Genomic DNA, 144,179 nt, shown 5'->3' on the forward strand with positions numbered 1-144,179 from the left:
GGAACTGCATAAAAAAATCATTTGAGTTGAAATAAAATAATACCGTAAGAGCATTGTAATTTATATCTGTCTTAATATTTAAGCATAATTTAAGATGTTTCATTTATATTTTATGTCTTTTAAAATGTGGACGCCCCCCCCCCCGTTTTAAACAGCTATCGATATCCCCATTTAATCCGCCAGCGGCTTTTTTTTTAAGTGCTACTTCTTTTGATAGGATTTAGACAATTTATCTTTAAGTTTTTCAGAATTTACCTGAAACTCGGAAGAAACAATTCTATATTCCCAAAATCAAGATGACTTAGTTAAAGTCAATTCAGTAAAAAGTGAAAATCGATCAGAAAAGTTGAAAGTTTTTAACAAAAGAATAAATCGACAAACATGTCAAGAAATAGATTAAATCTGATACTGCCAGTTCTAATCATTAAGAAATTGTAAGTCCACATTTGGCCCGCCGTCCTTGTTGTAAACAATGCTACCCTGCTTGGAAATGCTTGCCAGAAGACCGCACCTCTTTTAACTGTAAATTTAAATATGCTCACATTTGCAAAATAACTGCTTTTTTATTTACATTACAATAAAAATAATCTATTGATAAGTGTCACAAATCTGAATATACGAAGAAAGTTTCATACGCTGTAATACATCGTACTTTAAACTCTAATCTTTATTGTTGCTCTCATTATAAAGTTGACTTTAAATTTTGTTCCTTTAAATTTTTACAAACATACGTACAATAAATAATAAAGTACTTAACATTCTGATTTGGTTCCTTCAATTTTACTAACATGTAAAAACAAAGAATCAGTGCTCCAAAATTTACTGGAAAATAAAAATAAAAAAATAAATAAATAATGAAATAAATTACGTTTAATTTAGCACTAACAGAAATTTCTATATTCCGGTGATTCTTGAAATGATATTGTTCAACTACCCATAAAAACCAATATTGAATTACAAGTTTAAAAAACCCAGACGTAAATGAATTGTATGATCCATCACATTTAAATCAAAACAAAATTTAGTTGACCTTGTTTTCCAATACATAGTTCTTGATTGTAACATAAAACCTGACAACGGGCACACAAAAATCTGCTTCAGGGGCCCAATATGGCACACAGACCGTAGGATAGGCTTTAGTCGCTAAGAACGCTTTAAAGCTCAAAAGCATTTGTGATTACAAATTACATCCTAAAACATAAAAATATAAATGAAAAATATACTTATAAAATTCCATTACCGGCATTCATGTCACTAAGTGAATCATCGTAACATCGTTCAGACTAGAGGCTTCTTTGAAATTCCAAGCGGAACACAACCACGAATTGCCATCTTGATAAATGAGACCACCCATTCAATTCTGGTCACAAGTTACGTAGTTCTTTACCTTTGCATACCACTAAAATCATAGAAATAATATTGCATTAGTGAATAAATTTAGATGAAGAAAATTCAGGCGGCTGGAATGAAATACTTTAAGACATGAATAAAAAAAAATAGAAATATATTACAGGCCATCCGTTTGTGTGCACAAATTATAACTTAAACATAATGGAATAATTGAAACATTTCAAAAAAAGAAAAAAAAGAAAAAAACCTAGAAAAATATGTCATTGCAATTCAAGCTTTATGTAAATTTTCCCTAGAGAAAGGTTTTGTAAAACAATCTGCTACATTATTTTTAGTTTCATCAAATTGTATTCCAAATTCATTTTTATCAATCAAATTCCTTAGGAAATAGCACCCCACATCAATCTGCTTAGTTCTGCAATTTTCTATTGCAGAACTAGAAAAATCGATTGCAACTAGATTGATTAATAGAACTCTGTACTGTGACAATCTAAAATTCTGAACTGTTTTCGTAGCCAATTGATTTAAAGTTCCTTTAACCCACATCCTTAGATTATTCACTAACTGAAATATACTCCACTTCCATCGTTGACAGTTGTACGCATTTTTGTTTGAATGTACCACCATATTATTCGTACCCTATCCAAAAACGCTACAAGCCCCCCTCCCCCCCATTGAAATCCGGTCGTCGTGATTTGAGGCGTAATCTGTATCAGAATGACAATGATTTATTCAATTTACAGACAAAATTTAGATTTCAGGGACGGACAAACCTTTCAGGTTGTCTCACAAATCTCCTCTTTTACATCCGCATATAGATACGCATTGCAAACATCTACATGGAAATGGACTCAATGTAGCTTATACACAAAAATTGAAAAGAAAGCCTCAATCAAAGGAAAGGAAATTACTGGAGAGAACACTTTCGAAAAGTACCCCCCCCCCACCTGGTGGGTATTTAAAATTACCAGTCTGGTCTTGAAGAGCATTATTTCATTCTGCTCATTTGTTTTTAAATAAAAAAAACCATCTGTACCCTTTTTTCTTTCTAAAACTTTCATTCAGTGGAACCAATGCGTAAACTTTTTTCTCATATCACCTGAATTTCTTGAACCATTCCGTTTTGCCAATTTTAAATCTCGCAAATGTTAGCTTATAGCATACTTGAATTATCCCCCCTATCTTTATAAAAATCCTATACTTTTCTTAAATCATCATCACAAGTGAAATTAAAATATTTTGTGTCATATTCAATGTTATTTTCAGAACAATAAACCTCGGCTTCACGATTCGGACTTTAGAGCCGTCGTATCAATAGAATAATACTTATCCCTGCATTCTTTATTTTGCCTTGGACTTTCTTTAACCCATTTAATTCTCAGCATGCTATTTTATGATTTTCAGGATATTCTTCTTCTACTTCAGATTTACTCAGTAGTGAAATAAAACTGTGTCCCTCTGTTTCTCGTTCCTGAGGGGGGGGGGGGGGGGGGTTCGCCCAGAATTTATTTTCATCGAATTTAACATTCAGCGTTTCTGTCACTTCGCGATTTTTGATATTCCAAATTCTGTAACCTTTCGTATAAAACGCATATCCTACCATGACTCCTTGTTGAGTTCTCATATCCAATTTGTTTATTTTCTGTTTTGAAAGTCCAATGTACGAAATGCAGCTAAAAAAAAACCCGGGAGTGTTTAATAGATGGCTTTCTTCCCCCAAATAGCTGAAAATAGGTTTTGTTTAATAGATGGCTTTCTTCCCCCAAAAAGCTCGAAAAAGGGTTTGGTTTTTCCTTTTAAAACCGCTCTAGTCCGTAAGCAGTAGAAGTACATAGCTGCTTCGGCTCAAAACTGCTGAGTCACATTCGATTCATTTAAAAGTTTCCATTCATTAATGTTAACTTATTGTGTTCTATGACGCTACTTTGTTAACTAGAGGATTTGTTGGTTTTTTCGATTCTTATGCTTTGATCGCTAAGGTAAATTTCAAACCGGGAGTTCAGAAATTCCTTTCCGTTATCGGAGCTTTGCCACAAATCTCTTATCTTTTGAAACCTGACAAAGTGTTCTTAAACCTCACTTTTCCTCTTAAAGAAATAAACTGAAGAGTTTCTTGAAAAATCGTCTATTATTGTGAAAATAATTCCCCCCCCCCCTTTAAAGAACTCAACTGCTAAGGAACTCATCGTATTCAAATGCAAAAGATCTTACCGGGCGTTGGCTTGAATCTCCGTTACAGGTTTAAACGAAATTCTCCGATTTTTTCATTTTACACGGATAACAATCTGACATATTTTTATTTTTGATAAGCAGTGAAAGACAGTGAAGTACAGAATCACACTTTTCATTATTTATAATATACTTTTTGACTTCATCCTGAACATGTTGATTCCAAAATTTAAGACTCAAAGTGTTCTAAAAGTTAAAATGTAAGGAAACTGATGAGTTTCAAGGTTATAAGAGTTTCAAATTCTACTGTAGTTCTCGAGCATCTACTTTTCTAAATGAGCATGTCCTTCAAAGCGAATAAAATATGACAAACAATGCATAATAATGTAAATATTCTACTTTAAATTTAAAAGCTGTAATTTTGACGAGAACGAAACACTGCCAGATCAGAAATGAAAAGCCGAAAATTTTAAAATATAGCCAGGCACGGCCTGAAGTTAAATATGTTGGGAAGACGTATAATCTCAATTTGCCAAATGGAACTTAAATATTTGCCGATTAATAAAATACTGATGAATGCACACATTAAGTACGCACAATTAAGTACAATATCTAATGAAATTTGGTCATTCGAAAATTTAAAAATTGCAACATTACAATTATGTCCCCAAATTTGCCGAATAGCCAGAAATTTTTTTCCCAATATGGCATTTTTGGGGAGGTCATAGAGACTTCCCGTGACCTCCAATCGAGTGCCTTTAAATATAGTTTCTAAAATTATTTTTACGTTCACAAGTTTCAATGGTACTAGTGCAATTTTCCTGAAGTAAAACTTTAATTTCCTGATGACGCAAATATAAAACTTTTAAAACACAAGGGTTTCGTGTTTGTATTTTAAAATGCTTATTTTTTAAGTTTTTTATTATTTATTTATTTATTTATTTATTTATTTTTTTTTTTTTTTTGAGTTCTTTATTGATGATTTTTTTTTAATTATTATTATTTTACTTTCGACCGATAAGTATGAAAGCTGGCTCCAGATTTCAGAGAATTTTGAGTCTTTCAGACATCAGAGTATTGTATTTCCACACTGTCAAATTCTTCAACAAAAAATATCAGTAAATTGTATACTGTTTGCGTGCGCGTACGTACTGGTTGCAACGTGTACTCTGTCACGTTGTTATTTATTTATTTACATTATATTCATCGAATTATTTAGAGAATATAAAAGCTACTGACGCTATAACGTAAAGTTTTTCAATAAAATGGTTAAATGCAAAATATTAAAGAATTTAAAACTGAACAGAAGAAAGAAGTCAATCGCGATATGCTAAAAATTCACTAGAGAACACAAAAATTTAAATTTTAAGTACGGACATAGTATATAACACAAAAAGTAATCGTACACAAAAATTAATGTTCTAATAGCTTTAAATACGATCAAGAAAGGAATTGATTTATTTTTAAATAAAATTTGAGTTTCAGAAAATGTTTAAAAACTATCACACGTGCAGTAAAATATTCAGAATCACAACAACTACTCAGATTTTTGCTAGAAAGCAATCGCTGCAACTTAGCAACTATAAGAAATTGCAAAGTCAACATCAACGAATATTGGGATACGAATTGCGATTTCAAAATAAAATGATAAAGAAAACACTCGATGATAAAGAAAACTATATTTTGAGGAAAAGGGAATGAATAATATAACCAGCACTTACCTTTAACTTGGATTACAGTTTAGCATTCCTGCCTCAGCACACCCGAATCATCAAAAAACATGGCTGCCCATATCTTGAATTCATTAGTTTCTGTTCCCGTATGAAAGAAACACCTTTTGCGCATCGTTTTGCGCAATCTAAAATATTTTTACAGTTTTTCTCTGTTATTTGGCAGAGCAGTATTAAACTGTAGGAAAAAGCAGTATATTACTATAAAAACAACAATTATTTTTTGCAGTGTACCTTGAAGGGCAACTTTCTAGTTTTAAGAGGTTACAGTACCTCAAAAATGATGAAAAGATCAAAAAAAATTTTTTTGCTTTTTTCAAAACAAAAAACTATTCTGAACACAGGGGAAAAGTTTCAATGCTTTAGTTCAAATATTTAAAAAGTTATGAGTGGTTTTAGGCCACGCTCCCTATGTGTTCTTATGCAAAAGAAAAACATCAAATTGCTTTTCTCGATGATGTTTTTTTTTTTTTTTTTGTGTGTGTTTTCATGTCATTAGAATCCCTAAGGATTTTTTTCTATTAAAGATACAGCTTTAAAGTAATACTTTTTGCAATTGGGATAACATATTTGACAAAACTGTGCATTGAATAAGCATTTTATAAACTACTCTAATGTTTAGAGCATGTTAAACCTTTAAAAACCAAATATTTTTTTTAAAAAACTTTGATTTTTTACATAATTAATCACAGAAAATTTTCGAATGAACTCATAAGCAAATGAATGCACAGATTTTTAGAGATGATTATAGTGATCGTTTTGCAAAAAACGTTTTTTAAATTAGTGCAAAAATAAAAAAGCCTTAAGGATTTTAAAAAGTTGAAATTTTCCTCAATTTTTTGAATTTTCAAAAAAAGTTGGCAATATTTTTAAATTCTGAAAATAAATTACTGATTACGAAATAAGTATGCATGTTATGGTTTCAAGGAAATATAAAATTTATATAAATTAAAAGAAATTGCTTGAAAGGTACTGTGGCCCCTTAAATAGTAACACAAACCTGAAATGGAAAGCTTTACCATTACATTTCAGCGAACTAATGAAATTGTGCCGAGATAATACCATGTCATGAGAAAAACACCATCGCGTGTATTTTACCGAACAATAATTGCATGATAAATGAACATAAGTTGCTGATCTTATCTAACGTCGATCGAGATCGTGTTCAGACCTCCGGCTGTGAAAAGTACTCATTTAGCTAATACAACATCGAACAGCTTTTAATGGATTTCAAAGAACTGTTCATTAACGGTGGTTAATATCAGCCACGATTCGTCTATTGTATTCAATTGATGATACGCAGAATTAAATATTGATTTCTTTTTCCTTCAAGGAGGATGTATACCGGATATATAGGTCCGCTTAATGTGTTATTAAAACTTATGTTAAGTTGCGCCTTGTGTTAATCATTTGGCTTTTAATGCAATTGGATTATAAACAGCGAAAGCTAATGAAGCTCGTCCCGTTTGAGAAACAATCGGAATATCCTCTCATTAATTAAGTGTTTTTAGCCTACTTTAAGTTATGAAAGAAAAGTATTCGTAAAAACATTAAATTAATTAAGTAAAACATAGAAGCAGGTTTATTATTGATGGAAATAAGGTAACATTCTTGTTCATGTACCTCCTATCCTCTATAAACATATTTTTTTGGAAACTAAATTTTGTTGGGCATCTACGTTAATGTGCCAAAAATGTTTTCCCTTTTGGATCGAAGCAGAAAGACATTTAATTTACAGTAAAATCTCATTTATCCGAACTATCTGGGGCCGAAGGCCATCTGGATAAAGGAAAATTCGGATAACCAAGGTAATATGAGTAATAAGCAAAGTAAATTCTTAAATTAGCAGACTTATCTCGACTTGTAACAAACTTTGTAACAAAATTACAAGGATCCTTTCGCGCAAACACTTTATTATTTATAGATCAGCAGCATACCCGAGCGGTATAAGAAACAACGACAATTTGAATTTGTTGCTGACGCGCAAGAAGGCAGGGATGCAGAGTTGATGAATTTGTTGCTGACGCGCAAGGAAGCAGGGCTGCAGAGATGATGAATTTGTTGCTGACGCGCAAAGAAGCAGGGCTGCAAAGTTGATGAATTTGTCGCTGACGCGCAAGAAAACAGGGCTGTAGAGTTAGAGTCGAACTGATTCGAGGGTAAAAGAGTCGGAATAGAGGTGGAGAATTGGAGGCTAGGCAATTCAAAGAGTCGAAGTGAAGCCTGTCGTTTTCCTTCAGTGTACATAATTGTAAGTGTTGCGGAATCAGAGTCGGAGTGCGACTGATTTTAAGGTAAAGGACTGGGAATCAAAGGCTTTAAAATTTCCCCGGGTCTCGAGCTTGAGTCGGTCTCTTTCTCTCCGACTCTGCAACCCAACAAGAAAGTCACCCCCTCTCTGTCCAGAGTTTTTTTTTTTTTCAAAAAACTGACATACATTTGCAATGGTTTAAGAAAGATGCATTTCAAATTCATACGTGGTTCATGCGACATCTTTTTAGTGCCATGAATGAAGTGTTTTCATGAGGGCACTGTTTGAAAGCCGCTAAAAGCGTATCTAAACGTACGTAAAATGTGGATTTTGGGGAAAATGGTGCGTGGTACACGAAAAATAATTATAGATTCCTTTTTTTCAACCAAAATTACAAAAAACTCATAGTTTCACCATAAGGACATATGAAGTGTTATCTTAGCAAATTGTGGCACACCAAGTGCCCCTTTATGCAAAATTATCATTCTTTGGTTGTTGCAAGGCTTTTTGATAAAAGAATTTATATTCCGCATTTAGGAAAAGCAATGACCTAAAAATTTAGCAAAAAGCTATTGTACTCTTTTGTTTTTACATTCTTCTATATCCGAATGGAAATTTTCGAATTTTGACGGATTCGAACGTTTTGAGGTGTGCTGAGTCCATTTCGACCATTTTTGGAAAATTTGTGTTAGTGTGTGTGTGTGTGTCACATATGTTTTTTCAGGCCGCTCTAAAACAAAACCTACAGCATGAAATCGAACGAAATTTGGTACACATATGTGCCATTATGTGAAATTGTGCCCATTTGGTTTTTGGCGCGAATTCCTCCAAGAGGGGTGGAGCAATGGGACTTTTTTTTTTTTTTTTTTTGAGTTATGCATGCCTGCTGTTCCCCAGGAAGTAAGTGGCGGCGGAATCAAACAAAATTTGGTCCATATGTTGCTCCTAACAGGCACAGGTGCTGATTCAATATTGGTGTCAATAGCTAAAAGGGGGGTGAGCTATAGAACGTTTTTTGTCGTCAGTTGTGACTGCTGTATCTCAAGAAATAATGAACGGAATCAAACAAAAATTTATCGACAAATAGCCCTTAGAGGTATAAGAAATGATTATATTTTGGCGTCAACAGCTGAAAGAGGGTGGCACAATCGAACGAACTTTTTTTTCCATTGTGAGTGCCATACCTCAAGAAGAAATGCTACATTCTGGATGAAATTTGGAATAAATGTGAATCCATATGTAAACAGGCGTTGGTTCAATTTTGACACCAATCGCTCCATGGGGAGGGGGGGGGGCTGTTTTTTTTGTGTGTGAATAAAAATAGCTTTATAATTGCAACAATAAGAAATATAAATCGTAATAGACTGTCGTCTGCGTATTTCGCGTGATTTTAATTGTTGGAAAACGACCAGAAAATCGCGATGATTTGAACGTTTTAACTGTTGCTATCTTGTGTTTGTTAACAAATAAATGTTTGTAATTATTTTAAGCAAGGCATTTAAAATAATTTTCATTCTTTGCTTTGCTTTTGAGATGAATCGGGAATTGTGATGGTCGTCAAGTTGTGGCGTGTGTAATTTCGTTTTTGTTGGGAATATTGCTTCCTCGTCAAGCATGGGGTGGGATCAGAATTATAAGAAAGATAATGAAGAAAGTTTCTTGAGATGTCCACAACATACTAGTTTCATATTTTGCAGGCACTAATAACTAAATTAGTTTATGATGCTAAAAACGATTTGAAAAAAAAAATCTATTCCACTCATGCAAAAATTAATATACATATAGGTATTACATGCTTTTCTTTAGTCTCGTTATCTTTAGTGCCAAAAGCTATAAAAGTAAAACACATGTTTCGATGAATACTAAGTACCGAAAGGCGTCTTTCATCGTTTTATGATCCCATCATTAAAAATCTAATTCTTACTGGAATAAAAATGAGTTGGCATTACATGATTCAAGAGTAATGAAAATGATAACTTTGACGGTATTAGAAAGACATTTTGTCCTTTATTCTTAAGTCATCTTTTCATAAAGGGGAGCTAACTCATCTGACATTTTGGTTCTAAAAGTGAACCTAGGAGCTGTCCACAAATGATGTCACGTTTTGATGCGGGGAGGGGGGGGGGGGAATTGTGACCGCTTTACGTGGCGGGGGTGGAGGGTAACAAGAAGTGTGATATCACGCATTTTTCATAAGAATATACTCACGAAACATAGCGTGACGTATGACAAAAGGGGTAGGGGTACACAATGGGGTGACCACACCATACCAATCACATATTGAAGTGTGACACTTTGTCATAAAAGGGGAGAAGGGTTGAAAATGTTGAAAAAAACTGTGACATCATTTATACAGCTTCTTATGATAAAACACTACTACGTATGAAAACCAAGTTGAAGAAAAAACTAGAGTCTAAGCTTCCGAACGCGTTGCTAGATTGTTGTTTCAGACTATGAAAGGGAAAGATTTCATTAAGTCAAAGTTAAAAGACGTGAGATACGAAAATGGAGATTGTCTCATTAAATCTATCCTGATAAACTTTAGTTTCCCAAACATTTCCAATTCGTTGCATCCTTTGAAGAAGTAAAATTTTCTCATAACACCCTAGTAGTTATCTGACTATTTCAATCAACGAAAGAACAAAATTTCATCAACTTCAAGTTAAAACAAGTGACAAGTGAGGTATGAAAATGGAAATCGTCTCAGGTAACCTCTCCAGATAAGCCACGGGTTCCCAAATATTTTCAATTCGCTTCACCCCTAGTCGACAGTTAACGGTGAATAGCAACATTCACATTTTGAAGACATCGGCAAAAGACCGAATATTTCCGATGAAAGTCGACATTCTCCTATTTCAGTCTTTTACGGTAACGTATCGCACCCCGACAAGTAAACTAACACAACTCAAAATTTGGGGAAAACATACTAGCTATTGATAAGTTTAATACTCTTTCCTGCCACAAAACTCGCTCGAATTTTGGTGTGTGGTAACGTAAAAACGACATAATCAATAGTAACATATTATTTAAATTTCATAATTTAGAGGGAAAATCTTTGAACTTTTAGGATGCATTATTGATTTAGTCAGCAAAAAGTTACCACTAAACATCACATCACAATATTTTTGCTCGTACTATAGCATTTGAGACTAAATCACTTCAAACTACTATAGCATAAAGCCTTGATTTTCTTTTATGCTTTTTTGCAATCACGATTGTTTGCAATCACGATTGCTTATTGTTCTCACTTGACAGTCCTTGATGTTCCGGTTCCTTTTTCAGCTTGGACCAGGCCTGCAGCACCACCGTCCACCGGCGGCGGCGCGGCTGGTCCTGAGCACTGTCCCCCGGAATCCACTTTTGCTGGGCGGTGGCGTCCATGTCCTACACACGCATGCTCATACACAGTCGCCTACGCGCGCACGCCTTTACACACATACACACGCCTACGGGCACACTTGTGAGCCTACACACACACGCACACAACTATATACACGTAAGCACCCAGGAGGAGGGACATGCTTGGGCGGGGGAGCCATTTCTAGAAACAATAACTCTAACCAGTAGAGTCTTGTCGCAACTCGTGATTGCGAAAAACATAATTTGAATTCAAAGTTTCGGAATTCAAATTAGAGTTATTTTTTTTTTTTTTGAGTTGCGTCACTTTTTTTGCCGAGGTGAGATTTATTGCGATCGTTGACACTTTAGTTTTTGTGACACTTTCGATAAGCTATTATTTAGTTTAAGAAACTTCTTTCTTAAAGTGACAGTTTACTCAATGTCTATCGGTTATTTCTACGATGTAACAACCAGCAATTAACTACATTAATGTATTTCCTAAGTACTCGAACAACTGGATCTAACGTTGTTTTGGAACCAAAATGTCGGATAATCGGTCTGTCCACGGAAGGGTTCTTCATAAAAGTGGATTAATACTTTTTGCTTTTTGCTTTTGAGCATTTTATCATTTATTTTGTAACTAATAAAAACTCTAATTCGACCGTTGAAATAACAAGTAATTATCTGTGTATGTTTTCCTTGCACTAAACAAAACTGAAAAAAAAAAAAAAAAAAAAAAAAAAAAACAATACTATTACAAACCATAATTCATTATCAAAGTGATCTTCTTTGATCTTCTTTTCTTTTTCGGAAAGTCAACTCTGAATAAATGCTTTGGAACATATTGACAAACAACTGCAACAGATGGACTGTTTTGTTATAATCATGTTCTAGTCTAGACGGTATCTTCCCCACCCCGTCAAGATAGTGAAGAAAACTGAACTGTTTTCGTAAAAGAAAGGTAAAAACAATGTTAGAAAATTCTCTCCTGGAATTTCAATTGCTATGCAGAAAAAAAAAAAAAAAGAAGGGGAGAGTTGAGTTGGATAACGTTTTTCGCAGACTGAGAAATATAATAGGCAGACTAGACCAGAAGAAAGTACTTATTATATTTATTATATCTACTTTGGGCATACGTTGTTGAAAATGATCCGTTTAAACCTGTAATATCTGTAGAGTGCATGCAACAGACGGTTGGTTTTGTGATTTGTTCTAAACGAGATTCCTCCTCCCCTCCCCCCCCCCCCTCCTCAAACTAGTAGAGAGTATTCATAGAAGAAAACAAAAAACAATATTAGAAAGTACTTCCGCTTGGAATTTCAATTATTGTGCGAAAATAATAGGATGAGTAGGATAACATTGTTTGTTGTCTGCGAAACATAACTATCTCGGGAAAAAAAATGCGTATTATATTCATTGTTTCTAGTTTGGGTATAAGTTGTGGAAAGGAATGCAAGAAAAATATACTACTGGAGTAGATGACCGTTTTGTTATTTGATGTAAAAGTTTATTTTCAAACAGTTTTCTCAGTGACAATCTCAAATGATCCTAGAAATTGCTCTGCTTGAACTTCATTTCTGGTGCGAAAAAAAGGATGAAATGTATTCCGTTTTTGAGTAGAGTGAAAAAAATAATAGCCTTGAAAAAAAAAAAAAAACTTCTTTCTAACTAATGGTCAAAAATGTTTAAAATATACTGTTTGCAAATTTTGTTTACTGTTTTAGATATCGCATTTTAACCTTCAAACCTACAAGAAACTACATTACGTGAGAGGCAAATGGCACAAGAAGTTCCTTCACCGAGGAGATGAATGGTAAAGTCAAAAAATTATATATAAATAAATAAATTAATTAAAAATCTAAAGATAAGTGAAAAAGTTTTTTTTTTGGCGATGATTGGCCGAAAAATTAATATTGCATTTTTCAAAATCTTAGAGCTTTACTTCTCAAGAGATTTCGGAAAGTTGAAATGATGAAAAGATGGTGCATAAATCTCGATTTTGAAAGAAAATGAACATAGTGCCCTTTAACCTGCCAAGTACAGATTTAACTAGTGATGTGCCTGATCGTTAAAAAAGTAGATCCATGGATACGGATACGGATCCGGATCATTAGTGTCAAAATCCGCGGATACGGATACGGATATCTCTCTCTTTCTCTTTTTTTTTTTTTTTTTTTAAACCCAATTCAACTATCCAAGTGCAAAATTTGTTACGGAAGGTATTCCCGTCAGAAGAATGGCAGTTTCTTTAAAAAATGTCAACTGCGGCAAAAATATACTCAAGACTATGATTTGCTCTTTAAAGAAATATCCGTTAAAATTGAGGGAGAGTTGGAAGGAATGGGTCAGCGCTGCATCAATGCTTAGATGGAATGTGAAAAAATATTTCTAGCTTACTCGGTAGATGAAGGATACAGGAGCAAGAGTGTAAAGCTGCTACTGGACAGGCTAAAAATAATTTTTCCCATTTTATTTCAGCATAAATGCAGCGCTGACCCATTCCACCGAACTTCTCCGACCGACGAAATACAGAGCCGGGAACATCTTTACAAACAGTAAATAGAGAATTTAGACTCCCTTTTTTTAAAGGATGCCGAGAAAAACAAAAATGAAGAATAACAGAAACCCCAAATCAATAACAAAAACTAATATTAAATTAAAAATTAAAAACAAAACATGTCCCAGAGAGCCGACCTCATATTAAGATGAATTTCTCGAGTCAGAACACACATTTGTTAACAAATATGAACTGACAGCAGGTAAAAATTTTAAATCATTGAACTTTTTCTCCTATCTTCCGACTATGAAATCGCTACTAATCACGCATATAAAGGCTTGGAATTGCATTTAAAATTTACTTAACAAGATTATAGCTCCTACTGCATATAAGTTGGAAGTTTCAAATAAATATCAAACGCAGAAAACTTCGTTCTTTCAATTAGGGCCAATATTTTTAACGTACGGGTAAATTTTTACTACCATAATTGTGAAAAACGTAAAATCGGTTTTTAATTAATATCTCCGGTAGTTAAAGTTCTACAAAAACGAGGCCAAGCTAAGAACGAAAAATGAACTATCAAAATCGGTTCATCTGTTTAGGAGCTACAATGCCACAAAAAGACACACTGATACACACTTTTAAAACTTATTTCCCCTTCCTTTTTGCAACGGGGGGGGGGGGGGTACAAATTGGCTTCTGAAATGATACCTTATAATTTAAATAGGGAATAAAACCTAATTTAAACGGAATTTAAGAGTCTTTTATTCAAATATTTAAAAAAATTTAGAATAGAAATGATCCGTTTAAGATCCGTCAAAAAAGTAACGGAAACGGATACGGATACAGATCTTCATTTTGCTTCGGATGTCCGCGGATACGGATACGGACATCCGGAACATCACTAGATTTAACATCTCCAAAATAAAGCAGTTCTGGTAAACACACCAGTAGTGGCCATTTCAAGGTATATGTATTTGAAAAAATAGGACTCCATGTCTCCCAATGGATTCAAAAATGCATCAAACGACCAGGAGGTACTACCTCCAGCATTTTTGAATCCGTTCGGAAACCTGGAATATGCAAGTTTAGTAGTGTTTGTTTTGTTTTGTACGAAAAGAATACTATAAAACTATTAAAATATAAGTGGGGTAGTTTAAAACAGAGAAATTTTAGTTCAATGTTAACTTAAATGAGCGCAGAAAAATAAAATAAATTTAAGATTAACATTTATTTAAAAAAAGAACAAAAAACACACTACACCAAAAACACAAAATTAAATAGTTTTAAAAATGTTTTTAGGCCTCGTTTGCCAGCAGCTCTCTACAAGGAGACGAATGACGGTTTGTTTGCATACGTATCCTGTTGCACCGTTATTTTGATGCCTCGGCTATTTTTATCAATCAATATCAATTCGAACACACATGCTCTTTCTATGATTGAAATTCGAGATTGCTTGTTTCAAAAGAGTTTGATTAATTTAACAGACGCTCATTTCTCTGAAAGATTTCCATATTTGTTAAATATACTATTTGCTAGATACATTAACTAATTCAGACGACAAATAGTTCTATTAACCAGATTCTGATTGGTCGGTCATTTTAAGATTTCAGTACTTATGAGACGACGCACCCGGCATTTTAGATCAGGTTTTTTATCGTTGAAAGCTAGGGTTACGAGAGCGAAGTTTCTGGACAGTGCCGAATCTCGTCAAATATTTGTCAAGTTAAATGCCAGAGGTTCCACCTTATTTGATCAGTGCATCAGATTTTTTTCGCGTAAAAACGAGTTTTTTTTTTTTGAGCAATCAGGATTGCTTATTGTTCTCATTTGACTGTTTTGGCGTGCTATCATTTTATTTTCCCACCAGCACCCTCTGCCAGCACCACAGTCGACCGGTTCCTCACGATGCTGCTCCTATAGCGAAAACCGTCTCCAGGTTGCGTCCATATCCATATCCTACACACACACGCATACAAACTCACACACCTACACACACACATACTCCTACACACATACACACACACGAACGCCTACACACACCTACACACACGAACGCCTACACACGCAGCACTGCATACACAACATGCACACACATGCATACATACACACACACCCGTACACACACAACACTGCATACACATGCTTACATACATACACACACGCGCGCACGCACCCACACACATGCGCCTACACAAACACACGCGCATACATACACACACACGCTCGTGATTGCGAAAAACATAATTTGAATTCAAGATGCCAAAAATTCAAATTAATATTTTTTTAGTATTTTTAGCGTAAAATACGACGGGTTGTCTAGTTCCAAACCTTTAAAGCGCTGCAGAGTGCGATTTCTTTTATTTTTAATTTAAGTGGTGTGCAATAGCATTAAAAAGCATATCTTACTCAATTTACAATTTCGTTCCACCAATAAACACTCGCTTTGAAACTTTTCCAAAAAGCGAAGTCATGTTAGAAAAGAATCACGCAAATATTCGTTCTGATTCATAATAACGGATGCGTCGACCCAGAATAATAGAGACTCTATAGTACGTTCACGGGAAAGATAGGCTAGATGCAAATACAAAAAAAATAATGCTTCATTTGGCCCCGACAATCACGTGTTTGGCTTGGACAAAAAGAAATCGATGCCAAGATGACGGCGAATGCGAATAATATTGGTTTAATTTTTTTTTATTCCACACTGTTAAAAATTTTCCGGAAAATTTACGGTAATTGTTACTGGTATCCATGTTGCCAGTAACTATTACCGTAAAAATCAAATATTACTGTAAAATTTTACGGTTTCCTTGGTAGGCCGCAGCAACCAATTGGCACTGGTATCGCTTATTTCTCCGATAAAAATAACCGTAAAAATCAGCGATGCGTTAGCCCGCCATTTCACAGTAACAATTACCAGAAAATCTTCCTGAATTTTTAACAGTGCAGTGCAAGTTCCCAAAAGTTGCCATAGTTGCAAACCTTCTGGCAACTTGTTTGTTTACTTTTGGTCTATATTTTCCGTGAACAGAGCATAGGTTATATATGCTTCGTACCAAAGACGCAAACTGCAAGTACAACAAACTATTACCTAATACACGTAGTAAAAAATAACACTTTAAAAAATGAATGAATGTTTTATTACCAAATGATCTTTTTTTTTTACATGATGAGGAAGTGAATAATAAATACACGACGTCATATGGACTATATACAAATTGTACCTAGAAAATACTCCAACTCACAGGAAAATATTTCAATTATTTACAGCTACATCATACAAGAGGATAACTAGCCATTGTCGCAATTCCACATTGATTCTTCTTATTCCTTGCCATTTTGATGTATCCCCAAGAAGTACCCCAACTAAAAATTAAAAAGAGAGAGAGAGAGAGAGAGAGAGAGAGAGATAGATCAGTGTTTTTCAAACTTTAAATTGGTGTTTTACAGTTAGTTGATCATTATATTTCCTTATTAAAAAAGCAGATTAGATTCTATATCTACTCTCATTTTTTCTTGTGTTAGCAGTCGAAATAGAAAGTTTCAACTTTTTGATAGTTTAGGTCAGTGATGCCCAACTCTTTTTTTTATTATTTTATTTTATTTTTTATTTATTTTATTTTATTTTATTTTATTTTTTATTTATTCATTTTTTATTTTTTTATTTTTTTTGAGGGCCGAGTGATGAATATCATGGGCTAAAACACTGAGAAAGTTTTAGTACTTTTTCTCATTCTAAAGAACATAGTAAAACATGTTACTACGTTCTAGCTGTATGATAATTTTCAAACAAAAGAAGCATTAATATCTGCATCCTAGATCACGTTAGAATAAATTCTCGAAAGTATTTTGTATTCCTCTCGTTCAATGGTATGATATAGAATTTCAGAAATTTCAACAACACGGTTATCTTCCGATTTCAGCTGAAAGAAGAATTAGGAATTTCAGAATTAAAATTAAAGGCTTAAACTTTAAGAATTTAAATCTTCCGACATTATCAAGTCTATAACTCTCGCCATCTTAAAGTAACGGATTATTTGCTTTTTTTTTTTTTTTTTTTTTAACTCTTTAGGGAGAACATGATTTTAACAGATCAATCCGCCGGAATTAGTCAAAATTTACTTACTAGGGTCTGGTGGGGGAAAGTGGTCAATGGGGTAAAGTGGTCATAATTCAAATAAATGGCTATACCTTAAAAATAAATGTTCGAATGAATGTGAAAATTTTATTTTAGAGTAGTGCAGTTAGAAACTACATTTTGAATACAAAATTTTACAACTGGCAAAATTTTATTTGGTAAAAAAAAAATATTTTGAGTGATTATGATTTTTTTAAAAATATAAACACCTTTTTTAACTTCCTTGAGAAATTTTGTTTGTTAGAATTATGAACAGATTGACTGCACAGGAAGCTTCCTACATGTCTCAAGAACTCATACTCATTAGCAGTTAGCTGAATCTATTTTGAATAATTTTTTAGAACAATTTTAGTAAGATGGGGTAAAGTGGTCATAATATTAGGCTTAACGAATATTGTTCTTTTAAAATCACTTAATCTTTAAGTATAAGGCAGGTATAAATTAAATATTAATTTCACTTAATATGTATTGTTTTTACAGTAAACAAGGTTAAATATATGAGTATATGCGCATGCATACGCATATACTCGTGTAGGCACGTATATATACGTATTCACATAAATGCACCAATAAACACGTATTTGGCTATCTCGTAGTATTTTTTATCTATACAGATATACATTCGACTATACACGTATATACCCGCTCATACTCGTACATATACGAACACTTATATACTCAGGTAGACACGACGTATATACACGTACATACTCGAGCTGACACTTACATACTAGCTTATGATATACATGCATGCAGGGTGAGTTTTTGCCCAAGAGTTTAAACTCTTGGGCAAATTTTTAAAAGGTGTTAGAGAGGAGGATAAGAAGTAAGAATCATAAGAAACATATGGCCACAAACTCAACGCTGACGCGCTACATGCACGCAAAGTCAGAAACTAATGAATGCAAAACAGGTCACAAATTTATTACAAAAAAGACAATTTTACACAACGACTTAAGAAAGTTTTAAAGTCATTGATGAAACTTGCGGCCGGCATCTGTAATACATGCGTCGTAATCACTTTGTTGCAATTACGAGACTCTTGAAAAACTTTCATCAGTCGCTGCGCCTTTGTTGCGATGCGTGTATTAGAGCTACTACAGGCCTTACTTTTTAACAACTGTCTAAATATTTCTTAAGAACTAAAATGTCGGGTAAAATCATCTTTGTGTAACAAATTTGTGACCTGTTTTCATTCCATCGATTTCTGACTTTGTGTGCATGTAGCGCGTCAACGACCATAAGTTCCTTATGATTCTTTGCTTCTTATCCTCCCCTTTCACAACACTTAGATTTTGCAAAAGATCTTGGATTCACTATGTAAGCACACATGTATATTAGCGGATATACTCGTAGATATACGCGGATACATGTACTGGTGTTTACACGTAAATGTACGTATATACGTCTAACAAGTATAGAATCGTGTTTACACGTAAGCATACGTATATACTCTTGCTTCCACATATATATATATATATATATATATATATATATATATATATATATATATATATATATATATATATATATATATATATATATATATATATACGTGAGTAGACACGTACCAAACACGCACTGGATATATCCACGAATTAACTCGTGTATACCCGTATATGTATGTAAGTACTCTGCTGGCCCTTAAAATTGCTACACCAAGAAGGAATGATCTGAATGAAACAAAATTTTGCACACGTGATGGCAACATTGACACTAGAAAACGATTACAAAATGAAAGCAAAATGATCATTTATTACTGGAAAAATCTCACATGAATGGAGGTTTAAGTACCCTGTTGCGCCACCTCTAGTTGGAATTTAAGAACCGATACGGTCGAGCATTGAGGTACAGCAGTTTCGTACGATGTCTTACGTGTTCTCGTACCACAGTTGCTGTAAACGCGCTACTAATTTGATCAAACTTACAAGCTGTCCAATTTACCGTCTCAAGTGATCCCAGATATGCTCAATTTGTGACAAGTCACAAATCGCAGACCAGAGCATCACGGAGACCAGAGAAAGTGATAATGCGGAAGAGGAAATCCCTTTACACCCTTGCTGTGTTTGACCGAGCATTGTCATGTTAAAAAATGGTTCCTGGGAGCCCCGTCGTGAGTGCTAACGCGTATGAGTTTGATCGGATGAGTGGCACGTTTACAGCAACTGTGGTACTAGATGACGCAGGATATCGTAGGAGACTGTTATGTCTCAATGCCTGATTGTTTCACTTCAAGTACATCGTACATTCACGCTAGAGGTGGCTTAACAGGGTACTTAAAACTCCATTTATTCGAGATTTTTCCAACCATAAATGATCAATTTGCTTTAATTTTGTAATCACTTTCTAATGTCAATTTTATTATCACGTGTGTAAAATTTAGCTTCATTCTGGCAATTTCTTCTTGGTGTAGCAATTTTAATGGTCAGTAGTGTATCTATGTACACTTATATATGCGTATATACGTCGACTATACACGTATATACTCAGAAACTCAGGTATGCACATATATACTCGAGATACATGTGCAAACACGCAAATGATGTTCGTTTTGCGCGTATATACTCGCATATACACGTGACTCGTATATACTCGTGTAGACACGTATACACTCCTGTAGGCAATCACGTATACATGCTTATACGCTCGTGTATACACGAATATACTTGAGTAGGCACATGCATGCATGTATCTGATGTATACATGTATTTATTCATATATGAACATGTTTACTCTTGTTTACACGACACGTATATATTCGTGCATACCCGCATATACTCGTACGTATACTTGTAACTATAAAATAACCGAAATATACAAATAATAGGGTTATTTGTAACAGTTTTGCAGCTGTTTTTAACTATGACCACTTTTCCCCACCCCATGGGGTAAAGTGGTCATAAATACAAAGGGAAATGAAAATGTTATAAAACTACTTAAATCAATATTTTTTTTCTGAAATTCAATGTACGTGTTCTTTAATAATGCAATGTAAAATAATAACAAAAAAAGTTGAAGTATTTAAAGAATTTATTGTATTTATTATCCACCTAAGTTGAAAACCTACGATTTTATGACCACTTTACCCCACCAGACCCTACACTTTATGAAGTACAATATATTTAACAGAGGAAGATAAATAGCATATTTTTAAAGGGTCACAGTACCTTTCAAGCAATTTCTTTTAATTTACATAAATTTTATATTTCTTTGAAACCATAACATGCATACTTATTTCGTAATCAATAATTTATTTTCAAAATTTAAAAATATTGCCTACTTTTTTTGAAAATTCAAAAAATTGAGGACAATTTCAACTTTTTAAAATCCCTAAGCCTTTTTTATTTTTGCACTAAGTTAAAAAACGTTTTTTGCAAAACGATCATTATAATCATCTCTAAAAATCTGTGCATTCATTTGCTTATGAGTTCATTCGAAAATTTTCTGTGATTAATTATGTAAAATATCAAAGTTTTTTTTTTTTTTTAATTGGTTTTTAAAGGTTTAACATGCTCTAAACATTAGAGTAATTTATAAAATGCTTATCCAATGCACAGTTTTGTCAAATATGTTATCCCAATTGCAAAACAGTATTACTTTAAAACTGTATCTTTAATAGAGAAAAATCCTTAGGGATTCTAATGACATGAAAACACAAAAAAAAAAAAAAACATCATCGAGAAAAAGCAATTTGAAGTTTTTCTTTTGCATAAGAACACATAGGGAGCATGGCCTAAAACCACTCATAACTTTTTAAATATTTGAATTAAAGCATTGAAACTTTTCCCCTGTGTTCAGAATAGTTTTTTGTTTTGAAATAAGCAAAAAAAAAATTTTTGATCGTTTCATCATTTTTGAGGTACTGTAACCCCGTAAGTCAGAAATGTTTTAACAATGCAATTTATGTTACATTATTTATCATACATTTGAATTTGTTCTGTGACTATTTTTTCCCTTTTATGCGCATAAACAGTTGCGCGTCAAAGAGTTCAAAGCAGAAGTACTTTATAATCACATCTATCACCACCGTACATCACTGGTGAGGATTGAGATAGTTTATTTTTTTTATTAATATTATTTAAACCCCACCAATCACCACCGTACCAACCCCGGTGAGGGTTTAACCGGATGTGGTGACTGGGGGGAACATAACAGATCACGAACGACACTCGCTGGAACAATTTTGATAATTACAAAAAACAATAACAATAATAAGATAACAAACAATAAAAAGAACTAAATAAAAAGAACTAATATACAAGTGAAGAAGCTAAATAAGACTGGGATGGCTGGTAAATACAATGTAAACACGCAGTTTTGAAAGTTTTTAGGCTGGATATTTAAAGTCATCTGCTTGAGAAATGAGAAGCGTCATTATTTTATGGATATTCTTGCGTGTAACTGGATGAGATAGAATGTGTGAAATATTTTTGGAGAAAGAAAAGTTGGAATTATAAGTGCAATGGAAAGAGCTGGTTAGAGGACAGTTGAATATGTAATGTTCAGGAGTTCCAGGTTAACTGCATACACATAATGGTGAGCTGTTGAGGTAGTTTAGGAAAATATAACAAAAAGTTCAAAAATATATTTTTAAATGATAACTTACGTTCAGTAATTTCATGACATTACCTGTTTTTCACTAGCCAGTAATCCTTTCCGTTTTCGCTTCCGTAACCTACGAGAAGAACTCCGTGGTCTAATTTTTATGGATCACACAAAGGTTCGTCATAGATACCACTCCTAAAACATAGAAAATTGGTTAAATATTGAAACTAGAATTTTTACTAATAACAAAGTTTAAAAAATGACAACATTAAAAAAAAATTCTTTTATGTATTACGATTGTGGATGACAGTTCATGGTTGCAAAATAAGATTATTGTAAATTCCGCTCAAATTAGTACTTCGTTTAGTATTGCAAAATGATATTTCAGATAAGCAGATATTACTCTTTTTTTGTTTTTGTTTTGTTGTTGTTGTTTTCAAAGCGTAAAATAGCATTTTTTTTTTTTTTTTTTTTTTTTGAGCAGTCAAAATTTAGACAAATGTGAAAACCATAATAAGAAACAATTCCATTAAAGAAGAAAAAAAAATCTGAGCATGAAATGAAATATTACAGGGAAAGAAGCGATGTTAAAATTTTAATATTTAGAATGTTAAAATTTAAAATGTATTTGGAATTAAAAATAACAAAATATTCAAATATAATACTTTTAAAATTTCTTTCTTTTTTTTCTTTTTTCCATGGTGCTAAAGATTTATTTAAAACTAGTGGTACCCGCACGGCCTTGCCCGTAATAGAAAAATTAAAGTCTTTTGGTTAGCCTGTATATTTACAAATAATGTATGTTGAATTTTCCCACCAATTGGCTTGTACCTATGTTACGGTTCCACGTTATGATCATTTCGTATCTCGCCAATTGGCTTGTGTCCATGTTACGGTGCCACGTTATGATAATTTCGTAATTTACTCGACAATCTTATGATATTTTTGTTCTTAAAATTGGGATAGAAAAGGAAAGACATCGAATTTTCGAAAAATCGCTTCGAGGTGCACACCCCATGCTACAAACTAACTTTGTGCCAAATTTCATAAAAATCGGCCGAACGGTCTAGGCGCTATGCGCGTCACAGACATCCTGTAGACATCCTCCGGGCAGAGAGACTTTCAGCTTTATTATTAGTAAAGACAATTCATTGCGCCGAATTAAAAAAAAAAATAGTAAGTTTCATAGCCACTATTTTAACTTGGAGAGGAAGGGAGCATTATATTACCGCTAACATTCTTCTGAGGGGCTCGTGGTGATGTTCCCTCAGAAATCTTTAAAAAATCATCGGAATTTCAGGCGATGCGCCTCAACACGTGTTTATCATTTTTCAGCGGCCCATGGGTTGGGAACCGCTGCTGTATAGTGTTCCTTAGCATTGTTAGCGCTTAATGAAAGATTCAACTCCGATACTATTAAAACTTGTTTTTAATTGTTAGATATTTGAAAATAAAGAAAGAACAGTTATGCATCATAATGTAAAGTGTCAACTTTCTAAAACAATTTTTTCTACTTAAAAATTAAAAAAAGTTTGCGCGCGTTGCAGTTATGATTCTACGATTACAACAATGAGGCGTGCAAAACATTATTTTTTCAATGCAAAGAATATTTTTAGAAATTCAATACTTTATTGACAATGATGTAGGGGAATATGGGGCAAAGTGAAATAGCGGGGCAAAGAGAAAAGATGAAATATTTACCCTGCGTTTGGCACCACCTATCTGGTAATATTTTAGAAATGTAGTAGCATATATAGTCTATTCCAGTCAGGAAAAAAAAAATACCGCCGAAAATTGAAGCTTATGATAATACAGGTGACTTTCAAAAATTGATACTCTTCTTATAATATGTGTTGTAAGTCAAAAATTACTTTTCTTTATCTTTACTAATAATGAAGCTGAAAGTCTCTCTGTCTGAATGTCCGGAGGATGTCTGGATATCTGTAGGATCTCTGGATCTCTGTGACGCGCATAGCACCTAGACCGTTCGGCCGATTTTCATGAAATTTGGCAGAAAGTTAGTTTGTAGCATGGGGGTGTGCACCTCGAAGCGATTTTTCGAAAATTCGATGTGGTTCTTTTTCTATTCCAATTTAAGAACAAAATTATCATAAGATGGACGAGTAAATTACGAAATTATCATAACGTGGAGCCGTAAATGAGCACAAGCCAATTGGCGAGAAAATTCACCATACATTATTTGTAAATATACAGGCGAACCAAAAGACCTTTTAATTTTTCTATTACGGGCAAAGCCGTGCGGGTACCACTAGTAATAATATAAAATGATAAAGTTCTTGTTATTAACGTTTTAAATATTAATTGAGATCTTCTAATATGCGGTGCAATATTTATGTAGTTAATATTAAGCTTGTGGATGGACCAAAGTGAAATTAGCTTATTTTATTTACCCACTCAATCATTCACTAAAACACTTACGTAATCATTTATTAATTAAATCATTTACATTCCTTCATTTAGTAATTCACTTATTTATTCATTGATTCTCTTATTTTCCTTTTCATTCACTTTTTTACTCACTCATTTATTTTTCTTCATGTATTATCTAATTAATTAATTTATAATTGTTCGTTTATTGCTCTTTTCACATATTATTCAAAATTTTATTTACAGATTCATTTGATCAAAAATATAATTTTATAATCAAAAAGAAAATATTTCCTTAGAAAAACATTTCCATTTTCACTTAGCCCCATGAAAAAAAAAAAAGTAAAAATGTTCCTTCTTTTTTTTTTTGGAAGATTTAAAATTATTGCCAAAAATAAAATAATAATGTTGCAATGCAAGTTTAACTATAAAATACAATCTTCTTTCTTTTTGCATTGTAATTTTCAAAACAAATTTTCAATTGGTTCATTTCGAAAAAGCCCTGTCATCTTAGTCATTTCACTTTGCCCCACATTCCCCTACTTTAAAGTACATAATGTTTCCCTGCATACGAATACATTGATATTATAAGACACAGTTTAAATTTTGGAGAATAAAGTGCAAATATATCTACGAAAATATTTCACATTCGTACAAATAGACTGAGCAATTGTAAGCAAAGAAATACCGTCCATTAAATTATTTGTTTTGCCAACGCTTGATTATAGCAATCCCTGCTTCTCTCGTTTTCATCCGAGTTAGAAGTGCACTCGTCCAAGGACGAGCACTAACAATCCTGCGGTACACTATAAATTCTTACTCCAATAATAAGAGGAGGATATTTTTAGACTCACGGCAGTGTGTCAGCCAAGTTCGGAAATCAGGCGACACATCTGCCAGTGTGTATCTTACACGAACCATTTCAAGCTGCTTTTGACCCCCTCATTTCTCAAAAACTATTAAATCTACGTGCTTGAAATTTTGTATGTCTAATAGAGCTGCATAGTAGACCTATAATCCTAAATTTCATGAGTGTACTTCTTATAGTTATGGAATTATTAAGATCTGAAAAGCGTCATTTTTAACACTGACTCACTCACTCATCAAAATATTTACGAACTTCCAAGTGTCTTACATACTTGAAATTTGGCATAAAGGTAGATGACTAGAACTTGCCGCAAGTTTAAAATCCATTATCAAAGAAAGTAAAAAATTGTTTTCTAAATGAATTGAAGAACATGGGAAAATCCAACATCTATGTGGAACTGCTATGGAACTTGGTAACAGTTTAGATCTGAACTATTTTTTGTCGGGGATACCTCGTCTATCTCGAACCTCATTTCGACCGAACTTGGCTTCTTTTTCACATTTATGTTTTGTTGGGATTAAACTTACCCGTAAGAATGAAATCCTGGATGACTAGCATCAATGGCAACGGAAATAGGACCAACTGTTGCCACTGCTTCCTGCAATGCCTTTTCGTCGCCAGCGGGTATGTCCACAAATCCTGAGCATGTAGCTCCTACCTCGATTCGTTTGAAATGGCAAGTGCCATCCTGAAATAATGACAGAAAGATAAATATTTTTCTGTAGAATAAAATCAGGTTTATTATCACGCTAAAAAGTAAATATGATTATAAATATTCAAAGAGCATACTTATTTTTTCCAATATTTAAAAGGAAAGCGCTGCTTCGCAGTTCAAATCAGTCAAAACAATGCAACAAAAAACTAAAAACGGACGAAATAAATAAATACCTATGCAGCCTTTATAAAGTACATTTTAGGAGAATAATATTCGAGATTTTTTTTTTTTTTTTTTTTTTTTTTTTTTTTTTTTGAGATATGCACTAGACATGCTATTTAGTTGAAATTTTCTAGTTGCTCCAAAACCAGAAAACGAGATTAAGCGGAAAATGTCTTGTTTGCTTTAAAATTAAAAAACACTTCTAAGTTGAAAATTTCTTATTTTCACCAATATATATATATATATATATATATATATATATATATATATATATATATATATATATATATATATATATATATATATACACAGTCGACTCCCGCTACAACGCGATTCGACTTACGCGAAATGGCTATAACGCGAGTTTTTCACGCGTAACGAAGTTTAGAGTTAACGCGAATTTTTCTTCCACTACACGAATTTTTTTGGAAGGAAGTATCGGCTTCATTATTGACTGCTAAATATTGATTTCGTGTGAATGTTAATACATCCCTTTGAGTATCACTGACAGCGTGACAGCGAAAGTTCCCTAACCAAACTAGTCTAAAATTGATGAAAGATAATTGCACCTTAGTGCTACTTTCACCTGAAGTTTGTGAAGATGGGAAGAAAAACGAAGTTTCTGATATAAAAAAGGCTAAAATTCTCGATATGCTTGAACAAAAAAAAAAAAAAAACGGCGACGGTAGTTCGCGGCAATAAGTATGACTTGAATCTTCCATATGTACAATTAGAAGTCAAAACAAAAAGATATCTGTAAAAGTGCAAAACTTAGTTTCAATACTGAAGATTGTAGAACAGTCTAGCAAAGTAAATGTTAAAGTGGAAGCTGCTCTTGTATTGTGGATTAAATAGATCAGGAAGAGGGACTGTTTCCCCAAATTGAAACGTTATAAAAGAAAAGGCGAAGCAACCGTATTTAAAAATGATTTTGATAAAAATAACAATCTTATAATGGAGCATAAATCACCATTATCTTCATTTTTAATTCATAAATATTGTTACTTTATTTACTGTGCAGCACTATTATAATGCAGCATTTTATTATCACTTCATACTGTGTGTACCGTGTTGTTTTATTTTATGTTTTTCCCTCCCTTTGACCATTCATTTTATGCATTTTGTATTTTATTCTGGACATTTTTTTTTTACTTTTTAAATACAGTAAAAGTTCAATTCTTTATGTAGGGAACTGCAATGTATAGTTGAGGAATGCTTCAAAGCGGTTTGAGGGATGTTTATAAGTACCTAAAGAATTTGTATGGGGGAGACCAGGGCAAGATGACTATGTTAACAATTTTTGTTGTTTATTAATTCATTTTTAAGGATAGTAAAATTAATTTCACATGAGCTGTTAGAGTAGTCCTTTGTGGTATTAAATATATTACTATTTAATTTTTAAAACAAAAATAACGAAGGATATTTTTATTTTTTTCATGACCTTAACAAATCGTCATCTTGCCCCAGTACTGGGGCAAGATGACTTTGACCTTGGGGCAAGATGACAACGTTGAAAAAGATTGAACACATTTTATGTTTTGAATATGTTACCTAGTTTTAAAAATGATAACTGTGTTTTTACAACTTACAAAGTATCAAATTAAGCGTAACCCATTGGAGCGTAATGTTGAAGTGTTAAGTTGTGCAGCGAACAATAGACACAAGTAAAATTGCCATTTTCATAACTAAAACATGCCTCATGCCACAACTCTTGAATTTTACAGCACTGGGTCCGCTCTTCTGTTGGAGGGTCACAATATTCCTCTTTACAAGCAGGGAATCTTATAACACCGTTTTTTGAAGTTGATGCAACTGAATTGCTTGGCATGAATTGGACCTAATAAACTTGTACCTAAAGGAACTTAGTTTTAGTTTTTTTACTCCCTTTTTAGCTTTACGAGCTTATTTTCCCTGTTTTTTTTAAAATAATCTTTCTTGTCCTTCCGCTTTGCTCCTTGTTCTGACATTTCTTTAATGGGTGTGCTTGTAAGAATGTTTGAGCTCAGTTTTCTGCTTTTTTTTTTTTTTTTTTCTCTCATATTGTGTTGCTTTAGGGATAAAGGGTTTAAAGAATGAGGGATCAAGACTCGTTATTCTCTTGTTTTTAACGCACTATGATGTTGTTGGCGATTAAACTGAGAATAATAGCACTAATCCTCAGACCTTGGGAGTGGAAATGCCAAAAAAAAAAAAAAAAAAAACATCCAGACGAAGCAGACGTTATGGTAAATGCCGATTCCGATGCACCAAAGAAGCCTGTTAATGTTTCTGATTTCAATGCATTGCCTAAAGCAGCGGTTCCCAACCCATGGGCCGCGGCCCACAAGTGGGCCGCAAACAGCGTGTTACTGGGCCGTGGAGATCGGTCGAGAATCTGAACCAAGATAAAACTTGGGGTCTTAATTTCGGTTTTTCGCGAAAATTCACTTATTAGATATACTGTCACTCAAAAACTCTCCCTGGCTCATCGCCAATAAAGAACTTTTGGATTAAGATTTTTTATATTTCTTAGGAGCTTTCCCAGATAATGGAAGATGAAATCTAATTAATCAGAAACTTCTTTAATGAAAATTGTCAAAGTACTTAGTATTAGCTTCAAACGTCAAGCTAAAAATGCTACTCCTTTGCTGAACTGGCATAACTAACTAGTGAATTGAGACACTTGAGAGGCTTTTTGCCAACCTACCTATTTGAATGAGACTTTTTATGGCAGTTTAAAAAAACAAAAGTAATATAGAAATACATTGAATGTTGCAAATTATTTGAGATCAAAACTATCTAGTTTCAATCCAGATATCAACTCCCTTGCAGAGAAAAAACGCCAAGAATCCCATGGAGCTTTAGCTTTGATGGCTTCTTTTTGAGTTTCCTTACAGCTGTGCCAGCAAAGTGAATGCAATAAAGTTATTTTCTTCATTAAAAATTACTTTGAAAATTGTTCTTGTACAGTATATTTATATCTGTGGTGCAATATATATAAATATATTGTACAAGAACAATTAATTTCTGCACAAGAAAAGGGGAGTAACATCTCCAGAACTCTTGTTTTTATCGCACTTTCAGTCCTAATACGCTTAAGAACAGTTATGAATAGCCCCCCCCCCCAGAAAGTAAACTTTGGCTGTACAAGTAATGTGTAGTATTTAGTGGGCCTCAATCTTGTTTTCTACAAAACTGGTGGGCCGCACAATCAAAAAGGTTGGGAACCGCTGCTTTATCGTCATTTCCAACTGTAGCTGGCTTAAAGTAAGCGGTGCTCAAAAGCCCACCATTTTTTTTTTTTTTTTGTCTGTGATAGTTTGTCCTAGATGAATGACCATAAAGTTGTCACATGCTTGACTGTAGTAGGTTTTTAATGGACAGAGAAATGACGCATCAGGAGCTAGAGACGATGCGATGTGTGGGGTGGCAACCCAACTGCGTGGTAATGTTTTTTTTTTTTTTTTTTCACTGCAATATAAGATAGCCTGCAAAGTTGTGCGAGATTTATGATTGTCAATGATCAACAGAGCAAGAGATTCTTTGCTTGGCTTAATTCAGTCAACTAGTCATTTGGTCAACTAGTTTATAAATAGCCTCTGGTCACCGGCTTTCGAACGAAACCTCCCTTGATTCAATGCGTCCTTTAACTTCAGAGGAGATAGAAGCGCAAGGTCGCATCAACAAACACACAGACAAATAAGCGTTTACAGGATTTAATAAAATGGACAACATAGTTAATTTAATAATTTCCGAAACACGGGGTAAGATAACGAGCTCGTCATCTTGCACCGCGTTTCGGTCCGTCATCTTGCCCCGGACTGTCTGTTTGAACAGAATTTTTTCCATTGCCATAAAAGAAGGCGATTAATTGACATTTATTCATGGTAATAGGTAGTATTTAAACTAAGTTACTCATAAATACTAAAGAGACACGATATAACTTATCTGTATCTGTAGCAGAGCTTATTTACAAATGCATAAAAGTTAGATCGTGGCAACGGTGAACAATCAGAGCTTCAGAACTAACACAAATATGGCGATTTCAGCGGCTCTATACTATTGCTGAACGAACAGCGGATAGGAGACCTTATAGTATGCAGTAGATGCTGTTAACTGAGGGGAAACGGAAGAAATAAGGATTTCGTCATCTTGCCCCGGTCTCCCCTCCGTATGTTTTTCCACAACGCGAAATTTCGACTTTCGCGAGGAGTCTTGGAACGCATCCCTCGCGTAAGCCTCGGCTGTATATATTTTTTGCACCAAAACAGTTTTAAAAATAAATATTTACTCCAAAACTGATTCCAGTGGCACATCCAGTGCCCCAGTGTAAACAGAATTGAAGGTTCAGCTATGATTTTAAAAAGTTAATCTTTATACCTGGTCATTCTCAAATAAGGTAAAAAAAAGACAGTTGAGTTGTATCAGTGTTTGCATGATTACTATACAATGTCAAATACATGATACTAAAACATCGAACTATTTTAACTGAAAAATATTTTCTGTACATAAAAAGAAAAGAAAAAACTCACCAGCGCAGCATATGGATAAGATTCTTCTTTGTCGATACCGTTGTTCCTTTTCACGTACTCGAAAGCCTCATCCATTAGGCCACCATCGCAACCATTGTTTCCTGTTAAATTTTTTTAAGCAAAATTTATTTCATAAATCAAAGTAACGAGGAAAGTTTTGTTTACTAATAATAAAGCTCAAAGTCTCTCTGTCTGGAGAATGTCTGTAGGATGTCTGGATCTCTGTGACGCGCATAGCGCCTAGACCGTTCGGCAGATTTTCATGAAATTCGACACAAAGTTAGTTTGTAGCATGGGGATGTGCACCTCGAAGCGATTTTTCGAACATTCGATTTTGTTCTTTTTCTATTTCAATTTTAAGAACGCTTTCCGGAGCAAAATTATCATAAGATGGGCAAGTAAATTACGAAATTATCATGACGTGGAATGGGAGAGCGAATGAACATAGCCAATTGGCGAGAAATTCGTCATCCATTATTTGTAAATATACAGGCGAACCGAATAACCTTTTAATTTTCAACTACGGACAAAGCCGTGCGGGTACCACTAGTACAACATAAAGAGAGAAATAACATGCATGGCAACAGCGGAGATTTATTTTCCAACTTACGCAAACTTTTAAAAAATGTTTAGCATGTGTACTCGATTGCTCAGCCAAAGTTTTAGTGACAATAACAGAAATATATATTTTTTTTTTTGGAAAACTAATTAATAGATGCAACTTTTTCATAAATAAACCCAAAACTCAAGAAATTTGAAGAAAATGCCAAGACTCCAAGGTCTCTATCGAATATCCAAGATTTTGGGGAAACTCCCAAACTCGGACACACCTGATAATAACCAAGATCAAATGGCATACTGAAATAGATGCAGCTTTTTCGTGAATAACCCCAAACCTCAAGAATTTCGAAGAAAATTCCAAGAACCCAAGGTCTCTGCTATTGAAAACTGGGGTTCTTGGAACTGGATCTTGGGGGGAAAACCAAAACCCTGGCAGCCCTGTTATTCAACAATATCTAGTAGGCTTGATAAAATAAAACAAAAATACCACACAACAATCTCAATGTTGATAAGAGCAGGGGCGGATCCATAGGGATGGTCATGGTGGTCATGCCTTCCCCCTCCTCTTAAATCGTCAACAATACCATCCATTCACACTGCGTTCAAATCTATATGTATAAAAATGAATGTTTGTCTGTATGTCATCCATGAACTCAAAAACTACCCGGCAGATTTGGCTGAAACTTTCACCGTTTGTTATTTTTAGTACTGGGAATGTTTATAGACCAGTTCGAAAAAAATCCGATCGATAGTTCCTTTTTTATTCCAATTTAAGTCACAATCCATTGGATAAATACGAATAAAATTATCGGCTGCAGAAATTAATTCGCGTGAAAGCATAGACTAATAATAAGAGTAGACCGAGCTTTCCCAGACTTGCTGATGAAAAAATTGATTCATGGATACATCATGTGACTGGTGGTAGGCTTGGCGAAAACTTTGGCAGCATGGTTGCTAGATGGCAACATTATCTATAGTTTGGCACTCGACATTTTAAGATGTAATGTGTTTTTATTATAATTTCTTTTTCCAGGTGCAGAGATTGAACTGTTTTTCTTTTAGTTATGCATTATTTTGAAATTAGTAATTAGTTTTTGATCACAGTTTTCAGTAATTTTTATTTCATTCGGAACTGCTACGTCAGCGTTGGCGTGAACATGATGGCGTAAACGTTTTGCGTTAACGCAAAAATGTACTAATCGGTATCTTAAATTGAAATTGTAGGTAAAAATCTTACCGTTTGCCGATTCTTTTTGGGCGCTTGCATCTTTAATTGCTTAGAGAGTTATTGAAATTCAATAAAGAAAATACACAGCACTATCTAAACGAAAAACTCACGATATTAACAAAACATTTACAACTTAGAATAACAAATTTACAAATCGGACTCCATAAAAGATCATTCTTCCGTGTTCCATCATCAATTCTATTTATTTTATTTCTCGCCGGCGTTGATCGTCTGCTATGATCAATGCCCGCTTTTGCTAGGATATCCACCAGTCACATGGTTTGGTTTATGAGCAGCAAAAGGGTTGCCATAGTTCGGTCTATTCTTATTATTAGTCTATGCGTGAAAGATCTCATTGATAAGAAGTTAGCTGTTGCCATTTTTCTTGAGTTTGAACAAATAAATTCTTTCTTTATTGTTTTATGGCTTTTCATGCAACGGGGGGATTTAAAACTTTTTCTATTTGATATTTTTAGCGATTGATTGATCTTGCAAACTGCGTGAGTACAAAATTTGAGTATAGTCACGGCTTCACTTGATACCTGGACCGATTATTATGAAAATTGCTATATATATGTATTTTTCCACGGAGAAGGTGCATAATATGTTCATTAAAGCCACTCGCCACCAGGTGGCACTGCAGAGTAGCAACTTCTGCCCCGTTCAACCGATTGTCATGAAAATCAGTATAATGATGTATTTTTTTGTTGGCGTAGCAACGCGCGTCGGGTACAGCTAGTGCTTTATGAATAAAATGTGAACGATTGCAGCAATATTTTCAATTATTTTACTATACAGTAGACCCTCGTTTTACGCGGAGGTTGCGTTCCGCGGAAATGCCGCATAAACCGAAACCGCGTAAATTGATACCTAATAGTAGCGTTAAAATAGGGATTATGTTCCGTAGATAAAAAAAACAACTTCATTCTAGTGATGACTAATTGTATAATAAGTTTAATGTGCACTTATATCGATATTTATGCACAACAAGCGTAAAGAAAACATAAATTAATTTCGTGTTCTGTTTATAAAGAGGAGTTTTTCTCTGTAATTCTTTGCAGAGCATTATCGCATCCATGACCACTTGCGTCATTTCCATGATAGAATCTTCATTCACTAACAAATCAGACAGATCCTTTCTATTGTCTAGGAATGACTCAAATTTTTCTGTGTGAACGTTTTCGGTTGTGTGTCACCGACGTCGGTATTCTCGTTGGTTTTGGCCGCCTTTGTCACTCCTAAGAACTCTTCTTCCAGTGAGTTCTGAACTGTGTAAGTTTAATAACTTTACTTCTAAAACGTGCTTCGGAACCAATTGCTTAAAATGTCTCCAGCGGCCAAAGCTCGATTATTAGCAAAATGCAGTTTATTACGTGTAATCTGCAATCTTAAGGAGTTTGGATTTTGAAAGAGGGGAAAATGTTATTTGTTTGCATTGCTGCATCCGCGCAAAACCGAAACTCATCCGCGTAAAATAAAATAAAGGCGTCAAATCTTAAACCGCGTATAATCGAAACCGCGTAAAATGAGGGTCTACTGTATTTGAAAGTAAATATTTGAAACACTACTTCTTTTTTCATTGCTTATGAAATTAATTATTACCATTCATACCCTACTGCTGTATTCCTATTTGGTGCTTTTTATTGACATCCAAGCAATTTCAGAAATTTTTCCAACCAAAATCCTTCAATCTCCAGCGTGACCCCCCCCCCCTAAATGGTAGTATTGTTACAAATTCTGTAAATAGTAATTATTGTAGTAACGTAACCTGTAAATAGTTTCCCGTAATGAATATACAACCCCTTTTCATTCGGCTAAAGTATACGATCCCCCCTATTTCTTTTTTGTTCATTGATAAAATTTGATAACGGTCTACTATTTTCCAGAAGCGTGTGGAATATTTGAGAGATTTCTTTTCGGTGTGTATATAAGCCGTTAGCGATGGATAAAAAAGGAGTTTCGATTGAGAATTTGTACTGAGAGTGTGTATTAGCTCTGTTTATAGCGAGGCATTTCGCTGTGTTGTTTTCGTATTTGGAAGTAAATACGTGTGTAAACGTTGAGTTTACGGTGTTGTGTGATAATTGCTTAATTGCTCATGAATAATTTAGCAGTTGTTGACGCTCTTTCCTGTACATAGTGTAAATAAATTTCCTGTATTTTTTTAATCAAGAACTGTGTCATCCTTTCAAGAAAGTTGGAAGCCGCACCGAATCCGTTACAATTTGGCGCCTAACGCTGGGCTTCTTCTGAACTTTCTTGGAGTAAGTGTGACTTTGGACATTTTTTTCATAAAAGCTTTTTGAATTTGGACTTTATTTTTATGGTGATTACTCGTGCAATGGAGGAACAATTAAAACAACTTCTTGACGCAATCAACTCTGTGAAGGGTGATATGGCGGCTAATCAAGAACAATTAAAAATGATATGGCGGCTAATCAAGAACAATTAAAAAATGATATGGCGGCTAATCAAGAACAATTAAAAAATGATATGGCGGCTAATCAAGAACAATTAAAAAATGATATGGCGGCTAATCAAGAACAATTAAAAAATTACATTGCGGCTAATCAAGAACAAAACAAAAGTGATTTAATGGTGCTGAAAAATGATTTAGCTTCTAACCAAGAGGAAATTAAAAACGACCTTACTTCGGTAAAGACTGATGGAAAATAAATTTAATGAGATAGAGCATCGAGTTGATGCTATTTAAGGAAAGTTTGAAGCAGTTGAAGGCCGATTCATCGCAGTGGAAAATAAAATCAAAGAGAAATTTGAAGAAAATTGAGTACCGTTGAAGGCCGATGCAATGCTGTAGAAAATAAATTGGAAGAAGAAGATAGAAAATTTCATCAACTTAAAGAAGACATCTTTAAAGACCTGGAAAGGAGATTGGCGACCGCGGAAAGCTGCTCTGTACAGTTTGGCGCTCCCACATCGGTTGCTCGACCGTCCATTAAACTTGCCACATATGATGGGAAAACTTCGTGGCAGGTATACAAAACTCAATTCATGATAGTGGCGAAAGCGAACGGATGTTACTCTGCTACCAAGGCCTGCCATATTGCAGCATCCCTGAGAGGTGATGCAACGGACATCCTTCAGACCCTTCCGGACGGCCAGCGCCTTTATTTCGCCGCCCTCACATCTGCGTTGGAGCTTCACTTCGGTGAGAAGTGCCAGAAAGATTTCGGCCGACTCCAGTTGAAGTCCCGTTTCCAGAAAACCGGGGAAACCCTGCAAGAGCTTGCGGCGGACATCGAGAGACTGTCTCATCTTGCTTTTTGCGACTGCCCTGCGGATGTTCGAGACAACCTGGCACTCAATTACTACATCGACGGGGTTCGAGGTCCGGAAATCCAGAAAGTGCTACGGATGGCGGATGTCAAAGACCTGAATTCTGCTGTTGTGTATGCGATGAAGTTGCAGGCCGCTCAGCAAGCAGCCCGCAAGGATCGCCATTCAATCCGCGGCGTGAAAACTGATGAGCTTGATCCGGTTTCGTCACGTTTTGATGAACTTGAAAAGCAAATGAAAGAAATTGCAGGAACCCTCAAAAGGATTTCGGCTCCCAAGGACCAAAATCGACAACCATTTAAGTGCTGGAAATGCGGCGGCGAGGGTCACTTACGAAGAAACTATGAAGCTCGCCAAGAAACCAGAGGGAGGAGCACCTCTCCCTCTCAGGTCCAGGAAAACTAAGCCATGGCAATCTCGCGGGGCGGAGGTCGCCAAGTTGGAATGAGCCCCATTTTAAAGTTTTCCAGATTTCATCGACGAGTGGCGGCAGTAATGGACTGTTTGTTTACGCATATGTAAACGGGTTTCCCTGCGAACTGATTATTGACACTGGAGCCAATGTTACAATCATTAGAACAGATGTGGCTCGTCAATTTGGACTCAACATTCTATGGACGCCGCCCTGTGTTACCCTCCAAACTGTGACAGGTGACAAGATCGAGATTGAAGGTAAAATAAACTTAGAAATTGTGTTTGGAAATGCCACTTACCATCATACGGCATTCGTTGCTGATATCACGGACCCCTTCATTCTCGGATTGGACTTTTTAAGGAAGTATGACTTCAACCTCGACTTCAAGACTAATGAGCTGCACTCGACGAGAGAAGACATAGCCGTTTTCCCCGCAGAAAGCGATGTAAAGTCCGCTCATCAAATAATAGCCCAAACAGATTTATCGATTCCCTCAAGGTCAGAATCATTGATACCTGGCTCCATTGAAGAAAACAACAGCTTTAGATTCGGCCTCATTGAATACCCTAACCTAAACAATAACCTAAAAGGAGTGCTGGTAGCATCTACGCTTGTGGACCTTTCTAAGGATGTAATTCCTGTGAGAATCGCCAACGTGAGTGAAAGGCCAAGGAATATCCGAAAGGGTAAAGTGTTGGCAACTTGTACTCCAGTAAACTGCATCATTAGAAGAATCAATTTCCCCGAGACTGTGTCTTCTGGGTCCTTGACATCGAAGTTAATTGGGAGTGCGTCATTATCGAAAGATCAAAGAACTGCTGCGGAACAATTGGTGGACGACTTCAAGCATCAGTTTTCATCTACATCAGAGGATGTTGGCCGTACGAATTTAACGCAGCATAGGATTTACACTGGAGAACACTTTCCTATTAAACAGCATCCAAGATGACTACCGTTCGCCAAGAAGGAAGAGGTTGAGACCCTCCTGAAAGAGAAGCAGGGGAATGATGTCATCGAACCCTCGTCCAGTCCTTGGGCCTCTCCCATCGTCTTGGTCCGAAAGAAAGATGGCTCCACCAGATTTTGTGTCGATTACCGACGGCTGAATGAAATCACCAAGAAAGACATTCACTCTCTTCCACGGATAGACGACACCTTGGACACTCTTTCCGGACACAAGTGGTTTTCGACCCTGGACTTGAACAGCGGCTACTGGCAGGTTGAGATACACCCTGATGACCGAGAGAAGACAGCGTTTACAACTGGACAAGGCTTATGGCAGTTTAAAGTGATGCCCTTCGGCCTCTGCAATGCACCAGCTACGTTCGAGCGTCTTATGGAGACAGTGTTAAGAGGACTTTCCTACGAATCCTTTCTGGTCTACTTAGACGATATCATCATCATGGGACGCAGCTTCGATGAACATCTGCCTAATCTTAGGAAAGTGCTGCAAAAGCTTAAGGAAGCCAATCTGAAGTTAAGCCCGTCCAAATGTAATTTGTTCCGCCGGGAAGTGAACTACCTTGGTCACATCATCTCTTCTGAGGGTGTACAAACCGATCCAGAAAAGGTATCTGCGGTCAAGAGTTGGAGTCGTCCCAAAAACATCCATCAGCTGCGAAGTTTCCTGGGGCTCTGTACGTACTACAGGAAGTTTGTGAAGGGTTTTTCCAACATTGCACGACCTTTGCATAAACTGACGGAAAGCAAGCAAAAGTTTGAATGGTCCAAAGAATGCGAAGATGCATTTCTACGACTGAAGGAGGCTTTAACATCAACGCCAATTCTCTCATATCCTCAGCATGGAAAATCCTTCATCCTAGACACTGATGCGAGCCACGAAGGCATCGGAGCTGTTTTATCCCAAGAAATAGACGCCAATGAACATGTCATCGCTTACTGGAGCAAATGCTTATCAAAGTCGGAGCGAAATTACTGCGTCACCAGAAAGGAGTTACTGGCCATAGTGAAAGCTGTAGAACATTTCCATCACTACCTCTACGGCCGAAAATTTCTGCTTCGGACAGATCAGGCCTCGTTAACTTGGCTTTTGAACTTCAAGAATCCAGAAGGCCAGATAGCCAGGTGGATACAGCGGCTCCAGGAATATGACATGGAGATCAAGCACCGAAAAGGGTTGTCTCACGGTCATGCAGACGCTTTATCAAGGAGACCCTGTCCTGAGAACTGCAATTATTGTTCCCGAATCGAGAAACAGTATGGAACGACTAGCCCTACCGCCTATCAGGTGACAGCGACTCCAATATCATCAGAACCTGATCCATGGAGTGACGACCAAGTTCGAAAAGATCAACTTGAAGACCCCGATATAAAACCAATTTTGGAGTTCATGGAAAGTGACAGTCGGCGACCTAGCTGGCAGGACGTTTCCATCTTTAGTCCTGCAACAAAAAGATACTGGGCTTTATGGAACTCGCTCCATTTACGGAACGGCGTGCTACACCGGAAATGGGAATCTGACGACGGCAAAACATCTAGGTGGCAGTTACTACTTCCCCGATCAAGGATTTCAGATGTTCTGAAAGAAATACATAGTATTGCGACTGGAGGACATTTTGGTGTCTTGAAAACCCTCAATAAAGTTCGGGAACGCTTCTTCTGTAGCAAGGCGAAGGATGACGTGGAGAAGTGGTGCCATTCTTGTGACGCCTGTGCTGCTCGTAAAGGACCGAAGAAGAGAAGAGGAGGGAAGCTACATCTGTACAACGTTGGAGCTCCTTTCGAACGAATTGGGATCGACATCCTGGGTCTCTCTACCAAGAACTGCTGATGGGAACAAATACATTCTTGTTTCCATCGACTACTTCACCAAATGGCCGGAAGCATATCCCATTCCAGATCAAGAGGCTACCACCGTAGCAGATATTCTAGTCCAACATTGGATCTCGAGATATGGAACACCTTTGCAAATTCATTCCGATCAAGGGAGGAATTTCATCTCTGCTGTGTTTAAGGGCTTATGTAAAATTTTCGGAATTGAGAAAACTAGGACAACACCACTACACCCACAATCGGACGGCATGGTGGAGAGATTTAACCGCACAATCCTAAATAATCTCTCGCTTATGGTATCCAGAAATCAACAGGATTGGGACAAGAAGCTACCTTTGTTCCTGCTGGCCTACCGCAGTGTTGTCCACGAGACTACCGGATATGCTCCATCTCAGATGCTCTTCGGACGAGAGCTAAGGCTACCTTGTGATCTCGTCTTCGGTCGTCCTCCGGATGCGCCTGCATCGCCTGAGGAGTACATCCAGGATCTCCAGGCCCGGTTGGAAGACGTTCATAACGTCGCACGAGAGCGAATCAACATCGCGGCGGAGAAGATGAAGACCCGATACGTTACAAGGTCTACTGGACATGAATTCAACGAAGGCGACAAGGTTTGGTTATGGAATCCCATCCGACGGAAAGGTCTGTCACCCAAATTGCAGTCGCATTGGGATGGACCCTACAAAGTCCTTAACCGACTAAATGACGTCGTAGTGAGGATCCAAAAATCACCTAATGCAAAACCTAGGGTTGTACATTATGATCGGTTAGCCCCATACTATGGCCATAGTTCATGAGTATTACGTAAACAACCATGGTTGATAACATAAAAGTTGTAGATAATTTTTTTGCTTTTAATGTTTAGTAATATTTCTTGTTATTATTGTGTTTCCTATGCATTATTGGTTATTATTTAATGTGTGTATTTGTGAACTTGTGATAGAAGTTTGCACCCTTTCTGGGGATTGTACTGCCCGGGACGTGCAGTCCTTAGGAAGAGGGCAATGTTACAAATTCTGTAAATAGTAATTATTGTAGTAACGTAACCTGTAAATAGTTTCCCGTAATGAATATACAACCCCTTTTCATTCGGCTAAAGTATACGACCCCGCTATTTCTTTTTTGTTCATTGATAAAATTTGATAACGGTCTACTATTTTCCAGAACCGTCTGGAATATTTGAGAGATTTCTTTTCGGTGTGTATATAAGCCGTTAGCGATGGATAAAAAGGGAGTTTCGATTGAGAATTTGTACTGAGAGTGTGTATTAGCTCTGTTTATAGCGAGGCATTTCGCTGTGTTGTTTTCGTATTTGGAAGTAAATACGTGTGTAAACGTTGAGTTTACGGTGTTGTGTGATAATTGCTTAATTGCTGATGAATAATTTAGCAGTTGTTGACGCTTTTTCCTGTACATAGTGTAAATAAATTTCCTGTATTTTTTTAATCAAGAACTGTGTCATCCTTTCAAGAAAGTTGGAAGCCGCACCGAATCCGTTACAGTATATATCCGTCCCTGAATGACAGAAATACTCATATATGAATACAAAGAAACAAAAATAGAATTCAGAAGTGCTTCAGAATGAGTTTTTCTCTCCAAATCGTAAGTAAAGTATTGTTTTAAAAGAGACCAGCACTGCCTAACTTAACGTAAAGTAATGTACTTTAACTGTTATTGACTGATTTTTAACACCCTAAAGCAGTTTTGTCCATTTACTTCTGCTGAACGATAAAACACTCATTTGACTCAGAAAAAAAAAAAAAAAAAAAAAAAAAGAAAGAAAGAAAGAAAAAGAAGACAATTTTCAAATTAACTGAAAATATCCGTTTTGAAAGCAATTAGCTGTTTTGTGTGCGGGATAACTTCTAGTTTTAAATAACTACTACAGAACAACTAAATTTCTATGTAACTATTACTAATGTACAAAGTGCCTATCTCAATCAACTTAATTAACGGTTTTTTGCGGATGCTTAATATTAAATAAATGATCGAAAATACACATAGTTGCCAGGAAAATAATTATAAAAATCGAATCAGAAAGCAGACGAACTTAGGAAAATATGGCGTGGTAGCCATAATTGCCTATAATACGAGTAATACACAATTAGGGTACCAGAGCGTTTTAGGCGCATTTATTTACTCATACGGCAGGGTGTGTCTCATCGATCAATGCGCAATACTCTGTCAAATACCGTTGTCATGGAACCCTCTATACTTCGCTCACATCCTCATCATATTATCCAATTACGCTCATTATCTACCATCAAAATTAGCAAACAGAATGAAAACGAAAATTCTCATCCGAATGAAGAAAGACGATGCAGTCAGATTACTTGCGATTTCGACTGTTGCATTGAACAATGTATCTCACAGCAACCTAGGTTCTATGATTAAAATGAAAAAAAAAAGAAAGAAAGAAAATTTGAACATAAACATAAATAAAGCACAGCAATGGGGTCGTTTCCAAAATTTTAAAAGTATTTTTTTCTGAAAGAACATGCTTAAAAACATAGGATCTAAACAGTTTTTAAAATAATTTGTTTAAGTTTAATATTTTTAAAAAATTACTTAAATCGGTGCGCTTTCATTAATTGCATCTCTTGCCGATGACATCACAAATGATGAAATGCCATTCTGTATTGCCATTCACAGAGCAAAATATTTAATTCGCATCTTTACTCACGTGTATTGGCAACGATATGGTTGATAGCAAGAGCCAGAGCGGAATTTTAATTCGCTTCTTGATTATCATAACGTGGAAACGCGGTTCAAAATGCGCCAAAGAGCGTCATTTGTGACGTCATCAAGACCACGCCTTATTTGAAAAAATCGGACATTTTAAAAAATTAATTAAAAAATAACTGTTGGGAAAATGAAAGAATTTTCTGGGTCCATGTTATTTTCTTTGCTTATTCTATCAATTTCAGTGACTAAAAGTAGTACTTTTGACTGAAGGAAACAACCCCACTGTCAAGAAAAAGCTGCATTTTCATAACAATTTGCTCTTTATTTACGTTGTTTTCTACTTTTAATCATACTAGTATTTTAATACAAAGCATTTTTAATACCTACTTTTTCATTTAACCTTTGTAAGAGACTTTTTATCACATGCTTTATTTTTGTTCCTATAAATGTTTCTTGTGACTGAATTAACTGCATGCAGCATTTTCTTGACAATTAGTGCTTTATTTGTGTTGCTTTTTCATTTTAATCACATTTTATTACAAAGCATTCCTGCTCATTTTTCATTTAACGCCTTTAACGAGTGGAGTTAAATTAATACCTTTGTGCACATAAAAAATAAAATAAGAAATAACAACATCAAATAGCACAAATTGCAGATTACTGCAGACACGTGTTTTGGCGTTACAAGGAACGCCTTTTTCAATATAAAAGAAATGAGCTTATGAATGAAAAGTTTGATCACTTACTTTATTTTTGTCCGTTTGAATTTTCATTGTAACTGTTGTTAAAATGATGCAGCAGTTTTTTCGCAATTTATGGCATTTACGTTTTTTACTTCCATTTTAATAACATTTTAAAGCAAAGCATTTTTGTTCCTTTCTCATTTAACCATGGCTTTAACAAGTTTTTTATGGCTCGCTTTATTTTTGGTCATATAAGTTTTTATTCCGTCTGAAACTAACAAGATGCAATATTTTCTTGACAATTCGAACATTATTTGTGTAGTTTTCTCCTTTTTAAGTATTTTTGACCATTTTCCATTTACCATAGGTTGTAGGTTTCACAAATCCTCATATTCAACTATATTAATAACAAATTGATTGACTGTCAAGTTTACAGTGACTATTCAAATTGTTGGTAGCTTACCTTCTATTCCTCGAGAACAGTCAATGAGATTCTGTTCACTCAAAGACACCAGTTGGCCGGTTTTCCTCTTGTGTTGACCTTCTAATGAGCCTGTAGCGGAGAATGCCCAACAGGAACCACATTGCTTCTATAAGTACAAAATAAATGAAAACGTAAGTAATGTAACATGTTTGACAGCTATTTCTGATTCATACCAGTATAAAGTCCATGTAAAGCAAAGCACTCAAAAGTATGCAATGGTTTACTGACTTGAGTTCTCTACTAATGATCATTATCACTGCACTGTAAAAACGATTCAGAAACGTTCCCGGAAAATAATGGGCAGCTAATGTGCCCAATTTCTATCGGTAAAAGACCTTACAAAAACCAGGAATGTTTTCCGCTAAAAGTCAGTAACCTTCCTGAATTATCCCGGAAGCTTCCTGAAAAGTTCAGAAATCATCCTGTTTTAAGCCAGTCGTGTCTCTGAAACTTTAGAGTAAACCTATGCAGGTATAGTATAATAAATTGACACATTCCTGATTTATTAAGAAAGTTTCATAAGCAGCATTGCAAGCATGACCAAAGCTGAGTCAGAATTGCAAGCTACTGAAAATTTTACTCGCCTGCAATTCTGGCAAAGCAACGTAGTCCATACTTTCTCTCTCCCTAGGGGAGCTTAATCAGCATGGACGAGCCGCAATCGAAATGAAGCCGATACATTTTATGAATACGCTCAGTTAATCTTTAAACTGGGAGCTAAAAATATTTTTCACAACAGTGAGAAGTTTGCATTCGTGTAAGTTGTAACAATTCAGGAAACTTTTTGGCAATGATACTTGATTTTTCCAGGAAGTGTATAAAAACCATTGAAGTCTCGAAACGTTACACGGGAATACTCAGTAACGTTTCGGATTTTTTTTACAGTGTATAACAGGGGTAGAAGTAGTCCTATACATCCTATATTTCCTATATTTTCAAAAAAAGCATCAAAACTGTCCTATATTTCCTATATTTTTGAAATTGTCCTATATTTCCTATATTTTTATTGTTTGTTATAAAAAACTGTAGAAAATTACCATTGAAAAGCCCTTTGGTCACTTGATTCACACTTTCTTTCACGACTTGACAATTCAAGACTGCTTAAATACAAGATGCTTGTTTATAATTTTTTTTTTTTTGAAATCTCTGCCAGCACCTGTCTCTTTAAATTTTGTAGAGTATTTTTTACAAAATTTTCAATTTGTTTTAAGAGAAAGCTACAATGATCTATATATTATGACAAGCTCTCCTAACTATTGATGAAGCACTTTGCCAATGAATTTTCACTAACAACAAAATGTGGGAAGATTCAGCCGATATTAATGTTTAAAAAAAAGTTCTATTTGAAATATTTAAATGCTGGTAATTATGCAAAAAAATTAAAAAGATAAATTAACTCTGCGTGGATTCAAAATTTGAACTTCTTACTAAAATCAGAATTTTACATTATTTGAACACTATATTTTTAGCAGAATTTTTTATTGAAAAAAAGACTTTTCAGAAATTTAAAAAAAGAAATAAAATTTTGACAGGATCCTTCCATTGATACATCACCATCTTGTTAAAAATTTTGAGGAATTGGGATTGGATGTAAAGTAATTTATTTTGGAAAAATACTTCGTAATGATAAAAAATTGATCAGCTTTCTATATCCAAATACTTAGGTTTTTTAGTAGTGAAAGTCTTTAGCACTTTTCATAAAATGTAGCATCAGTTGAAAGAGGTTTTTCTTGCAAACAAAAGGATACTGACATAAGAAAGATCATCTTAAAGCATTGACTCTATAATAAGAGTTTTAAGGTTAATTAAGGTAATGCAATTGGGAAAGCAATAAATTATGCATGCATTACCAAGGAAAGAGTTCCGTTTTATCGTGTTTTATCATAGTACTAAGTACAAAATTCATAAAGAAAAGGGAAATTCTTGTAGAGATGCATAACCATCAGAGGTAAAAGAAAAGGTTCATGTACCTTCAAAAAAAAAAAAAAAAAAAAAAAAGAAAAAGAAAAAAAAAATTTAGTGAAACTTAGAGACAAAAATTGATTTTGCACAGTCGGATTAATGTAGGCTGTCAAGGCGTTGAAAATGGCCTTAAATGTATATATAAATACATGTATAGATATGTATAAACTTTTTTTTTCTGAAGCTATTCATTCAAGAACTGCTGACTCATTCTAAGTAAAAGTTATAACTTTTATTTGGGTTTTTTAACTGTATGCAGTATGATTAATTGAAATCATAGATAATAATTTATGCAGGAATACTATATATTGTTTATTTTTTCATATCAGTATTATTCATAAAACGTGTCCTATATTTGTCCTATATTTTTCGTGGAAAATGTCCTATGTATTAAAAGTTGACCACTTCTACCCCTGTGTATAATGAACATTCATCTGCGAGGGAAATAACTACTGTAAGGGATCTTCGTAAATTTGGGACTTATGAGTTCTCAGAACGCTACCAACCCACATCCCTACGTATATTATAGGGGAATATACGTGAAATAGTTAAGGTGAGTTTTTTCAAAATGAATCAATTGGAAATTTATTTTTGAAATTACAGCACATAAAGAGAAACCATTATAGATTTTACAATAAAACTGATATTGAAATGTTATATTTTTCTTCCCCATCATATTAGGAGTATACTATCGGTAACAGAAGATGTTATGCAACATGTTTTGGTACATATTATTAACACTTAAGTACTTTTTTAGCTTGCTATGTATATCTTTGGAGGACAAAGTGTTTAACATTAACAAATTAGCTTAATATTAACTAAATTAAAACTGCATTGAGTATTAGAAGGTCTCAATTAATATTTAAAATGCTAATAACAAGAACTTTATCACTTTATATTAACAAAGATAGTTTTTGGTTTAGAACAGAATATTACAAGAGTATCAATTTTTGAAAATTTTCTGCATTATCAAATGTTTTAATCTTGGGCAGTATTTTTTTTTCTTCCCCTGACTGGAACAGACTAAATATGGCACTCCATAGCTAAAATAATACCAGATAGGTGGAGCTAAAAGCAGAGTACATATTTTACCATTTCCCTTTGCCCCACTATTTCAGTTTGCCCCATGTTCCCCTACATATAACTTCATTATTCCTCTTTTTTTTTTTTTTTTCACTTTACACAGATGCCGTGCTCATTTTGAAGTTTAGTAACATAAAGAGTCATAAACAGGGCAAAAATTTGAGCACTTTTCTAAACTATTTTGAGTTGGAACTTCCAGGAGAGGGGAAATTCTAAATAGCCGCGTTCATACACTAAAAAAATTCCGAGACGTTACTGGGTGTTTCCGTGTTACGTTTCGGGTTTTTAATGGTTTTTATCCACTTCCTGGAAAAATCAAGTATCATTGTCAAAAAGTTTCCTGAATGGTTACAAGTTGCACGAATGCAGACTTTTCACTGTTGTGAAAAATATTTTTATCAACCAGTTTAAAGATTGACTGAGCATATTTATAAAGTGTATCGACTTCAATTAAATTACGGCATTTCCAAGCTAATTTAACTCCCATTGGGAGCGAATAAGTATGGACTACGTTGCTTAGCAAGAATTGCAGGCAAGTAAAATACGCATTACTTTCTTGCAATTCTCGCTTAGCTTTGGCCATATTTGCAATAATGCTCTTGGAACTTCTCTGATAAATCAGGAAGATGCCAGGCTATTATATTATACCTTTAAGTTCACTCTAATTTTTCAGAAACAGAATTGGCTTTTAACGGGAAGATTTCTGAATTTTTCAGGAGGCTTCCAGGATAATATCACGAAGGTTACTGAATTTTAGCGGAAAACGTTCCTGGATTTTGCAAGATATGTTACTGGTAGAAATTGGGCACATCAGCTGCCCATTATTTTCCAGGAACGTTTCTAAATCGTTTTTACAGTGTAATGCACTTTTCGACCCGGTAAATCCCCGCTCTGGCTCCACAAAAAACCGATTGAAAACTTCCCTGTTTCCATGTAAAAAGAGGTTCTCCCATTGTACCAGAGAAAGCGGTTTTTACCCAGCATCCTTAGCGGCTAGAAGACGAACCATAGACTAATAATAAGAGTAGACCGAGCTTTTTCATTCTTGCTGATGAAGAAAATTGGTTCATAGATGTATCACGTGACTAGTGGAAGGGCTTGGCGAAGACTTTGGCAGCATGGTTGCTAGATGGCAGCATTATCTATAGTTTGACACTCGACATGTATTTTAAGACAATGTGTTTTCATTAAAAAAAATTTCCAAGTGCAGAGATTGAACAGTTTTTTTTTTTAGTTATGCATTATTTTGACACTAGTAATAGTTTTTGGTCACAGTTTTCAATAACTTTTATTTCTTTCGGAACTACTACGTCAGCGTTGGCGTAAACGTAATGGCGTAAACGTTTTGCGTTAACGCACAAATGTACTAATCGGTATCTTAAATTGAAATTGTAGTAAAAATCTTACCGTTTGTCGATTCTTTTTGGGCGCTTGAATATTTAATTGCTTAGAGAGTTATTGAAATTGACTAAAGAAAATGCACAATACTTTCTAAACGAAAAACTCACTATATTAACAAAATATTTACAACTTAGAATAACAAATTTACAAATCGGACTCCATAAAAGATCATTCTTCCGTGTTCCATCAATTTTTATTTATTTTATTTCGATCGTCTGCTACGATCAACGTCCGCTGTTGCTAGGATATCCACTAGTCACATGGTTTGGTTTATGAGCAGCAAAAGGGTTGCCATAGCTCGGTCTATTCTTATTATTAGTCTATGAGACGAACTTGTTTCGCGTAATGCATTCTGGGTAAAAACACCGCTTTCACTCCAGAAGCTAGCAGGTGTAGAAAGATTCCACATAAACCCCGCAAAGAACCGGAACGCGGTGAAAAGCAGGTTCTTTCCGGGGTCGAAAGTGTCCATGGAAACGGCCCTAATGAAAGCATGAAAAAGCAAGTCATTTATTTACCTGGTCTTTCACGTCGGTCACTAAACCTTCCTTTCTCCAATCAACACTTTCAGGGAGTTGGATGTGGGATGGAGGAATCCAAGAGCTTCCATTTCCCCTCAAATTGTAGTTCCTTCTAAATCCATTTAACGTTCGTACTATTTTCTGTTGGCCCTGAAATGGTTCGGTAAAAGGTCTTAGTGTAACATTTCATAAAACTAAAGATAATAAAGGAAGATTTCAGAAATAAAACAAATAAAACGTGACTGCGCCCTTTGCGTCTTAACTGAAAACTTATTTTTTTTAAAAAATACGAATACATAAATACTTTTTTTTTTTTTTTTTTTGTAAGAGACCAACTAAAATATTTACTGAGCGTAATAGTTCAGAAAATAAATTCAAACAAACAACAAAATGAAAAAAAAAAAGTTTGTTTCTGAGAAAATTAAAGTTTTCGCGAACGAAGATTGCTTCCAGGTTTAGAAGTTTTTTTTTTTTAATTCTTTCAAACGTTTTTTGCTTACGAATTTCCATGCTCTATAGTTGATCACTTATACGCTTCCAAAACGTATAGCTTTGTATAACTTTCGGTACATCTTTTAAAATTTTTTCATTGATACTACATATTATGCAAAAGAAGCACTAATGAATCGAACTTTTTATAAGTTATACTCTAATAACATAAAGCAATAATCAAAAAATAAATTATCTAATTAATAATGTCCACTATTGTAATGTTAAAAAAAATACAAGATACTCGAAACAAAATTGTAATACCGAAACGAATGAAAAACACGTTCTAAATGAATTCATTTAAATATAGTATTAGGTTAAAAAAAAACTATAAAATTACAATACATGATTTAAAGACCTTAGACATTTATGGCATCCAAGGGTCTTAAGTAAGTGAAACTACATCGAATTAGGATCGTTCGCCACATAAAGCAATGGATCATGTGACCCGCTATTTACCAATCGTTAAGTGAAAAAAACAAATGCCATAATAAATCAATAAGCAATCTTGATTTTTAAAAAAAGTTTGATCAATTGGAAAAAAATACCAGATCTGCATATTTGTTGATGATATTTTGTAAGATAGATTTTGTAAGAATAAAAACCAAGATCAGCTTGAAGATTGTGGTCTCGAACAGCTACAACACTTTGTTCCCAAAGCAAGCGGCGAGCTCCGTCTTCTCGTGCTTTGTAATCCTTTCCGTAAATTTTCTAAAAATTAAAAACTCTCATAATTACAATTTGTATCATGAATTGAAACAAACATTTTAGCGATGTTAAGTAAGTTACCGCCCTATAGCCAGGGCTAAGGCAGAAATACATGAAATACACCGCCAGCTCAGTCAATTCCAGCCCAGGACTGCAGTTTCGTGCTTATTAGCACTCATCAGCCCGGCATAGGACTAACTGAGCTGGAGGTGGAAAACCTCTTAAGGAAGCCGAGAGTGCCAAACAAACTGGTAGCTAATACAGAATTAGCACTGACCAGACGAGTGACCGAAACAATGGTTCGGTTCAACTCGAATATTGCAGGCAAGGCAGGTATATTCAGTAAGTTACCGCTCTATAGCCAGAGCTAAGGCAGAAATACATGAAATACACCGCCAGCTCAGTCAATTCCAGCCGAGGACTGCAGTTTCGTGCTTATTAGCACTCATCAGCAAGGCATAGGACTAACTGAGCTGGAAATGGAAAACCTCTTAAGGAAGCCAAGAGTGCCAAACAAACTGGTAGCTAATATAGAATTAGCACTGACCAGACGAGTGACCGAAACCAGTGTTGGGCATCAACTAAAAAAATCAACTAAATTTGTAATTGATTGATTAGTTGACTAAAGTAATCTGACTCCCATTTAGTTCAGACTAATATTTAAAAAATTTAATTCAATTGCAGACGAAGATTAACGTTAGTTTAAACTAACTCGTTAGTTGCTCAAAAAAACTAATTTAGTTCAAATTGATTTAGTTCAGATTAAATTAATCAGATTGAATTTAGTCAGACTAAAAGTAATCAGATTAAAAGTAATCAAATTGATTTGATTACTTTTTTAATTCAGATTAAATTCGTAAAACATAAATATCACATGAACAGAGGCACATTTGTATTTCTACGTGTATATATATATTTATGCAAGCATACACGAGTTAATGCGTGTACATACGACTACGTGCGGGTATATACGTATATAAACGTGTTATCCCGCGTATGTTCGTGTACGGAGGTATATTTGAAATATTAAGTAAATATACATATTTATGTGTGCATACACGAGTAAATACGTGTATATACGAGTATGTACGTGTATATACGAGTATGTACGTGTATACAAGAGAATATGCATATGGATACGTGTAACCCCGAGTATACTCGTGTACAGAGGTACATTTGCTTTTAATTGTGTATACACATACTTATGCGTGCACACAAGCGAAAATACGCTTATATACGTGTATACATGAGAATATGCGCATAGATACGTGTTACCCCGAGTATACTCGTGTAAAGAGGTACATTTGTATTTCGACGTGTATATACATATTCAAGCATGCATATACGAGAAAGCATGTGTACATACAAGTATGTTCGTGTACACACGAGAATATGCGTATAGATATGTGTTACCCCGAGTATACTCGTGTAAAAAGCTACATTTGTATTTGTACGTGTATATAGATATTTATGCGTGCATAAACGAGAAGGTACGTGTATATACAAGTATGTTCATGTACGCACGAGAATATATGTAAACATACGTGTTACCCCGAGTATATTCGTGCACAGAGGTAAATTTCTATTTAAACGTGTATACACACATTGATGTATGCATATACGAGAAAATACGTGTATATACGAGTAAGTACGTGTACACACGACAATAGGTATATAGATACTTGTTTAACCCGAGTATACTCGTGTACGATGGCACATTTGTATTTCTACGTGTATATGCATATTTATGCGTTTATAAACGACTAAATACGTGTATATACGAGTATGTACGTGTACACATGAAAATATGCGTATACATACGTGTTACCCCGAGTATACTCGTGTAAAGAGGTACATTTGTATTTCTACGTGTTCATGCATATTTAAGCTTGCATATACGAGAAAGTATTTGTATATACAAGTATGTTCGTGTACACACGAGAATATGCATATAGATGCGTGTTAACCCAAGTATACTCGTGCAGAGAGGAGAATTTGTATTTAAGATTGTACATACAATTTTATGCGAACATATACGAGAAAAGACAAGTATGTACGAGTATGTTCGTGTACACAAGAGAATATGCGAATAGATACGTGTAACCCGAGTATACTCGTGTACAGAGGTACATTTGTATTTGTACGTTAATACGTTAAAAAACATATCTATGCTCGCATACACTTGTATATACGAGTAAAAACATGTATTAACGAGTAGTTTTGTGCATATCTGTATATATACGCGTTATCCCGAATATTCGTGTATACTGGAAATTTTGTATTTCTACGTGTATATACCTATAAGTACGTGTAAACACAAGTAAATACGTAGATAAGTGTAAACCCATTTTTTTTTTTTTTTTTTTTTTGGCATTTCTACCTGTTACCCCGAGTATATTCGTGGACGGAGGTATGTGTAATTTCTAAGTGTATGTACAAATTTATTTGTGCATACACGAGTAAATACGTGATTACACGGTTATGTACGTGTACACAAAAAATATGCGTATGGATACGTGTTAATCCGAGTATACTCGTGCACAGAGGTATATATATACATATATATATATATTTATATTTATTTATATTATATATTGTACCGGATTCGGTGCGACTTCCACTTTCTTGAAATGAAGACACAGTTCTTGATAAAGCACAGGAAATTTATTTACACTATGTACAGGAAAGATCGTCAACAACTGCTAAATTATTCATCAGCAATTAAGCAACTATCACACAACACCGTAAACTCAACGTTTACACACGTATTTACTTCCAAATACGAAAACAACACAGCGAAATGCTTCGCTATAAACAGAGCTAATACACTCTCAGTTCGAAATCCTCAATCGAAACTCCCCTGTTTATCACGTGGGACGCCTTTATAAACATCGAAAGAAATCTCTCAAATATTCCACACGCTTCTCGAAATGCGTTGACCGTTATCAAATTTTATCAATGAATACTCGGGGTAACACGTATGTTTACATATATTCTCGTGTGTACATGAACGTACTTGTATATACATGTACCTTCTCCTATATGCACGCTTAAATATGCATGAACACGTAGAAATACAAATGTACCTCTTTACACGAGTATACTCGGGGTAAAACGTATCTATACGCATATTCTCATGTGTACACGTACATACACGTATCTTCGCTTGCGTGCACGCATAAGTATGTGTTTTCACAATTAAAAGCAAATTTACCTCTGTACACGAGTATACTCGGGGTAACACTTATCTATACGCATACTATCGTGTGTACTCGTACATAATCGTATATATGTATTTACTCGTTTATAAACCCATAAATATGCATACACACGTAGAAATACAAATGTGCCTTCGTACACGAGTATACTCTTGTTAAACACTTATTTGTCGCGTTTGCATGTAGTTACTCGTATATACACGTATTTTCTCTTATATGCATGCATCTATATATTTATACGCGTTTAAATAGAAATTTACCTCTGTACACGAGTATACTCGAGGTAACACGTATGTTTACATATATTCTCGTGTGTACATGAACATACTTGTATATACACGTTCCTTCTCCTATATGCACGCAGAAATATGTATATACAAGTACAAATACAAATGTACCTCTTTACACGAGTATACTCGTGGTAACAAATATCTATACGCATATTCTCGTGTGTACAGGAACATACTTGTATATACACGTACTTTCTCGAATATGCACGCTTCAATATGAATATGCACGTCGAAATACAAATGTTCCTCTTTACACGATTAGACTCGGGATAAAACGTATCTATACGCATATTTTCATGTGTACACGTATATGCACGTATTTTCGCTTGTGTGCAGGCATAAGTATGTGTTTTCACAATTAAAAGCAAATTTACCTCTGTACACGAATATACTCGGGGTAACACATATCCATATGCATATTCTCTTGTGTACACGTACATACTCGTATATACACATATTTACTCGTGTATGCACACATAAATATGTATATTCACTTTAAAATTCAAATATACCTCCGTACACGAACATACGCGGGATAACACGTTTATATACATATATTTACGCACATAGTCGTATATACACGTATTAACTCGTGTATGCTTGCGTAAATATGTACATACACGTAGAAATACAAATGTGTCTCTGTTCATGTGACATTTATATTTTACGAATTTAATCTGAATTAAAAATTTAATCAAATTAATTTGATTACTTTTAATCTGATTACTTTTAATCTGACTAAATTCAATTTGATTAATTTAATCTGAACTAAATCAATCTGAACTAAATTAGTTTTTTTAATCAACTAACGCGTTAGTTTAAACTAAAGTTAATCTTCGTCTGCAATTGAATTAAATTTTTAAAATATTAGTCGGAACTAAATGAGAGTCGGATTACTTTAGTCGATTGAGAATTTAGTTGATTAATGCCCAACACTGACCGAAACAATGGTTCGGTTCAACTCGAATATTGCAGGCATAAATAAGCTCGAAAATAAGCACGAAACTGCAGTCCTCGGCTGGAATTGACTGAGCTGGCGGTGTATTTCATGTATTTTAGCGATAGTACACATTTCTATTTTATTTACGAGCAAAGGAGGAAACGAAAATAAACGCTCCAGATTTCAAAACACTAATATTGGGATAGTTTTAAAAAATATATATTAAAAAATTAAAATAAGTGAAAAATAATAACTGGAATTAGTTTTTGAAAAATTTAATTTTTGCAATTTCAATTGCAGCCAGACGATATTCACCAGTGCATCTAAAAGTTGTAGTGCTGCGTAAATTGTAGTCTATCTTTAAAAGGTGTTTTTTTTTTTTTTAAATACCTTTTAGCGCTTTTAGTTGTCACATAAAAGCGCATTCAGGAATCATAATATCCTAAAAATTATGCTTTATACATGAAGCAATAATCAGAAAATAAATGATCTATGCAGCAAGAATTGTACGCATTTATATGAAAGATACTTTTAAAAAAATGTAATGTCAAAGAAAAGTATGAAACTTACTTATTAATAAAGAAGGCAAAATGAAAACACATTCTAAATGAATTCCTTTTAATATCTTCACTCTGACTGGTGAATTTTTTAACCTAATCTTTAATCACCGCACCTAAGCGTTTTAAGCTAAACATTGAAATAATAACGTACAAGTATTCAATCCGAAAGAAATTGCCAAAAAATACAATTTTAAAAAAATCAATGAGAAGAGAATTATCGTCTGATTTTTTTTTCTTCAAATAATAGTAATGATGAATAAGACGAGAAGAATTTAAAAAAAAAAAAAAAAAATACACGCGAAAAAACTTTACGAGAACATTAAACCCTTATGGTGGGAAATACATCTGATAAAAAAATATTTTCTTTTACTTTTCTGCACAAAGGTATTTATTTACTTCTTAACAATTTTGTTCTGAAAAGTTCTACAACATGAATGAAATATGGGAATGTCCCGATTCCCATTCTGATAAATACTCTGGTATATACCCTCTCTTCTGGTAATTAACTCTAAGTAAAATAACACAAATAAAAAATCAACCAACAATTACCTTGAACTTCTCCCAATTGGCATCAAGTGAAGCATCAAAAGGTATTATTCTTCCCACAGCAGCAACAAAAAGACACAAGAGAATAGGGATCTCCATTATGAAAGTAATCTGCAATTAATGTTCAAAATATAGTTAATGCAATGCCGAAAAAAATTACAGAAAACTGATTTAGAAATGTAAAACAATAAATAAATTACAGAATTAGGCAATAACAGTAAACTTAATAATATTATGTTAATGTTCAAAAATTTGTAACTTTCGACCATCTTTATTGGATTCCAAGAATCTAAAAATGCAACGAAAAAGTTTTTCAAGAAATTATTAGAGCTTTTTTTTTCTTTTGAGCATGTGGATTTGATAAATTTGTAAAGAACATGTATTAACATTGCGGTGGTTAGGATAAATGCAAATATAAAAATAATTTGATCAAATTATCATAATAAAGTGCTAATACAACTTCTAATTTATGAAGAATAATTTCAATTAATTCTTTAACAAATATCTCAAGACAAACCAAATGTGACTAATCAAATTGCTCTTTTTTTTTTGAATAAAATTTAGCATTGTGGTATTATGCTATTATTTTGAACAAAACTTGATGAAAAATTTAAAATATATTTTTCAACCCTTTTTTCAAACAACTAGAAATGCACCGATAAATCGAGAGCAAAAGTAAATCTGCCAGATTGCCAATTATTTATAATCAGCCAATTTTTGTCCAATTAATCGACGGGCAATTTTTTTTTAATTAAAAGTAGTACTTTAGGTAGAAATGTAAAACAATAAATCAATAACAGAATTAGTCAATAACAGTAAACTTAATAGTATTATGTTAATGTTCAAAAATTTTTAACTTTCGCCCATCTTTATTGGACTTCAAGAATCTAAAAATGCAACAAAAAAGTTTTTCGAAAAATTATTAGAGTTTTTTTTTCTTTTGTGCATGTAAATTTGATAAATTTGTAAAGAACATGTATTAACATTGCGGTGTTTAGGATAAATGCAAATATAAAAATAATTTTATCAAATTATCATAATAAAGTGCTAATACAACTTTTAATTTATTATGAATAATTTCAATTAATTCTTTAACAAATATCTCAAGACAAACCAAATGTGACTAATAAAATTGTATTGTGGTATTATGCTATTATTTTGAACAAAACTCGATGAAAAATTTAAAAAATATTTTTCAACCCTCTTTTTGAACAACTAGAAATGCACTGATAAATCGAGAGCAAAAGTTAATCTGCCAGATTGCCAATTATATATAATCAGCCAATTTTTGTCCAATTAATCGACGGGCAAATTTTTTTTTATTAAAAGTAGTACTTTAGGTATGCCTAGAACAAGAAATTATGCTAAATAAATTTATCAACATTAAGTATGTATGTTTTCATAGTTTAAACAGAAAAGTAAGTGCTTGTGATTTGGTTATACATTGCACACATAATACAAGTCAAAAATTGTAAATTTTGAGTTATATACATTTTCTGGTGCATTTTCATTACTGCTATTAAAATGCAAGACGGCCACAAACGAAAAAAAGTTTTTTACCTTACTTTTCAACTGTATCAGTGTGTTACTATAAGAATTTAAGCAAAGGCGCATTACATTTAAATTGATTTTTCTCGAAAAGTAGTTTTTGCAGATGTAGCAGTGTTGTACTAGGTGTGCGACGTGTCTGTGTCGGTTTCCCTTGCCTCTTCTCCAATATTTTTTAAAAATACTCCTATTCAAACGAACAATTTTTTTTTTTTTTTTTTGAGCAATCGCGATTGCTTATTGTTATCACTTGACTTTTTTGATGTTCCTATGATTTTATTTTTCCCCCGCCTCCCTCTGCAGCACCACCGTAGGCCGGCCTCACGATGCTGCTCCTATAACGAAAACCGTCTCCTGGTTGTTTCACTTACTTGCTTACACTTTCACATACACCTACACACACACAAACACATACACATACACCTACAAGCTACCCACACACAAACACACAAACACACATACACAAACACATACACACACACACCTACACACAATTACCCACACATACGCATACCCACGCACACAAACACACATACACACACACCTACACACAATTACCCACGCACACAAACACACATACACACAACTACCCACACACACGCCTACACACATACACATATCCCCCACACACAAACACACACGCCTACATACACACACACTCATGATTGTGAAAAACATAATTTGAATTCAAGATGTCAAAGTTCAAATTAATTTTTTTTTTCAGTTAACTACACCCTGGTCTGGATTTACGTACAAGATAAGCAAGCTACAGCTTAGGGCCCCCGCTTTGTTGGGGCCCCCAACTCCCAGAAATTAACATGATTCGTTCAAAAAAAAAAAAAGAAAAACGGGAAGTACTTGAAAAAATAAATTTCATTTTCTAGTGCTCGAAAATTTCGATAAGTGTGACTCCAAACGACAAATGAAAGGGGATAAGGAGAAGGAATGCCAATATATGGATGCCTCAGTTGCTAAATCGATTAACTCCGCTTTTTAAAAAAAATCCTCATTTCTGTCTTAATAGCGCTTAATCAATGCTTATAATGTGAATTTATATCAAACATTTAGTTCAGTACATTTCTGATCCTGCGATCGCAGAAAATATAACGCGAGGGCCCATTCACTCCTATTAGATAACACTATCTTCTTCATCACTTTTCCCGACTATTTGGTTTATAGAGTTAAGGAGAAAAGTTGTTGTCATGAGAAATCTATAGTTTCTTTTTTCTTTCAAATTTAAAAGAGCTGTTTCTTGGAAATTTAGAGAAGGATAGTAAAAATGTACAATCAAGTACTAAAACATCAAAGACTAGAAAGTACAGATAAGTGCGTTAAATAATTTTATTGTTCTGGAGTCCTTAAAAATAATTAGATATGTCTTTGAAATTCCTAAGCAAAGTAGGCTCCAATTTTATTTCTTATCAAGTGTATAAATTATGAATTGTTCAAATAGGCAGAATGTTACTCTTGTTACCTATTTTCGAAATCTTTACACCATTTCTTTTAAAGCATTTTTTACTATTGATCATTTTATACTTAATTCAGTGTTGTATTTGTCGGTGAGTTGGAGGGATGATTAAAAACAAATTGCACCGAAAACCAATGTCAGCAAGTAACAATGCATTGTCTTTTCTTTTCCCGCGCTCTTTCTTTTTGTCAACTGCTGTCCTTGATTTGTCGAATCAAAAACAATTTTTACTGTGTATTATCTTAATTTGCAAAAGAGTATATAGCTTTAAAAAGTTTTTTTTTTGCCTATTTATGTCCTGATATTTTTGCAGTTCCAATTACATTGTATAAGGCTTCAAAATGCAAAATTTTATATCTATTTTTCAAAATTTCCTCCGGGGGGGGGGAGAAACCCCCGGGCTCCCTATAATTAAGGATATTTTATACCCCACTTAAAAGGGAGTAATGGATCACTCTTAAGGTCAATCCAAAATGGTCATCGGGGAAAAAACATTAAAAACACGATCAGAAAAGTGAAAGTATTGCTGTATGTATTAAAGGAACCGAGAGAAATATTGTTCAAACTACAAAAGGGACCTCATACCTGAAATAGCTTAGGGCCCCGTTATGTCTACATCCGGCCCTGACTACACCATACATTTTGCAGTTCTGTTTTAAAAAATGCTACTTTTTCATTTAACAAAAGTTTCAATATAAGTTAATATGCTTTGATTTTTAAAACATGGTCCCCCCTCCCAAAAAATCAATGATTGATACGTTTTCCTACTCTTCGACCTTTAGCATAGTGCTTTAAGATAGCTCTATAATTTTCATAAAGAATACAAGTCCTGGATAAAGTGGCTACTAATAACGAAAAGAAAAAAGCTACTCATTTAAAAGTGCCAATTGATCACGAGCAGCTGAATATTATTAGTTTTTTCATGTCTCGTTTTCAAAATGTAATTTTATTTTAAAAAAAAATGGTTTACAGAATTTGAATAAAAGTTTCAATAATATTTTTAGAAAAGCATGAAAATGGCGAAAAATTAAATAGTCAGTCACAGAAATAATTAAGCTATTAATAAATGGGGTTGTTTCCTTCAGTCAAAAGTAGTACTTTTTGTCACTGAAATTGATAGAATAAGAAAAAAAAAAAAAAAACATGGATTCAGAAAATACTTTTATTTTCCACACAGTTAGTTTTTTAAAATGTCCGATTCTTCAAACAAGGCGTGGTCTTTATGACGTCACTAATAATGCACTATGGCGCATCTTTCTATCGCATTTCCACGTTATGATAATCAAGAAGCGAATTACAATTGCGCTCTACGCTTGCTATCAACCATATCGTTGCCAATACACGTGAGTAAAGATGTGAATTAAATATTTTGCTCTGTAATGGCAACACTGAATGGCATTTCATCATTTGTGATGTCATCGGCAGAAGCGTTAAACGATAAAAAAGCACCGATTTAAGTAATTTTCTCAAAATATTAAACTTAAAGAAATTATTTAAAAGATGGTCGAATTCTATATTTTTAAGCATGCACTTTCAGAAAAAAATACTTTTAAAATTTTGGAAACGACCCCATTCAGAAAGATTGAAACTTGAGATGAAACGAGCTGATGTGGGCATCAAACGACTTCCTTTTACTCCAATTTAATGTCATTTTCTTATTATTGGCAGTTTTAATATGATTCAATAGTTTACTCTATATATATCACCAACAGTGGCCAAATTGAAACCAAATTTGAAAATAAATAAATAAATAAATAAATAAAAATCGCCAAATTTGTCGCCAAGTTAGCGACAAAACGGCGACCAAAAGACTGGCGATATGTCGCCAAGTGTCCGCCAAATTATAACACCACTTGAGTTTACATCGAAATTAACAATGATTTCCACCCAAAAAGGGGCAAAAGACCCGTTTTGGAGCATACGAATGCAACCAAAAGAGAAGGTGCACAACTAGACCCCACTAGGAGTTTACGTACCAAATTTCAACTTTCAAGGACATACCGTTCTTGAGTTATGCGACATACATACACACATACGTACATGCAGACGTCACGAGAATACTCATTGCAATTAACTCGGGAATCGTCAAAATGGATATTTGCGTGTCTATACGTTCTTAGGCACTTATCCACTTGCGATCGAATCGAAAAAAAAAAAAAAACTCAACATTCATTCGGGGGTGAGTGAAATGGAAATTAAGGTCGATATTTGAGTGAAAATTTTTTCGCGAATACAATACTTCCTTTTTTGTAAAAGGAAGTAAAAAAAACTTTCTACTGAAAAAAAAATATCATTTTTGAATTGCATTTTAATCTGGCTATGGTGAATAATACTAATAATTACCGACATGATCGCTAGAACTTTTGGTCAAAATGAAAAATAATGAAAAAGAAAAATCTCTGACTTGGCCAATTTCGTCGCGTTTGATTTTTTGAGGATTTCTAGCAGTTTTAAAATAATTTTTGCTTAGTTATTTTAAAAAGCGGACGAAAATCATACTTAATATAGAAATCGGGATGCGTTAGAAAAAAAAAGCTGACAACTCCCCCGAAAAACAACAGATTCGTCAGGTATGTAATACTAACTTAAATGGAACTGTTTTACGAATTTACAAACCATATTTCTTAACTAATATACACCAATCGAAAAATAAATTAATTAATTAAATTAAAAAAAAAACAAGGAAAAAGAAAATAAGAAAATACTTACCTTAAAAAGTTCCTCTCTCATGTAAAATCTCTAAAAGCTTCCAAGTGGCGAATAATTTTATACCTAAGGAACACTACGACTCTGCGTCACACATACGGTCACTTGATTTGTCACGTTCATTGATAACGAATTCTGTGGTTATTTACACTCAGTGGGAAGCCTAGTGAACGCCCCTTATCGGAGCTTAGTTCTTTGAGAAAGAGCGTGATCGCTTACTAATCTATATAAATTCTGATCTCGGGCGAAAGGACGAAAACTACGACGTTTGAATGTGTAGTGAAATTCCTACAGAATAAAAATCCTTTGCCACGACATTACCAAAGAAATGAGTGCCGGATTTCCCGTTCTTGTATTTTTAATTCATAAATTTCGGAATTAAAATATTTTTCAGCAGTTTCTCAGTAAATTATATTGCTTCAGACTTACTCACCGGAACAAAAAGAAAACGAGCTGATCACATGACTTCCTTTTACTCCAATTTAATGTAATTTCCCCATTACTGGCAATTTTAATGTGATTGAATAATTTACTCTAAATATCACCAAATTGAAATCAGATTTAAAAAAAAAATCGCCAAATTAGTCGCCAAGTTGGCGACAAAACTTTGCGACCAAAAGACAGGAGCCGTTTCTAGAAACAATAACTCTAATGAGTAGGGTCGTGTCTCAGTTCGTGATTGCGAAAAACATAATTTGAATTCAAAATTTCAGAATTCAAATTATTTTATTTTATTTATTTTTTAATCTTAAGCTCAAAAGAAGGATTGTAGATTGTAAGCAGTATTATCGTAGAACGGAATGAAAAATGTTTAACGCTGAGAATTTTCATCGCCAAAATAGTGCGATTATATTTTAGGGTAATAGTTTTAGTATTGTGCGAGCAAAGAACACTTGCTTGGCGAGATTTTGCATGTCAGTTGTAAACCATTTTTACTTTTTATAATGTGTGGATTAAAATAGTAGAAAGATAACAGAATTCGATAAGTTTAAAGAAATAATGGAAGATCAATTAAAAAGAAAACTACCGCCATGTATCCGTGAGAATTTTATTGATGATGCATGACAGAATTAAATCATAATTCAGAAATTAGAAACATACGAAACCGAATGTAAAACAATTAGCGCTAGCCAAACAAAACAAAGATCTTTCAACTTCCTCTTTTGATAACACTGATAAAGAAAGGTTTATTTACATGAAATATTTATAGTGTTCTTATGGCTACAATAAAAATGTATTTTCATCAAGAATTGATAAATTTCGAATTCGACATCGTGGAAATGGCTGCTTACAACAACGAAATTTGTATTAATTTCTAATGTTTAGTAATGCTTCTTGAATTCTCATTTCTTTTGACATAGGCCAGAATATCCATAAGACTTTGAAAATTGATTTAAAAAGAATAAAACAAAAAAGTCATGCATACAAACAAAAATTACTAGGCTTATTAGCATTTTCTACGCTACGACGTGCGTTTGTTTTAGTTTTTTCATCCGCCATTAGACGACGGCTGCAGTGCCCCCTATAGTTTGTTGGAGTTGCGAATGATCGGAAATATTATCTCAATGATTTAAAAATTTTAACTCTTGCCATCTTATGTTTGTTAATAAATAAAATATTTGTAAATAATTCAAGTAAGGCTTTTAAAGTAACTTTCAATTTTCGCTCTTTGTTTTGTTTTTACAATAATTCAGACATTGGGATGGTCGTCAAGATTTTGCATGTGTAATTTTGTTTTTGTTAGGAATATTGCTTCCTCGTCAAGCATGGGGAGGGATCAGAAAAAGGAAAAATATAGAAGAAAGTTTCGTGATGGTCACAACATACTAGTTAAAAAATGGAAGTAAAAATGAAATTGAATGGAATGCAGGGGCGCTCCGAACTAAAATTTTTGTTAGAAGGGGAGGGGGAGGATTTTCTATTTGCCGAATAAGACTCCGAATTTCGCCGAATGATAAAATATGAGCATTACATCATTACATTTTTTTTTTAATTGCAATTTTACAATGCCCTCTCCAAATTTACCGAACTGTCAAAGTTTGCCGAATTTGCACATTTTTGGGAGATTACAGTAACCTCACATGGGGGTGCCCTGACGGAATAATTTTTTAATCAGAATGAACTCGCTTATTTTTTGCAAATATTTTACATTAATTGTGAGTAAAAATATTATTAGTAAATACATATAAATTGCAGCCAAAACTATATAAGCTTTTTTTTTTTCAAAACTCCGATATTAACTCATTACAAGACATTTTTTTAGTTGAATCGCCTTAGCGTAAAAACTTAACATAAATAAATTATCAATTTTTGAAGCATTGATAAAGGTGTAGGAGATTTCAGTTATTTCGAGAAAAAAACACCATTCATTAGAACGTTTAGAGGTTGGTATAATAAGAAAATACGTAATTAACTTTCTGCGTTGAGAAATGCCTTTTATAGTTTAACTTTTACGTTTTTTGAGCATAATGGCTGTTTTATCAATATATTTTTCAAGTGCGGTGAACTGTAAGCTCTTTTGTTTTTCCAAGGATTTTTGTTGTCAAAGCTTTTTATCCCTCTGCGAAAATGTTTTACATAATTTCAATTCAATGAAACAAACAAAATTGCTCGATATGCACAGTGTGTTTATAAAGTCTTGTCCTAGCAAAGAAAATTCATTAAAAAAAGAATTGGGTTTATACATGATTCTTTCTTATTTTTATTTTGTGTGATCCTGATCTCAAGAATTTTTTTTCCCAAAAATTTAATACTCTGTTGCTTGTGCTCCTTAAATAGTTTTGAGACGATTTTGACGATTTTCAACTTCACGCCAGGCATTAGCGTAGCCAGAACTTACCTCCTGGCGGACGATAGTTCTGCCACAACAGACCTTATATGGATTGTAGTAGCCTTGAAATTGGCAACATGTGTTAAAACAAAGTTTCTGGCGAGCTGATCCTCAAAATCCCCCTCGCGGTGCCCTTGGGTGTTTTTTCTTTCTTAGACACCATTTTCAATTTTCGATGTGAGCACTGTCTATATTTCTTAAACTAATATCGCACTATAGACCCCCCCCCCCTCCCCGATTAAATAAGAATAAGAATTTTAAAATAATCAAAAAAGAAGAATTGCACACATAAATCTTTCTTTTTTTTATTTAAATCAATGCAAAGCACAATTATATTTACATAGCTCTGTATGTCTTGAAAGATATGCAATTAGCGCTTCACAAGTGATAAAATCTATACCTTACAGCCAGAGTGGCGTAAGTCAAAAAATTGCGATTTTCGGTTCATTAGTTCACTAGTGGTACCCGCACGGCTTTGCCCATAATAGAAAAATTAAAAGGTCTTTTGGTTCGCCTGTATATTTTCAAATAATGTATGGTGAATTTTCTCGCCAACTGACTTGTACCCATGTTACGGTTCCACGTTATGATAATTTCGTATCTCGCTAATTGGCTTGTGCCCATGTTACGGTTCCACGTTATGTTAATTTCGTAATTTACTCGTCCATCTTATGATAGTTTTGTTCTTAAAATTGGAATAGAAAAAGAATCACATCGAATTTTCGAAAAATTGCTTCGATGTGCACACTCCCATGCTACAATCTAACTTTGTGCCAAATTTCATGAAAATCGGCCGAACGGTCTAGGCGCTATGCACGTCACAGAGATCCAGACATCCAGACAGAGAGACTTTCAGCTTTATTATTAGTAAAGAAGATTGTATGTAGAAGCCTGTTCCGCATCGAGCCACGTGAACGTAATTCTTAATCTTTTTCAACTTTTTACTAGAGTCAAAAGACCACGCGTCCCATCTTTTGCATGCTCTAGAAAAAAGGTTTTTTTTCTCTCCTGTAAAATTAACCATAATGTGACTTACGTCGTTCTGGCTCTGAGGTACAGAAATAAAGAGTTGCTTTGTAAGTTTCACGAGAATACTCCCCAGCCTCACAGAGCTTAATGATGGTCATTCAGAGCGTAAGGATTTCCATTGACTTACATAACGATCTTCACTGACTTGCATACGGATTTCTACTGACTTATATAACGATCTTCAATGACTTGCATAAAGATTTTTACTGACAGGCATAATGATCTTGACTTTCGTGGTTAAATTTTCCCTCTGATACCTCATAGTTTGGATACTTTCCACAAACATAGCTTGCTAATTTTTCATTTAACGCTAAAATTATCTCTTGTATGATGAGTAAAATTACTCAGAGGCTAATTGAGAAATATAAACTTATCTTTTGAAGTTCAACATGTCTCAAAAGCCAAAACATTGGTTTACAATAAAATAAATACATTCAGAGTGGTCCGAAAGTTTCCGTACACCCCTCTCTTCATTGGCGCAACCAGAGGGGGGGGGGGGATCACAGGGCCGGTGCCCCAGTCCCTGTTGTGTTGAGTTGAATGTTTTTCAAAACTATTCTTTATTATTGAAAAGGAGAAAAGAACGTCTTGAGAAAACAAATTGATTGCAATAACAGAAAAATTGTAATGTTAAGGGAAAATCTTAATTTCTTTTTCAAAGAAATCTTTGAATAATTAAAAATATTTAATAGTTACAGCTAATTGTCCTCCCCTCCCCCTCCTAGTTCTTTTCTTTTTCCATTTTCTAGTTCGTCTGAAAGTAAGAAAGTCTTCAAAATGCTACTCCTCCAAAGTCACACACCGCATACACTGAAAGTATTATGGAGCATCTCTAATTTAGTTCCTAGATCTTCAGTTTCGTAAAATTTACAGGATAAAAATTCCAAATGGCTATCACCATCGAAAGTCGATTACAATTGCTTTTTTGGAGCTTCAATTTTGAAACATTACCGTCCCTAATGTTACAATATATGGTCTTGCAATCGCGTTTTTAAGACTTGAATTTCAGAAAATATTTGGCCAAAGGCCCCCCGAATTGCTTTCCGCTAATATCATTAAAAAAATGGGTTTTTTAAACTACACTTACGAATAATTTAAATGGAATAGCTTCTGAACCCTTCTTTCTACTGTCATAGAATATTGCGTATAAGTTTTTAGGACCTTTTGAAAAAATTTCCAGGGGAGAACTCCAGAACCCCCTTCCCATAAAATCTTCAAAATTTGTCTACAAATGCGTTTTTGGAACTTAAACTTGGAAAAGTTTAACCGGGGAGGAGGTCTTGTTTCTGTCTTCTTTTTTTTTTTTTTTAATCGATCGAGGACAATCCCTAAGCTCCATCACCCACCCTAATGTCAATAAATACGTATGACCGCGTTTTTAAGGCTTCAATTTCTGCAAATCTCAGCTGAGACCTCTATACGGGGGGGGGGGGATAGTGGGCTCAAGTAAAATTCTGCTCAAGACAGTGAAATTTTTGGTGACTAAGAGGAAGGTTCCCCCCAAAGAAAGTTCATACTAAAAGTTGCATTTTTAAAACTACAAGTTTAAAATTTTCCTGGGGGAGAGCCTCCTTCTATCAGATTAGATCCTTTTGTATTTATTTTTTTTATAAATGACCTTTGGCTTGATGTAAGAAGTTATGAAAATGGAAAGGAAACAAGAAGCTTGCCAGAACCAAACGAGCTTACTTTCTGATGATGTGAGAAAATCAAGAAAGACCATGAGCTATTGCTATACAGTGAAACCTGTGTAAGTTGACCACTCGTGGTGCAGTACTTTGGTGGTCAACTTAGACAGGTGGCCAACTTATAAAGGGCGGTAACATTTTTTTTTAATTTCTTTGTCATTTCTTGCACCATGTATTCGTTTTTTGAGGAATTCGTTTTCATTGAACACAGTACAAAAAGCTATCTCAAATAGAACAACAAATGAAAAACAAGTTTGGAGAATAAAGAGCAGTATTAAGCTTTATGCTGCTGTTTAGTTAGTAAAATGCTGTTCTGTCATCAAAGCATTTAAAACATTCTTGAAAAGCTATGATTAAAAAAAATAATAATAATAATAAATAAATAAATAATAAGATAAAACTATTTGCTGAAGAAAGTTTTAAAAGATAAACCAATTGGTCAACTTACAAAGGGGTTTTTTACAATACTCCAAATCAAATTTGCGAATATTAGTGGTCAAGATAGACAGGTGTCAATATAGAGAGGTGGTCAAGTTACAGAGATTTTCCTTCATTACATGAGATGGGACTAATTCCGTTCCTGACAAAAGCGGTCAACATACACAGGTGATCAACTTACAAGGGTAGTCAACTTTACAGGTTTTACTGTACCTCTCTTTCGATTGCCTTAGGCTGGAAGCAATTTCGAAAATATCTTCAACATTTAAAACAGATTTCTGAAAGTAAAATACTATGTCTATTTTCTCTTTATAGTAAATAAAAGTAAATTTTCAAAGAAATTCTGGAAGGAAGTGTGTGGTGGACGTGCGTCCAGGAGACCCCATAGTACCTACAGATTTGAAATTTTGTACAAAATTACTTCAAGCCCCGGGGATGTGTACCTGGGGTTTTATTTTTTAAAATTCGAATTAGTTTTTTTGTAATTAATTTTTTAAGCTCAAATTTCGCGTAAATTGGATATTATTGCCTATTCAAGGGGTGAAAATTTATGTGCATATATTAAAATTATATATCGTTGGAAAGGGTAGAATTTTCCGTGTTCTAGGCAATTTGTTTCAATGCTCTAACATAAATACGGTGGGAGTTATTTGCGTTTTTAGATCGAACGTTTTTAGGCTTAGCTAAAATTTAGGCACTTTATTAAATCTATCAGTAAAAAGCGAAGGAATTGTCCTACAGTTTTCTTTTTGACACCATTGATCGGCTTTTTTACTCCAGATCTAACGCGACTTATGGTCGAAAAACTGAGCTTCTATCTCCAAAGGAAAAAAAATTACAAGCCGTTAAAATTAAAGTTCGAATAATCCTCATCTCCATTAAAATTATTGATGTTATATTTGGCGTTGCCATAGTTACGTCTTTTCGATTCGCATGTTTCTTCATTCCCTTATTCACAAACTTTAAGGGTTTCGATTTTAACGGAAAATCTTAGGCTCAATTCAAGCCAAGAGCTAAACAGCATAATATATTACTAAGACCACGAATATACAAAACTGCAGTTTTGCAATGCTCAGGAGCCCCTTAGCCTTTACGGCTTTGCAAGTTGGTACAAGTTATTTTGAAACCTGGGGAAGGGGTGCTTTTAGATCCAAAGGGAGCTCATAATGCGTTTTTAATCTGTTTCTTTTTAACTGCCGATTTAAATCTTTGCTAATCAAATAAGATTGCGGAGCAATCTTCGGGGGTTGGTGAGCGTTAGCGAGCAGGGGGCAGAGCCCCCTAGTACTTAAAAAAAAACCTTAGTATAAAAAAGGTATCAAATTTATTCTCTCAAATTGATAGCTGTTATCTTAAATTAAATTGCAATTTATTAATGATTTTTTTTTCATTAGGAATGTTTTAAATTGAAACTATTATTTAATTCATTTCAATGTACAAATTAATTACAGTAAATAGTGCAACTAAATAACAGCAAAATAGAATGGAATTTCAAACATTTTCTTCCAATATGAAATTTTGAATTTAAAGATAAAATGAATAAATAAATGAATAAGAGCAACCTTTATACAATGCTCTACGAAAGCAGTCAATTTTAAGCATTTCCAAATAAAAAAATATACATACATTTAATCACAAACTTAAAATTAAAAAAAAAAATGCTCTTTTGCCCTGCAGCAATTTTTCACATCCCTCCCCACTTTCATCATTTCAAATAAATAAATGACGGGCAATTGCTTTTCAAGTAGTTTTTGTAGTTTTAATGTAATCCTTACATATCAAAAAAGAATCACAAAGAAAGCATGGTTCATAAAATTTATTGCAAAAATTAACATAAATATACATACTTTTTCTATAACATTAAACAACAATAAAAATGTACATATTGCACTATTTTTTGATAAAGAGTAATATTGAACACATACTTCTGTACTGCTGGGCAGGTAAAAGAAAGTATCTACAATCTTTTCCTTTTCTTGTCTTTCTATCACCTATCTTATATCAGTTTTAATGTAAAAACATGCTTATTCATTTCTTGTGAAAATAAAGCATGAAAAGAGCTCAGTACTGTATCTTCGAATTTTCCAGGTGGGTGAAAAACCTGAAACTGCCCCCCTTACCCATCTACTCTCAAATTTTTCAACGACAAAACTGCATAAATAGGTGAATGACACCTAGGGCAAGGAACCCGCTAGCTACCCCTTAAATGGGGCACTGAAAGAGCTTCAAACTGTAATGTTTTACAAGTGTTTGAGGGAAATCAAAAAGAAAAAAAAAACCTCAAATAAATCCAAAACTCAATTTGTAGAAACTGCCATTTACCTGCCCATAGCAATAGAATAATCAGCAACAACAGAAAACAAATTTAATTGTAACATTAAAAAACATCATTTGTCGACTATGAAAAGAAAAGCCCACTAATGTACACAAGAGTGGATACTGCATCTGGTTTTGAAGGGGTCATCATCGAATGGGGGGAGGGGCAATTTAATGCTCAAGTAGGGAGTCTCCGGTGAATGCTTTGAAAAAACTGTCGAAAATGCAGATGTAAAATATATTTAGTCACCTAAAATGGGTCATGACCCTCCTCTGGACCCCAACTCTTGATGTACTTCATAGAAATTATACATCAAAAGTAAGTTGAGTGATTAGTGTGTTAAAGTAAATTTTACACAATTGTTCTAAAGAAAGTTAAATTCACTTTTTTCTTTTTGTATTCAGATACTGTCTCTCCAAGATATCGCACAATCCATCTTGACTGTTTAAGTCACCAGTTCTGCTGCCTAACGCATTTGACTCAAAAAATATCAATTAAATGAACCAAATAACTACGTCATATAGCGATGGTGTTCTATCTGGTTTCAGTTACTCAAACAACTGTATGATATTTTCATTGCATAGATCTGTTTTCTACAGACATCATATACCTCCTCCCCCTTTTTATATTAATTTGAGCTTTCTTAAAATAAATATCTGCAGCAAAAATAAAAACTAATAACTACTTTCTATGATGCTGTTTATTTTATTGCTGTTCTTGTACCACAAAAGAATACAGAAGTCTCTAAAGTTCGAGGTTCCATTTAATCTATGGTGCTTCATTTATATTTTAAGTTATATTTTTTAGTAGCTAAAAATTTGATTTTCATTAAAATCTGAAAATAGTAATATTTTGCTGCAGTAAAACTTATTGACTATGCTCAATAAATAATAGAAACACATTGAGAGGTGGATTATGTTTTGGTTGCCTTGCTCATGTGGATGCGTATGGATATCAAGAAAAAATTAGGTTTTAAAATTCGCCAAAAAGCAATCAAAAGGAAGTTTATGTTGAAGTTTGAGTGATAATTTCTTTCATGAAGACAATAGTTCCTTTTCTTGATGCAAGGAAATAAAAGGTGCTCCCCTTTATGTCTTCTGAGCTGTGTAAATTTTAAATGGAGAAACATTTTCCGCACAATCCGAGTCTTCAGTAATCCGAAGTGAGGTGAGCAACAATTACCTCGGATTTTTGAGACTCCATTGTGATCCTTTTAATGAAACTGTGACAGATATTAATTAGCGGATCTTATGTTATGATGCAATATCCAGACATAAATATTCATTTCTCTTTATTAAATATTTATTAACATGAGTTTTAAATTGAAAAATTTTGTAGTTTTTAAAGCATCACTCGGAACTTTCAATATTTTTTTATGAAGATATTTTGACAGCAGATTTTAGAGTGGTTGCCAATTTTTGGGAAATAGCCATTTAATTTTGTAAATATAAACAAGACGAAAAAAAAAAGTTAGCTTCTAGTCTTTGATTACGATTTTTTTTTTTTTGCTTTTTGTTTTTTTGCTAATTGAAAAAAACTGTCAAGCATCTGTTACTGAAACCTCTGTTTTAAAAGTTAAGAGCTATTTAGAAAACAATTCGAAATCAAGAGCACAACAAAAAAAAAGGGATGCTTTGGGGATCATCCCCATATAACTCTGAGTTTTATCAGATATTGCCAATTCTAATATGGTAAATTTTTACAAGTAAAGGACTGTTATGGCAACCCCCCCCCCCCCCCCCGCCTTTTGAAGGTATACTCTGGCTGCACTAATGTTTAAGATAATAATTAAATACAGTGGTTCAGTCTGACTTTGTGATATGAGATGTTTTGATGAAATGTTGCTTAACGTAATGAATATAACAATAGTATGTGACAAGGAGAATCCTTAAAGATAGAGGGTAATGATAAAATTCTCTGTAGAAACTTGATGTGTACATTTTGAAAATTGTTAAAAATATGGGTCTGTCCTATAAAATGGGATTTGAATAACACAATTCATCAAAACTCTTATACATAAATATATGTATACTTTTTTTTGTGTTAATAAATATTTTTAAAATCATATTCAGTTTGATTTTTTTTGTTTTTTTTGTTTTTTGAAAATACATTAATAAATCAAGGCAAATAAAAAATTACATTTAAAAACACTACATAATAGACTAATGTAACAGTTAAAATAATTACATAGTACAAATATTTTTGTTTGGATTCACACCTGAATCCAGAGAATTATATTTACATAAATAATTTAAAATAAAATTCCACAAAATAAATTAAAATTGGTCAAAAATTACACTTTATTAAATAAATTAAATCCACTAAACATAAAGACTACTGCTACTGGATTGTCTCTTGCCAGCAGCCATTTAAAATCTCCAGTGCAGCAAAGACAGCAGTTCCAAGAATTATTTTGTAAAACAAATATAATAAACCCTAACAACTTTGATTAGATTAAATACTAAAGTCCCAAAAATTCCACAGCAGTTGCTAGAAACTTTCATCATCTTAAGAGTAACAGTATCTTTGGCAACAGAACCAACGGCAGACATACAGATTTCCTTACACAACTAGGACTACTACTCATATCATATTTTCTTTAATTTTATAAATATTTATTGAAATAATATATATTTCATTTTCATTAATTGTTCTTTTTGTATGATTGTTATTGAACATTAAACTTTTTCCTATGCTTCTTTTACAGAACTTTTTTTATTGGAAACTTGGTAAAAAAGGAAAATACAGTTTATAACTCAAGACACTACTTATAACTTAAACTGGATTCATAAGACAAAAAAAAAAAAAAAACTTAATATGAAGCACAAATGTTTGTATGACTTATAAAATATATGTACTGGATTTCAATAGCATACAAAGAGTTACAGCTATTTTAATTTAATACCAAATGAAAAAAAAAAACTTACTACACATTTAAATTTTAAAAAAAGTTTAATTTCAGTGGACAAAAGAAATGTACCAAGAACATTAAAATTATTTATTTTTGCAATTGTTCTTGCGAATTATGTTCTTTTAAATGTGTATGATCTTTTGCTTTAGAAACTATTAGAAGACAAAATTTTGTACAATACTGTGAATTTTGAGTCAAATTGCTTTCTTAAACGTGGCTAAGAAAATAATATTATAAAAAGATGGACGGTTAGATGCATCAAGAAAGCTAGTAACTTTATCAGTTCTTCTGATGCACCAATATGTTTTATGATTGCAAGGCACTAGTAATTACACAGGAAGTTTGCTTTCTTTTGCCCAGGCTTTTGCAACTCGTAGAATTTTTTCAGCTTGTTGATTAGTAGTGCTACGTAAAATCTGGAAAACTTCTTGCAATGATTCACTGTGGAAAATAAAATAAAATTAATACGTCTCACTTTTGACAAACACAGTTTTCATATAAGTATGAATGAAACCAGAAATTAGTGTAAAATTATAAAATAGCAAAAGTGAATAGCAAATAGTGACCTTTAAACATTAAATGTAAGTAAACAAATTTTTCAGATGCATTAAACTATGACAGATATAAAAACCTCTAAAACTATATGACTGTGACTGAAACTTAACAATGAAAATGATACTTGAAAAACTCAGTTCTAATAAATTAACAGCAAACATACATATTGGAAAGTAATTAAGTGAATATATGACAAATAAATTTTTTTGACAAATGGGAAAAAGAACTGTTTATGAAGAAAACTTAAAACAACATCTAAATTTCTCACCTTGGTTCATGTCCAGCAATAATCATTTGTATAACACCAACACAAGCTCCTCTTTTACCTTCCCAAAACTCAGGATTCGGATCTGATCTTTCTAAAATATCAAATGCCTTAGCAGCATAAAAAAATTGCCCCATCTAAAAGAAAAAGAGTGAGATGTTTTAAGTCATGGAGAATATCGTCAATAAGTTAATAATCAAGAAACCAGGGGTAATATTAAAATTTGATTCATTAAAAACTTCTTAGCGTCATCTTATTTGAAAACCAAACAATTTATTCAATAATTTTATCAATCTAGAAATGCCCCCCACCTTCTTTTTTCTTTCAAAGAGGTTGAGACTTAAAAATAAACCTAGACAAGATATAGCAATTTCAAATGCATTTACCAAGTAGTTTCTTTTCCAAACAGCAAATACCAACTTTATTATGATAGTAATAAACATTTACAACTTTTACTACAAGCTTCAAAACAAGAAAAAAAAATATTGGGAAACACGTCGAACAATCTCCAGAAACGAACAATCTCCAGAAATGTCAAATGGCATGTCTTGCTCTCTTCCCTATGCATGTGTCAAGACAAATAAATAATTTATGAAGCACAATGTTAAAAAAAAGATTTTAAACGTTTTCTGTTGTTATTAAGACCATTTAATGAAACAATACTCATATGTTATCTCAGGGACGCCCCAAAGGGAGGTCACTGCGATTTCCCAAAAAAATTCCCATATTTTTACATCTAGGCATCTGCATGCTCATAATTGATCATTACGTAAAATTAAGAGTCTCATTTGGTAAATTAGGAATTCTCCCTTCCAAAAACATATGGTATTTAAAACAAATATCTTTAACTGTCTTGAAACATGTTGGAAATCCCAAAATAAGGATGCAGAGGCAGTGGGCTTGGAACACAGAACATTATTTAACAAAACACGAACATCACACAATCAGATACACTACTAGACTGCAACTTGCTGCAACTGAACATTCACTACGCTACAGCGTATGTAACTTGGAGATGACGTCACATGTGAGTCAATCACGGTTATAGGAACAGTTCATATTAGGATAGATGGGGTTTAACATTGCAGCTCAACAAAACACACATTTATTTACTGTGTAAATTATTTGTAAAAATAATTGCACTATTTTGGGGACAGGGAGAGGGGCGGATCTATGTCAGCAACAGTTACTGCATTCAAGGTTTAGTTTCATTTAAAATTGAGCTCTCCATAGCATGTTTTGATCAACTTTCTTATGATTTCTGTTTAAAATGATGAAAGGATAGCTTTTGCGAAGGCTGCAAGAATGCAATACCGGATTTAGGTGCAAGACTAATGCACTAATAATGTGTGATAAGTACATAAATGTAAGTAATAGAATTATACAGCAACAAAATCATTAAAAACACGTTTTATTCGCTAAAATTTGACACATTTTCTTTAAGTTTAATTCTCATTTTCACCTTCTTGTTATGTGGTTGTAATTCATTATGTGTTGGTCAGGGCTCGAAAATATGAAAAATATCCCAATATTTTGATATATATCCGATATTTTGATATCTATCTGATATTTTCAGTCAGCATAAACTAAAGTCTTTTAAATAGTAAATGCACTCTCAAATCACTCTTTATTTTCTTATATTATTATTACAAGACGTCAACTTAAAAGTAAGGTCTCTTACATTATTTGTATCTAATATTTCATTTTACATTTTTATCAATTTAACTGGGGATAATTTAGCATTAGATATTTTATTCATTTTTCCTCTGTTAGCTACTTTTACACACAGTTGTGTGATTCAGAAATAAAAAATATGCATTAATCGGTGCACAGTACAGCCATAAAACATTTTCTTTTTTTCTGACCAACGTTTAATATTTAATTACACACTTTTAACATAAATTAAAATTGTTACATTACTAATAATTTTCTGTATATAAAACTAAAAGAATTTTATTATACTTTGTTTTATTAATGACATATTAATACATCATAAAAATATAGTACATAACGTTTTGGTTATTTTTAATAATAAATGAACAATATTACTATGATTAATATAATTTTTACATTGAAAATACTGTAGTTGAAAAAATAAATATCGAAAATATCAAAATATCATGATATTTTCAAAATAAATATTGCAGATATATTGTGATATATATCATGATACATGGCAAACCCTGGTGTTGGCAGTTAAATTTAATACATTTAAAACTTTAATTTACTAACATATAATCAGAATGTACTTAATATATAGTTTTGACACCTATGTCCTCTGGTGGCGAACCCTGGTGTTGGTTGTTGAATTTAATACATCTAAAAGTTTAATTTACTAACATACAATCAGAATGTACTTAATATATAGTTTTGACACCTATATCCTCTGGTTAATATTTTTGTGAGCAGCAACTACATTCTTCTTAGAGAAGCTATTTTTGGAAGAATCATTTTCGGTCATCCATGGTGCTTCACTTTAAATTCTATGCAAATTAATGAAAAAACAGCATTTTGAAAGTAAATAAAGTCTGATGAAAATCTATAAAAATAATCCAAGCTGTAAGGAATGGCAAATAAAATCTGCAGGAATAAAAACATCAAAAAATCTACCAATCATAGAATGATCGATACTTGGACTTTTTTTTTGTATGCAGAATCTTCATTTTTTCAAAAAATCTATGGCATAAAATTATTTAAGACTAAATTTTTCATAGAAAATAAAAACTTAATGCAAAAGAACTTCTTCTTTTTGCTAATTATTTTGTGTTTCCTACTATCCCTATCAGAAAAAATGCTGTAAGAGAAAGAGAGTCTCCATTAAAACACATAAATGCTTTAAAATATCTATTGATAAAAACAAAAATACATACTTTGTAACAATCATTTGCAATTTGTTGTAGAAGACTAAATGATTCATTGCAGTGTTCAAGTTTAGAATAAAGCTCCCATGCTAACCTTGGTTTTTTGTTCATAACATCTAAGTTAAAAGAAGAGCAAAGGTAAAAGAAGAGCGAAATAATTAAAACATAGTTAGAATAATATGTTAGAAATATAACTTTTCAAACTTACAACAGCGAGCTAGCCAACTGAGATATGTATAATCATTCTTGATTTTCTCATTTTGAATAGATAAAAATACCTAAAATAAAAATAAAAAAGTAAAGCAGATAACAAAAATGTAATATTTACCGTATTACCCCACATTTACCTGCAAGCTGGGAAATAAGCAAGGTTAACCAGTATGCCGGGAAATTCGAAATTTCTGGCGTTCAGGATAATTTCAGGCTTATTTTGCAACAAAATAAAAGTAAATTTCCTGATTCAGTTTCTATCAGAAAGCAAATCATTGTTACTACGATTCGTTCGTGTAATTTTTTTAAATAAATTATTTTTGGTTCCTTTTAGAGAGGTAAGTTTAATTTCTATTTATTGAATAGCTATTGTAAATTCTTTAGCACTGATTTAGGGGCGGTAAATTACTGCATAAATGTTTGCTTAGTTTTAATTAAATTTTTATAAAATTATTTGCTATAGAATTCTATTTTTCTTGTTAAAATAACAAATGACATTATTATTTTTCTTTTTACAAAATTAAACTGTTTATTAATACTAATAAGATATGTATAGAATTTTTTTTTCCTAATCTGAATTTTTCCCGCATTCCGGAAAGGACCAGGCAAGTGTTACTGAAAATCTTGTGAACCCTGAATTGTGTGACATGCCGGCTAATGTGGGGTAATACAGTATTACTTTCCTGTAGTAATAAACAATACAGTGAAACCTGGGTATAACGATACTGTCTATAATGATGACCTGTCTACAACATTTTTTTTTTTTGGCCCCAGCAAAATGTCAGCATGAATAATCAAACTGTCTATAACGATAACCTGTCTATTAGGATATTTTTTTTTAGGTCCCAACAGTATCGTTGTAGACAGGTTTTACTGTTTTATAATTTCTCTATTAAACTGATTGTGCATCTACAATGGAGTCAAATATGATATATAACTAGTTTATTGGCAATGTATTATAAAATCCCTTCATCTAATTTGTTATGTGTAAGTAAAAATGAAATATTAAAGAAACAATAGTTCTTAACCATGGAAAAAGATAAAACTAATACCTCTTCAGCTTCTTTGAAATTTCCAGTTGCTGCTTTTGCTTGTGCAAAATTGAAATGAAATGTGTCATCAGTGTAAAAATAACTCTGAAAAATAAACACAACTTTACGCATACAAATATAAATGTAATTAATATGCATTATGCACACAAGAAATTATAACGCTTTTTCAGACATTGTTGGTAAATGAAGCAAATGTTTTCAAAGAAAAAGGGCAGTTTGGGATACATTTTGTTGAAGCTTTCAAAACTTATATTGAAGTTTAAAGAAATGAGCAAAACATTTTAGACTATGAAATCATTTTAAAAGTTTAGCTGAATAAGACTCCGGGCAAAACAAATGAAGCACATAATTATGAAAAATATTAAATTTACGAGACACAAAAAGAAATAAATGGAAAATTTAATCAAATTAGAAATCCATCCCCTTTGTAGAATTTTTTTCCATTTTTAATATTACTTTTATGCTAGTAAGTTAAGCAAAGTGACTAAATTATGCTTAACTTTTTATTCTTTGTCTTTCACTGTATTCAACAAACCTTCAGGACTGATTAATGTATATCAGTAATTTAACGCTGACTTATTACATCACATTGGAAAACATGTAAGTACCATTAACATTTCTCACATAGCGCCAGACAAAAGAGCTTGAACCTGAAAATGTTCTTACATTTGCCATATAAAATGCTTTGTACTAGAAGCAATATATTTCAATTTTTTTAACATAAGATATTAAATAGTAAAACTTTAGGTAAAGAGAAAAAGGAATACCTTAATAGAATTTAAATAGAGTAACACATCATCAAACTGCTTTAATAAGAAGAAACATGAAGCCATGCATTGTCTTCCAGGTATTGTATCTATTGGCCAAAAGCAACATAAAAGAGCATTAATACAATAATAAAATTAATTAAAAGTATTAAAAAATTGGAAGTTTATACTATGCTTTGGTTACTTAATTTGTTTTCAAATTCTTATTAGTTAATACATGTACTTTCAACTAACATTATAACATATGGGATAGAATATATCGTTGTTTGAATCTACTTGTCGTTTTCACAATAAATAGCAATTTAGAATTTTTATTATTATTTTGATTTTATGAATAGAAGATAAATTATAACTTTTTTAATTCTTCTTTTCCTTTAACAACCATGTGGAAACAATGACGTTTGAACATATATATACACATACTAAGATTAATTAATACATTTAACTTATTTAAATAGTGAGGAGGTTAAGTCTTATTTTCAATGGTTAACTTATAGGACCTGCAGTTCATTGACATTGTAACCAATATGCCATTAATATAGGGGTACCCAACTATGGGGGGGGGGGGGAAGAGTCATGGCACAGACTGCACCAATAAAATTTTTAGGGTGGGGGTGTTTTTGAGAGGTATTTTTTCACTTTGGAGGAGGACTCTTGCTTTTTGGAGGGAGGTCTTTTAGGGAGGGTGCGCCCTTGCTCTTAGGGGAATGGCCGATGGGCACCCCTGATTAATATCAGTCTTCATATAAATGAGGATGATTGAAATTCTTTGTACAAATTGAGCATACATGTTTCAAAATCAAGTTTTAAGCACTGTACATTCTTTAAGCTATAAAATGGTAATAATTTTTAAAGGGCAAATTGAGCATTAAATAATAGTTTAAATAAAAGAACATTTTAGGGGGAGGGCAGCCCCTTTAAGTCCTCTCCCCCCTCACCCACCCTAAATTTCGACCATGTCCTGTACTGACAAAGTTTAGTGTAAAAATCCAGCAGGATATGAAATTCACAAATTGAAATTAGAATTTTTCCTTTTTTAAGCTTTTAAAAATTTTTTAGGAAAGTCAGAAATAAATTTGTGCAGAAAAGTTTTAAAAAATGTATATAACAGCATTAAGCACAAAAAGTTTTCAGGATTTCAAGGGACCCCATTTACAATAAAAAAAAGTGAGCTTTTAGATGTAAAGACTTCAGATAAAAGAATGGTGTTATTGGATGCTCCTTGAAACTGAAAGAGGTGTATGCAGTAATCTGCAAATTTTGTGAAATTTCAAGTTGTTATATATACAATATTTTGCGACATTTAGGTTTGAAAAAAAAAAGTTTTTAAAGAGGAATACGTTTTTTTTTCTTTTGAGCTATAATAAACATTCCTTGCAGTATGTAAAAATTTAAGAAGTTCAAAGAAAAATTGGGAACATGTTACCACACTTTTTGGAGAAGAAATGATACCGTATTACCCCACATTATCAAGCATGCCAGAAAAAGTGAGGTTCACCAGCATGCCCGGAAATTCGAATTTTCCGGCATGCCGGATAATTTGAGGTTTATTTTGCAACAAAACATTGGTAAATTTCCGCATTCAGTTCCAATCAGAAAGCAAACCACTGTGAGAAAAAAAATAAATAAATCCCAAAAGTAAGCTTATTTCAAAAAAAAAAGTGTATTGCCTATAATATGTGTTTGTTATTTATGGCAGGTCATTATTAATGGATTTAATTATATGCCAATAAAGTAATCAATTCAGAAGCAATCATTGTCACTGTGATTTGTTCATAATTTTTTAAATAAATTATTTTAGATTGCTTTTAGAGCAGAAAGTTTAGTTATTAGTTATTGAATAGCCATGGTAAATTCTTTAGTGGGCGGTAACTTACTGCTTATATGCTTGCTTACTCAGTTTTAATTTAATTTTTATAAAATTAATCATTATTAAACAATATTTTTCTTGTTAAAATAACAAATGACATTGTTAGTAAATATTTTTACAAAATTAAACTGCTTATTGATACTATTAAGATATGTATAGCACTTACATTCATTTTTAATTTGAACATCAATTTTTTATAATATTTTTTTAAAACCTAGATTTTTCCGGCATGCCAGAAAGGACCAGGCAAGTGTTATTGAAAATCTGGAGACCCCCAAAATTTTGCGGCATGACGGATAATGCGGGGTAATACGGTAGGCATGATACAATTTTCATTCTTGCGTATGAAAAGGCTTTGTTTTTGCGATTGCAATCATTTTACCATACGTACTCCTCTTTTTGGTGAAAAATCCTTTTTTTTTTTTTTTGGAGAAATTTAGTTATTTTGGTGAAAGGGACAGATTTACTTCACTTGGGACTTTTGGAGAAGGCACAAAACTCTGGGAGTCTCCCTAACAAATAGGTAGAGTTGACAGCTATGCCAATATATAATCAAACATCAAAGATTAATAATTCTACTTCAAATAAAAAAATACTTTATTTACCACATTCACTAGCTGAACCTCCAACTAATTGAAAATACTGTTGTGCTACTTTCAAGTATTCCCTCTGTAAAGAAAATTTTATCATTTGAAACAGACATTAATTGATAAAGCACCAAACTTCTGTAAGTGTGTATAAACTAATTATAGGGGAGAAGTGGGTACAGTGAGTACAGTAATTTAATTTCCGTTTGGATATTTCCGCCCAGGTAAAACTTCTGAAAAGTCAAGTCAACATTCTGTAAACAATATTATTGAAAAAAGTTGCTTTCAAATGTGATGGAAGAAAAATAACTGTGCCATCATAATTTCTGTACCTCAGAGCCAGAAGGAGGTAAGTCATATTATGATAAATTTTCAGGAGAGAGGAAAAACTTTTTTTCTGGCACATGCAAAGGTTGGGTAAAAAATTGAAGAGGATTTTTTTGTAAGAACTAGGGGGCTCTGCCCCCTGCTCGCAAACGCTCACCAACCCCCGAAGATTACTTCGCAATCTTATTTGATTCGCAAAGATTCAAATCATCAATTAAAAATAAACAGATTAAAAACGCAATATAAGCTAGCCCCCTTTGGATCAAAAAGCACCCCTTCCTCGGGTTTCAAAATTACTTGTACCAACTTGCAGAGCTGTAAGGGCTAAGGGGCTCCTGAGCATTGCATAACTGCAATTTTCTATATTCATGGTCCCAGTAATATGTTATGCTCTTTAGCTTAGGGCTTGAATTGAATTGAGCCTAAGATTTTCCGTTAAAATCAAAACCCTTAAAGTTTGTGAATAAGAAACATGCGAATCGAAAAGACGTAACTATGGCAACGCCAAATAAAACATCAATAATTTTAATGGTGATGAGGATTATTCGAACTTTAATTTTAACGGCTTGTAACTTTTTTCCCTTGGAGATAGAAGCTCAGTTTTTCAACCATAGGTCGAGTTAAATCTGGAGTAAAAAAAGCTGCTCTATTCAGTGGTGTCACAAAGAAAACTGTAGGACAGTTCCTTTGCTTTTTACTGATAGATTTAATGAAGGAAGTAGTGCCTAAATTTTAGCTAAGCCTAAAAAAGTTCGAGCTAAAAACGCAAATAGCTCCCGTTGTATTTAAGTTAGAGCATGGAAACAAATTGCATAGAACGCGGAAAATTCTACCCTTTTCAACGATATATAATATTAATATGTGTAAGTAATTTTTCACCCCTTTATTAGGCAATAATAGACAATTTAAGCAAAACTTGAGCTTAAAAAATTAATTACAAAAAAACTAATTCAAATTTTAAAGAATAAAACCCCAGGTACACATCCCCGGGGCTCAAAGTAATTTTATACAAAATTTAAAGGTTGTAGGTGCTATGGGGTCTCCTAGACGCACATCCGCCAGACTTCCTTCCAGAATTTACCTTACCTTAAGAAACCTTACTTTTATTTACTATAAAAAGATTACGTTCACACATCTCAATGCAATATAGGCTTCTACATAAAATGCACTAATAAACTAAATCGCAATTTTTGGACTTATGTCAGTCTGGCTTTGAGGTACAGATTTGACCCCATCAAAGTAAAATATCTGCCTTAATTGTTGCACTTTCTAAACTGTTAGATAAACTTAACAGATTAGAGATATTAATCTTACATCAATCTAATATTTAACGTTCATTTTAGAAGTAAAATGGTTTAATTAATTTTCTTTAACTGAAAATGGCGCCAATTTAATTTACTATTTCAATGAGGGAACAGTGCAACACCATAAATTGCTGTCTTACTGTTGCCATGGTACTTTTACAATTAAAGTCAGTTTTACCTTAACTGCCAACTGTAAATAGATTTTTTTTCTGCAGTGTGCTATACTTTTAAATAAATAAAAAAATAAATAATACCCAGACAAAAATAATTTCATTATAAACTAAGTCAACAAGAAGTGAATTTAAAAAGGATTTAAATACTGATAAAACAATGATTTATCAATATTTTTATGTTAATTTTCAAATGAGAAAGAACAGAAGAATAGCCAATTGATTTTCTGACTAAATCGTCAACAAAAAATACATGAAATACACCGCCAACTCAATCATTCCGGCCAAGGACTGCAGTTTTGTGCTTATTAGCACTCATCATCCCGGCATAGGAAGTGACTGAGTTGGAGGTAGAAAACCTCTTAAGGATGCCAAGAGTGCCAAATAAACTGGTAGCTAATACAGAATTAGCACTCACCAGATGAGTGGACAAAGCAATGGTTCGGTTCACCTCAAAGATTGAAGGCAAGGCATGGTATTTTTAGTAAGTTACCACCCTATAGCCAGGGCTAAGGTGTATTTCATGGTTTTCTGCCATAGCCCTGGGTATAGAACGGTAACTTACTGAAAACATCAACAAAAGTAATTAATTAATAAATAGATAAAAAATTTAAAAATAAAAAACATTGATAGTAAGGCTATAATGGGGAATGTGAGAACTCTAGAACAAAAATCGCTATGATGCAGAATAAATCATAAGTTAATGGCTCATTAATAACATAAGAGAATAAATACTACAAATGTGCTGGGTTGAAGAAATTATTAACAAAACAATAGATCTCTATCAACCAATATTTCATAGATTAAATAAATGCAATAATAGCAGGACTACATTTGCAATTTTCATTGCAAAATGATGAATTACATTATCCTTAACTAAGTGGGCAACCATTTTTAAATTAATCTATGCAACTACATGGCAGATAATAATTTTTAACAGAAAATGTCATAAATAAACAATTTCAAAATAAGATTTTTACAACTTACAGATCCCTGTTCTTGTCCATTAGCAGCATTAACAACACCTTTCAATATGTACTCATGGGGAACAGCTGGCTCTAAATCTTTGATTAGATTAAATGCTTCCTGCACATTATCTAAAAAATATTCATGAATTTACATAAATATTATGAAATCATTATCTTTTATATCTAATATTTTCCATGCTATTAAAAGGTTTTGCAAAAAGCAACATTTATGAGTCCATATTTCACATACATCATATTCTATTTTTAAAACAATATTGTATTCAAACATTAAAATACTACTAGCTGCGTGCTCGGCGTTGCACGGGCTACCAAAAAAATGAGAGATGTTCAGTTGATGCTTTTGTAGTACTGACATCAGTTTCTAAAGCGTTAAGGAATAAATATATGAGCGTAATGCAGGGTTTGCAAAAGACCAGTAAAACATATTTTTGACAAAAATCTCATTAACGTTAATAATAGTTATCAATGGTACAAGTTATGAGTATTTTCAATTAGCACAAAAGATAAAAATATATGAATTATCCACTATAATCTGTGCTTACGTTAAATTGAATTACATCTGATAGACTATGTCTGAAATATTTATGTACAATAACAATCAGCTTTTTACATAAAATGACACATATTGCTTGGTTGATTACATGAAACTAAAGTATAAAAACTTAATAAATATCAATAAGCATTAATTTAATACCAAGTCATCAGATTCCAATTAAGATTTAGTTAAAATCACAAAAAGCAAACAAACCTTTTTATTCAACTCTGTTTTATTAAAAGAAATCCAAACAATCTTAGTTTAACGTGTTCTTTTAGCTATACAAAATGTATTTTAAAAGTAAAAACAGGAAGGAAAAAGAGAGTCATTATTATTCGAAAACTCACCCATGTTAAGGGAAAAAGTCCAGCAAAATAAACATATTTAGTCACACATCCTAAATTTGCCAAAATATGGGGCTGATAATGATAAACTTACACTACAATAAATAAACATAACTAAAGAAATAACTTTTATATGCTGAAAAGAGTTAAGAACATCGATTGTAAAAAATAAAAAAGGGGCTGACAATAAATAAAGGTTATGTCCGAATAGAGAAACGGATTAACCCGGTTGGTTGTTTTGATGATGTGAGTCCCACGGAAACAATTGGGACAAAAATAAAAAAGGGCATATAAAATGTTATTTGTGAACAGAAATTTAAAATGGCAACAGAAAGAAATAAAAATCATTGCTTAGAATAAAAGAGAAAAGAAGCTAATTTACAATAAAGTTCTAAAAGAAAAAATTCCTTTAAAGAGAGAATTTTAGGAATTATATATCAGAACAAAAAAGAAATTAAGCTAATTTAAAATAAAATTCTAGATGGAAAGGTTGTTTTATTATTTAGACAGCAGCCGAAAAAATATCTTTTAAAACAATTATTAGAATTTTATTTGCTCACCAATATGCAAAATGGCAACAGGAAAGAAATAAAAATTCCTGAATAATGTAATGTTAATTACCATTTTAATTAATATCTCGGCTAATCAAAATCGTACAAATATAAAATTGGTCTTATTGTCTTCCTTGGAAAATTTCAAATTAATCTGTACCTCCTTGGGCTCTCGATTTGCAGCAGTTCTTGACAAGATCAAGCTTCAGAATTACAGACAGACGCGAACAGATTTTAATAGAATGGATTACGCAATTTACCATTTTGATAGTAAAAAATCATGATTCTCGTTGCTTGAATATAGTTTACACTTTGAATTAAATTGTTTTCATATATTGAAAACAATTACTAAAAATCCCATACCTTATAAAATATGAAACTGACCTTGTTTTAAGTGGTATATAACAAGATTAAGCCTTGCTTCAGGAAAAACATCAACCAATGGAGGCAATATCTGAAGAGCACCTTCCCCACCTCGAAAGACAACCTATATTTCAAAATAAATAAAGTATATCTGTTATTGACTGAGTGAACAGAAAAGATTTAAGAATTACTTTGCTAGTATGGAGATCTATTCTGCCATGGGTAGATAAAGAACAGTAACTATAATTACTGTAATTTCTGTTGATTTTTTTTTTTTTTAGATTTGGTCATCTGTTGTGCATTAGCTTTATTGTACAAGCTTGCTTATTTGGTTTCTACTAAACCCCTCCCCCCCCCCCCCCCGTCAAATTCTAAAATTTCCTTATTGTTAGTATTGAATCCAAAATGTGTTTCTTCAAACGTCGGAAAAACTCATTTCTGCTGATACTGGCGTTTACCTTTCACTTCTTTTTTGATGTTAATTTCTGTTGTGCAAAAATACAAAACATTTTTGCTGCACTGTATACATTTTCACTGTTTGAATCAAGTGTTATGCACCAATACAGCTAAGTTTTTGAGGAAGGACAATTTTTACCTTATTTATCCCTCATTTTAACTTTATTACGGCTTATCTGCGATTTTCATTATTCGCGGCACTTATGCCATCCAATTCCGTGGATAATCGAGAGTTTACTGTACAAAAATTTCATTTTTATATAAAAAAATTCAAAAAGTTTTTTTTTGAGGGGGGGGGGGGGGGTGTTTCTAACATCAAAATACATGTCTGCATTTTTTGTTGATATTTTGCTCTTTAAATTTTGTTTTTTTTTCTGGCAAGTGACTATATGATAAACTTACTAGAACACCCATATATCTTTAGTCAATAACTAAAAACGTATGTGCATTTCTAACATATTTTGGGGAAAATGAAGGTCCAACTCTTTGCACCTTCATTGTTAAGCCAGATTGGGTTGACACACTGCTAATTAATATTATTGTGAAAAAATTAGAGATTAAAACGGCAGCAACCCTGGACCGATATCTGAACACAGGAACAGTATTGACATATCAGTTTAGAGAAAAATTCTAAACCAGTTTAACGATGTGAGATGCACACTGGTTTCTGGCAATGCATCGATACATCTCCAAGCTTTACTATCTGTGCAGAATTTCATCTCCCAACATCCTTCATTTGAATAAATTTAAGTAACAGGAAAATGTCCCCTCTTACAGTCTGTTGGTCAAGGCTACACATATTAAGCACTATAATCCTAGAATAACAAATCTAAAAGTCCATTTACTAACCTAGTAACCCTTTTGAAAAGTTAATATATTTCATAAGAAGATCGAAGCTGAACAGCGTAAACAATGTACAATGTCAAGACATTTTTCTTGCAATAGGGAAAGGAACTTATCCCATTTTGTTGTATGTACTTTAGGCAACACAGAATATTTACATCAGTTTATAAACATAACTGCATTATCTTCAGATAACTCCTTTTGTGCTGGTACTACAGCCTGTTGCTGGCCAAGTCTGCAAGTTTTCCCCACTTAGCCCTATCCTGTGCAAAGGCCTTCCATTGGTTCACTCCTATTACTTTTAAGTCTCTTTCTATCTCATCCAGCCATCTGGGTGGGGCCTTTCTCTTCAGCATTTTCCTTCAGTGTTGAAGAAGGTGATTCTTTTTGTTGGGAGCATATCTTCATATTGAAATATGTGGTCCAGCCACCTAATGCAAGCCGCCTTTATAACCTTTAAGATGGTAGGTTCACCATACTTTTTGTATATTTCATGGTTATAAGCTAGTCTCCAACAGTTATCTTGTTTTATTGGCATAAAAGTTACTTCACTATCTAAATAAAGTACTTATGCATATTCCATAAACGAATTTCATTCCATATTCTATACTTCAGTAAGAGTTTAAAACGAGAAATCAGTACTTGTATCAATAATTATACAGTTTAAAATTCTAAAGTAGGAAATAATTTTTTTACAAAAGATGAAAAGTCGTTTGATTTACTTCGGATGCATAGATTGTAGTGAAAATTTTATTTGCAAACTAGCAGCATTTAATCATATTATACATTTATCAAATATGCTCAAAGAAATTAATGTACCTAAACTGAGTAGAATTAGCTCAAAGATTGAGTCATTAGTGAAATTCTTTCAATGAAATTCGGACACAGAAGAAAATAAATAAAACAAACATTCAAAATTTCTTTGACTTTTCAAAAAAAAAAAAGGGCTAGAAGTAAAATAAAAAATCAAATTACAGAGGTGAGCTTTGGGGGCTTCAAGGAAACTCTTTTCAATATAAAGGATCTAAGCTTATGACCAAAACAACATCCAAAGCTATTAGTATACAACAAAGCTAGGTTCTTGCTGATTTTTTTTTTTTTTTTTTTTTTCAGTGCATGACAGATCTTCAATTTTTGCAAGTTGGGGCAAAACTTGAAACTGCAGAGTTTTCTATCGACTTCTAAAGAGAAAAAAATCACTGAAATAGGGTGAATTTGCAGCCCTGTTGGAGCACAATTTTCTGCTCTTAACATTAAATTTCAATTTGTGGCACAAATTCAAAATATTAACATTTTATTTATGACAAATTCAAATCTTGTTTTGAATTTCGTCAATAAAAGAACGGCTTATTTCCCGCCTACTTTAGGGCTTTCATAACATTTTGAAAAAAATAACTGCATAAAACTAGGATTGAACATTTCAGCACTCAAAACAGTTTTCTTAAGTTCAGGTATACATGAAGTTGCCGCAAAACAATCATGCATATTCAAAACATTAACTTTTCATACTTATGACTAGTTCAAAACTTGTTCTGAACTCATGACATGAAGGATTTATATCCAAATTTATCGCTTATACAATCGCAAGAATTTATATATGTATCTGTATGTTCCACATAGAAATCCAGTTTATGTCGAATCGGGATCAAATTTGGCAGGGAGGTACTTAGGCACCCGGGAAGGAATATAGGTAAGGGGGGGTCAAACACCAAAAAAGAACTGAACCATTCAAATTTTAATTTTAGGGTTCAAAATGGCTCTTTCTAATCGAAATAAGTATACGACCAGTTCGATTTTGGTGCAATTCGAAAGCCCGCAAAAAACACCCATAAAGTACATTCACTTCCTTTAAATTTCGAAAAAAACGAAGCTGTAAAATCAACGGGAAAAAATTAAAAAGAACTTTTAAGCCTAAAGGAACTCTATTTTCATATCGGCAAAACTATTGTTTACGTGATTTCATTTAAAATTAGCGTTCAGAAGGTTGCCACTTTTTTTTCTCGACAATGACTAAATAAAATTTTGTTATGTTTTGAGGTAAAAATTTCCAATTTTGGTTATTATTTGGTGCTTTATCTTCTTTTTTTCCAGGATTTTAGTTGTAATGGAGGGTTGCATATTCAGGAATTTTTGATTTGACGTTTTTTCTTTGAGAATGATTATTTTGACGGGAAATTTTAAAATTTTTTTCTTTAATTGAAGCCTAATTGTTGAACACACGCCACTTGACATAACTTTTTTTAGAGGTAGACCGTGCAAAGCCGGGCAATACAGCTAGTAATTTTATAAAACTAGGAATGACCATTTTGGCATTCAAAACAGTTTTCTGCAGTTCATGCATATACCAGGTCACTGTAAAACAATCACACACATTTGAACAAAGATAAAGTTTTTTTTTACAGTCAAACTTTTAAAAAGTAAAACATATTTAGTTAAACAAATGTCTTACCAAATTATGTCGAATTAAATCTTTTGCATAAGTAAATGAAGGAGAGGACATATCTTGTAAACTCTTTAATTCAGCCTATGCAAAAAAGAAGAAAACACCACTTATTTACATTGCTAAATGAATGAATGTAAGCTTAAAATTAATATGCAATTGAAAACATTAAAAGCAATACAGAAGAGAAAAAAAAAACATCATTTTACAATAAAACATATACTAATTTAAGCATAGATTATTTTTGAAACCATTTTCAAAACAAAAGTTTTTTATGACATGATACAAAGGCAGTAAAAAATTACATTTAGATTATGTGCAAACTATTATCACTTCAACGTTTACATTATACTCACATAAATAACATAATATTTAAAGAAACACTTCTTGCTTTTACAGGTAAAAACTAATGAACAATAAGAAAAGTCCCCAAAAACTCCTATTAGAATGAAGACAATTGTCTCTAAAACTCTCCATAAGAAAAACATTCCCTAAAATTCCCCATTGGAACAAGGGCATCAGTTTGGAAAATATCCTGATAAAATAAGGTTCACAGTGTTTTTAAATAATGCTACCAATCCTTCTAAAAATATCTTTATGGATATGTAAAATAGCTCCAAATATGCCTTTCAGAATAAGAAAATATTTTCAAATACAGTCGTCCCTTGCCACTTCGTGTTTTCTCTCCATTGTTTCTTTTTCTACTTTTCCATCAAATTTATTCGTTAGTTCATACAATAGCTTCTGGTTAATTCTTTCCTTAAAAAAAAATAATAAAATATTAATTTTAAATAAGGCAAGTTTTACTTAAGGGCTAAAGTATAGGCAGTGGAGGGGGGGGGGTTATTAAAATGCGGCAGAAAGTTTCAAGTATTGCTATCTGCTTTAAACCTTTAAAGACGTACTGGGGTGGTATATCACTGTATTATTGAAAGAGGATAACTGTATTTTTAAATACAGTTCAACTTCTTGCTTTTCAGACAGCAAGCATTACCTTCAATAGGGAAATAAAGCAGAGGCCTGGTGGGGTAAATATTGTCACTCATTTTCACTTTTTTGTTATCAAACATGCTACACTATTTTATAGGTTAGTGATATTGTGTAAGAATTCTGTGTATGTCTTAGTCAATACTGAAAATGTGATAATTCCTAAGGTCTAATAAGGCCTTATTTTCATATGTTTTGTGCAATATGAGTGTAATAGTAGAAGGTTGTTTCATGTCCATAGGCAGGGCCGGATTTGGAAGTGTGGAGGCCCCAGGGCAATGAAGGAGTGGAGGCCCCTAATCAGCGTTCGAAAAGATCATCATATTTTCGAAAGTATCCAACACATTGACATATATCCGAATATTTTGATACATATGTATATATCCGATATTTTTGACCCGTGAAAGTTAGGATATTTTGTAAAAATTTTATTGTGGGTGCCCCTTTGTTGTGGAGGCTCTGAGGCAGTAGTCCCGCCTGCCCTCCCCTAAATCCGGCCCTGTCCATTGGGCCATTTTTAAAAATAATTATTTTAAAAAATGCATTTAAAATGTCATAAATAAGTTTTCAACACTCTAACAATAAAAATATTTGCTTTACAAATATAAAAGAAACCTATTTTGCGGATACTGACTTATTGCGGTGGAGGCTGGAATGGACTAACTGTGATAATGGACAGTTGACCGTAACATCAACATTCTTTTTTCAAAACCCCATTAGAATTGGAAGAATAGCATCATAAAAGTCCTTTTTAAATGAATTCAATATTTTTTAAAAGTCCATTTTAGATTAAGGACATCAGTCCCTCAAAATCCAAATTAGCAGCAAACAATCTTAAATACAATAGCCTTAACGTCAAGCCTAAAACTTACAGGGAATTTTTCACGGGTTTCCTAATGAAATTAAAACTTAGACAATCCAATAATTATTTCAGGTAGGAAAAAGCATTTTATGTCAGTTTTGGTCAATAAACCAAGATAAGAATCATTTTACATAGAATATGAAAACAACTTAAAATGACAAACTAGGGGCTGTCCTAATTATGCTTTGAATTTCGGGTAAAGTTCATTTTAAGCAGCTTTTAAGACCCTTAACATGATCAAAGATCAACCAAACATGATCTTTTTTTCAATGAGATACTCTCAAAATTATGATTTTCTTTGAAATTGGAATGTTTTTTTTTTAAATGAAAGGTAACCTATATTCTATTCTGCACCCGACAACAAGTATGCAAAATTGCAAGATGATCAGTTAAAGAAGTTACAGCATGAAAATGTAACAAACAAACTCACTTTTGCATTTATAATATTAGTAAGGATCAGAAACAAAAGGAATTAGGATAAAGAAATAAAATTTACTTTATATGATGCGGTAATATAGTTGCAGTCTCATTCACAAATAACTAATACACTTTATCAATAAATAAAAAGTACCTCACACAGAAAGGAAGTGATTTCACTAAGATATCACATTAAAATTGTTTCATTCTTAAAATGAAGTAACATTGTGCAGTAATACTCTAAATCAGCCATACTCAACTTCTTAAATTTTCCTGTCAAGAATTTTTATAAGTCTAAGGCCTTCACAGCAAAAAAAAAAAAAAATGAAATTTAGTGTGCACGATAAACTGATAGTTTTTTGATTAAATTGATTCAATTCTTTGCTTCTGAATTCAACTAATAATGATCTTTTTAGGGCTAAGTCATACTTTTTTGCTCACAAAAAGACAAAGAATGCTTTTTCCAAAAAAATATGCACAAATGTTTAAACCATGACCCGTTAAGAGCTATGCCTGTCTTTACATGTGTTTACCGCCCGCCCTGTATAGTGGTCAGAGGAGTCCGACTATGGTAGGGAGGTCATGGGTTCGGATCCCGGCTTGGCAATGGATGTGCATTCTCCCTCCTGTCCTTGTCCTTCCTTTGTGTGAATGTGTGGTTATGCTGTGAATGGTTACCTACCCTACAAAAGGGTCCTAATGGCATGTGTGTACTGTGGAACTGGGACTTCACACCAAATTACGGTACAGTTGAAAAAGTGAAGCAGTGCACCCTAAATTACCAGCCTAGCTGGCACACGACAACAACAGCTGGAGCTCTCTGGTTCTCAAGCCTCAAGTTGAGTATGGCTGCTATAAACACCTCTATACAGATAGTCAAACTAACAAGTAAATATGTTTTAATTACTCAACAACATTTTTTGAAAAGTATATCTAGTTCTTAGAAAACCATTTTAACCAAAAATATATTTTATAATAATGCTGGCATTGTAATTACTTCAGCTGCCTTTCCGTTATATAACCGAAAATGATTGCATGCTTTCAAGTTAATGGCTGTTGCACTGTCTGGATAATGTTGCAAGTAAACAGCAAGAACTTCCTAAAATAATGCAAAAAAGGTAACTTTATTTGTAAATTCTATATGATCTACAAAATTTCATAGCAAAGAACATGAAACTGACATTAAAACAAAAACTAAATTCTGAAATTTTAAGTAACTGTTCTGACACAGAAACTTTTTCTGCTAGATTTCATGATATTAACTAATTAATGTAAGATTTAGCATTTAGTCAAATCTAAGCCAGAAATTGGTAGTGTAATTATTGGGTAACGTTCAAGTTTTAAGAAATACAGACGATATTTTTTCAGTCATTGAGGATTTAATTTAGATCCATGTTAGTTGTATTTCTTTTTATGTTTTTTACAATGTTTACAACCAGAGATATTTTTACGCCTCTATAAACATAATTCACACATTCAAAGTCAGAAATACACCTTAAAAGCTTGGTCAAGCATATTTTAAGTTTGTACTTTGAATAAAACTTGAGCATAATGAAAAATGGGATAAAAATTAAAATTTTTGAAACATTACATTTGAGTGCTTTGTTATTTTTTAAATGCAAAATGTTGAAAATTCTAAATTATGCACATCTCTTCCCTTTCTACCAACTTCTACTTCATACTTAGAAAGATTTTTTTTTAATGGACTTGATCACTATTATGGTTTTCCTTTTCTCGTATATTTTATTCTTGCAAAACAAAGTTCACTCATTTTTTTTTTGGAATTTTAAGTAAAGTTTTCATGTCTTGGGGGAAAAAACAAAAACAAAAAAAAACAGCAATATCTCTCTTTACAACTATGTTACCAATTGAGCTTTACTAATATTTGGTGAAGAATTTATTTATTTAATATTAAGCTAAGTTTTATTTTAAATGTTTTCTATCATCAGTCAAGTGCATACAGGGCAAAGTGGATGAGACAAAATGAAATAATTTATTTTTGTTTATTTATTCAATCAGTTATTTAACCACTTATGTATTCATTTACTAGTTAATTCAGTTACATTCCTTCATTTAATATAATTCACTTAACTTTCTTTCATTTAATAATTAACTTACTTATTCAGCTATTCACTTATTTTCTAAGTCATTCACTATTTTATTCACTCATTTATTTTTTCTTATGAGTTAATTATTGATCATTTGCTTCTTGCTTCATTATTTATTAATGTATTGATTCATTCTTTCATTCACTCATTCATTTGCTCAAAAATATTTTCAATGATCAAATATAAATTATTTAATAAGAAAAGTATTTTATTTTTAACCTTGCCCCTGAAAAAAAAGAAGCTCTGAAAAATCCCCCCCCCCCCCAAACCCTTGTTTTACTTTCTTCTATATCTAATATATCAAAGAAAGTATTGGTTTCGTACAAATTTTCGAATTTTGAAGGGTTTGAACATTTTGAAGTGGGCCAAGTAATTTTCGACCATTTTTAGAAAAATGTCTGTCTGTGTATGTGCGTCCGTATGTGTGTGACTGGTTTTTTGTGGCCACTCTACAGCAAAAACTACCGCATGAAATCAAACGAAATTTGGTACACTTATGTGCCCCTGTATGAACTTGTGCCCATTGGTTTTTGGCGTGAATTCCTCCAAGGGGGGTGGAGCAGTGGAACGTTTCTTGAGTTATGCATGCCTGCTATTCCCCAGGAAGTGACTGGCAGAATCAAACAAAATTTGGTCCATATGTTGCCCTTAACGTGTACAGGTGCTGATTCAATTTTGGTGTCAACAACTCAAAAAGGGGCTGAGCTATAGAACGTTTTGTCTGAAATATCTCAAGAAATAATGAACAGAATCAAACAAAAATTTATCGACAAATAGCCCTTAGAGGGTACAAGAACTATTTTAATTTTGGCATGAAGAGCTGAAAAGGGGGTGGTGCAATTTAACGTTCTTTCTTTTTCATTGCTAATGCTACTTCTCAAAAAGTAATGCTACGTTCTGGATGAAATTTGGAATAAATGTGATCCTATATGTAAACAAGCGTTGGTTCACTTTTTGCGCCAATGGCTCCAAGAGGTGCGGGGTTTTTTTTTTTTTTTGTGAGTAAAACAGCTTTATTAACGCAACAATAAGAAAATCATAATAGACTGTCGTCTGCGTATTTCTCGTGACTTTGATAGTATGGAAATGATCGGAAATATTATCTCAGTGATTTAAAATTTTTACCTGTTGCCATCTTATGTTTGTTAACAAATAAAATTTTAAACTAATTCAAGCAAAACTTTTAAAATAACTTTCAATTTTCGCTCTTTACTTTGCTTTTGCGATAATGGGATCGTTTCCAAAATTTTAAAAGTATTTTTTCTGAAAGAGCATGCTTAAAAACACAGGATCTGACCATTTTTAAATAATTTGATAAAGTTTAATATTTAAAAAAAAAACTTTAATCAGTGCGCTTTCATTGTTTATGCTTCATCCAATGACATCACAAATGATGAAATGCCATTCACTGTTGCCGTTCACAGAGCTAAATATTTAATTTGCATCTTTACTCATGTGTGAAGGGAACAATATGGTTGATAGCAAGCTTATAGCGCAATATTTAATTTGCTTCTTGATTATCATAACATGGAAACACAATAGACAGATGTGAGCAAAGTGCATTATTTGGGACGTCATAAAGACCATGCCTTGTTTGAAAAATCGGACATTTAAAAAAATTAACCAAAAAATAACTTTTGGGAAAATGAAAGTATTTTCTGGGTCTGTTATTATTATTATTATTATTTTTAACAAATTTTCAATTTATTCATTCTGAAAACAGTGAGGTATCGTAACAGTTTCACTTTACCCCACATTCCCTTACATGAGTACAAATATATAAAAAGGATCCACGAAAGGCAACACATGAAGAAAAAATAACAAATAAGAGTGCAATTGAGGAGTGAGAGTACCCAAGAGTACTAGATCTTTGATTTTTCGGAGCTGCGGAAAATTTTACAACTACTGCCTTTACTCATCTTCCTTCAAGTTTTTATATCAAGTTTCAAAATAAAAAAAAACACAAAAATAGTCTGAACTTCCCCCCCCCCCTTCGGAATTTGCCCCCTGGGGCAAGCACATCGGCTTGCTCCCTCTAGATCTGGCACTGGAAATGATGGCTGGGGTTAGCAGGGAACTTGCATGTCCATATTTTGCCTTAGAGCTTGTTTAAGTTGTCCTCGATCTTGACTTGATTATATGTAAGTTTTTAATAACACTGCTAATTTTATTGTTTGGTAAAATTTCTTAAAAATAGAAAAACATTTCAAAAACTTTTTATTGAACTATGTTATAAACCTCTTTAATTTTCCTTACAAATCATTTAAATGACAAAAAAAAAAAAAAAAAACTTACTTGTGAAACATCATAGTAATCCAATTTGTAATAGCAGAGAGCAACATACACATTAAGAGCTATAGATTCCCTAGAAAAACCAAGAGATTCATTAAAATCTTATTATCTTTTGTGACAATTTGGAACCACAGTACATATTTTACTTTTAAAATTACTTCTCTTTGCAAATATCTTTAATTTAACATATATGAAGCTAATAGAATCCATCCATGAAGTATTTGACTTAAAAGTTTTCAGTAAACAAAATTAGGAAAATTGATAACCTTTTCATACCTGTCAACTTTTTGAAATAGAAATAATAAAAGCTTTAAGTGCATTAACTCTGAAAAGATTTTTAAAAAATCTTATTTCAAAAGGTTGGTAAAAGTCACTAGTCATTTTTGTAAGCATTTTTATTACATACTGACAAAAAAAAAAGAGCAAATGTTATTAATATTTAGGCAGGTACATAGTTACCTTTTTTTAGCTATCAGAAGAACATTCAGAGTAACATTTTCAACATGGCATGAATTCTTTAAATTTGGTGAACAAAAATTTGGATTCAAAGACCAAAAATGATTGTAAGGATAAAAACTTTTGCTATCCCACTCATTAAAATTTGCATACAAGTCCTAAAGAAAAAACTTCCTTTTATAATTTACTAAAATTTTGCAAACAAAGCAACTTTCATCTGGTTTTTAAAATGATAATTAGATCTAAAATTGATTTTCAGTTGAATCGTTTTAATGAAACATTAGGTTTTTAAATTTATTCAATAATATGCCAATACATCAAAAATCAATAAAAATGATAATTTTCTCTAAAAATTTATTTTCTTTGCAGATAATTATAAATCATTACAAAGCAAAATTTCTATTTCCTAAAAATAATACAGAATAAATGCATGGCATTCTTTCAAAACACATAGCAACACATTGGCACTATGAATAAGATAGAAAATAACATGGAAACATTCCTTTTTTTTCTTTTTTTTTTTTTTGACACAAACGTTTTTTAATTTTATGCAGCACACTTTATTGGTGACAAACAATACTTATGTGCACTTTATGTCCTCCCCCTTCCCTCAAATCTTAAATAACCATGCACATGCGCAAAAAGGGAAAAAAATCAATTTTTCCAATTTTTGATGAAATTTTTTTATCCCTGTTTTGTGGTTTTATATTTCGTTAACGATTACGTGTTTGCATTGTTGCCACCTAAATTGCATGCTGTAGTCAAAAGGAAGTACCAATCAGAGAAAAAAGTCAAAATCATTAAATAATTACTTTTTTCACTCCACTGATCACCAAGTTAGTTATTTTTAAAATTTGAATAAAATAAAAAACAAGCAAAAGGCAGAAGTTTTTTTTTTTCGTTAAAAATTGAAAAATTAGCAGTTACTCAGCTGATAAAAGTTATTTTTATTTTATACAGAATGAATTGCAGATCACCCATTGTTAATTGAATATAGTTGGAAACAAATACCTGTTGTCAAGGAGAATATGCTTATAGATATCAATTGCCTCTTGATAGTGTGACCTTAGGTAATGAATTGAAGCTAGGGATAGCTGATCCTCAAGAATGTCCTTTAACTGCTGATGAAAAACCATCAATAACTTTTCATCCCCAAACTTGTGTGAAAGATGAAATTGCAGACGATTTTGAAGCTCGGATTTGGGCCCTGAAAATAAAAAACAAAGTAAGATCATGAGTACCACAATTATACTTACATTAATTAAATAATATAACAGAAAAGATAGCTATGCTGACACATATCATAACTTCGAGATAAAAAAAAAAGATATTAACTATGTGTCATTAAACTACTATAATGAATTGATGTTCGTTTTAGCAACACTAATTCCGAAAAATTTTTGGAGCAAACAAAAGTGAAATATTTGTCTATTGTATTAAAAAGGATGACTTTTCTGCGTAAAGATTTTTTTTAACGTCAAGAATCAAGTAATAATTATGCTATTATTCAGCTCATAACAATATAGATGATTTGCTATCGACTTTTAAAATAATTTTTCCATCATTCTTCTATTTAGCACCTAAAGGTTTACGAAATGAATAGTTACAACAGTATCTTAAAAACTACTCTGTATTTTAAATATTTAATTTTCCTGCTCTTATATATAAATTCCTTATTTTTCCTATGTTTATCTTGAAGTATTTTTTTTTAAACATGACTTGAATTCAAGGCCGTAGCCAGCGCGGGGGGGGGGGGGGGGGGGTCCGGGGGTCAGAACCCCCCCGAAATTTCCAAAATTTTAAATGCTTTAAAAAAAAAAACGTCGGATGGTCAGTGAGTGTGACCCCCCCCCCCCCCCCACCTTCCTGAAATTTCTTCGAGGTGTGAAATGTTTGATGCTATAAAAAAAAATAATAAATCATTGGAATCAACTTGATTACTGTTCACTAAACCAGTCGAAAATCTTTCCTTCACTCTTCGCGCACAAACAACCACTAACTCACCCGTTGTCCGAAAAATTTTTCTGGATTCTTTTCCCTTCAAAAAGTAGAAAGAAGAAAAATCCACATTCCAAACCGGTCAGTCGACCTTCATGCTTTGTTTACCGATGGACAACAGGTGTGAGGAAGGGATGATAATAGCAAAGTCCCCCAGGTCTTCTCTGTCCCAAGATAAGCACGTCTGGTGCAGAGGCGGATTTAGAGTCTATTCAAGGGGGTGGCGGTTGAAAACTGTTAAAGCCATCCTCCCAAATCCGTCACACAGTCTACACACAGTAGGGTAGGGAGTATATTGCTCCCCCCCCCCTCTTCACCTCGGCATTTGAAAAATTAATGTTTTTTCATGTAAGTGAGCGTAGATTTTGTTGTTTTCCGATAAAATTTGAAATGCCCCCCCCCCCCCGAAGAAATTTGAAATGACGGGTTTGCCCCCCCCCCAAGTCTGAATCTACTAGTTTTGCCCCACACTACTCACATTACATTTTAAATCATAGCAACGCCTTATTGTACATGTATAGTTTGGTCCTGGAAGATGATGATGGAAAAGTGGACTTACATATACAAATATAAAAATTATTAAACTTTAAACAGGGAGGGTGCGAGCTCGGCGAACGTGAAAAAATGGGTAATTCCGCACATCCTGGACTACAAAACTGCCTAAAACAAGTTTATAGCAAAACTATGGAATTTATTTCATTAAAATACTATCGATTGCTAGTAATATCAATGTAACTGGTTTCAACAAATGACGGTCATGGAGGGGGCGATTGCCCGCACCGCCCCCCTAGTAAATCCGCCACTGGTTTGGTGTGAATTTAAGGAGCATGTATGAGGAATGTCTGTTGTTCACTTCTGTGACTAGTCTTGTGTATGCCGGTGCTAAAACATGTCGAATAAGCGAGTTACTTTAACGTTAGAGCAGCGGATAGATGTTATAGTCTTATGAAAAAGATAGTTCAGAAAGGAAGTTGGCAGATGTTTTTGGTTGTAGAAAAACGCAAATTAATAAAATTTTGAAAAACAAAATTCAAATTCGGAAAGAATGGGAAACTTTCAAATTTCGAGGTGTGAAGGAAGAGAAGTAGAATGGAAAAATTTCCAGAAGTCAATGATGCTCTATTGGTGTGGTTTAAAGTTGCTAGGACAAAAAATATTCCATTTAGTGGAACTTTAATGATAAATATAAATAACTAGCAGTACCCGCACGGCGATGCCCGTGCTAAAAGGGAAGTCCGTTGAATAAAATAAATGACAGCCCCCCCCCCCTCCGCTATATGAAATTATCATTTTTAACTAAAATGCGCACCCACTTTTTAAAAAAACCTATTCAAGTTTCCATAGAATTTAAAACTATTTTCCAAAACATTAAAATTAGATTTAGAGTTTCTTAAAAACCCTTTAGCGAGTGAAGTGGTTATTTCTGCAATTTCAAATGCTTCATTAAATAAACAAAAAAGACATAAAATAGTATCTTTCAAATTTAAAATTATTCCACAATAGCAAAGTTTATTGCCAAAATCGGCCAGCAACCACGCTACCGTAACCCTAGTTGTTAGCGCGTGAAGTAAACTCCGATTAATTAGCTATCATTCCCGTACTCTGTATGAAAAGAATAAAAAGGAAGTAATTGAAAATTGTCTGGAAAATGAACCTAGTGGTATACTTGAAATTTGTCTGGAAAGTGGATCTAGTGTTATAGCTTTTTCCCGAAAGAGAAGCCTTGAAAATTGGCTCAATTAGAATTGCTTATATCTCCGGTTCTAATTAAGTGAGAGAAATGGAACAAACACTTTTTTGTTCAGGAAAAAACCCCTTTCCAACTATATATAATGTTAAGGGGTGGGGGGAGTTTTTTAACTACCAATTTGGTGAAACATGTGAATTTTTAGCTTAATTAATTAATTAGAAAATAACTAATTCGAAATTTAGAATTCGGGCTTCGAGCTGCAGCCCCCCGGGGTAAATTTGAATTTTGTGCCAGGTTTCAGGGCTGTAGGTGCTATGGGGTCTTCTGGCCATCGGGTACAAAGAAACAAAGAAACACCGTCACCTTTATGTATTTAGAAAAAAGCATATGCTTTTCATGTTTCTTTATTTTATAAAATTAACAAAATTACAGTACCATTTTTGGGAAAAAATTTTTGACGATTTTTAAGTTGACTACTTTGAGCGACCACCTCACTTAACCGCTTTTTCGCAGAACGGAGGGTGGTCGCTTTACAGAAGTTTCACTATATTTGGCACTAAATTTCTCACCCTCTAAGGTGTCTTCCTTATCTTCCCACTCCTTCATGCTCCTTTGTAGGTCACAAGGATCTCGCCAAGAGAAAAACAGCAGGGGGTGATGTCCAGAGCTTTGCTAAAAAAAGTATGACGATGATACAGACACGTTCTGTCCCTCCCACTCCCATCCTTGCACGAACCAATAACTGCCCTTTCATGCCCTTCTGGTTTATAGTGAAAAGAAGGGAGAAGAAAACGTGTGTGTGTTTTTCCCTTTTTTTCTCCAGTTATAAAGATTTTCGCAAAAGGTCATGTTCGTTACCACTCGACGCTCTGAATTTTAACAAGCTTGAACCATTCAACTCGGATTAAAAGCTACTGTTTCCATCTGCATATGAAGACTTAGCTTAGCCATTTACTAGGTAGGTTGAATTCTTTCAATAATAATAATAATAACAATAATAAACAGCATGAATGAGTTTTATCATTGTAAAGAAAAATGTACTGAATTATTTTCCCTTGTAGATACGAGAATATAATACTCTTCTTTTCAATATCTCTAAATATCAATAAATCTAATCAGTTCAGATTGATGATTAAAGTGAAAAACCAGTGTAAGTAAAAGAAATTATGAAGAAAATACAGCATCTAGCTATTTTAAGGCTATAATGCAGCCTCTACATTCGTGCAAAAAGTGGTGAGTTAACAGTTCACTCTCGTGTTCACGACTTAGTTGATGTGTGTGTGAAGATTTTATTTATTTATTTATTTATTTTTGAAATGATTAATTTGGCTCCATTTTAGCCTTGACATAGCTATATGCAGAATTTTCTTGAAAAATTGTGTTTTAAATTGGTTTTTCCCTTTAACCATTACTTAGCAGATAGCTTATTTGATCATTTTTCATTCAGCTTTGGTTGTTTTTAATGAAACTTACATTGCATTATATTTCATATTTCAATTGAAAACCTTAATGGTGTATAAATTTTTTTAATCAAAATTTAAACAAAGAAGAAATTGCCTTCAAATATATTTTTTTTTACTTTGAGTAGAAGGAAAATAGTTGATTAAAGTATGCCAAATATGAAATGCCTCACGAATTTAAAAACTCTTATCTATTCCTGCGCGAAAGGCATATTTAAGTGGGGATATTTAGCATTCCAATTCAGCTTCAACCTACTTTGAAACGAAACAAAAATGTTCTTCACATTTATTTTTTCTTTGATAAGTTCTTAAATTTTAATTTATATTTTTAATTTCATTACTTTTCAGATTTTTTAGCAGGCAACATTTATTGAAAGGGGCTTCTCAACTTTTTGAAGATGTTTAAAGAGAACAAGAAACAAAAATGTACACTGTTCACTTTTAATCAGTATTTTATTTTTTACGTTAACAGCATTATGTAATATAGTGATGTGTTTTATGTTTAAAATTATCTCTTTCAAATTTAGGAGTAATAACTAAGAAAGGATAAATAAATTTGCCCAAATTTTTTTCAAGATATGTTAAATGAGGTTGTGTATTTAGTTTTTTATAGATTAAATTTTCATAAAAAGAATAAAGCTTTGAAGTTTCTTAGTTTTTTCTTCCATTTTTTGAACATGAAGTCTTCATAATTATTTCAACAGTTATTTAAAAAATGAAGCAGGGGAAGAGAGTGACTCAACCCCTTCTTCCCAAAAGCCTCTAGTACAGTGTTGTCCATTACCTTTCCTTCCTGTACAAGTCCAAAATACTCTCAATCATAGACGGCTGGTGAACCAAAAAAATGGGAAGTCAAAAGAAGTGCGAACTGTGAATGGAATAGCTGTGTGTTTTTTTTTTTTTTTTTTGTACAATTTGGTCATATTATTGGATTTAAGAATTACTGATTAAACGACCTCTAAAAACGGAATACAACTTCAAAAAAACAGGTCGGATGACCACCATAGAAATCTCGATTCCAATTAAAAGTTCCATACTTGTGCATGTGCAATGCCATGAGAAAAAAAAAAACTTCTGAAATTTTTAAGTTTTTATTTTTGGAAAATAAATTAGCCTACCCAGCAAAATATCGTTTTTCAACAGACCATTAATTTATCACTCAAAAAAAAAAAAAAAAAAAAAAAAAACGGGGCAAGCCCCCCCCCCCCCCCCACCATTTTTAAAAGTAAATACTAACAGCACCCTCCTCTTCTCCCGTACGAGTAGCCTATGATCCCATTGTGTCAAAAGACATAGTAACCTTTTGTACAACTCTATCTTTTCACAGATTAATTTCGTTCACTTTGAACCCCCCCCCCCCCCCGAAAAAAATTCCTGGCTATGGCCTTGCTTGAATTTTAGCTAGTTGATTTTGCATTTGAGCCATTAAAAATCTTTATCAACAGCAGAAGTTTCAGATGGAAGTTTCTTTCGTATATCAACAGTTGTAGTGTCTTGTTGTCAACAGTTGCTTAAGTGCATAACTCTGAAAAGATTAAAAGAGTCTTATTCCCAAAGGTTGGTAAAAAAAATAACAAGTCGTTTTTTTACTCATAATAACTTCAGTAAATCATATATTTAAATACCCCTGAAAATAATGATTAGCCAGCTTGATGTTTAATAGTTTAAACATTTTCTCCAAACACTTCAGTCTTTTTACCCAATGTAATTATATAATTTGTGTGTAAGTATCCCCCTCCTTTCCCCAGGTCAAGGTTCAGAAATATGATTTTAAAACATAAATGTGTCGGAGCATTTAAATAGCTAAATTTAAAAATTTGCTAAAAATCAGAAAGCTAAGCTGATGATAAATACAGCAAATTTAATCACCATTAAATAAATTTTCCAAGCACTATATTTATGGCTTGCTCAGCTTTAAATTTTGCTAAAATTAATGTAATTATGAAAATAGGAACAGTTTGCATAATTTGTTAATCTATCCATTAATTAAAGGCAAAGGTAAATTAAGTTGATTGAAACGATTTTTCTAGAATTTTCCAAATTAGTCCATTAAGCTCTAAGCCCCAGACAGCCAGTCTTTTATGAGAGGATTGTTGGACATTGATATATAGATGGGAAATAGTCAATGTATTCTTCAACTTGACTTACTACTTTGCAAAAAATCAGAAAGCTAAGCTGATGATAAATACAGCAAATTTAATCACCATTAAATAAATTTTCCAAGCACTATATTTATGGCTTGCTCAGCTTTAAATTTTGCTAAAATTAATGTAATGATGAAAATAGGAACAGTTTGCATAATTTGTTAATCTATCCATTAATTAAAGGCAAAGGTAAATTAAGTTGATTGAAATGGTTTTTCTAGAATTTTCCAAATTAGTCCATTAAGCTCTAAGCCCCAGACAGCCAGTCTTTTATGAGAAGATTGTTGGACATTGATATATAGATGGGAAATAGTCAATGTATTCTTCAACTTGACTTATCCAATGAAAGCAAAAGGGTCAACTGATCTGGAAACATCTGATTTTACTTTCTAATTGTACTGGAGGTGTAAGGGAAGATAATCTGTTTCTCAAACAAAGAGGGAATTTTACTTGTATATTGTTGAATAACCATTAGTAATAAAGTCAGACCAAACAACGTAAGTAGAAGCACAAATTTGTAAATTACAGCAGACACGTGTTTTGGCGTTACAGGGAACGCCTTTTTCAATGCAAAAAATAATGAGCTTATGGATGAAAAGACATCCGACAAAGATGTCTTTTCATCCATAAGCTCATTATTTTTTGCATTGAAAAAGGCGTTCCCTGTAACGCCGAAACACGTGTCTGCTGTAATTTACAAATTTGTGCTTCTACTTACGTTGTTTGGTCTGACTTTACTATTCAGCACAAAGGTATTTATTTATCTTAACCATTAGTAATAGTTGACAGTTCACTTTTTTTCTTTTAAAATAAAATCAAAAATTTTAATTTAAATGACGTTTGTTAGGTAATGTTAAGCATGGAAGAGTGAGAATGTAAAATTAAAAATGGAAATTTTAGCACTTTAATTTATAACTAACTGTACAACTTTTAACGCAAATAAAGTTAATCTAAACCTTGTCAATAATAGAGGAACTACATGAAAAACTATTTATCAGCAATAAGAAGAAAAATGTGCAGTCTGGATACATTACAGAAAAGTGGGAGGTTGGGGAGCACTGCAGTGACCAGTTGACCAATAAAAAAAAAAAGAAGAAAGAAAATATTACAATGTTAAATCGCACAAATTTGCACAGACTGAAAACACGTGTTTCAAAGATACAAGGCACCCCTTTTTTCAATGCAAACAAGCACTTATAGATAGATACAATCAAACCTTCCAATAGCGGACACTGTCAGGACCAAAGTTTTTGTCCATTAACGGGGAGTGTCCGCTATTGGGGAGTCTGAATTTACGATGGCATTTTAATTTTGTATTTTAAACCTACACATACAGTGTATAGTTCTAAATTAAATTAATGATTATTGTTTACATAAGTGAACTTAACTTAAATAATCCGCTGAATCTTTCGGGAAAATAAAATAGAAAGGCGTTTGTGTAAATTATTTCCTCTAGCTGAACAAAAACAGTCAAGCACAATGGAATCAATGTCGTTGATTTTCAGCACCTTTTTTGTTTTAAATTGTAGCAAAATGTAGCTCAATTGGCTTCTTTTCACTTAATCCGGCAATATGGTGCCGATTCCTCATCAGGGTCTGGTGGAAATGGACGCGGAGCTGACGCTCGTCTCCCAAAATCTAATAGGAAGGGGGGGGGGGGGGGGGGGATGCCGTAAAGTTGTGTGAGAGTATTTTTTCTCTCCCATGAAAACTGATAAAGCAGGGTACTGTGTAATGGGAGAAAGATTTTTTTTCTTTTGATTTTTGCTGGAATTTCGTGCACGAAATGAAAACAAAACTTTCATAAGTTTCGACTAAATATTCAACTTGAATGGCTCCTGTTTTCGTAGAAAAGGAGTGTTAACCCTTTTATCGGTACAGGTTAGCCCTAGAACATTGTAAAGGAGTAGAAAAAATGTTTGACACAAAACACAAAAGCAGTGCTGAGCAAAAGATTACCAGACACAGAAAAATAAAACGAAACTCGGCTGATTTACTGTTTGCTAACGGGAGTGTCCGCTAACAAGGAGTGAAATACATTATACACCCATCTCGAGGGTCTGTGGATTCAGAAACTGTCCGCTTACAGGGAGTGTTCGCTATCTGGGAGTGTCCGTTAAAGGAGGCTTGACTGTATATTTGTTCATTCTTGGATTCTAATAGCGTAGCTTCAGAAAATTGATGCAGTTACAAACCTTACTGCAATGTTTCCTATGCTAATGTCTGTTTCGTGTCATAGTATAGTCTTAACAATGTTACCACAGGTCTATTACCAAGGATAGTATTGCAATAAAAAGGTTTTTTAAAAACAAAATATTTAGCTATTTTCATTTAAAGCTGTGCGCTAAATACAGCTACAACATTTTTTAGACTATAGAAAGGTCAACACTTCTTTAGTAATTTACACCTAAATTAAAAAACCTAATCCATATAACAGACAAAAGCTTCACCTTTGATATCTTTTGATGAAGAAAATTTAATTCAAAGCTAAAGCACAAGAAAAAAAAATACCTTTGGCAACAGCAGTATCAGCTTCTTTGTACATTCCAAGGTAAAAATAACAACATCCAAGGTATGTCCAAATCTCTAGAGGTACATCACTTTTCTTTAAGACACGGTTATATTCCTAAATAGAAACATCTCGTTCAGAACTTCAAATTTAAACAAATAAGAAATAAATTTTCACTAATTCAGTCTACATTGTTAAAATTAAATTACAAATTACACAATCTAGTGAAGCTATCAATCTAGCTGTCACAATTAGTTCAATCTTATCATGCTAAAAAAACTCAGTGAGCTTCCCAACTATTTATCTATTAAAAAGAAAAATAATAAGGAGCTTATAAACAAATAAATAACTTTATTAAAATGATTATGGTGCAACACATATTTGAAGCTTCTATTTTTAGCCTACTTTTGAAGCAGTGATTGCAACAAGAGAGGTGAGGACCTTTTAGAGTACTTGTTATGTAAGGGGTCATTCATTAATTACAAAAGAATGATTTTGGCAATGTTTGACACCTCCCCCATGTAAGGGTACGTAAGATTTTTCAAATCCCTTTCCCCTATTTTAACGTAAGATTCCATTTTGTTTTTCAAAATAACAAAATGTTACTAAAAAAGGATCAGTTACACTAAAACTCCCAGATTGGTGTTTATCAAAGATTTTTATTTTTCAAATATATGATGCAATGCTAAGTAAAAATAAAACATGCCATGCATAGTGCGATTCTTAAAACAAGTAAAAACAGCTTATCCTAATATGTTTTTTACCTTTCAGACACAAATGCTCCCAGCCAAACCACTTGACCGCCAATTTCTAATATAAAATATCCACTTGGAAAATACTACGTAAGAATGGGTTTAAACCCCTCCCCCCCCAAGTAAGGGTATGTAGAGATTTTTTTAATCCCCCCCAATACCCTTACCTAATTAATGAACCTAACAACCTAAATATCCTCAACAGAGGTAATAAACCTACCTTTATAACCTGTAACAGGTGCGACGTTATTGATCTAACGATATGTAATGACAGAGCACTAAATTGCGTAAGTGATAGGACGGGATTACCCTATCTGACCATAGACTTATCTTTATGACTTTTTCAAGTTCTGCACTAAGCGTACTGCAGGAGGAACGGAATCCCAAGCCAACATCTTGGGATTCTTATAGGGAGGATCTGAGGGTCTCCCTAGCAGGTAAGAAATTCAAACTTACTTTGTTGATAGACTTGGAACTAGCCGTTGATTCACTTCAACAATCTATACTCCAATCTCCACTAGTTTACCAAGATGAGTCTCTTAGTAGTGTAAAAATTTTAGTGGGTTAACAAAGAAAGAATTGCAGGAGACTTTTAAATAAGGCCAAAAAAAACGAGCAATTGGTCTTCTTACCATGAAGCTTGCAATAATTACAATAAGAGCCAGTAAACAGGAAATCTGGAGACAGTTGTGTAGCCATCTCATGTTGCTAAACTCACGAAAATACTCTCTAGAGACAATTTTTGTCAACTGGGTTCCATCGAAAAGGAAGATGGTTTCTTCACTAAAGACAGGGAAAGCACATTAACAGAAATGTTTAGAGTACATTTTCCTGTTTCTAGTATTCAAGATGATGAAATTCATCCTGATATTCCGCTACACTCCTTACATGGTAGTAAGGAAAGGTGAAATTGTGACCCCTGGCAGGTTTACGTGGGCTATTAATTCATTCAAGGCATTTAAATCTGCTGGACCTGATGATACAGTGAAACCTCCCTTAACGGACACTGCCGAATAACGGACACCTCTAATTAACGGACATTTTTGCAAGTCCCAGTCCCTCAATATAGGCCATTCCATGTAATTCACTCTGAATAACGGACACTCCGAATAACGGACAGTTATTTCACAAAAAAATTCCCTTGCGATCGTAGCACTTTTGTTTTTTTTTCTTTTCACAGAATATCTTAATAATTTCTTGCCTTACAAAGCTTTTCATCCTCCACAACTGATATTCCCACCCCCCCTCGTCATTTCCTTATCACTGTTTCTTGGAATTAAAAGGGTGGTAATGGGCGGAGGCAGCGATTGGGGCTTAAAAGTTGGGGGCAGAAAAAAAAAAGAACTAAAAGACATGGTACTTTTTGCGGACAGCAAAAAATGAAAAAGAAAAAAAAAGTCATAATTTTGTTACGGCTAGTTTTGAGAGTAATGAAGCAGATAAATGAAAACTGATGTCAGTCTAACAATTAACATACGTTTTTCTTAAGATTTTAATAAATTTTGTACACAATAAGACTATTCAAAAGTTAAGATCAAAAAGAGGAAACTGGGCGCTTTTTCTAACTGGGGCTCTCGGGAGATGCAATTGAGCAGACCGACGCCGGTAGTAGTCGGCTTTAATGCGCCGTGGTTTTGTTGGGTTGTTTAATTTTTAAACATGAAAAAGATTTGCCCATATTCAAGGTCGTATTGCCAACTGTCAATCATGCAATAGTGATACTCGAGATAAAATAAATTAACCATAAAAAGGATATGTGGGGGGGAGGGGGTTGCTCTGCCGAATCGCCGCCGTTTGTAATGGGATATTCATACCCTGAGATGAATTGAGAGGCAAGCGAACCTGCTTTTCATGCAGCAATCGTAGCTTTGCAGTTGCAAACTTTCCTAAAGGCGTTTTGATTTAGTTGATTTTTTTTGTGTGACAATATTATTTGAGTTTTAAAATGGAAACTAAAAGAAAGAGACTGACATTGAAAGAAAAAATTAATGTTTTGGATGTTGCCGAAAAAGAAAAAATAAGTGTGTTGTCTTGCCGATCGTTTTCAAGTTGGAAAAACTCAAATCAGCAAAAATTTAAAAAATAAAGACGAAATTAGAAAATTGTGGATTGTAAGTTCGAATTGAAATTTAAAAAATGTAAACTTTTGCAAAACAGAAACCAGTGAAATCAACGAGGTTGTCATGAAATGGTTCAGAGCTGCTTGTGCAAAGAATGTCCCAATAAGCGGGGTATTACTCCAAGAGAAAGCTAGAGAAGTACGGCGCAACATTTCTTTTAAATCCATTTGTGGCGAAGAGAAGTCCGTAGACCCAGCTCATGTCATGGATTGGATAGAGAAATTGAAATCAGTGTGAGAAGGATATGATGAAAAAAATATTTTCAATGCCGATGAAACTGGTCTTTTTTATCGCATTCTTCGGAACAAAACCTTATGCTTAAAGGGAGACAAATGTAGCGGAGGAAAAATATCTAAAAAACGATTCACTGTTTTGCTGTGTTGCAATATGATCGGTGAGTTGGAAACTCCTCTTGTTATCGAAAAAGCGAGAAAACCTAGATGTTTCAAAAACATTGATGTAGATAAACTTAGGGTGTCCTGGAAATCAAATAAGAAAGCATGGATGATGACTGAAATAATGAAAGATTGGTTAATGGATTTGGATAAAAGGATGAAGAAGAAAGTTGGAAAAATAATTCTCTTTTTGGATAATGCCACATCTCATCCTGATGATTTAAAATTGTAAAATATTAAGAATTTTTGCCACCGAACACCACCTCTGAATTACAACCCTTGGATCAGGGTATTATTCGGAGTTTTAAAGTAGGTTACAGAAAGCTTTTACTCAGGCACATTCTTTCACAGATTTTTTCGTGTAAATCTAGTGAAGAATTAGCAAAATCTGTAACAGTTTTGGATGCTGTTTCGTGGATCACGTCAGCTCTCAAAAAAGTGGAACCTGGGAGCATTTCAAAATGTTTTAAAAAGGCAGGGTTTTCGTTCAGGAGTTAAATGATACCTGACAGTGCATTAGGAGGAGCAGAAGAGGAAAAAGTACTTAATGAGCTACTGGTTCATTTGGATTCAAAAGTCAGTGCTGAAGACTATGTTCAAACTGATGAAGACTTGTGGATTGAGGAAGAGAACTTGAATGTTTAAAATTTTATTTCTCACAACACAGCTGATCTATGTGTTCTTTCTGACGATGATGAAGATGAACTTCCTGTGATTGAAAATGATGTTTGCACAATTAGAGACTTTTCGGAAGCACTGAAATACAGTAAAGAATTGAAAAACTTTTTCCTGAGCAGAGGGGACACCGAAAGACTTGCTAAGATAAATGATTTAAATATTTATGTTGAGAAACAGGCTTGTAATGCGAAAGAGAGATGTCAAACTGTTTTAACTGATTACTTTAATTGATTAAATGCTTTTTAAGACAAGTGTGTGCTGTCAGTATACCTTTATTAAGAAAAAACAGATTAATTACACTTGACGTAAAATGTAGTAAACCTTTCGCAATTGTTTCGATTGTGTTCTACAAAGGAAACAACAGCCCATTTCGAAAAAGGTAAATTAAGTAGTTCCTCCTAATAGCGGACACCTCCCAATAACGGACAAAACTTCTAGTCCATTAAGGGCCGGGTTTGGAAGTGTGCAGGCCCCGGGGCAACAAAGGAGTGGAGGCCCCTAATCAGGGTTCGAAAAGATCATCATATTTTTGAAAATATCGGATACTTTGATATATATCCGAATATTTTCATATGTATGTATACATCCGATATTTTCGACTCATGAAAGTTAGGATATTTTGTAAAAATTTTATTGTGAGGGCCCGTTTGTTGTGGAGGCCCCTGGGCAGTAGCCCCCCCCCCCCAGCCCTCCCCTAAATCCGGCCCTGGGTCCATTGACTGTCGGCTATTCGGAGGTTTCACTGTATTATACCAGATCTCCTGCAGAAAGGTGTGAATAGTAGAATAGTAGGGTTGTTTGCCCTCAGAGCAGCTTACTGGAATAAGCTGTAATGAGTAAGGGGGTAAGCTTTAAGAGGAACATTAATCTTCACTGTGGACTAATAAATTGACTTGACCCAGCCTAGCATGACCCAGAGTCGCTGCTGGCCCTCATATTTGTTATTTGTATCAAAATTCAGAAGTCTTCTGAATGAATCAGGATGATTGGCAACAGGGCCGCAGAGAGCCAAGGCAGATCCTTTGTCAGTTATGTCACCAGGCCCCCTCCCCTCCCCCAAAAAAAGAAAAGAAAAGGGGGGAGAAAGAAGAAAAAAGGGAGGAAAAGGAAAAAGAAAAAAAAGGGGGGGGGGAGTCAACACTGCTTACTAGAAAATAACGAACTCTATTTTAAGTGCCAGAACAGTAAATACCAAAATACAGTCGAACCTCGTTAAACCGCCAATCTTAGTGACGGGCCAAAAGTTGGCGAAATTTGAGGCTGGCGGTTTAACGAGGTTTCCCCTATCCTTCATAAATGCATAGTTTTAAGAAAATATAGTTAAACATATGTATTTTCCTTCCCAATTGATCTTGGAGTCATAATAGAAAACGGATACAAAGACAATAAATAAAACAAACACAAATATTTAAAAGATAAACTTACCGGCATGAACCAGTTTAATGTTTAAAAAAATAACTATTTAAAGTGCTTTGTTTTTTTTGTCGGGTACATAACTCATCCACATTTTTTTCAAGACGGAGTACATTGTTAATCATTTCTCTGTCAGTTTTTTCGTTTTGTTCGGGGTAGAGTCTAAGTTTTTTAACGTAATCCTGTGCTTCTTTCCCGGTGATTTTTGGTTCTGATTCCTCTTCGTCACAATCCGATTCGCTGTGGTCTGATACTTCAGGAGCTTTAACAAAATTAACTATTTCTTCATCTGTCAACACTTCAAATATTGGCTCGTCATGGTCAATGTTTAAAAATTCATCCGCGCTCATTTCAAGGCTAAGCACCTCATTCGCTTCTTGAAATGTTTCATTAAAGGCTGTGATTGAAGGGTCTTGAAAAATCTGTTGGTCAACATTTGCATCGGCTCTTATCAATCCGGTATGTTTCCAACAGTTTTTGATTGTGTCCTCACTTACACAGTCCCAGGCTTTTTTTTTGCAAAGTAAATTGCATCTTTCAACGTAACATCACATTTACGATTTTTATTTATATCCTCCACGGTTTTCTTTACCAAAAACCGTCTGTAATGGGCCTTAAACGATTTGATGATGCCAACATCCATTGGTTGCAGAATTCCTGTGGTGTTCGGTGGCAAAAATTCTATTCTCACATTAGACAGTTTTTTTAATTTGTGGCATGGTGCATTGTCGAGAATTAGCAGTACGTTTCTTTTTTGGATTTTCATCGCGTTGTTAAACACATTCACCCAGTCCATAAATTCAACTTCATTTATCCACGCCTTTTTATTGAAACGATACTTCACATAGAGTTCCGGACAAAAATTTTTGAAGCAATGAGGCTTTTTCGCTTTACCGATGACTTCTAAAAGTCGTTTGTCGCTTCCATCAGCATTTGTGCAGTGCACAGTTGTTATCCTTGTTTTCTTCTTCTTCACACCTTTTTCGACTTTATTTGAAATCGTTTTGGAGGGCATCATCGCAAAAAACAATCCAGATTCGTCCATATTGCAAACATCTTTCAAGTTGTACTCTGCAATAATTTCAGCTAGCTATGTTTTCCCAGCATTAAGTTTTGTGACATCAACTGTAGCAGTCTCACCGTGACGAGTGTACAAACACAGGCCATTCCTTTTTTTAAATCGGTCAAGCCAACCGTTACTGTACGAAAAGTTTTCAACGTTCAGTTCTTGCCAAAAATTTTTGCTTGTTCCTTTATAACTTCATCAGTCACAGCATCGTGATTTTCGTTCACTTGGGTTATCCACATGAGTAGAGCATTTTCCAAATTTTCGTGCTTCCCAGTTTTTATCTTCTTGACTGTATGTAATGATTTCTCTAATCCTAACCACTTTTGTTTCTCTTGCAGATTATCTCCAACGGTTCTTCGGCTAACTTTTTTTTCCAGAATATCGGAGAAATGATTGGCAATATAGATTGCTGGCTTGCGGCTTGATTTTTTTCCTTAAACTCACAAATTAGAATTTTTTCGTGCACGCTTAAGAAAGTTTTCGATATTTTTACTCTGCGAAATGAGAGAACGGGACGTTATAGAACGCTGATACCTAAAACAACATTCGTTTGCAAAACCTGCATAAGATGTCAAAGGTTTAGCCTCACCCCCTCCCTCCCCCAAACCCCAAACCAGATCCAAGAAGGGGTGGAGAATAGCTGAGTAAAGGCGAAATGTCAAAATGAAGAGTAGAAACGTGGAAGAGCTGATAAGCTCAGGTAAAGAATTCTTGAAGACGTTGAAAACAATGTTCCTCGGGGAACTGAGCTTCGCAGGGGACGGACGGATTAATGGGTAAATGGCCAGAAAGTAGAGGTGGGAACTGAATGTTGACAGAGAGCGAAAGAAAGCTGGAAAATTACCTGGTGACTAATATAGGGAAATTTGTTAAGGGCAACATTGTGGGCAACAAGAAGTGGCAGATGCAAGTGATGGCATATGCATGATTTCTGTGTACGTAGTCACGCTTTAATAAATGGTTTATCTCCTACTTTGAACTGCCTGACATTCTTTGAATAGAGGGCATTGAAAAGTATCCATTGTATAGTCTATCTTCTCTAGTCCTGCTTTCAATATGGCGGTTTAAACAGTTATTTTAACATGCTGAGTATATAATTTCCGTGGAAAATCAATGGCGGTTGGCGGACAGTGAGGTGGCGGTTTAATGAGTGAATTAGTACTACATTCCAATACGGAATGGGTTTTTTTCAGTCTTTCTTGGCGAACTAAGAGGGGGGCGGTTTTTTGGGGGGCGGTTTAACGAGGTTCGACTGTAGTAAATTTAACTCAATCCTTGCATTTTCTTTCGTTCGGAGTCCCCACCCCTTCTTTCTTTCTTTCTCTTTTTTTGTGCCAGTGTCGTCCCCCTCCCCCCCCCCCCCAAGGCCTGGGTCCCTAGTTTCAGATTGGGTTGGTATGGCCTCTTGTCGGGCCTGATTGGCAGCTATGACATAAAGTGGCTCAAGAAAGGCAATGGCTTGTGATATATTGGCTTTATCGAAAACATTTAGTGGCTAGCTATTTCCTTGTGATTATAATTTATTATTGAAAGTAGGTATTGTTTCTCCTATACAAGTAAAACAAATTTGAATATCAGCGCAATAGTTTTCCTTTTATATGCATGTTTTTTTTTTATCATTTATACATTCACACATAATAAATAGAATTATAATACTAAATTAAGAGAACAACTTCATCCATTTCAATAAAATTAACAATGTCATAGAGAAGTTTTACAAGTCCTCCTTTTGAAATTCTGAATCCACCAAAGGCATGTTTTAAAACTTCAAATTGGTTTAAAATATACCTCCATTGCTCTTCGATAGTCAGACAGATGAAAGGCACAATAGGCAATCCATAAATCATTTTTCAGATCTCCTTTACCACTGTTTCTCTGAAACTATTTTTTAAAAAATTAAGAAAATTTTCAAACATCATATGTCTTATATATATCGTTGCCTCAGAGCAACAGTAAGATATCTAATCACAGAAATAACATTAAGATACCTTACTCATGTTGCTCTGATGTTACTATACTTATGTACCTAAACTTAAGTTGCTCTGAGGCGATGATATATATAGTGTTAAAAAATTTTAGAAAATGTTTTTAACAGAACAGAATCATAACATCAATACAAAGGTAACAACAATTACTACTATACCTAAATTACAAGGTGGAGTTATATTGTTCAAATTTTATATTAGAAAGTGTAATTTCAGCAGTACTGAGTAATTTTCAGAAGCCTATAACTTTGTTTTATGGAACGGTCTTCATAAAGATTGGAGCAATAAATTGAATTTCCCACCTTGTAGGTTTTTTAGTTCAAAATTATTTGTTGTTTCTTTATTTTTTGTTATTAAGGGAAATAAAAAATATGATAACATTATTTCAGACCAAGAACACAGGGTACATTGATCCAACTGTGCAGAAAGTAACAGATGTCTTATTCTTCAAGAACCAAGTGTCTGCTAGGGAAGCGGTAGACTTTTTACTGATATCACTAAACACAACCTTTTCCTACTTTTAATATGCATTAAATTGTTATAATTTTCTCATACATATTAAATACTTTATTTTCTTTGTGGTAGTAAAAATAATCATATACTAATGGTGATAGCTAATTACTAATATTTTTATTAAAGATGTTTTATGAATAAAAATTAATTTAATATACTATTGATCTTTAAACTTCATTTTTTTAAATCTAAACGCAAAAGAAAATAATTTAGTTATAAATATCGGATAATATTTATCACCAAAATTGTAACAGAAGTTGTTTCTATATTGGAGTTCAACGTGCCCAATGAAGCAGGTCAACATACCCTGCTCATGGAGCACCTTGGTTCACTTTACAAAGTTCTGTTAAAAAAATTAAAAAGTTAATGAATTGAACACTTTCAAAAAAATTTCGGATGATGAGAAATATTTAATTAAAATTATGGTTTACAGTAGAAAAAATCAAACTACTCATTTAGTTTCTAGATCAGATAAAAAAAATGAAAAGTAGAAAACCTCTATACCTCTAGTAGAGTAAGTGCTCCAGTAAAATCTCGATTTTTGATAAATTCATCCAAAGAAGGAACTTTTGATCTACTTTTTGGATCAGCTGCAGCAACAGTTCCAGCTGCCTGAGCAGGTTTTGTTCTGGATAGCAACTAAACAATAGTAAAATCTTTATTTAACAACATTTACTTCTTATGCAAAGCATAGTTATTATTTGTAACAATTTTACCATAGTATGAACCATGAGTAAAAGTAAAAAACTTTCACAGGACTATGTTTAAAAAATCTTGAATGCAATCAACAGCTCCAAGCTATTCAAACCAGGACACATAGTAACAAAATACTTTTAACTGGGACTCACAAATTCCTAATAGAGAATCTCCCTAGATTATGAGCTTGAGTTCATTATCAGAATAATTGCAAGGATCTTTAGAAGCAGAATAATTAATTTTTATAGGCACATTTTCTTACTTTTAGGTAATTTTAGTTGCTTTTACCACAAGGAATATTACCAAGCTAATGAAACATTCCAAATGTAAGGTAAGTAGTTTTTGCAGAGAGATCACATGCAACATTTTTAAATGACTGAATTCGTTCAAATGAACAAGTTCATTGAATGGATCAAAAGAATTAACAATCCTCTGATGAACAGATCATTAAAAAGAACCACATTGCCCATCTCTACAAATTACAATTACAGTACTATAGCAAAAATCTACAACAGCCAGTAACCACTTAGCTAATTGTTCAAAGCTTTCACTGAGTACACCTATAGTTCCCAGAGTGATGCTGTGATGTCTGTCTCTGATTCTTAAAGAAGACTGCAGACAATTTTTCAGATTTTTTTTTTTCACTTTCTGTAAGGATCTGTTGGATTCAGGGTTGGACATAGGTAGATCGGAGCACTGCTAAAAAATTATAATATAAAATACAAACTGTTCAAAATTATTTCTTTGCTTGAAATCGAAGAACAAAACAAGAATTAAGAAAACATTTTTACTTGCTTCTTTTTAAAAATGTCTTAAGTTTAAAAGGGTTCCGATTCACGCCAGTTTATGGGAGTTTAGAATGAAAACAGAAAGGAAAAGTATGAAGAAAAAGAAGCTGCGTAACTTTTTTTATTTATTTATACCAGACCAGAAGAAGTTAACCAGCTTCATATACAGAGAAGACAGTAGCATACCCAGGCTTTCTTGTTGGTGGGTCCAATGAAACTTCCGTGTAACTCAAACTTTAGTTTTCTTGTATACACAAAAGAGAAAAATATATGTGAAAATATTGACACTTTTAGTTTTGAACTTTCTTACTTATTTCGGGGAGGCTCCTGACCCCCTGGACGCTTCCCTTGCCTATGTCTCTCACAGAGGATATCAAACTATCCGGAGAAACATTGGAAAGGTTTACAGTACAAAGATAAGGAATGAATACCAAGGGCACCGGTGGGAATAGAACACACAACCTCCAGCATAGGAAGTGAAGCTTCAACCACAGATCCACCAGGTTTGTCATTTAAGGAGGTCGGTCAACTGTTTCTTCTTTTTGGATTAAAAAAATTAATGTTTTTGCATTTAAGCGGGCATGGTTTTTATTGTTTTTAGATAATATTTACATTTAGTATACAACATCCTCTCTGAAAAAAATTGATGTGTCCAGCCTGCGCAAAGGCCCCAAAAAATGAACTGCCCATAAAGGATAACGATAGGGTAAACAGTGCCACACAACAATGGCATTTCTTGTGATGGAACCAAGCAATACAAATTAAATTGTCAAACTTTAAATTAAAATTAAACTAAAACTGGGGATATTTCGATAATTGGGAATCTCGCACGGTCTTCTCATTTTTTGGCATAAATAGTGATGTGGATCGGGTAAATACCCAGTGGGTAGGTAAATATTTTTTGGGTATTTACCCGGGTATTTACCCAAGGCCTGGGTAAATACCCAAAAACTGGGTATTTTACAAAAAAATGCAAAAAGTGAATGAATTTTTTTTTTTAAATCTAAATAAGAAATAATTGGTAAAACTGATACATACATATGTATTACACAGTTTATAATATTTTTTATCGAAAGACTTAATGAAATTATGAAAGAAACATATCACGAACCAAAGAATCTTTCTTTTCAATGCCATAATTGAAAAAGATGTTTGCTCTCTTTTTTTTTTTTTTTTTTTTTTGTAACCAGTTAAGCTTTTTACTTTTTGTAGAATTGCTTTTTATATGTGAAATTTGGCTATCAACATTGATTAGGCATATCCAACACATTTAATGTGAATATCATATTAGATTGCTGAGTTGTTTCACACAATAATTCTTTAAATATGTGATCAAAATACAAATTTTTGGTAAAAAATTTATTGTTTTGTATATAGTTGGTTATACAAGGTGTTTCGTTTTAACCTGCAAGACCTTTATTTTTGCAACCGTTAGTCCTAGATGCTTACTTCCAATTGCAAAAATATTCAGATGCAGAGTAAAGATATTGGAAGTTTGAAGGAAAAATAAAAACTGGTATGTTGTGGCCATCACGAAACTTTCTTCTATATTTTTCTTTTTTTTTTTCTGATCCCTCCCCATGCTTGACGAGGAAGCAATATTCCCAACAAAAACAAAATTACACATGCAAAAACTTGACGACTATCCCAATGTCTGAATTATTGCAAAAGCAAAGCAAAGAGCGAAAATTGAAAGTTATTTTAAAAGCCTTGCTTGAATTAATTACAAATATTTTATTTGTTAACAAACATAAGATGACAACAGTTAAAAATTTTAAATCATTGAGATAATATTTCCTATCATTTCCATACAATTAAAATCACGAGAAATACGCAGACGACAATCTATTACGATTTATCTTTCTTATTGTTGCATTAATAAAAATATTTTTATTCGCAAAAAAAAAAAAAAAAAAAAAAAATCAACACCTCTTGGAGCGATCGGCGTCAAAATTGAACCAAAGCCTGTTTACATATGGATTCACATATATTCCAAATTTCAACCAGAACGTAGCATTACTTCTTGAGATAGGGCACTCAAAATGGAAAAAAAGAACGGGTGATTGCGCTACCCCCTTTTTAGCTGTTGACACAAAAATAAAATCAGTTCTTATACCCACTAAGGGCTACTTGCCGATAAATTTTTCTTTCATTTCGTTCATTATTTCTTGAGATACAGCAGTCACAATTGACGACAAAAAACGTTCTATAGCTCAACCCCCGTTTGAGTTATTGACACCAAAATTGAATCAGCACCTATTCCTGTTAATACCAACATATGGACCAAATTTTGTTTGATTCCGCCAGTTACTTCCTGAGGAATAGCAAGCACGCGTAACTCGAAAAACGTCCCATTGCTCCACCCCCCTTGGTGGAATTCGCGCCAAAAACTAATGGGCACAAGTTCACATAGGGGCACATAAGTGTACTAAATTTCGTTCGATTTCATGCGGTAGTTTTTGTTGTAGAGCGGCCACAAAAAACTGGTCACACACAGACGTGACACACACACACATATACACACACAGACAGACAGACATTTTCCAAAAATGGAGTATGTTGTGGCCATCACGAAACTTTCTTCTATATCTTTCTTATAATTCTGATCCCTCCCCATGCTTAACGAGGAAGCAATATTCCCAACGAAAACAAAATTACACATGCCAAAACTTGATGACCATCCCAATTCCTGATTTATCTCAAAAGCAAAGCAAAGAATGAAAATTGAAAATTATTTTAAAAGCCTTGCTTAAAATAATTACAAACATTTATCTGTTAACAGACACAAGATGGCAACAGTTAAAAATTTTAAATCATTGAGATAATATTTCGGATCATTTCCATGCAATTAAAAGCACGAGCTGAACGCAGACGACAGTCTGTTATGATTTATCTTTCTTATTGTTGCAATTAAAAAGCTATTTTTATTCACACAAATAAAAAAAAAATCAGCCCCCCATGGAGCGATTGGCTTCAAAATAGAACCAAAGCCTGTTTACATATGGATTCACATATATTCCAAATTTCAACCAGAACGTAGCATTACTTCTTGAGATAGGGCACTGAAAATGGAAAAAAAGAACGGGTGATTGCGCCACCCCCCTTTTAGCTGTTGACACAAAAATAAAATCATTTCTTATACCCACTAAGGGCTACTTGCCGATAAATTTTTCTTTCATTCCGTTCATTATTTCTTGAGATACAGCAGTCACAATTGACGACAAAAAACGTTCTACAGCTCAACCCCCGTTTGAGTTATTGACACCAAAATTGAATCAGCACCTGTTCCTGTTAATACCAACATATGGACCAAATTTTGTTTGATTCCGCCAGTAACTTCCTGAGGAATAGCAAGCACGCGTAACTCGAAAAACGTCCCATTGCTCCACCCCCCTTGGAGGAATTCGCGCCAAAAACTAATGGGCACAAGTTCACATAGGGGCACATATGTGTACTAAATTTCGTTCGATTTCATGCGGTAGTTTTTGTTGTAGAGCGGCCACAAAAAACTGGTCACACACAGACGTGACACACATACATACACACACACATACATACATACACACACACATACACACAGACAGACAGACATTTTCCAAAAATGGTCGAAATGGACTCAGCACACCTCAAAACGTTCGAATCCGTCAAAAATCGAAATTCGAAAATTTGCACGAATCCAATACTTTCTTCTATATATTAGATATAGAAGAAAGTAAAAATGGTCGAAATGGACTCAGCACACCTCAAAACGTTCGAATCTGTCAAAATTCGAAATTCGAAAATTTGCACGAATCCAATACTTTCTTCTATATATTAGATATAGAAGAAAGTAATGAGTCAAAAACTACAAAATTTAACTTTTTCTATGGCTCTAGGTACCCTAACTTATATTTAGAGAAATGATCTGAATTTAAAACTTACTGACACAAAAAAACTTAACATTTGTGCAATGAAAACTCAAGGAGATATTCCATTTGAAAGTTTTAAGGGACCATGCAGAAGATGAGATTAGAACTTATTACCCTTTCAGAATAATGACAGGTTGGCAAAGTAAAAAACACAAGGTATTACATTTTTCATTTCTACTCAAAAATTCGTGCAAATGTTATGCCGTGATACGCAAAACACGCTGCAAAACCTTGAACAATTTGAAAAATCACTCTGCACACATATAATTTCATATAAACACTCATTAACTGCTATATTTTTTTTCCCCAAAAGATGTTACTGACGGCGAGTGTAAAATGGTGTAAGTTACAAAACGCTGCGTTTCATATCTCAGTGAATATTGGTCGTACTAATGTCAAACTTTTTTTGTAATTGTTTTTCAGTGGAGATTATTTCCCTAACTATCAATAAGTCAGAGGATCTGGAACCCGTGTAAAAAGTTAAAATTTGTATTTTTTTACTCATTTTTATTTTTACTTCAAATTTTCAATATCTTAAGTCTGCTTCTGATTTTGAACATTTTTGCAATTGTAAGTATGCATCTAGGACTAACAGTTGCAAAAATAGAGGTCTTGAAGGTTAAAACAAAACACTCTGTATATATACATAGTGGAATACATACCGAAAAGTATTTTAGTTGAATAAAAATTTTTGAAATAAATACCCGGGTAAATACCCATTTTGGGTATTTACCCAGGTATATACCCTGGGTATTTACCCCTAAAAATAAATACCCGGGTATTTTACATCACTAGGCATAAATGATTTTGTTTTGGTAACCCCACTGATTTATAGTAACCCTCTGTGAATAGATGTTTCCGTTCTCTTTGTTTAGACTTGCAACGAAAAATACCTCCCACGCAGATGCTGGAGCCAAAATATGACACCAATGAAGAAAGATCGCCAGATTCCCAATTATCGAAATCTTCCCCTAAAACATATAAATTAATCAAACGTTAATTGCTCCACAATTGATTAATTATTTTAGTAATCAATAGATGGCAGCATTACCTGTACATTTAAACATTTGTTTTTTGCTCCATTGTTAATAATGAGAAAACAATAGGCATTTAGTACCTATTACTCGGCTTTGATCAATGCTGAAGTTCTCGATGGCTAAGAGGTGAAAATCAGTTGTTCTGGCAGCTATCTGCAAACTGCACCTCAGTTTTCAGTTTTAATTTGAAGTTTTTCAGTCAATGCTTTACTGAAAATTTATAATTTGCATTTCATTTACAGGAAATCATTGGAGACGATTTAAAATAAGTGTTTTGACTAACATTATGCTTGTTTAGCATGCAGAATAGTTTTGGGTTTTTTAATGTGCATCGCTGACTCCTGAAACAAATTCTGCAACTGGGGTTGAGAGGTATAGAAAAGAACCCCTTCCCCCTTTTTCTCTTATTCCCCTTACTGGTATGGAAATTTATTCCGCAATGAATCTAAGCATAATGTAAAAACTTTCTGTTTCTGAACAGAATTCTAAAAAGTTGTATTGGGCAAAATAATGCAGCTTGTTTATACACAGAAATTGAAAAACAAAATGAGTGCAATAAAAGTACAACATAAGACGCTTGTTATTCTTTTGAAACTGAAAATAACATTAAAGACATTCCGAGCGTCATTAAAACCAAGATCATAACAGACATGCGCTCAAAATTTAGAGACTTGTTTTTATACATACCATTAGTAAGTTGTTCCAGTGTCAAACAACTGTTCAAATAAATGAAACGCTCATAAATGTTTGTGTTCTCATTATCATCTTGTGCGTGAGTTATAAAGTTCACATAGAAATTATACATACATTTATCAAACAACTGACGCGTTTGCTATATGAGTTCGTTGCTTTCATTGTAATGGCTGTAGCTGTTTCACCCGCAACCATAGCAACGATCAAAGAACTCGTTGCCATACATATACGTTTTTCCTAAAGAGAGCAATTAGCAATCAACTTTACCTAAGGTGTGGCAACAAGCAAGACAAGGGGACCGAAGCAATACTCTAGAGTCCCTAAATGGAGTCGGGGGGGGGGGGGGGGGGAATCAGCGCGAATGCGAAGGAATGCATTTTAATCGCTGGTTTCGAATGTCGAGGTTAATTAATAGCGCGAATACGAAGGAATGCATTTTAATCGCTGGTTTCGAATGCCGAGGTTAATTAATAGCGCGATTGCTCTCAGGGGCGTCGATGGGAACTCTCAGGCGGACTCCGACCTCCCAAAAAATGTCCTTATAAGGCAAATTTTGTCTGTTGATTCTGTAAATTTGGGAACATATTCCAATATTTCAGTTTTCAAATTTTTGGATCTCCCTTTTCATTCAGTAGCACAATCGGTAGCCAACGGTGGCTAACAGTAGAAATCGGCGGGGAATAGTGGGTTGGCAACCAACGATGGCCCTACAGTTTTTGGGCATCGTTGGGCCAACCGTGTGAATATTTTCGTTGGGAAATTATTTTAGGCACAGCAGCAGATCGTTGACCTATCGTTGGCAAATGGTTTGCTGGGCAATGGTTGCCAAAGCGGACATTGCCAACCGTTGGAGAACCATCTCCCAACCGTTTTTGCTACCTTCCAGTACTTTACTTTAAAATATATCACGGGACCTTAAATCATTGCTTTCAAGAGAGAGAGAGAGAGAGCAAAAAGAAGGCTTCATTCTCTCTCTCTCTCTATGTTTTATCTATTCTCAATTGACATGTCACAGTAGGAAATTTCATTACAAAAAGCAGAACTGACTTTCTTATTGTCCTTTGGCAACGGGTTCAATATTTATTTCAATTCTCGCTTAACAATAGGTAAAAATAAATATTAATCATTTGGGAGATGTAACCATCCAATGTTTAAATTAATTAATTAATCTACAAAAACGTTTCCGATTCGATCCACTGCGCTTCTAAACCATGCTCGCCACAACTTAATTACACACAAAAAATTTGATCAAAATCAGTCCAGCCGTTTAAAAGACTTTTAGTGACAAGTCCGCACAGAAAATTTTTATTGTACTAAGATTTAAAGCTTATGATTTTTTTTTCTTCAAGTACATATTTACATATATTCTGCCGTGTGCAGGTAAAGGGCAGTAACTGCAAATTTCTCATTTTTCATTTTTTTGCATTTTTGTCATCTATTGTACGTTATCTTTATTGTACAAGCTCGCTTATTTAATTTCCGCTGAAAAAAAAAAAAAGCGCGAAAAAGACATCTACTTCCAGCTTTCCCAATCGTTAGTATGGAACCCAAAACGTGTTTCTTCAAATATCTCGAAAACTCATTTCTGCAGATACTGCAGTTTACCTGCACACGGTGTGCTTAAAAGTTTTTTTTTTTTCCCCTTTTTTGTGACAACACCATAACTCTCTAAATACTTTATCAAATTTCATAAGCAAGAGACATCATTTTAAAGATTTTTTCCCCGCTTTGAGTGCAAATGAAAGAGACAATTCTTATTTTGTTTCATTATTACTATTTTTTTTTTGGTCGAAAAAAAGATTTATTCTACTTTTTATTATTCACTGCTTCAATGCATAGCTTCGAGGAATCCAGACGCATTGACCCAGTTTGTTTGATCGTTGTGCTAATAATGCGAAGGTCGTGAGCTTTAATCTCAAAGGCGAAAGAAACTCGTTTTGACAACTTATTTTCTTCAGTAGAATTCTGACCCAAATTTGCATCTAAACTTATTGCAGGATTCTGAGTTTCAATTCTGCTACTAAAATATGTTTATTGTAACATGCTAAATCGCAATACAGTTTCCTCTAAGTAGTACAATATTCTACTGCTAAAATCAGGAAACAAAACGTCTAAAACATTAAATTATTTTTTAGCAAAAGAGAAGCATCGATTTCAATTTATTTTGTTTATTTATCACGTACTGGATTAGGACAGCCCGAGTTGGAGGCCCGTTAACTCAGTTGGTATGAGCATTCTGCTGACACCGCGTAGGTTATGGGTTCGATTCTCCCATGGGCCAGAAAATGTAGTTTTTGAGTGACTATTTTTCCTCAGCCGAATGCTGATCTAAATTTCCGTGAATATATAACCTTTACTTATTGGAGGCAGGCTATTAAACTTCAGTTGTGTTGCGTTGGTATAAATATATATATATATATATATATATATATATATATTTATATTGTAACATGCTAAATCGTAATACTATTTTCTCAAAGTTGTGTTTTTTGCGGAAGGGTGGGGGCACGCCATAACTGCTTAATACGTCATTACACTTCAAAAAGTGCACACCATCTTAAAAATTTTTTTGCCGTTATCAGCGAAGAAAACCCAGCAAATAGTATTTTTAATATGATTAAAAAAAGAAAAAAATCTTAAAAAACCGGATTCTTGAATTTCTTCTGTCGACGGTGTTCCCAAGAACCTGTTCGAGTTTTATAGTTTTAATAATAAATTTAATGCCATAAGCAGGTTGCCGGGGGGAGGGGGTATACAGCAACGGTTTTAATATGTAATTATGAGGAGACGATCATAGGGCTCCGACAACGGGATTCAAAAAATGCACATGGTTAATGTTTCGCATTGTTCTGGGGTCGGTAACCAACAAAGAGGATCCCAAAATCACATTGAGACGGCAACCCAAACCTGCAAATTTGCACCTGATACTATATAGCACTCTTTCCTAGGGGGAAAAAATCAATTTTTGAAAACTCAACTTTATTAGGACTTTTTGAGAATAATTTAGGGCGTAGTAATAAATTGGCTTAAAATGTCAAAAAAATATTTTAAGTCCACATTTGAAGTGAATTAGTGTAAAATATTTCTGCATTTTCAACTAAATTTATTGATTAATGGATTTTAAGGAACCCTAAAAAAATATTTTTAAAGAACCTTATGACAGTTTTGTCATGATGAGAAATTGAATAAGAGGAGGGGAAAATTTTACTCTCCGGTGCCTACTTTCTAAACATACTGTATCCGCCTCTGTTTATATTCCAGAACAGCGGAAGAAACTTTTCTTATGTCCTATTGTGGCGTAAGTTCAACATGTATATACAGAATGAATTTGACCTAATCTTCGAAACAAAAGGGGTTGATAGAGGAGAGGAGCCCAAGTGGAGCATAGAACCACCCATTATCTTGTCCCATCCGTAACTATAACCGAGATGTGATGGATAAAAAAAAAAGAGCCAAAAAACAAATTTCCAAGAAAAAGACCAATTTCTGAAACTCCTGGAAAACTTCACACAAAAAAAGTACATATTTGAAAAAAAAAAAAAAAAAAAACAGATAAAATCCTATAAAATGATACTTTTTCATCGAGATAGTTAACTTTTGCAGCGAGCTAGAAGCTTTGAAACATTCGAAGTGCTCAAAGTTGAATTAGCTCCAAAATCTGTAAACGGCATTTTCAAAAACAATCGTTTGAGCTAGGTCAAATCTTCCAAAAACTAGTCTATCCCACTAGCTTTCAATTGATATCACAGTTAATCATACTGGGGTTTAAGTTCGGCGGAAATTAAGCCTTTTGTTTGAAAGATTACAATCAGTGTTTGTCAAAAAAGGGGACTAGAGGACTAGTATATGTCACAGCCTTTTAAGTACAGGATCTCTGTGCAAATCTCTACCACCATCTGTTTTTGAATAAAACACAGCTTTTATACATAAATATAATTGGATCAATTATGTTTTTGCCGTGTTTCATTTGTCAAAATATGGGTGAGCGCAGTGTAACTCGCGCCGCCATCTTGGATTGTAGTTGCGTTTCTTCAGATTACGCTTCACATCACAAAAACTTTACTTTCGGGTAAAACTACTCACTGACGAATTTAAGAACATAAAATTATACCTTTAAAGAGGTATTTTTATTTTTTATTGCAGCTGTAAGAGGTGCGGAGATATTTAATTTCAAAATCTGTGAATTTTTGGAAATGTGACTACTTTCCCCGCTTTTCTTTTTTTTCTAGTCTCTGAGAAAGGCCTATCACATCACTTTCCGTTTTTCGGTAACTTTTAGATCAACCATGGTCGCACTTGATTTGCTTACGCTTACGAATCAAGTACGCTTGTAAAGCCTAAGCGAATCAAGTGCGGCCATGATCAACATTCATGAACTTTAGGGACGCTGTAATTCTCAACTTCAATACACTATAGGGGGCGCTGAAGCCACTGTCTAATGGCGGATGAAAAAGGTAAAACAAACAGATGCCCTTACTTATAACTTGCTTTGAAGCTTAATGAATGACAGTAATATTTCATCGTGCTTGTGAGACATTTCTTTTCTATTCCTCTGAAATTACATTACACCACAAACTCTCTGAAGCCTGTAATTTCCTACAAAGAAAACACGTGGAACGGAATGTTTTACTTTTTCTTTAGTATTGTTAATCACCGCAAGGTAGCGTATTCGAGCTCTGGAGTTGCGTATTATGAAGGTATCATTTTTAAAATAGGTTAATATTGTTTAACATGTTGCCATTCTGTTTGTTGTATCAAAATTAAAAATTTAACCGCAATGTTTCTTGTAATATTATTATGTGAATTTTTCTTCTTCTCTTTTTTACCTAAACGTGATTTGTTTCCCTTAAGATATTTATATCCGGTGTGGCCATGGTACAAAATATCTATAAAAAGCTTACGTTCAATTGGAGTTTTATTTACACAACATTTTAACTAAATCGTTTGAATTAGATTGTGCTGGTTGTATCAAAATTGTGCTTCAGGATAGAATGTTAGAAAGAAATAGTAAATTTTATAACTTTAAAAATCCAGGACAGTCATTTATGACTGGTTTGTAACTACGCAGCAAAATTGGCAGTTTTGGAAGTTGGACGAACGAAAGAATTTCTGTGTAAAATTGAAATTGAAAAACCCAAGAAGCAGTTATAAAATAGAAATGAATGCAATAGATGCACCGACGACGGCGACAAAATCTTTTCGAAAGAAGTCTCAAATTCCGAGTATCTCACCAGCAAAACAGAGTTTGTCTCCAAAAAAATCTGATGGGAAAAAAACTCTAAATAAGAATTCTAAATTGTTACTAAATAGAGGCCTCAAAGTAACCCAAATACCTTTTGATAATCGGCCCGCAATCAAATCAGAAAGTTTAACAGTAATGCCTGGACAATCATTTGACAATGAATTACCTCAAGATTCACCAAAAGCCTTTACTTTTATCAAAACTGCGCCAAGTAAAATTATCTCTGACATAAAATTTAGCTTAGAAAATCTAAAGCAGCGGTACAGTCATTCAGTTGAGAATTTGCAGATAGATTTTTCTTTAAACTTTAAGGACGAAGATAAAAAATACAACATTAGTATGCCTCCTTTTCAGAACGAGAACAAAGAAAGTTTGAAAAAAGAAAGTGCTGAATGTGTTCAACAGATTGATTCTGAGGAGAGTAGTAGCAGTACACATCCACGATTACGTAAATCAGAGGAAAATGTGAAATGTCCTGTAGGAAATGATCCGGATTCAGGTACCGAGAAAGGAACATTTCAATTCTCTTCTGAAAATACTACACAAAATGAAAAAACTGCTGATTCAAGTCCAAAAGATGTTTCTAAAAATTTAAAAACTGGAGGAAAGAATTTTCTGAGGAGGATAATTGGCTCAAGCAAAAGGAAAAAAAATGTTTCATTAACTGGCAAAGGTAAAGACGAAGCATTGCAAAAGAATAAAACTGAGTTAAAAAATAAATATTTCAATGATAATAGTGAAAAAAATTCCATGCAAGAAAAAAGAGATCATTCTGAAAATAGAACAAATAAAGAACAAAAAGATGGCAACGAAATCGAAGGGCAGAAATATTCCGCTTCACCAAAAGAAAACGAAGAACATCTCAACGCATTTCGTACTTTGCCCAACATTAGCCAAGAAAGTTTATATGGTGTTTCGCGACATATTGACGAGGGATCAACAGTTACCTTAAAAACAGCTGGGCGTCCAGACTATTCTGACAACTCAGAAACTGCGAAACAAGAACACGGTTCAAAACAAAAGAAAACTGATGAAGCAAAACTAGAAACGGAAAAGGGTCAAATTAATTTTAAAACACAAAAAGCATTTGCGGTAGGTGACAAAAATATTTTACTCGTATCCCCAGCTGAAATTATGCTGCAATTACCTTTAAATGCTCCTGATTTCAAACAGAAAAATATCTCCGAGGAAAGAAAAGAAAATGATGATGTAAAAGAAATCGAGTTACTAACAGAAGGCAGCAATTTTCACAAAAATAAAAAACCTTTTAGTAGAAACAATGAAAATATTGAAAGAAATACTGTAACTGATGACACTAATACAAGTACTTCGAACATGAAAGTACCGAAGACTCTTCAGACACATAGGTTTCTTTTAAAAAATTCAAAAGCAAAGGAAACATTAAATATGAAAGACGAGATAAAACAATCAAAAGTTCTTAACGATTTTGAAAAAGCAGGAAGGATTTCTGCTCAGAAGGGAAATATTCTAAAAGGAACTGTGTCAAAAAAGAAGAAAAAAGAATTTATTGAAAGCAAATCTGGTAGAAATGACATCAAAACGAAAACAGATGCTATTAAAGAGAAAACTGCTGCAGACACAAGAGAAAATGAAAATAATAGTAATCTTAAGACGGTAGATGTGATAAAGGAAAATATTGCAGGGAATGTAAGATGTAACGAAAGCAAATCTGATACGAATGTCGCAGAAAAGCTGAATGATGCTGCTGAAGACAAAAATCTTGCACACATAAGACGAAACAAAAATGAAACTAACGCTGAAGCTATTACTGATGCAAAAGATAATATCTCAGGAAATATCAGAAACAAATATGGTAAAAGTGTCACAAAAAAGCTGAATGATGATGCTGAACACAAAAATCTTGCAAACAACATAAGAGAAAACAAAAGTAATAGTAATGTTAAATCTGAAAGAGATACAAGAGAAAATATCTTAGAAACTGTAAGCAAATCTGGTACAAATGTCGCAAAAAAGCTGAATGATGCTGCTGAACACAAAAATCTTACAGACACAAGGGAAAACCAAAGTAACAATAATGTTAAATCTGAAACAGATTCAGCAGAAAATATCTCAGAAACCGTGAGCAAAGCTGATAAAAGTATCGCAAAAAAGCTGAATGATGCTGCTGAGGAAAAAAATCTTGCAGACACAAAGGAAAAACAAAATAATAGTAATGTTAAATCTATAACAGATACAAAAGAAAATATCTCTGGAAATGCAAGAAATATCGAACGCAAATCAGGTGAAAATGTTCCAGAAAAGTTGAATGATACTGCTGAAGAGGAAAATTCCGCTGAGACAATAGAAAACAAAAATAATACCAATCTTAAATCTTTAATACCTAAAAATGAGAATATTTCAGGAAATGTAAGAGCTACTGAAAGCAAATGTGGTAGAAATGTTACAAAAAAAGTAACTGAATCTGCTAGAGAAAAAAATCTCGCAGGAGTACGAAAACGCGACAATAGTACAAATTTCAAATCTGTAATACATTCTAAAAAAAATTTCGGAAATGTGAGAAATACCGAAAGGAATTCTGACAATAATGTCATAAAAAGAGAAACCGATGCTGCTGAAGAGAAAAAACACTCAGACGCAAGAGAAAACGAAAGTAAAAATGACCTTAAATCTGTAACAGTTGGAGAAGAAAATGTTTTAGAAAATAAAAGCAAAAGAAAAAAGAACGAGTTATATGGTATGTCCAAAGGAGAAAACAATTTCGAGGACAAAAATCAGAGGAAAGAAGAAAGAATAACAAACAATTCTCAAAACGACAAAATGGTTCAAAAGAAGATTATTTCAAAAATTGTAACATCAAAGGTAAACACTGGAAATAATTCATCTTTACCAGTCTCAAAAAGAAATATTGAGGCTAAAGACCCAGTTTTGAACAATAAGAGAAATACAAATTCAAGAGGAATTGAACTCGTTAGACAAACTAAGAAAATACCAGAAAATTTTAGTAGACAAACTGACAAAAAGGATAACTCGAAAACTAACATGAAACTTAAAGACTCTGTAGTGACTAAAATACCTTCCTATAAAGCAGTAAATAGAACAATTCAACATCCGGAAGCTGTAAAAAAGCCCATGCACAGGAAAAGTTGTTCATTAACGTCACAGGAAGAAGTTAATAACAAATTGCCAGCAAAAAAAGATATAAGACAGATTTCGCAAAAAGAGAACAAAAATAAAACTGAAGCGCATGCTAGAACACTTCAACACCCAGAAGCAACTTCTAAACCTATACATAAGAGGAGTTGCTCATTAATATCAGAGGATGAAGTAAATAAGAAAACCTCTATCAGTAAAGATAAGAGACGGATATCGTTTGAAAACAGCAAAAAGAAAATTGATGTAGGCACTAGAACACTTCAATATCCAGTATCAAAATCTAAACCTATACATAAGAGGAGTTGCTCATTAACATCAGAGGACGAAGTGATCAAGAAAGCGTCGATCAGCAAAGATAAAAGACGCGCATCGTTGAAAGATAGCAAAAAGAAGAGTGATGCAAATAATGGAAGACTTCAACATCCAGAAGCAACGTCTAAACCTATACATCAGAGGAGTTGCTCATTAATATCAGAGGAAGAAGTGATCAAGAACGCATCTATCAGTAAATATGCAAGACCGATATCGTTAAAAGATAGCAAAAAGAAGACTGATACGGATAATCGAACCCTTCAACATCCAGAAGCAACATCTAAACTTATACATAACAGGAGTTGCTCATTAACATCGCATGGAAATGTGAATAAGAGCGTGCAAATTGGAAAAAATATAAGACGGATATCACTAAAAGGTAGCAGAAAGAAAACTGGAGGAAGTACAATTTTTCAGGGAAAAGGAACACGTAAGTCAATTAGTAAGAAAGGTTCAAACACTGTGAGGCAAAGAAAGTCACTGAAAGCTAAACGTCACTCAAGTTTAAAATTCAATCCAAAGAAGATCAGTATTTCTAGACTGAATGCCTCGAAAAAAGGCGAAGATGAATTTTCGAATGAGTCATACACTGACGTAAGCGAAAGCTCAAAAGTAAGTGGAAGAAATCTTGAAAGGAAAACTTCCTCTAAGGAAAATAACACTTTGAAACAATTATTAGACAGACGCTCCAAAAAGAGGTTAAACAAAAAAAGAATATCAACCAAAGTGAAAAATAAAAAAGGAATAACGCGCAGACCCGGTCGCAGAAAAAGCAGAAAATTATCAAGCAGCACAAGTGCCAAGAGCATAAGCGAGACTGAGAGCAGAAAAGATTCTAACATTTCTGATAACGGTTCTCTTAATTTAGATTATGTAACTCTTCCAAAAAATGCAAACAGTCAGAAGGAACTCATTCTTTTAAAATGGTTACACGACATTCCACATCCAATTTCAAAACACCATTCAACAACTGATCCCAAGGTGACTAAAAGCTCTCCGATCACTGTTTTAAAGAAATCCAAGACACAGTTAATAACGTCCTCACAGACAAATCTTTCGGAAAAACACCAAACCAGACATTCCCCAGCAAATGAAAAGATGGATCTCAGCAATAAGCAACCGTTTTGCCAAAAGAAAATACCTCCAGCCAAAAACACTAGTAAAAAGAAAATACAATACGGTGTAATACAAAGTAAAGAGCCTAAAAAACCTTCAACTGATTTAGAAGTTGTAGAAGGGGAAGTTCCAGATAAATCTGTTAGGGTTAAAGTTTCAGATGAAGAACTAGAGTTTAGTGTAAGAATGAAAACTTTGAAACCAGAAGATGTGGCTTTGATTATATGGTTGAATGATTTACCAGAGGTAAAAGAACAGAGATTGCTCAAAGCTCTGGGGATGCAAAAAGAAATACCACCCGTTCTTAACCGAATTGAAGATGGACCAACAAAAAGACCCAAAATTTCCTTCCCTTCGTTAGCAGTTGTAAAAAGTATTGTTGCTGAAGCTGTAGGTGATAACCCACCGGCAATTCCCGGAAATGCATTTTATAAGAGATGCAATTTAACTCCTGTTGAAGCATAGCTGTAAAAACAGTAATAAAAAATCTGATACAGACCCCATACTGGTTCCTTGTACGCTTTATGGGTGCAAATACTTATGCACGCTGTAATATTTCTTTTAAAAACTAGGGTCAAACCTGGCAACACTGAGTCCTGTGCAGGCTAAGCAAATCCTAATCATCTCATTACAACACTGCCAGGTTACGTTTGCCTCAACTAAAGTTATCTACTTTGCATCATTTGCTTTGATCTTTTACTTCGTTGCTTTCGCCTTAAAATGCTTTGCTCATATAATGCATACATCAGTTTTAATCTAAGATACTTTTACCTAATGTAATCTATTTCAACTGTATTTCATTAATACTGATACTATTGATCTTTTCCTTTTGCTTTATACAAGCAAATGCTACAATTAAAATAAGTTTCAAAACTGATTAAACTTTCGTCAATGGCTTTGACGGTTTTAGTAAACATGATGGAAAATACCCTAAATCTATGTCAAACGTTGCATAAATAGAAAATCGCATTTCCGAACTTTCGAAACAGATTCCAATGAACAATCCTGTTTCCTGTACCTTAGAGCCAGAACGACGTAAGTCACATAATAATTCTACAGCGGAGAGGGAAAACTTTTTTTCTGACCCATGCAAAGGATGGAGCGCGCGCTCTTTTAGCCCTGGTAAAAAAACTGCAAAGCCTTTTTTTTTTTTTTTTTTTCAAGAACTACGCTCACATGGCTCGATGTGGAATGGATTTCTACATACAATGCACTAATAAACAGAAAATCGTAATTTTTGGACTTACGTCACATTGGCTCTGAGATACAGAATACGGCCCCTATATATATATAGGAGCCGGCGCTTAAGCCGGGGCTCAGCTTAAGATCAGTCATTTTGAATCGGAGCACGTGTTTGAGCGGTTCTCTTTTTTGGCGAGTTCTCGCGTTCGGTGATTGTTCACTGCGAGCGATTATGCGGCACGTGAGTTGTTTATTAAATAAAATACAGAGTGTTCGAAAAGTCCTTGACACATTTAAAAAAATTCATAGAAAACCAACAAATTGTCGTATGAATTTGCGGTTTGCACCATAATACTTCACAGGTTCAAGAGTTTTTATGACATCGAAAATAAATAAATAAATAAATAAATAAATGAAAAGGGGAAAAAAAGGTTGGTAATTTTCATTCCTTTTTGCGTTTTCCCATTTCAACAAAAAAGATTTAAAAGTAACTTTTTAATCGTTTTTTGTTGACACGGGAAACGCTCAAAAAGGAATGAAAATTACTAACGAAGAATTACAAGCATAGCTTATATATACTGACACCCTGGCTGCGAAATGCCCTTTTTCTTCTTTTTTTCCCCTTTCATTTTTTTAGAGCAATCACATTGCTTATTGTTCTCATTTGACTGTTTTGAATTCCTATGATTTTATTTTCCCCCACCTCTCTCTGCAGCACCACCGTCGACCGACTTCACGATGCTGCTCCTCTTGCGAAAACCGCCTCCAGATTGCGTCCATATCCTTTACACACACGCATACATACAAACACCTACACATACAAACACTTACACATACAAACACCTACACATACAAACACCTACGCATACACACACATACACACCTACACACCCTCACACACTCGTGATTGCGCAAAACATAATTTGAATTCCAGATGTCAAAATTCAAATTAAGTTTTAATTTTTTTTCCGATGTTATAAAAACTCTCGAACCTGTGAAGTATTATGGTGCAAACCGCAAATTCTTACGACAATTTGTTGGTTTTCTTTGAATTTTTCAAATGTGTCAAGGACTTTTCGGACATCCTGTATTATTTACCGCAAATTTGGCGAAACACGGAACTTTGTTGTGGTAATTCTAGCTCCGCAACAATGAAAATCCGATCCAAAATGGCTAAACTGAAGCTGATACGTCGGCCTATCTATATAGCAGTACAGAATCTTGTCAAACAAAATGTTGTTATCAAGCTTTTGTTTCTTGAATCGCGTTTCAGGGATGGTGTTAATACTGTCAGTGGATTTAGAAACTTGTTTTGTTCAAATTTTTAAAGGACAGTGTTGCATAATATTACATTTGAAACTTTCTAAAAAAGTTCTACATACATTTTTTTAACGGCTTAAAGTGTTGTTATAGGGATGTCATATTCTAAAATGCTATCGGAACTGATAAAGCTCTAATCATTATAAGAATGTTTTTAAAGAATTTTCTATTACATTTGAGACAAAATATTTTAGTCTTCGATGAGAGAAAAAGATAACAAACATATGGGAAAATAGATGACTCACAGTTTTTTTTTTTTTTTTTGCAAAGAGCAACCAACACTTTTTTTTATCATTAAAAGGGAAATAAATCTTTAATCATTCCAGTCTATCCTATCAATACAATATCTCCATAACTTTTAAAGATGTTTTAAGTGCGAAATCGGTTTCAAGTTTTTTATTACTAGGTAATCACTTTTTTACTTGTTATTTTATACATTAAATTATGAGATTCTGAAACGACATAGTTGATTAGATGCGTCAATAAAAATATATAACTAAAATTAAAAAAAATGTAGAAATGTCGTAAATGTAGAATCAAGAGAAAATTACGAAAATCCTTTCAAAAACCTTATACTATTAACTAGCTAGGTAGCCCTGATTTGTCCGGTCTACCTTGAAAATAAAAATTGGTTCAAGTGTATATTCAACAATCAGGCTTAAATGAGAGAAAAAAAAAACATCATGCAAAATTTCCTTCCAAACGGCGACAATACATATCAAAATACTTTTTAGAATTTAAAATGAGAAAAATAGAGTTAAAAAGCGTAACCATGGAAACACAAAATAAAATAAGTTTAAGAAATTAAAATGAGAAAGAAGGAAAGAAACAGTGAATTCAAAAAGCGTAAGAGTGGAAACGCGAAATAAAATGGTTTTAACACCTGGAATGGAGATGAGATTTTTCAAACTTGATTTAAAACGGCTTGCAACTTTTTTTCCTTTGGAGATAGAAGCTAAGTTTTTCGACCATAGGTCGAAAAAGATCTGTAGTAAAAAGTCGCTTTTCCCAATGGTGTCAAAAAAAAAAAAAAAAAAAAAACTGTAGGGCAATTTTTTCACTTTTAATTGATATGTTCAATGAAGAAAGTAGGGCCTAAACAGCTAAGCCTAAAAACATTCGAGCTAAAAATGCGAATAACTCCCGCTGTCATTAAGTTAGAACGCGTAAAATCTACCTTTTCTAATGATATATAATATTAATATGTGCAAGTAATTTTTCACCCCCATATTCGGGAACTCATATGAAAATTGGGCCTAAATTAGAATGTAATAAAAAATTTTTGAAAAGAAAATAGAACCGACTTCAAAATTGCTCTAAAAAGTGAAAAATAATTTTATTCTTTAAACACCATCGATAATACTTTTAAACATAATTTTTGAAGTTGGCACAAAAACATAAAGTAAAATCCAGAGTAACGATGCTTCTTTCATATTTTTTTCAGAAAATCATCCAAAGTTAGGAACAAAACATTTATATCGTTACTCAAATATGCTGTTATCAATGCATAATGTATGTGGTAGTGAAGAAACTAGGCCTGGTTAAATTTATAGTTGTAGTTGAGTTATGGCTATGAATGATCTTATCTATCGTTTTTGCGCCAACTTCAAAAATTATGTTTAAAAGTATTATCGATGGTGTTTAAAGAATAAAATTATTTTTAACATTTTAGAGCAATTTTGAAGTCGGTTCTATCTCCTTTTCAAAAATTTTTTATTTCATTCTTTTTAGTGTAAACTAGCAAAAATACCCGGCGTTGCCTGGGTTAGCAATAATTATGAGAAATAATCATTACTTGCATTTGTTTTCTGTTTTAAGTGAAAGAACTTAAAACACACCTTTTTGACGTGATTTAAAATCTAGATTCTTCTTTACTCATAAAACTAAAGTAGCAATAAGTAAAAAGAGCAAAATAGTACTCATTTAGAAACGAAAACACAAAATTTAAGCATATACAAATTTGAAGAATTTCCGAAATATGAAATTAAACTTCACATGTTTAAAAAGATTTATCGGTTAATACTTATTTTTTTTACATAGAGTCTTACCTTCTCTGTATGTCTATTGAAGAACGAACTGTTTAAAAAAAAATGTAGCCACGCGCTCCTGATCCCCTTAAACTTGCTTTAGTTATTTTGGAAAATTTGAATTATTGTGGATTCTTGGTGAGATTTAAACTGTTGCTGAATTTGCGAGAATCGTTTTGGGATACCTTGGATAATGCTCCCCCTCCTTACTTTGTAAAACGGTATGTTACTAATTTTGGGGATATTTCGATAATTGGGAATCTGGCTATCTTTCTTCATTGGCGTTAATTTTTGGCTCCAGCGCCTGCGCGAGAGGTATTTTTCTTTGCAAATCAAAAAAAAGAAATCGGAAATATCTATTCACATAGGGTTACTATAAATCAGCAGGGTTACCAAAATAAAATTATTTACGCCAAAAATGAGACGACCGCGCCAGATTCCCAATAATCGAAATATCCCCCTAATTTTTGTTAAAGAGATATTGTCGCCATATGCTAAGATACTTTTGGTCACCATAAAATGGCGCTAAACAATTTCAACCGAAATGTTTCCAAAATAAGTAGTAAAATTTAGCGATGGTTTGAATTTATGCACAAAGTCACATTAATGGAAATTTTTGTGCTGTTTATGGATTTACATAATTTAGTTGCTGGATTATTTTACAGTAAAAAATGTTTTTAAATATTCTTTGATTGACGATATTTTGTTTACATGGTGAAAGCTGACAAACATTATTACGTAGTCTATGACTTCAAAAACCGCGACAGTTGAAAAAACTGCCAAATGCATTCGCTACTGAAATCTTTCTGCATAAATTTTGGCGAGGTTTCTGCTGTTAGATTGGATAATGAATAAAAAATCCGATCAGCACAAATAATTTAAAAAAAACATTAATTACACTAAAGTTCCGTTTAAATGGAAAATAATCAACCAAATCTAGTTATTTTCAGCCAATCTTTGGGAAAAAAGAAAAAACGTTACTTTAAGATTTGACTTGAGAAAAGTCTCAGTCAGACGAAACACATAAAAATTCAACAATTCTAACTATGAACTGGGAGTTGAAATGATACACTAAATAATGAATTGGGTTGAGGAAAGCTTTCGAACATGGAACAAAAAAAGCTAATAACTCGTTTTTCATACAACTTAGAACTTTGTAACAGATGCCATCTTCAGCAGAAAAATAAGCGCTTTCGATGGACACATAATTTTAATATGTGCACGTATTTTTTAACCGTCATATTGGGGCATTTATGCGAAAATTTGGACAAATTAGAATAAAAAAGGAACTATCAATCGGATTTTTTTCGAACTGATCTACAAACCTCCTCAGTACCAAACAGAACAAACGGTGAAAGTTTCAGTGAAATCTACCGGGTAGTTTCTGAGATCTTAGGGAACAAATTTACCAATATTCATTTATATATATAATATAGATTATCATTATATTATTATTATATTATTATCATTCCATTACATTAAAATTAATAGTAAAAATCTTCGTTAATTCAGCTGAAATCCATGTCTTCGGCCGGCTAACAAAAATTGTAAAACGATCTGTTACTAATTTTCGTCAAAAAGATATTGTCGCCAAATCCTGAGATACTTCTAGTCACCATAACATGGAGCTAAACATTTTCATCCAAAATGAGTAGTAAAATTTGGCGATTGTTTGAAAATGTGCAAAAAAGAAAAATTTATGGAAGTTTTTGTGCTCTTTAATGGATTTGCCTAATTTAGTTTATGGTGGATTATTTTACATCTTGAAAAAAGTTTTAAAGATTCTTTTTATGGCGATATTTTGTTTACATGGTGAAAGCTGAGAAACATTGGCTTCAAAAACAGCGACAGTTGAAAAAACTGCACAAATGTATTCGCATAAGCTATTGCGAAGAAGCGAGTTCCATAAATTTTGAAAATATCAACAACAGAACGTGCAAGAAAATAATTACATTTTTGGCAAGGTTGATATCAATTTGAGTGTCCCATTCAGCGTTGAATTTATACCAATCCGGGCAGCATTAAAATAATTTTTAATATTGCTGCATATTATGAAAAACAATACGGGTGTCAAGTATTTTTAAATAAGACTAAGCTACTATACTTTTAAACACATAAAACGTTCAAAACCTGAATACTTATGAAGTGGAAAAAACGTTCAGATTTGAGTTAGAATGAGGGTTTCAGTTTTCAAATATCGTCAACAGTCCCTCTAAAAATATGTATCTGAATAAGGAAAGTAGTCATCCCCCTCCCTCCCTTCGGAATAAGAAAATTTTTCAAAATAACATCAACATTCTGTTTTTGGTTTTGGTTTATCCCCAGTTTTGCCGACATTTCAAACTTCCTCCCGCCTTTAATATTTTAATATATCAAAAGGTATGATTAAATAAGAAAACGGGGGGGGGGGGGACGAAATGTCGGCTAAACTGGGAAGACACCCTTTTTTAACCCCAACAGAATTAGCATAATAGCTTCAAAAAAATTCCCTTTTCAATGAATTCTCGAAACGTCATCTTCGAATATCGACGTCAGTCCCTCAAAATCAACATCAGCATCAACCACTCTGAAATAACGATAACGGCTCATCTAAAAATCTCCATTACATTAAAATTAATAGTAAAAATCTTCATTAATACAGCTAAAATCTATGTCTTCGGCCGGCTAACAAAAATTGTAAAACGGTCTGTTACTAATTTTCGTCAAAAAGATATTGTCGCCAAATCCTGAGATACTTCTAGTCACCATAACATGGAGCTAAACATTTTCACCCAAAATGTTTCCAAAATGAGTAGTAAAATTTGGCGATTGTTTGAAAATGTGCAAAAAGAAAAATTTATGGATGTTTTTGTACTCTTTAATGGATTTGCCTAATTTAGTTTATGGTGGATTATTTTACATCATGAAAAAAGTTTTAAAGATTCTTTTAATGGCGATATTTTGTTAACAACGGCAGTTGAAAAAATTGCACAAATGTATTCGCATAAGCTACTGAAATCTTTGCAAAGAGTTTGGCGAGATTTCTACTGGTAGATTGGATCATGAGTCTGATCGCACAAATAATAAAAATATAACAATAATTTCATTAAAGTTCCATTTAAATGGAAAATAATCAGCCAAATCCATTTATTATCAGCCAATCTTGTGAAAAACGTTACTTTAAGATTTGACTTGAGAAAAGCCTCGAACAGTCACACGAAACGCAAAAATATTGAACAGTACAACAATTCTAGCTATCAACTGAGAGTTGAGATGATACACTAAATAATGAATTAGGTTGAGGAGAGCCTTCGAACATGGAACAAAAAAAGCTCATATCTCGTTTTTCATACAGCTTAGATTTTTCTAACAGATACCATCTTCAGCAGAAAAATAAGCGCTTTCGATGGACACATAATTTTAATATGTGCACGTATTTTTTCCCGTCATATTGGGGCATTTATGCGAAAATTTGGACAATTAGAATAAAAAAGGAACTAACAATCGGATCTTTTTCGAACTGGTCTACAAACCTCCCCAGTACCAAAAAGAACAAACGGTGAAAGTTTCAGCCAAATCTGCCGGGTAGTTTCTGAGATCTTAAGGAACAAATTTACCAAACTCCATTTTTATATATTAAGAAGAAGAAGATGTAGATATTTCAGTAAAAGGAAGAAGTCCGGCTCTATATCACTGTATTGCTTTAGAAAAGCCTTTATTTAAAATTATCATTACAATTACTATTAATGTTACTGTTATATGGCACCAAACTTTTATAACAATGAGTTTCATATTGTCGCGTAGATGAAGATAGCGAAGACAATGTGAAAGCCAAATGAAGCGAATACTCGTTAGTCTCAACTCGAGATCTTTATTCAGAACCACGAATGAACGTTGCATCTCCTTATATAGAATTTGAGGAAGTGCTAAGTTTCCAGAATTGGAAAGATACAGAAATTAATAGAACATTCGAGAAAATACGGAAAACAGTAGAAACAAAATTTTAGTAAAATTCACTTTGTCCTAGTCGGGATTTGAACCCGGGTCACTCGTGTGGGAGGCGAGAATTCTACCACTGAGCCACCGTTATCCACGGCTGGGAAGTGCGAACTTCGCTACAATATCATTTTAATCATTTAATAGGGAAATTGCATAAAATTTACTGTTTTTTGCCCATAATTTTTTTTCTAAAGAACAAATATGGTCAAACAAAGTAATGGGACCTAAGTTGAGCCATTCCCTATCCATTAAAAAAAGAATCATCAAAATCGGTTCACTAGGTGAGACGCTATGAGTGGACAAAAAAAAAAAAAAAAAACGTACATACGGTGCGAAATCCACCAGTTAGTTTTCGCGTTTTGCGCGTTCAAACAAACAAACGCTTTCTGGAGACTTCATTTTATAGTATGTAGAAAAAATCAATTTCAAGTATTTTATTTGTCAACAAATTTAAACTGGCAACAGATAAACATTTTGAATCATTGCGTTTTCTTTCCTTCTTGTCGGCCTTGAATTCGGTTACTAATCGCATGAATAAAAGCTGAGCCGTATTTAAAATCGACGCAAAAAAAAAAAAAAAAAAAAAAAAAATTGAATTCTATATAACATGGAAGTTCCAAACACATACTATAAGACGCAGAAAAAAAACCCCCCTCAAATAAAGAGTTTCTTTTTTCTGCGTATGGTACTAAATTTTAAAATATGTTTTCGCTCTAAAAATCGCGAAAAACAATTTAGAGATTTTTAATTAATATCTTCGTTAGTTAATGTCATCTGAAATCGCAACCTAGCTAAGAACACTCTCGATCAACTTTCCTTTCGAACAATTCTTTTTTTTTTTTTTTTTTCAAAATCGATCCATCCGTTTAGGCGCTAAAGTACCGCAGACAGATACACAGATACATCAAACTTATAACGCCTTCCTTTGTGTGTCGGGAGTAAAAAATGGTGGCTGACGTTGGTACTTTTTATCTATGCAAAAAATGATGGGATTTGAATTTTTTGTCAAGCATAGTGATTTTAAGTCAGAATCGCCTTCTCCCATAAAATAAAGAGCTAGAGAAGGATTCAGTTCACGATTTTGTGCAATCTCAAACATATAATTTTTGAAGTTTATCTGCTTACAGCGGTGGTACCTACACTACGGCCCGCGAGCTCCATTATTTGGCCTGCGAAACTGATCCGTGTGACCCGCTGTTTTGTTCAATGCGAGAAGCCCGATTAGGGACAGTCACAAATTTGGTGTCAAATATTCATAGACTGTTTTCTGAAAAATATGCATTTAATAAAGCAAGCACTAGTAATTGATAGCAACAATTATTAATTTGTAATTTGCTCTCCTTTCTCGTGTTCTTTAGAAAAGAATGAAAAATTTTGAACTTTTTTGTGTTCTGGACGTGAAAATGATTTTAATATACACATATAATGATTTTAGTACGAGGTCTGGCTATTAATTTCCAGGACTGACGTAACTGTAGAAGAACGAAAAGCCAGAAGACGGCGCTAATGATTGCATATTGAAGAGCGTTTTCTTGTGCAGTCAATCGGCGCCATTCAAGTGGTTCTCGTAGAAAGGCGCATTAAAACAGCTCTCAAATTCCTGTCGTCGAAGTGAAAATGGAGTAAAGAAACAATATTAAATTTTGCTTCAAATTGGGCAAAACAAGCAGCAGAAACATACAACATGTTGGAACGCACGCTGGAAGCAATCGAAAAAGTTCGCATTATGGTGACAACAGGAATTGAGGAGCTACGTTTTAATGCGCCTTTCCATGAGAACCACTTACTTCAGAAAGGCGCCGATTTTACTGCACATGCGCAAGAAAACGCTCTTCAATATGCAATCATTAGCGTCATCTTCCGGCTTTTCGTTCTCTTAGTTACGTCAGCACTGGAAATTAATAGCCGGACCTTGTATATCTTAATATACAGTGGCTCCCAAAAGTCTTCGTACACCTACGACTTTCAACGAAATAGGTTCCAATTCATTGGTTAGAATTAATATTTCGGAATAGGTATTTAATTATAAGATCTATGATCAATTTTCAACAAAACTGCATGAATTTTTTTAAAAAATATTAAAACTTAATTTTTTAAAAATTAAAAATCAAAAAGTGCCGGAAATTTTAACTCACAAAAGTCTTCGTACACTTTATAAAATGTCTATATGTTATTGAATAATCTAACTTTTGATTAAGTTATTAATTAGTAGAATATCATACAGTATTCATAACACCTTTTAAACGTCTGGGAATAGATTTCATTCTTTTTTCTTTTATTTTTTTGCGTAATTTCTGAGTAAGTGTTCAACTACACTTCGAGTCTTACTGTTTCTAGCTCTATTTTCGTTTCAAAGCCGTATTTTCGTAATCTAGCCTCCAGATACCACTAAATATGTTACATTAAGTTCAAATCTGGAGATTGAAGGGATATTTTCTGAACTTTAGGACAATTTTCGAGGCACTATACGCAAGCATTGAAAACCGTGTGCTTCTCATCGTTATCTTGATAAAAAACTAAGTTGTTTCTGATAACCAAATTTTTGGCTAAAAGTTTAAAATTGGTTTTTAAAATATTTAAAGTAACAGCATGATTCATTATTTCATCAAAAAATTACATACTACCAAGTCCTGATGCTGATATGCACCCTCACACTAGAACACCTCCACCGTCCTGATTAACTGATCCAAATAAGTTCTTAAGATTAAGTTCCTATTTTTTTCTTCTACTTACAGTTATACAACAATTTAACCAAAAATGTTGAATTAATTTTTATCTGTAAGTAAGACGTGATTCTAAAACGTTTTTAGCTTATTTATCATTGATTTTGCGACGAAAAGCGTAAGCTTTCTGTTTTTCGCACTACCCAGAAAATTTCTGCGGGAAGAGATCCCATTTAATCCAGCTAATCAGAGAACTTGGCGAACAATTTTAGGTGAAAATTAAATGTAAAATGTTTCATTTAACTCTGCAGAAACTTTTACAGCACTCAAATGTGTATTTTTCATAATTTTTTTAACTTTAAATCTCCGATCACGTTTTGTCAACTTTGCCGGTTGACCTTTTCTTACCTTGTTTTTGGTCCGATTCCTTTCTTTAAAACATTTTATCAAGCACTTTACTATACAAACAAATAAATTAACTAATTTAGAGACATTTCAAACCAATTTACGACAACTGTGGGAAAAAAATTCAAATTTTGAATGGTGTTTGCGGTTTTTTACGAATATCAACCATTTTACAGTAATAAGCACAATATTAAGGAATAAATAAACAAAAAATTAAAGCCAAATGACTTATAAGGGTCAACATAGTGCAAAAATATTAATAAAACGGCATATGATAATTTTAATCATGAATTTATTCGAAAATATTTGAGTGTACGATGACTTTTGTGGCGTGTTATTTCTCTGTTTCTTCGTTTTCTGACCCATTTCAAAAAGAAGATCCGTCAATATTTTGAAAAAACCAATGGGTTGTATTTAGAATGACATAGGAATGATGTGAAAAAATATTGGACTTCATATTCGAATTCAGTCTTGAGTTATTTTGGTTTTACTAAAAAATTTAAAAGTGTACGAACACTTTTGAGAGCCACTGTATATATTTCTTCTGTGCGGACGTTTGTAACCAGAAGGCTTTTAAACGGCTGGACCGAGTTTGATCAAATTTTTTGTGTGTAATTAAGTTGTGTCGAGAATGGTTTAGAAGCGCGATGGATCGAATCGGAAACGTTTTTGTTAATTAATTATTTAAACATTGGATGGTTATAACTCCCAAATGATTAATGTTTATTTTAACCTATTTTTGAACGAGAATTAAAATAAATATTTAGCCCGTCGCTAAAAAACAAAAAGAAATTCAGCTCTCATTTTTGTAAGGAAAATTTCAAAAAGTTATTTTCGATACATGTTTTTCATCAAAAGCTTTTTCCTACAAAGTTGTTTGAAGCCACTTCGCCTCTAAGTTCAAGATGAATTTTTGCCTTGAATTTCCCGATAGACGCTAATGTTAAGTTTAATGAACTGTTCAAAATTGAACGAAAAATTGTTCAAATCAAAAAGGGAAACATGGGAATGAGATTTTTTGAACAAAAAAAAAAAAAAATGTCCGAATTGGACTTATAACTCAAAAGTTATTGGGGGTGGGGGGAGCAGATAGACCGGCAGACAGACATTTCCCCCATCTCAATACTCTACGTTCCAACTTTTAATTATTCAATACTTATTTAATTGTTTTATTTATTTTTGACTTTTAAAAAAAATTTTCGTGATATTTTAAAGATGCATTAAGCCTTCTTTCATGCTTTTTTCTTCTTTCTCTGACATTTACTGGGAAAGTAGGCTAAAAAGAAGCCCAGAGTCGGAGTCGGCATGTTTTCGAACGACTCCGACTCCTTTACCCCAATATCGGTCCGACTCCGACTCTTTGACTCCACAGCCCTGCTTTTTATTAAGCAGATAAGTGTTTTTATTTCTGCTTAGCTGATTTCTGGTATATTTTTGTAATCATCTACGTGTTTCCAGTTCATTCGCAGAGAAATAAATGTATGATATATTTTTTTTTTAATTTCCAAAAAAAAAATATTCTGCTTGGATTGAGAGAACTTATATTACCCTTAGAAATTTAAATGTAAAGCTAAATGTTTTTTTAGGATTACAATAGTCAAAAGTTGCCACAAAATCCACCAGATGTCGCTGGAGTCTGACGGGGTTTTTGTTTGATTGATTGATTTCATACAACTTTTATTGAAATGTCTGAGTCTGATAAGACGCGTATCAAGTGAAGCCTTACAATGGGAATTTTGAATGGAACCTTCTATGAAGCAAACATGAAACTCATTGCTATTCGGAACTCCAGCGCTCGAATACGCTACCTTGCAGTGATTTATAAAACTGCGAATGCAACTAAAACTTTGCCACGTTGCGTTCCATGTGTGTCTG

General features: G+C 33.5%; 1 protein-coding gene and 1 pseudogene across 1 annotated transcript; both read right to left on the minus strand.

Annotated features, from left to right (window-relative positions):
• Nucleotides 1–16,516: 16,516 nt before the first annotated feature.
• LOC129222709 (procathepsin L-like) lies at nt 16,517–60,297 on the minus strand (annotated as a pseudogene).
• A 7,741-nt stretch (nt 60,298–68,038) lies between these two features.
• On the minus strand, nt 68,039–121,091 carry LOC129222035 (intraflagellar transport protein 56-like). The gene is made up of 17 exons (XM_054856452.1): nt 120,919–121,091; nt 114,307–114,441; nt 113,093–113,185; nt 104,880–104,994; nt 96,088–96,283; nt 94,624–94,693; nt 91,218–91,319; nt 87,964–88,038; nt 84,237–84,339; nt 82,421–82,530; nt 79,651–79,714; nt 77,176–77,264; nt 76,409–76,492; nt 75,355–75,424; nt 75,156–75,262; nt 72,289–72,422; nt 68,039–71,906 (listed from the first exon to the last, which is right to left on the minus strand). The coding sequence occupies exons 1-17, from the start codon at nt 120,919–120,921 to the stop codon at nt 71,795–71,797; spliced, it is 1,662 nt and encodes a 553-aa protein (XP_054712427.1). The 5' UTR covers nt 120,922–121,091; the 3' UTR covers nt 68,039–71,794.
• Nucleotides 121,092–144,179: the final 23,088 nt, after the last annotated feature.

The sequence above is a fragment of the Uloborus diversus genome, chromosome 5 (genome assembly GCF_026930045.1).
Source record: "Uloborus diversus isolate 005 chromosome 5, Udiv.v.3.1, whole genome shotgun sequence".
In the NCBI taxonomy this organism is placed as follows: domain Eukaryota; kingdom Metazoa; phylum Arthropoda; class Arachnida; order Araneae; family Uloboridae; genus Uloborus; species Uloborus diversus.

What these genes read in the sequence shown, in the direction of transcription:
- LOC129222035 (XM_054856452.1), bottom strand. An exon ending in ATTTCAAAGAAGCTGAAGAG is followed by an intron (nt 75,425 to 76,408) that starts GTATTAGTTTTA and finishes TTTTTATTTTAG; the next exon opens with GTATTTTTATCTATTCAAAA. An exon ending in ATTGCTGGACATGAACCAAG is followed by an intron (nt 71,907 to 72,288) that starts GTGAGAAATTTA and finishes TATTTTCCACAG; the next exon opens with TGAATCATTGCAAGAAGTTT.